Raw genomic sequence first — 144,179 nt, 5'->3', positions numbered from 1 at the left:
TAAAATACTTTTCAGAATATTTTTAGACTTACAGGAAAATGGAGCAGAGCTTAGAGAGTCCCCATATGCTCCAGACTCCGCTTCCTCTGTCATTAACATTTTACATCAATCTGGTACATTCGTCATAATACTTATATAAATTATGGACCAATATTTGTAATTATTATTAACTAAAGTCCATAGTTTATTCAGATCTCTTTGGTTTTTACGTCTTTCTGTTCCAGGATGCCACCCAGTATAACATGGTACATTTAGTTGCCACGTGTCCTCTTGGACGTGAGTTTCTCAGATTTTCCTTTCTTTGATGACCTCGACAGTGTTTAAGGACTATCAGTCAGGTATTCCGCACAACACCTTCTCGGATTTGTCAGATATTTTGCCTTTGATTAAACTGAGCTTATGTGCTTTGGGGAGGAAGACCACAGGTAAGATGCCATTGTTAACCCTTCAGATCAAGGGGACAGGCTCTCAAGATGACCTTTCTTGGCTGAGGGTCCTGTCTGTCAGGTTACTTGTCCCACCCACGCCACCTGCACTCTCTGGAAGGTCACTCACTGCACAGCGCACACTGTGGGGACAGGTGGAAGAGCTCCATGGAATTCTTCTGTGTGACAGTTGTCCGGGGTCTCACTTACTTCTATCCACACGGACTCGTGGATGTTGCATTTACACCTGGGGTTAGGACCCAGTGCACCCCTTTGTTTCTCAGACTGCTCTGGCTTTGACCACTCAGCTCTCTCGTTTGGCTCGCATCCCTCTGACAAGACCCCGTCACTGACCGCTGTTCGGTCTTGGAGAACGTCCTCCTCTCTGGCACGAGTGACCTGTAGGCACGAGCTGCCGTTTCCTGCTGCCCCAGCCCTGGAATCAGCCATTTCCCCAAGGAGAACGTGGAGCCACCTTTGACTTAGTTCAGCTCACGTTACTTTTGTGTGTGAGCAAGGCTTCCTCTTGAAGGAAGCCACGCGTTGACTTAGGCCCTAGTGCATGTGCTTTCGCGCAGACAGGCCACGGCCCACGGGCTGGAGACGCGACTCTTACATGGTGCCGTTGCGCGTATTTTGAACTCGATACACCCTACACTTGGTCTCACTGTGCCAGGACACTTCCCTGTTGACACCTCCAGTTTATTCATTTTCATTGCTGCAGGTGGATTTCAGTGTGTCTCAAATGTACGTCATAGTCTCCTGCGGCTGTTGGTCATTTGTTTCCGATACTTTTCTTTTATAAGCATCTTGATATGATGTGAAAAATTCTCAGGTAAACCTAGGAGTGGACCTGCTGGGTTGTATATTAAAAAGTACCTGTAAATTTACCAGATGATACCAATTGTTCTGCAATGTAAGGGTGGGCCCATTCTCCACACTCTTGATAGTACAAGACCCATTTTTTGGTTAGTTGATGGGTACGAAATGGTATCGCATTGATTTTAACTTGCCAGTGGAGTTGAACTTGAGAGAAAGAGGGAGAGATACATCGATCGGTTGCCTCTCGTGTGTCCCAGCTGGGGACCTGGCCCGCAACCCAGGCACGTGCCCTGACCGGGGACTGAACCAGCGACCCTTTGGTTCTCAGGCGGGCGCGCTCATCTAACTGAGCCACACCAGCCAGGGCTCCATATGTGTATTTCAAAGGTGACCACTGGCATAATGAACCACCCGACTTCTACCTACTAGGCTGAAATGCCACCTTTATGTTTGATTATAGTGCCCATTGGTATTTTCCTATGTCATTAACATGAATTATGTATCCTTCACACTCAGAACTGTGAAGCTTTCCTAAGAACCAGGTGTTTCCACAGACCCAACAGATAACCCTGCTGCCTTCTCTTCACTCCTAGGCGTCCCCCAGACCTTCTCTGATGGCCACGACTCTCCAGAACAGTGCGAAGTAGTGGGTGCTGCTGGATGGTGAGTGTAATTCTGGCGTTTCCTTACGTCGGGTTTACTTTTCATCATGTTATAAAATGGGAATTATAGATACTCAAGTTTATCAAATGTTTTTCCCATATATGTAGAGTTGACAGGGCTTCTATGGAGTAGGTTTAAGGAATCATCCAACTATCCTTGCATCCCTGATTTTTTTTAAGTGATAGAATTATCTTAGGGAATTTAGAAAACAGACAAGAGCCCCCCCCCCCCCCACCTCTGGCAGATGGCACTTAATAACCATCAAACTTCAGGACCTGCTTCAGTTCTGTTTTCTGGATCAACCACAGGAAAGAAGAATTTTACATTTTGCATCTGAACGGTATTAGAACCCTCTCTCCAAGCTACAGGCTTTGTATCATGGTAATTATCTCTGAACCCCACTGCTGACTCGCTCAGCTCCCCCAGACTTGAGGGGAAACAGTAGAGCCAACAGGGCAGGAATACTTTATAGACCTTGTTGCCACTATGCTTCCCACCCAGAAAGTCAAGTCCAAGAACCTCCTCAGTGCACATCCCCGCCCCCGCCTCCGCCCCCACAAATCAGTCACCACCACTCTGTGAACTTACTGTAGAACAGATTTATTTACCTGAAATGGACCATGTCTGTGCACTGCGTTTGTTACCAGCACAGAAATAAATTGATCTCTATTTACAGTCTACAGTCAAACATGCGTTGTGATAGACGTTTAAGCATTTTATTAAGATAAATGCATCACAATATTTGTATTGTACCAACATCTGTCTACTGCTTCTGATCTCATTAAATAAGTTACATTTCATACAGGGAAAAACAGCTGTTTGCGCACTGCAGAAGGGACTGAAGTTATGACCTGGAGCCCTACATTCTAACTATCCAACACCTGTAGTGTCTTCAAAAAATTTATAAATAAGCAAAACTGTACAGGGCCAATTAGAAAGTAGCATGTTTCAAGGACACCACAGAGAAATCTGGCTACTTACAACTGAAGGCATGCATTACAGCTGAATATTGAATATTGTACATTTATATGAGCTATGACATTCTGCACAGAGAAATATGGAGACATGGCTGATTGCGCCTCAGCTCTTGGATGAGGTTTCAGAACCTATTCTTCTTGTAGCAAAGAAGCCAGAATCCTCTGGAGAGGCTTTCTGATTCATTACGCTAAATTGTACATTTGTAATTATTATTTTAATTTAAAAGCTAAAAACCCCACTGGTGATACACGTTTCCCCCACGTAACACACAATGAGTCGGGGACTTTTTTCTACTTGTCTCTTCCCTCCCAGCATCATCATGCAGAGGGCTGGCAGATGTGTTGCTAAAAACGCACATGCACGCAACCGAACACCCTTACATGTCTGCAAAATGGCTTAGGAAGCGGTTACTCCAGTATTGCTGAAAAGGAAAGAAAGAGGAAATCAGCTTGACGAAACACGGGGAGGAAATGTGAGGGTAACTACTTCAGACTAAAAGTAACAGTGGCAGGTGGAAGGGAACATTCGGTTTGATCTTTTAAGATCCAAAGACCAGCCTTTCTGGTCAACTGTCCCCGAGGCACCGCCCACACAGGGTGGCATCTAGAAGCGCGGGCTCCAGAGCGACACCCCACCAGGCAGGAACGCCTCGCCGCTTCAGGAGTGACTTGAGTGAGGGGGTGAGAGAAGGGACAGTCTCGGTTAGCAGTGCGGAGCCGAAGCAGAAGTGAGCAGTGTGGCCGCCAGCCGCTGGCCCGCCTCCCTGTCCTCCCGCCGCCTCTGAGCTGCAGACCCGGCCCTGCCGGCGCCTCGGCTGCTTGTCACCATTCCCTTCCGAGAAAGCAGGCTGGAGGGGAGTGGCTCTGACAGAATTTGGGGGCTCAATTTAAACGCAACGGCCGACTTCGCTCTGCAGATGCTGCGGGCTGACGCTCGAGGCCGCACGGAGCCGAGACGCCAGCGGGGGCCCTGCTTGTCCACGAGCTCCCGCGCGTTCCGAGCCAAACGTGGCGCCTGTGCTGGGAGTGCAGACGGAGCTGCTGAGCGGTGTCCCCGGAGGGGAGGGATCAGCGAGGGCGCCAGCGCCGGAGCTCAGGCCGGGCTCGCCGGGGAAGGGTTTCAGGCAGGAGCCGCCTGGCAGCGCCCGCGTGGCGGGTCTGAGGGAGCTGCCACGGCACCCAGATAGATGGTGGCAAAAGCGGGGCCAACAGCGCCTCCCTGCCGGGTGGGGAGGGGCTGGGTGCCCACAGCAACAGCGCTGCCGCCAAGGAGGCCCCGCAGACACGGGGGCTGGGCTGGGGGCGGCGGCAGGGGCCTCCCCGCGCGTCCGTGGGCTGGGCGGACCGCCTGGGGCTGCGCTCGCCTCCCGCAGCAGCTCACGGCACTCGGCTCACTTCTGTAAAGGCCGCCGCCCGAGGAACCGAGTCAGGGACATGAGACTACCTGGTTAGTTCGGCCGCCAGGGACGGGCACACCACCCAGCAAGCTCGTCGCCAAGACACGGCCTTACATCTGAGCCGCTCCGCCACTTCTCTGTGGCCCTCTGAAGCTAAGGGACACCACCTGGCAACACCTACGCCCCGACACGCTCTGCTGAGCAAACCAACCCTCCGCCTCGGAAAGCGCGCCCGCGAGCCCGGCGGGGACCCTGCGCTCGGTCGGCCCCCGCACTCCGACCTCCGACCTCCGACCTGGGCAGCAGCGCTCGTGCCGCCCGGTACCGGCCACCGCCCCCTCACTTCCAGCATTCGCCTCGCATCTGCCTGAGCCTGCACCCGGGCTGCGCACCGTCCCAAGACCCCGGGGCCTCCTCCGCCTGCTAACGACAAGGCTGGCCGCTGCCCGCGCAGCGCTGTGGCCCGGTAACTGCGCTCAGCGTGCCCTGGAGGAGAGGACAAGTCTCAGCTGCAGAGGATGTCACCCAGACGGCCTAGCGAAGGGGAACCTACGGATAGGTGAGGTCACTCGTTCAGTTACGCGCTCTCACTGGCTTTTTACTGCACCGAAGTCCTGGGACGAGTCCTTGCCGCTGACAAAGACCCGGCGCCTTCTGACTCCTCATCTCAGCACGCGCAAAGGCACCGCCCACGCGGCCCGACCACACGGGAACAAGCCTGCCCTCCCCCGGCGCTCCCCACCGCACGCCCTGGGTGCCCGCTGCGCTCACGACGGCCACGGAGCACCGCGGGGCCCGGCACAGGGGCGCCTCCGTCCGTACCACACCGTTCGCTCCCTTGGTGGCGGGCCCCTGCCGCTAAAGCGTCTGAATCCCAGGGAATACTCACATTAGGTGATGGATGTTGGAAGGCATTGGAGGGAAACACCACAGTTAGGACTGTTAATGACTTACACGCCGTTGGTAAGACTGCTCTGGAACATGCGCAAACGTTTATCACGGTACGACAGTGGTGGTTAGTGCCACATTCAAATAAAAATAGTTCTATACAGTCTGTTCATTTGGTCATGTGCTATTTACAGGTTTTACACAACGCGGACACGCGCACACACACACGCTTGCCCTTCCGTTCTCTACGCCAGGCTACACCAGGCCAGCAGACACCTGCGTGACACGCGGCACGGCTGGCAGTGCCTCCACGCGAAGAACTAAAACCTACCGCTGCCTCTGCGGCAGAACAAGACCTGCCTCCCCTGGGGCTCAGTGGGGACTAAAGGTCTGAGCTGAGAACTTGAGAAAACTGAACACATCTATGAGAGTTCAAGCTAAGCCACTTAAGAGTTAAAAAAAAGGCAGTTATTTTTCTGTCCATTTAAAAGGTTTATTTTTTTAAACTAGATTGTGAAGTGCCCCTGAAATAGGCAATGTTGGCAAAACAATGTCTGTTAACAATAAAATACACTAGACATTTAAATAAATAACCTTAAAAACTACATGAGGGGACACGAACCCAGTCAATTGAATCTGGAACAATGTTTTCTGCACAAGCGAGAACAGGCATACCTCTTGTTAAGACGGATGTAAACAGAACCATCGAAATCCTACAGGAGAAGCAGCCGAGCGAAACCCAGGGTGGGGGTGAGGGGGGGGTGGAGGTGAACCGGGAGGGGTGAGGGAGTGGCAAACCGAAAAATACTGACTGAGGTAGCAGTACTCTGCCCAGTGCAGAAAAATTGGCTTATGAGTAAAAATTAGACTGTGATCTCAGATTAAATCCAGATGATCATGCAAAAGACACAATACATGCTATTTCATTTTAGAAAAAAACCACACACATCCATTTCCTAAAATCTGCTGCCAATTAATTTGCTGACAATGTCTGCTGGCTCAACTTTTTTTTTTATACAAGGATGAGTATTATTAAACAGAACACTGTACATGCTTTTTCATCTACAAAAAAATATTTGCATAAAATAGTGTTAGTTCTCTGTACATGTCAATGGACACTTTAATTATGTGTATAAAAAAGGAAAATCTCGCCCCACTGGAGTCAGAAAAAGCAAAAAAAAATCTAGAGTATGAAACCTCCTTCACCAGCCAGTATGTTCATGTGAAAATTCAGCAGAAAGACAGTTGCTTTAAACAATAAAAAATTAATTGATTAAGTTAAACATCTTCTTTACGTAAAACTGTCAGTCAAGACCAGAACATGTCACTAAAGTTAGTGTCTGTGCTGTACACCCAGATCACCAGGGGCATTATGAGCAGCACAAACGGCCAGGAGACCCCATCGGTGCAGGCCGAGAACGAGCAGGATTTGGTGGCAGGCTGCACACACTCTTTACCAGGCTCCAGGTAGTTGCGGGCCACAAACTTGAGGGTCTCGTCCATCAGAATCACAGGCAAGGAGATTTTCAGCACCATCAGCCACTGGGTCAGGTTCAGTGGTGTGATCTGGAAGATTAGCTGAAAGAAACCCACAGGAGCTTCGTCAAGCTCCCAGCCTCACTGGAGAGGCAGCCAGGCCCGGCCCAGGCCCCACCACCGCTTACCGGCAAGGGCTCCACGTAGAGGATTAGGAAGTGGAGTGACATGGACAGGCAGATGGAACCCACGAGCCAGATGTTCTCCCACGGGGGCATCCTCAGGAGGGACTGGTTTTCAGACAAGCTGCAGCACAAGGAGGGAGAGGTGCGCACAACAGGCCCAACCAGAAGGCACGTGTCACAAGGAACAGTGTGGAGAGCTGGGCTTCGGCGAGTGGCAGCTAGCTTGGCATCCCCACTGACCTACTTCTACTGCCTGGAGTTTCTACTGCAGCGAAGTTAAGGAAGAATGTTCAGATGTAGGACAGCTTCCAATTTTAAATCTAGGCCTCGGCACAGCAGAGTCCATTTCACTGGGCTCGAAGCTGCTCGCTTGCCCTTGACACTTAAGCTTTTTCTGAAACTTCCATTTTTGTCCCTGGCTTAATTGGATGATACCATTTGCTGAACTGCTGACGGGAAAAGGTCCCTGCCTTCCCCGTAGGCACCGGCATACAGGGGCACTGAAGTCCCGATTTTTGTCCTCTACCGTCTAAGGAACACGTGGCTAAATGCTCTCCCTGCCGCCCGGAGGTGACGACGCTCAGGCTTTAGGAGCCGGGGCTGCTCGCTGTCCTTCCTTTTCGGAAAGAAGAGCGTTCCTGGGCTCCTCAACCAACCGTGACACGCGCAACCCCACAGCGCCCTGGCTGTCAGGGCCCCCCGCCCCCGGCCTGCCAAGAAGGCTCACTGACCTGTTGAGGGCGTTACACATCTCTATGGTTACTAGGACAGAGAGCGCCATGGTCATCGGGTACGGGGACTCAAAGATTGCACAATCCACTCCTTCGAAGTCGGGGTTGTCCTCTTTGCACTGCAGGAAATGACTCTGCAACAAGAGCCCGCCGAGTCCCTGGTCAGCCGAGCGCACGTCCTCAGCCCACGCCCCGGCCCCACGCCCCGCCCAGCACACGCCGCACACAAGACCCCGCCCCTGAGAGGCGACTGCAGACTGTGCGGCCTTACGATGACCTGACGCCCCCGCGCCCCGCAGAGAGCTCGGGACAGCCTCACGACGCCCCGCCCCCAAGGCGCAGAGGGGAGGCGGCTACGTACCAGCTGGTAGAAGGTCACCCTCGGACCGCCGTCGGCTGCGATGAACCACCACGCGGCAGCACCCACGGTAGCGGCGCCGACGTAGCCTGGGGACACACGTCGCGGGCTGACACAGGCGCGGGGCGCAGCCTGCCCCGGGGCCGCTAGCTCCCCGGGACAGATGGACGACGAGCTGTGCCGACGGCACCTGAGCGGCCCGTGCAAAGGCAGCGGGACCGAGGGCCTCTGCGAGGAGCGGGGGCAGGGCACGGAGGAGCCCGGCAGCCTCTGCTCCCCGAGTCTGAGGAACGCCCTGCCCTCGCCTGCAGCCAGCGCGCACAGGCTGCAGGTATGTGTCTCCCACACGAAGCCACGCCCCGCTGGCAGGACCGGATGACACCACCCGTGACTTTTTAGGCAAGCTGATGCTCTCAGCCCTACACTGACTGAGTTGCTCCTTCAAAGGCCTGGCCGAACCTTTCTATGGAAAGGCTGTCAGAGCAGAACACGGTGATGCCCACGGGCAACTGCACGCACCCCCCAGCCCCCACCCCAATGACTTGAATTCAGCAAGTTTACTACGAAGAAGCAACAAGGGGTAGTGGAGATCACAGGGACTGGAAAACAAGAGAACGTCCCACTGTGGCAGGCGCACCCACCCAGAAGACACAAGGACACTCCCCAGCTGTTACAATGGAGTCACAGGCAGCTGGTGGCCGGGGAGAAGGCAGAGGTACAGCCACGGACGTGGAAACCACCCAGCAAATGCGCACAGGCCTGCACAGCATGCCTTCACTTGCAAAAAGAAATCCATAAAATGTGTTTGCTAGAGCACGTGTGGAAGGACACATGAGAAAGTGTTAGCGCTGGAGGGGAGCCGGGGAGACGGATGGCTGAGCGCCTGCCCACGTCACGCGAGGGTGTGCCTTCTGAATTGTAAGTCACATTTCTGTGGAACCCTAGGGAAGTTAGGTGACCTCTATGGGGCTCACTTTCCTGACCTATGAAACGGGGACGAGAACGGGCACCTGGGTCAGGAGGATGAGGCCTACTAGGTGACGTGGGTAGAAGAGTATGACCTGTGGCCGGGCTCCACGCCTTCACCAGCCACTGCTGATGAGCACACAGATCCCTGTTCTCGCTCAGGGAGAGGAAACTTCATTTTATAGCTTGGTGACGTAAGGCCTGACCCATCCCCATAATGTCCCTTTGGCCTGAGTTAAAACCTGAAAACCATTCACAAAGGTCCAAGGAACAAAGAGGTTGCTAAAACAGGGACAGACTTGACTGTAATCTCAGATACAGGTTCATTCAACTGTAGAAGGGCAGCCTCCATTTTTGCTATCCTAACACAGGGATAGAAGAAAATGTGCGTTCAAGGAATAAATACACAAAATTTTGGTCTACAAACATTGTGATTATAAATCAACATGAAAAAAAACAAGAACTACTCACAGCCAATAGCCAGGTAACGGAAAAAGAGCCACCCACTGATCAGCGGTTCCTTTGGGTTCCGGGGTGGTTTATTCATGATGTCCAGGTCAGGGGGGTTAAACCCCAGTGCAGTAGCAGGCAGGCCATCTGTCACCAGGTTGACCCAGAGCAGCTGGACAGGAATTAAAGCCTCAGGAAATCCAAGGGCTGCTGTCAGGAAAATACTGTTTCCACCCAAGGAAAGAAGGGAGAGACCCCAAGTTATTTTTTGCTACTATTCAAAGAGCATCACCAGGGACTCCCTCTCCATAAAAATCAGCGGACAGCAGCAACTGATACTTAAAAGTAACTTTTAAAAAGCCAGAGTTTTGTTACTTTGTATAGTTAATTTAAACTCATTCCTAAATTAAGGAGCTGCAGCCTGCCCTCCCTTCCCCCCACCCCTGCCTCGGTGCACAGAGACCAAATCTGCTGCTGTAGGGAGAACAAATACGGAAAAATGGTTGGCACAAGCCTATTTTAGATCACGGAACGCAAGTGACCTGTCACGGGACCTACCAGACCACCTCCCCGACGTTGGACGAGATGAGGTAGCGGATGAACTGCTTCATGTTGTTGTAGATGGCCCGCCCCTCCTCCACGGCCGCCACGATGGTGGAGAAGTTGTCGTCCGCCAGGACCATCTCGGAGGCGGTTTTGGCCACAGCGGTGCCAGAGCCCATGGCAATGCCGATCTCGGCTTTCTTCAGAGCGGGAGCATCATTCACACCATCCCCTGTCTAAAAGGAAACCGACATCACTAAGTACTTCCCCTGCGACTCACTCAGAAGGCACTTCCAGGTCTTAAACTAGAATCTTCCCTGCAAGCAACACACAGCCGGCTACTGGTAACAGAACCCTAGAGAAACAGCCCAGAAACCACCAAGGAATTCCAAACCTGGGAGCTATTACTGGAAACGTAACGGTCAAAACCTGTACATGTCCAAAGGTACTCACCATAGCTGTGATCTCATCGAAAGACTGAAGAAATTCCACGATCTTGGACTTGTGGGAAGGTTCCACTCGGGCGAAACAGCGGGCATTCAGGCACGCATCTCTCTGGGCTGAAGGACTGAGCTCGTCAAACTCCCGGCCTGTAAAAGCCTTTGCTGTCACGTCTTCGTCCTGCCCGAAGATGCCAATGCGGCGACAGATGGCCACAGCGGTGCCCTTGTTGTCCCCCGTGATCATGATGACCCGGATGCCTGCTTGCCGGCAGAGCTTCACGGAAGAGGCCACTTCAATTCTCGGAGGGTCCAGCATGCCCACGCAGCCCACGAAAGTCAGACTGGTCTGCAGAAGGAATCGCCTCATTTTAAAACAGGAAGTTCTGGTGTTTCCCCTCGTGTGAACCTGGGCTAGTTACACGTTAGGAACAAAGGTTTCTACATTTTCTTTCTTATGTTAGTTCTGTAACTCTGACTCTTATCTAAGATTAATGTCCACACTTCAGATATAATACCAATTAAGAGGAAGAGATTAAAAACCGTTACGTTCTTGTTATATCATTCTTTAACTTTTATGATGATAATATTCTGAAATGAGGGAAAAGAACATTCTGAGGAATAAGAGCATTTTACAGTCTCTCAACCTGGACAGTCTGACCTTCAATAACTAGTGAATGTTTTAAAAATATTCCCAATTTAAAAAATATTTTAATTTACATGAGTTACAAAATAGGTTTTACAAGTTTATTTAGCTCAAGTCTTGATAAATCTGCTTTGAAAATAACAGACTTGTATTAAATTGTTAACTATATATATATTTGAAGCAGCAGCCTAGAACGGTGATGCACTTGGCCTGCAGAAAATAAGTAACCACACCTCTTTCTTGGCAAAAGCAAGACTCGTTTTGACCTTTTACCGAGGAGTGCTGTTGAAACACAATGACTGGGCAGGGTGTGGGTAAAGAACCTTTTTGTTAGCTCACCTCATATTTAATAAAGTTGGCCGAGTCCTCGAGGTTCATTTCTTCTCTTCGCAGTGGGTTGTCATGCGTGGCCAGGGCCAAGCACCGCAGCGTGTCACTGCCACTACCCCATTCCCGAATGACAGACATGATCTTCTGCTTGACTCCAGGGGTCATAGGGGCTTTAGTACTTCCAACTCGGACGTGGGTGCACCTGTCAATGACACCTTCGGGAGCGCCCTGGAAATATCAGATTGAGATCAACAGTTTTATTTACTGGCTCATCCAGGACCCTAATCCTGGCAAGAACATCTCAACTGCAATCTGCTGTACTTGCCTTCACAAACATTTTGCTCATCGATGTCCGGCTTGGCTTGTTTGGTGTACAATAAACTGACATTGATTTTCTATCCCGTGAAAACTCGAGAGTGAATTCTTTTTTCATCAACTGTTTGATGACCTACGAATAGAACATATACAGAATACTATTGGACAACAATTTCTGTAAATTCTTCACTTGTTCACAAAATATATACTGAGCGCCTCTTGTGTGACAGGCACTGTGGGCACAGCGGCGAACAGTAAGTAACAAAGCGCACAGCCCCGCCCTTACTTGTGGGGGTCATCAGTTAGCGCCCCACGTCTAAGCTCCACGACACGAGTTTCCCTTCACTGAGCAGTTACAGGTCTGGAATCAAGCAACTCTAAACCTCAGTCTGTCAGGCCATCTTCCAGCCGAGGCATTCGGTCACCAACCAGTGACAGATTCGGCAGACAGCGTGGTCTGCCACCACGCCGGTTCACTTTGGTAAGCTAGCCTCGTAGCTGCGGGTAATTCTGCTTGACCACAACTCATTACAGGTTTAATGCATTACGAGACTTGACCTGAGAATGTTGTGTTGAGAATGTTTACATCTCTATTATGAAAAACATCGGTTTGTAGCTTCCTCTTCTTGTCATGTTCGTGTCGGGTTTTGGTGTCCCGGGCTTCATTGAATGTGGTGAGGACTTCATTTTCCTCCTTCCCGGTCTACGTAAAACTGGGTTTTCTTTCTTTAAGTGTCTGACAGAATTCAGCTTGGAGAGTTTTTGTGGGGACAGGTTTTGAATTTAACAGGTACAGGATTACTTCATTTTTTCTTGTGTCAGTTTAGAAAGCTGAGTTACTGAAGGGATTTGTCAGTTCCATGCTTGTCCAATTTATCCAAAGGGAAGCTCGGAGCGCTGAACTCTAACCCTCTTCTGTAACGTGTACACCTGGAGCACGCGTCGCCCTGCCACGGGCTTTGGCTCCGTCCTCCGGTTTCCACACAGGGTGTTTTCAGTAGTGTTTAGCTCAAAATACTTTCTAATATCCACTGTGGGTTCTTCTTTTGTCCAAGGATTATTTAAAAGAGTGTTGGTTCCACTTCAAACTATGTGGGGAATTTGCTCACTACCTTTTTGTTACTGGTTTCTAGTGTCTTTTTACTGGGGTCGGCGCCATCTGCCTAATTAAGTCTCGCTTCACGGACCGGCTATATGGTTTATTCTGGGGACTGTTCCTTACGCATCTGAAGTGCACGTCACAAGTAGTGTCACAGAAATAAGGATCAGCTGCAGTGGATTTATAGTGCTGTTCAAATCTGTATCCTTACTGACTGTTTCATCTGCTTATTCTATCAGTTATTGAGCAGGTGTATTAAAATTTCCGACTCTGTGAATTTGTCTAATTTTCCTTCTCCTTTGGTCAGTGTTTGCTTCATGTACTTTACATGTGCTATTAGAACCAGAGTGCTGAGGGGGAAATGAAGTCAACAGCAAGAGCGGTGGTAAGTGCCGCTGGAGGCCTGGTGGTGGAAGCTGGCAAAGCTGGGGACAGACGCGGGCCCGCTGCACAGGGGTGGCCGGCCCCTGCTCGGAGCAGGGCAGTCTGCTCACAGCCTGCGGGGAAAGGCGGGCCTTCTGGGCACAGAGGGCTACACGTGGAAACTATCTGTGAGGACTTTTACTTTCCTCAGAGAGCAAGCCAGCCCACTGTCCTGAGAGCGGACGTGGGGAGGGAGACACGCACGCACGAGGAGACGAGGCAGAGACCAGTCTGGGGGCGAGGGCGCCGGCAGGCAGCACGGGTGGTGGGGAGCGAGGACACGGCCCCAGGGCCTGATACTGACCGAGTTGCAGGCGTTCGCCGCGTTCGATCTTAGAAAGACCCTTCAGTTCCGTGTCAAATACGTTCATCTTCTCTACCAGGCAAGTGAGAGCCGTCTCGGTAGCTTCTCCAACTTTCTCATACACACCCTTGGCCTGGATTGGTCAAAGACACAGGGAGGGTAAAGAGGGAAAAGTAGTAAACAGTTAAATCTGCCTTCAACAAAGACTCTTCCATAGGAAGACAACCACGATCCAGATAATTAAAAATACAGTCAAAGCGCAGGTGTGCATCTTATCTTATTCTGATAATTGGTTTTTCCATTTCCCTTAAGAAGCCACTAATCACAGTATTAATTCGTATAAAGTTTTCAAATAGTACTTAGAATTCCATGTCGCTACTTATCTCCGGAGTTTACATTCTGTTTCTGAGGGGAGCTTGGCTTGACTTTTAGACAGAAATCAAACAATTTATCTCACTGTTTATAATTAAAAATAAAGGAATAAAGGTTTTCTGTTGGTTAAATTTTATATTGTTTTATCTTTGACATCATCAAAACAACCCTTAAGCCTCAGCTTGTCTTCAAGGGTATAATGCTACTCGTCTTAAAAAGCAAGACCAATAGCCTGTTCTTTCAGGAAAACACCTCCTGTCCCGGGTCTTATCCACGGAGGGCACCCACTGAGCCTCGAACTGTGGAGAACGCCCTGTGCCCGCGTCCCAGCCAAGGGACTGCAGCACTCAGTCTCAGAGGCCGTGTGCGAGGCCCACAGCTTTCTTTGGCTCGGCCAGGCTGGCTCTGACAGACGGGCTCTTGCATGGAAAAGGGGAAATAAAACCAGGAACCCTTACTTTCAAAAGGGAGGAAGGAAGGCTGCATTTTCACCCACCCACCCACCCCACCCTTAACGCGGAACAGCCAGGTCTAGTCTCTCCTTTCTGAGACTTACCTCATTGTAATCCAAAGCGGAGTCATTACAAAGAGCACAGATTGTTGCCAATTCTACAAGCCCGTCATACTGATGACATTTCACTGGTTTTTCATCTTTATACCTGGTCCAAAAGGAAAAGCACTCTTAGGAACACAGTGTGGTCATCTCTGTTGACTTTTAATTAGTTAATAATATAAACAGAATTGTGTGGACAACAGACTGGCAAATAGAAGAATGTGAATGACAGCTCTTGGAAATCTGATGCTGGAGCCGATGAAATGTGTCTGATATCAGGAGTCACTCAAGATCAGAAACCCCTCGCTCATGAAATTCCCCCACCACTGGTATCAATAAAGAACAAACAGAAACCCCACTTAAAAATGTGAGCTTCAAACAGGAGCTCAGTAAGACAAGAGGCCACGGGCTGACAGCCTGTGTTTCTCCTTTCCAAGTGCACGGACTTGACCGCCCCAATAACTGACGCCAAGAGCCACGATCAGAAAGCTGCCTCAGCCTTTTCAGGCACAGTGCGGCCTACGCGAGCACTGGCCCGGCACACGGGCGCCTCTGCGACAGGGGGGTCACTCACACTTCCCCGCTGGGTGCGTATGTGGACCCGGTCACGGTGAATTCGTTCAGGGAACAAGCATCCGCTTCCACTTTGTCCAGAATGAACATCTACAGAAAGGAAAAACAAAAACATGCTATGGGAAGAAAAACCACTCCTTGCTACGACAAAACCTCTTAGTTAAGGAAACAATGGAACTTCTTCCCTGAAGCTCAGAGTAAGGACTGTCCCCAACCCAACAGGCCTCCCTCATCCATCCAAGGGCCCGAGAAGCAGCACCCCCGAGGGGCTGAAGGGATCGGCAGCAGCAGGGGCACCAGACACGGAACCGGAGTCATGAGGACCGTGGGCCCGCCGTCCTCCCGGAGGCCCGGAGCCCCACGGTTCCCGCGGCCGGCCGGGCCGGGCTCAGGCAGGCCAGCCTCAGAGCCGAGTGGGAGCTTGTGAAGAGTAAGCTCACAGCTCAGGGCTGCCTCAGCACTCCCCGAGGAGAGCAAGACAGCGGCTTCTCCGCTCCTTTCCACGCGTTTCTACTGTGGCGGCAGCCCATGCAGCTGCATGATGACCCCGCACACAGGAGGGAGCCCCCAGACCTGAAAGGGCTGATGCCACCGACACCACGGGTGGACGCGTGCTTAGGAAAGCATTCCTAATGCTACAGACTAGTACGGGGACACGAGCCAGTTTCTTAAAGATGGGGTTTTAAGTTTTGCTTTCTAATTGTAATTCAGAAATCCAGTTTAGGAGACTAAGATTTAGATTTGTGTTTTCATTACAAATCACAACTGTATAACCTCCTTAAGAAAAAGGAAACAAAAACACACAGAACGTGACACCCTGACTACACTTTATCAAGCCAAAATCCCTCTGAAATATGAGCAAGAATACGATCAAACTGTTTTTCAATAAGGAGTTTTAAATTCAAGTAAAAGAGAACCATGTCATGCTTTTAAAACATCTTTCCAGAGCGTCCTAACTCATATTTAATAAGAAAATCAGCTCATCTTTATTTTAAAACAACAACTTTTGACTCACAAGATTTGCTTGTTATATAGCACGTAATTTTAAATTTCAAAAGCTTCATTTCAAAAGTATACTAAGAACTAAATCAACTTTGGAACTGAACTAATGCCATGAGTAAGCGATACAAAATGTTTTTTTTTTTTAAATCAAAGTATATGATTGGATTTAAAACCATCATGGCGCTAGTTCACACACTTACAACCAGCGTGTCCAATGAGGAAAAAACTTATTTCCAAGGTCACATATGCAGCAAATCACTGACTCCTACAACTTTTTCCTAACAGATCAAAATCTAAAAAAGAAAGCCTGTCAAAGGCTCTTTCCAAAGACGTGTGACATTTCACAGGAGCGGTACCAAAAGGACCAGGTTGGTTAAAGGACGTGCTCAGGGTCACACAATTACTGAGTGGAGGAGAGGATCGATTTTAACTACCAATCTTTCCTGTAAGAAAACCTGACCTGACCTCTGTATTAAAACCTGTGTGACCCTCCCACGTGTCAGAGCCTCTCAGAGCCTCCCTGTTCTAACCTCCTGAGCAGGACGCCCATGATTCCCATCAAGCCACACGCGCAGGACACATGAGCTGCGTTAGCCAGCAGCGAGCGAGCTGGCAGTATTACTACACACCTGCCGTCTCTTTAATGATACTGTTTATAAAAAGTGAAACTCTGGGGTCTATACCACAGTCCGAAATATTCTGACACTCAGAACTCTAATGACGTTTACTATATCGGAATGCCCTTCGGCACTTTCGGTTGTAACCAAGTAAACCATTTAGGAACCACGTGATGGAAGTGCTCCTAAATCAAGGGCAGTTACGCAACCCGCTGTAAGAAACCTACAGAATACGGATCAGTGTCAGCTCTCTGCGCTGAGGCAGAACAGAACAGAGAGGCAGGGGCTTTCTTTAATGGAAGAAAACATTATAAATCAAACCATTTAGAGGAAAATATAAGAACAAAAATTTTATTATGGATCTATTTTATTCTTAGTTTGAAATCTGATTTGCTGCCAACATTTTGAAATTAAAATTTTTTTAAAGGTTACAATTTTACATTGCTTACTTTCATAGATATAAAGGTCTATTACAAGGAATTAAAAGCTTTTAGGCTAAGTTTAAACAGTTTGCTGGGGGATACTAAACAGGTAACATGAAATTCCTTTTCCCTCCCCCAAATGATCGGCTTTTCGTCTCCAACTGAGCTTTTAGCCAGTTTGTCCCAACTTTTCTGGTTCCAAGGAATGAGGACTTGAGTAGCTTGGTCAAGTTCTGCCTCTACTAGGAAAATCCAAGACAAGCTGGAAGCTCACCACTTGGGAGACAGAACACCCCAATCTATTGTAAACACCTGCAAATTCATTCTAAATCTGGGTTTCGACTACATACAGAACTGGGGGCATTTGTATCTAAAAATCATCATGTATTTAAATTTGGCAAAAGAAAGATTCAGGGGTTTAACTGTATTAAAAACAAAAATAATTTCCAATGCTAAAAAACATTTTCTAAAACCTGAAGACCAAGGTGACCACACATCCTTTCTCTGTCCCTCAGAAGCATTACTTAATAGACCCACTCAAGGATTTAGCGTTCTAGAAAAATGTGTCTCACCACCCTGTTCATTAAGGGCTCATGTTATGTAAAGCTGTGAATTTGTGTCCTGTAGACAGGATAACCTTGTAGGTTTTTTTAATCCTCACAAGGATATCTACTGATTTTAGAGAGAGGGGGTGGGGCGGGAGAGGGAGAGACAGACAGACAGACATCAATGTGAGAAACAATGATTGGTTGCCTCCCTTAGGTGTCTCCACTGGGGATCGAACCCAGAACGTAGGCACGTGCCCTGACAGGAAACTGAACCCGCAGCCTTTCTGGGGCACTGGACGGTGCTCAAATGAGCCGCTCAGCCAGGGCACGACACAGGAGCTTTACTGCCCCAGAGGACAGTAACCACTTTTCGTTAATCTAACATATGGCAGTTCTAACCCTGAGCACTTCCTCAAATGCTCTGATAACCCGTTTGACCATCTTACCGATTCCCTCATTGAGTCATGAGCCAGACACGTGTCCACTAAATATCTGTAGGACTTGTGCACCTTTTGGAAAATTACACTTCGACTTCTACAAAATTATTTACATAAAACTTCTGGGAATTGAATTATATGAAAGAACTTAATTTTGCTATAGCATTATTACTATGTTTTAGTTCTTATTTTTCTAAGAGCAGGTTTGAACAATTTATTTTACCCCTGAGTGATGGTCAAACCACCTAAGAAATGATGAAACACACAGAACTAAGTTAAAGTCAATTTACCTGCTTTTCAGGAAGAAAGCATGTCTTGTTCAATGTCCTACGGGAACATTAATTAGAATTTTGAGTGGGCAGGTAACAGCTGCGCCGTAGAGCTCTGACTTGGAGGCTTATCTGTTCACACACACACACACACACACACACACACACTCAGAGAGAAGGGCAGGGAAGTACAGGGAGCGGTCCCCTCGCACTCACAGACGCCTGCTATTATTTCCTGAGTACAGGTACATCAGCCAGATACCCTGTATTTCATGAAATAGTTTTAGGAATTAGATGATTCATTCCTCGGAAGTATGAGAAATTACCTTGGGCTCATGTAACCCAATCTGTTTAAAGCACATAAAAAAGTATCAAATCATAAATCAAGGTTTTGATGGCATGAGGGCATATTCGCAGGATAAATACACAAAAACCAGCAGGAAAGGCTCCCACTCTCACTCACCCTGCAGGCTGACATCTGATTGGTGGTCAGGGTACCAGTCTTGTCCGAGCAGATGACGGAAGTGCACCCGAGGGTTTCCACGGAGGGGAGGCTCCGCACAATGGCGTTTTTCTTTGCCATTCTGCGGGTGCCAAGGGCCAGGCAGGTGGTGATGACAGCAGGCAGACCTTCGGGAATGGCTGCTACAGCCAGGGCCACCGCAATTTTGAAGTAGTAAATAGCACCTCTGATCCAGGAGCCTCCGTGAACCGGGTCATTGAAGTGCCCGATGTTTATGATCCAGACTGCGATGCATATGAGGGAGATGACTTTGGAAAGCTGTTCCCCAAACTCGTCTAGTTTTTGCTGGAGGGGTGTCCTTTCCTGTTCTGTTGCCACCATTTCATCCCGGATCTTGCCAATTTCAGTGTTAACTCCAGTGGCCACCACCACTCCCATGGCTTTACCAGCAGCAATGTTTGTGCCCTACGACAGAAGAACAGGGCCACTGTTACAAGATTCACACACACCCGGCTTAAACACTGACTAGGAAACTCAGATGAGAGAGCCAGCCCCCACTGTGATGGTGGGCGAGGACGGCCCGTGCAGGCGGGGCGGTACATCTCTCCCTGGTGCTCACTTCGTGTGGCGCCTACTCTCCCCGGAGCAGCTCCGCACGGACCGCCTGGGTCTCTAGTCCCAACACGGACCTGGCGTGCAGACTGGCTCTGGCCCGGGGCAGGCAGGCCACTACCTCCTGTGAAGCCCCACGGAGTTCTCAACTCGCTACATCCTCCCCGCTGGCTTCAACTCAGCTGGCCACGGGCCGCCGCAAGGCCCTCCACGCCACCACCGGACCCCAAAACCAAGGGACTCATGGGAGAGCGTGCTCCCCACAGTGCACTGCAGTTCCTTGTTGCAGTGATATGGCTCCGTTATTTTCACTGTAACTCGCTGGTGCTTTACTTACTGTGGGTGTTGGGCCCCCACCCTCGGCCACAAAAGCCCACTACTTGAATTATTTTAAATTTCAAACAAGCAAAATCTACAAATTTCCCCACTTTTTATTTTGAAAAAATTTAACAGAAAAGTTGAAATAGTACAATGAACATCCATCTGACTTTTCACCCAGACTCACCAATTATTAATGGTCTGCCACACTTGTTTTCTCTCTAAACACACCTTTTTACTGTGAACTCATACAGATACCATCCACATCATTTTTGAAAACATCCTTTATAGTCTAAGGCTTTTCTAAATAAATCTAGATTTCTACTGTGTTCACAGGTAAAGAGTTTACAGATGTCTGACTTTTTATTTTAGTCCTCAAAAGCTTGCCCATTAAAACAAAAGACACCGGGGCCACATGCCCCACCATCACAAGTTCCTGACGCCTTCTGACGGCGGAGACCGCCCCTGAAGACTGTGCCTCCCCTTTGGATCAACAGCCAACGCTTTCTAAAGTCCGACCACTGAAGGGAGGTAGGCAGGGAAAAAATAACATCTGCAAACTTAAAATTCTGAGACTATCTTGAAAAACAGAAACAAACAAAAAACATTTGATAAAGTACTTACAGAAAAGAGCATGTTCTTCTTATCCTGGTTGACAGCCCGCGGATCAGGGACGGGGTCCGTGTGCTTGATGACAGAGACAGACTCGCCTAAGCAGGTAGGGACGGAAGGCTGGTTAGAGCTGCACAGCGTACACCTGGGCTGTGGGGCCCCCCACTCAGGCCGCTGCCGCTCTCAGAACAGGGGCAACACACCCACTACACTCAAAGGAGGGAAACCAGTAAAATTTAGTAATAGAAACTAATCTCAGAGCAATGTCAGAACTAAATACAACTTCACAATAATGGAACTTAATTTTCAAGTAAAATTCCAACCAATTACCTTTATTTTCTGGAGTTACTAAATTTATTTTCAGGTACCATTTTATACTCTATTACTGTGATTATACATTTATATATATTTGTTGTATACTTAGATATACACACAGTCCAGGATTTTTTTGAAAAAGGTGAAAGTATATTTATTTACTTTTAGTGGACAGAACAAACTGTAGATACTGTATAGTATATGGATAATGAGGATCATCTACTGGAAAGCTTGTTTTTGTTTAAAGGTGAAAAATGCAAACACTGTTTGAGATGCATCTGCGTGGGCTGACCAGACCGTTCTACTTCCGTAAAACAAAGCTGAGAACAGCGGTCAGGAAACGCACAGAAGAGGGCACGTGGTGGAGGGAGCTGCTTCTTAGATGTCTTACACTGTCTTTATTGAATTGGTTTCAATTTTACTTAATAGCACTTTAAACTTCATTATTCATATTTGACCAAAAAAAATCTGCTTTCTCAATCTAGCCTAAAACTACAGTATAATTAGTCATCAAAAAATGACATTCAAAAAACTATGAAAAGTTTTAAAATAGTAATTATTTCTGTAGGCATACTATGAGAATGTCATACATACAACCTAACTGCCCAACATTTTACAGCTTCATTGGCTTCCAGCTTGTCACTGCTAACGAGAGCTCTTCATAAAGAAACAAAAAATACAAAACCCGGGTTATGATCATCACTGTGTCTCTGACATTCGTTGTCTTTCAAAACTGATAGTCAGATAAATCTTGGTAATCTCTGGCTTTTATATTTATTCTCTACTTAATTCAGGTTAGCACTGTATGTAAGTCAATCTTCTAACCACCTTACTTCTTGCTAATATGAACCCGCCACCCTAGTCTGTGCCTTTATTAAACAAAAATGGAAACACGTTCAATCCCAAATCTAAGTGTGCAAACTTTAGATTATAAAACAGTCACCGTTTTGGGGGTGCTAACTTTTTTTAACTGTTTATTTGATTCGTGCAAAGTACGTTAGATGTGAGATTAGGATTTGTCCAATGAAAAAAAATTACAGCTCTGGACCTTTCTGCCAGCCTGGAAAAAGATGACTAAATAAAGTACCTGACTCACTTTCCACACAACAGACAGCACTTCTGTGAAATTAACCTCCGCTAATGAAAGAACCAGTAACCTTTTAAAAACAGTAAAAACATAATGGTGATTTCTGGTGAAAACTGATTTTTGATAAAAGATACATAGAGGCCTTATGAAATAAAAGCCAAATTAGTTTTTTAAAAATATCATAACTTTAAACCCCATATATTGGCAAAAAGTCTAATTAATAAAGCTTTCAGAAATAAACATTTCAGAATTAAGACAGGACATCATAATAAAGGAACAGCGGGGCCGGAGCTGACTACCAGCACGGGCCTGAGAGAGGCTTCAGAAAGCCAGCGACCTTCCAATACGTGACACACTCTTACCTGTGAGAATTGACTGGTCAACTCGCAGAGTCGTAGATTTGATGGAAGTTAACCTTATATCTGCAGGAACTTTGTCACCAACTAATGGGGGAGAAAAAAGGCAGCTTTTTAAAGAAAACAAATAGCCTGTATACAGCACAAATATATTAAAAATCTGTTAAAATAACTAAGATATCAGCTTATCCTCAGAGTAATAAAACTCTGGCTGATAGATGTAAGATCTGAATTACACAGAAAGGAAAAGAACGAACAGTGTCCAGCACAGTGTTTAAAATTCTGAATGAGTGCACATCAGCACCAAGGCAGCTAACCGAACAGTAAAAATAAACTGCAACAGCTTTCCGACTTTCTGAAAGGAAACTAAGGTCGTTTCGGAAGTCTTATGCAAGGACAGTAAAAAAGTTAGAATACATACAGTCTCTCCTAGAATTGCATATGGTTATTTTTAAGTCAAATCTTCACTTTCCAGATTTACCCTAAACACTGAATTGTAACTGTCACTGATGATATACAAACTGGCAAAATAACCCTTCTGTCCAAGAGGTAGATTTATTTTATTTGTTAAATCTTCAATTTAGTTCTGGTTTTCCTGCATTTCAGAGCTTTTATTTTTTTTTAAAGATTTTATTTACTTTTAAAGATTTTATTTATTTATTTTTAGAGAGAGGGGAAGGGAGGGAGAAAGAGAGGGAGAGAAACATCACTGTGTGGTTGTCTCTCACACACCCCCAACTGGGGACCCGGCCTGCAACCGAGGCATGTGTCCTAACTGGGAATCGAACCAGTGATCCCTTGGTTCCCAGGCCAGCACTCAATCCACTGAGCCACACCATACTGGGCCATTTCAAAGCTTTTAAATTCAGGGAGAGATGGTTTGCTTTCTGAATAGGAAATGCAGTCACCAGGCGGCACAGACTGCCAACACAGAATCTCAAGAGGCAAACATCAGTCTTGCATCCGACTACAGCGACACATTAAGTTCAGGTAAAACTGCTGCTGCAAATGCTTACGCAACAAGTAGCAACATTCAGGCTGAGTAAGCCAGAGCCTTCCATTTTAATACACCTCTGTTCATACTACAATGAAGGAACCACATCCTAAACTTTAGTGACTTTCAACACCCCATCAAGATGAAAATTTTAAACCAACATAATTTCTTTCTTTTACTGTATTAATTCTGGTTGTCAAAATTAATTTTATCCCACATGACCCTGAACATGAAGAGAGTAGAAATTCAACAATGAGCAGATGACCTAAATGGAAAATTTACTTGAAAATGTCCGTTTGATCTCTGTGGCAATTTACGGCGCGATCCAACAGGAGCAGAAACCGCCTCCTGCTCCGCGGGAAGCACAGCCACCGCCTGCCCTGTGACAGCCACACACACAGCAGCCGGAGAGAAGCACAGCGTGCTCCCTGGAGACTCAGCGTCCACCCCTTTTCCTATTAACCACGCCACGTACCAGCCCTCGCTCACCGCTCACACACCTGCCACGTTTGCAGCCCACAAACCTAATATTCATACTGAGGGCAAGCCACAACGGGCCCCGAAGCAGCACCTCGGCACTGATTTTGCTGTGTTTCAGCGGAAGCCCAGAGAATCTGAAATGGACGGACTACATATTTCTAAGGCAATAAATACCAAGGTTAAATTTCTTTTCTGGGTAACGCAGTCATGTATTAGCTATTAGTTTAAGGTGGAATCAATTCTATATAGATGCAGCATTAAAAATTATACTTAAAATATTATAAAGAAACCAGCTACTTATCCCCTAAAGGTCCCTTTTAATTACATGAACGCTCTCTTTGCTATACAGAAATTGTGTTGATACACATTTAACTGTTGGCCAGATATTCAGGAATGACTCAAATGTTGAATACTAGTGAAACAAATGACCTGGGAAGCCCTTTAAAACTGGCCTCATGTTCTCAACTTTTCTTCCATCCCACAGGGCTGTTCTAACTGGGAGGCAATTAAATATTTAGGAATTAAAAGAAAGGATGATCTGGGGGCTTTTATAGACTACAGAATCTCAGGACCTGCTATTCAAGAGTCTGGTTCAATGCATTTTGTGATGAAATCTAAGAATCCACACTTGAAAACGTTTTCCAAACACACTAAAAGATTAATACAAGAAGCCCTGGCTGGAGACTCTTGGCCAAGATGGAGGCCTAGACAGACACGCTGTGTCTCCCTCCACAACTAAGAAGGAATGCAACTACTGCAAAACCAGAAATAACCAGAAGTTCCAGTAAATAAATGGAAGTCCAACGTATGAAGTTATAAAAAAGGGGTGCTCATCCGGACGGGTAGGAGGGCAAAGCCGGGGCGGAGAGGTCAGGCTGTGCTGTCTGCAGCAGGAGCAGCAGCGACGGAGACAGGACAGCGGTGAGCACAGACACCCGTATTTAGGGGGAGGCGAGAAGCGCTTGGGGAGCAACCCTGGCTGCAGACCAGACCAGACAGCTCGCGATTCCAATAGGGGGGAAGGCAGACCCCCATTGCCTTAGACTGTGAGGCCCAGATGTCGTGGGGACAGAGGAGAAGGCTCCCCATCTCTCAGTGAACAGTGAACGGCAGGAATCCATCTTGGACCCCACCCCCACAGAAAATGCCACAGCGTGGTGAGAAGGGTCGCCCAGTTGTGACTTGTGACAAGTGCACGGGGCTCCGCCCCCTATAGCATAGGAGGTGTGACAGCCCCACCCAGGAAGCAAAGGTAAACACAAAACTGTCAGGATGGCACAGATCATGATAGAGATCCCAATCACGCAGCTGACCAGACAGCAAATATCTAATCTAACGAAGCAGCAGACAGGAAATCTTTCTGAGGCTCAGTTCAGAGCTTTGGTTATAAAAGTGCTTACAGACCTAACAGCAGATCTTAGACAAGACGGGGAAGGAATGAAGGCTAGTCCTGCTGAAATGAACGAAAACACATATGGAACTAGTGGTGAAGGAAAGAAAACCAGGGGTCAAATCAACAAACCAGAACATAGGGAAGGAACAAACAGGGAACCAGTGCAGAAAGAGGAAACGAGAAGTGAGGACAATGAGGAGAGGCTCAGAAACCTCTGGGACAGCTATAAGTGGGCCAACATCCGAATCATAGGGCTGCCGGAAGGTGAAGAAGAAGAGCTAAAAATTGAAAAATTATGTGAAAAACTAATGAAATAGAATTTCCCTAACGTGGGGAAGGAAACAGACTTACAGGTCCAGGAAGCACAGAGAATCCAAAACAACTGGACCCAGGGAGAACCACACCAAACACATTATAATCAAAATGTCAAAAATTAAGGATAAAGAGAGAATCTTAAAAGAAGCAAGAGAGAAGAGAATTACATACAAAGGGGTTCCAATAAGACTCTCAGCTGGTTTCTCAAAAGAAACTCTGCAGGCAAGAAGGGACTGACAAGAAATAGTCAAAGTAATGAAAAGCAAAATCCTACAACCACGATTACTCTACCCAGCGAAACTGTCATTCAGAATAGAAGGGCAGAGAAAGTAATTCCAGGACAAAGTAAAACTGAAGGGGTTCATCACATCCAAACCACTGTTACATTAAATGTTAAAGGAACTTGTTTAGGTGAAAGAGGATCAAAACTATGAACATTAAAATGAAAACTGTGTCACAACAACCAACAACAGAAGCTAGGGAACCGAAACAAAGGCAGACTAAGTAGGCAACGAGAGTGGGAAAAGAATTATAGGTATGGGGAACATTATGGGGGGAGGTCAGCAGGGAGGGGGAGGGGGGAAAGGGAGGGAGATGGTACAGGAATTAGGAAGCAAAGTAGGAGGGAGTGGAATAGACAGGGAGATGTTGAGAAGAACTATATGCACAACCAATGGGCATGGACTAAGGGGGGGGGACAGCTGGAGGGAGGGGGGTCACTGGGTGGAGGGGAACAAAGGAAAAGAAATTGGGACAACTGTAACAGCATAATCAATAAAACATTAAAAAAAAAAAAGAAGCCCTGGCTGGTGTGACTCAGTGGATTGAGCACCAGCCTGTGAATCAAAGGGTCTCCAGTTCAATCCCCAGTCAGGGCACGTGCCTGGGTTGCGGGCCAGGTCCCCAGTTGGGGGTGTGCAAGAGGCAACAACACATGGATGTTTCTCTTTTTCTCCCTCCCTCCCCTCTCTCTAAAAATTAATACAACCTTTTAAAAAATTAATACAAGAAAACAAAACCAAGCATAACTGCAGTCATAGGTGCTGTGAAGGGCTTGTTTTTCACGTGCCAGATATTCCAGCTCTAGGACAGGAAGACCCGAAGTCCCCCAACATGTGGAAAATGTACCACCTAGATCCATGAAAGTAAAGATGGAAAGAATACTTTTCAAACTAAGACATCATTTTTCTTTTGTCTGCAGGCTTCTGTGCGTCTCAGGCAGAGGGTTTGTGCGTGAGGAGCAGGCAGCGCAGCTCTGATGATTCCACCCAGAGCTATTTCCCTGATGAGCATGTCAATGCCCTTAGGGCGAGTGGTAGTGGAAAATTCTTCCTCTTGCCAATGAGACGTTCTGCAATTTTTTCCTCTGAAACTTCTCTCCTCTGTCTCTCGGGCTCAGCAGTGGAATAAAAGGATAGAGTCTGTTATAAACTATCTTCCACTTGTTTAATATTTGACACTTTTCAAATTCAGCTCTTAGCTCCTTAAGTCCTTAGATCTTCAACCTGCTATAACAACAGATTTCTACGCGGTACGTGGAAATGCTAGGTTACCAAGAATGTAAGTATAAGTTATAGGAAATTATTACTTTGCCACGTTTTAGAATTGAACACAAACTTTTTTACCTTAAGAAAAATAAATACTGATGTCAAAGTAGAAAAGGACCTTTTATAAATTGGTCTAAGAAAAAACATCTAATTTTCTGTGGCAACTTCCAAAGTTATTCAAATTTTTTCTGAAAGAAAACTATATATAAGATTAGAAATTATGTTCTAAATACCACTACTGTTTTGAGTTTAAATGGCTCCCAGGAAAAGCAGGCCATAACAGAACTAATTAACCTAAATCACTTAAACACTTAACTATGACTCAAACATTTTCACTGTTTCCAATTCGAGTCATAAATTTCGTAGACAGGCGGAGCGAGTGACAGTCTTCACTTGAGGAGCCCTACTTGCCTACTTAAAGCTACTTCCAGGCTTCAGAGTGAGCAGGGAAGGAACACTACGAACTGCCCTAGTATGTCCAGTTTGTTCCCAGTCTGGGTTTTGTGGGGGTCAGGGGGGATACTATCTACGCTGAGACTCATCTTTTAAAAATGCAATGTGGTATCATTCTCTTGTTTAAGAGAATGGGCCAGGCAGGAGAGAGAGGGAAAGAAACGCTGATGAGCGAGGGAAAACACTGACCGGCTGCCTCTCACGCCCCCAGCCGGGAACCTGGCCCCGCAACCCAGGCCTGTGCCCTGCCCAGGAATCCAACCGGCGACCTTTTGGTTTGCAGGACGATGCCCAACCCACTGAGCCACACCAGTCAGGGCTTGTTTAAAATCTTTCAATAGCTTCTTCTTACTAGACTTGAGATGAAGTTGAGTATCCTGATCTACGCCATATCCAAACTGGGCTGGTTGACCCCTCCTTAGGCAACCTGGTGGTCCCCTGCTCCCGGGAAGTCACCGCATTGAGGCCCGACTTAGCAGGGGGCACCCAATCGGCACAGCACGCTGCAGCCCAGAAGTCCTGCCTCAGCCTCCCCACCCCCAGCAGCGGGGAATCGAACCTGTGACCATTTAACATCGTTAAAATAAAAACCACAGTATATACTAATGTAAAAGAAATTTACATTACACTAGACTTTTTATATTAGTATATAATGTGCTGTCTCATTCTTTTTTAATGGCTGCAAGGTAATAACACCCACTAAAATTTGGAGGATGCTTATTCTATATCAAGCATTGCTGTAAGGGCTTTACAGGTTACTTCTTTAACTGACTGTAGAGAGAGAAACATTGATTTGCTGTTCCACTTATTTATGCATCATTGCACGTGCCCTCACCGTGGATCAAACCTGCAACCTTGACGTATCGGGATGATGCTCTAACCACCTGAGCTACCAGGGTCTACGAGTTACATCTTCACAACTCTAAAGGTGTGATCATCTTCATTCCCAGTTTACACAAGAAGAAAATCAGGCACAGGAAACAAACTCGCCCAAGGTCAGTGTTTTACAGCCACGCCACAGGCCACATCAGTCACCGTTTGCATGGCGTCCAGCTGTTCCTGATTTGTCCGGTTATAATGCTGTTTGGTGAGCAACCCTGTGCACTCAGTTACTTTGGCAGGATAATGGGAGACTGTCCCTAAAAAGGTATACTTCTACCAAATTTATATCCCTGCCATTTCCCCATATTTCCAATCTTGTATTTTTCTGAGCACTCATAATACCAAGCCCTTTATTTTTTAAAATTCTTTTATTATCTTCAAAATAAGTTGTTTTACCATTTTTACCTTATCAAATCTGGTGCTCTTAGTGGTTTTATATAACACTCAGGAAATGTGTTCCCTATATATACCACGTGGTTTCTTCTAATTTTTCCAAAATCTTAATCACAGTGGCAGGGGTGGAAAGGTTGGCACCTACCTGGTACTGTGACTACCACTGAGTCATGGGGAGTGGGGAGGAGGTGGTTACAGGAAATTAGGAAATGTGCCAGCTGCATGAAATTCAGGTCAGGCTTCAAGACCAACTGGTCCATCATGATCTTGTGGTCAGGGAAACCTTCACGAGTTCCCTGTTTCTCACAGTTCTTATGTCTCAGCTGCCCTGATGGTGCTGAATGAAGATCTCAAAGCTCTCTGCTTCTGGTATATTCACACTGATTTGTTTTGACCGCTGGCTCTTCCGCTTAAACAGGTTCTTAAGATTAAGAACTTACATCTCGTTGTAAAACAAAGATATGATTTCCAGGAACAACAAAAACAATCATTGCTCTGTCTTCTAGATACAGATGGCTCAGATCTATATCTCTAATGAGCCCTGTTCTCCCATCCTTCTCACTGTGAAAAAATTTCGTATGGGCGAAAAGGAAAAAGAGAACCATCTTATTTGGCGATTCCATCTTTGCTTCTGCTTCTCTGATCCACGTGTGTCATTTTAGGAAACGGTAAATACTGTTTACGCTAACGACGTCCCTCCAGCCACACGATGGAGACGCTTACCCAGACAATACTTTACTCCGTCACACTATTTACCTGCACTCCATCCCCCCCAGTTTTACTGAGCTATAAAATCAACACAAAACATCGTGTATGTTTAAGGTATACAAAATAATGATTTGATAGATGTATATATTGCAAAATGATTACAGCTGGTCCTCAGATAACAACAAAAACAAAATCGATTCCCGGCCGGGCGACTGTGTGGAGTCTGCACGGGGTTTGCCAGGCGCTCCAGCTCCCTCCCACACCCCGAGGACGTGCATGCTGGGTGAACTGGCGTGTCTGAACCGTCCCAGTCTGAGAGGATGCAGATGTGAGTGTGCCCTGTGAGGGAAGGGCCTCCTCAAACTGGTTTCCCCCCTTGCACTCTGAGCTGCCAGGACAGGTTCCAGCCATTTCAGTTTAGGGTCCCTGGAATAAGTGCGTTGTTTTTATTAATCTTTCTTAAATGCATGCATGGCTCACATTTATTTCAACATTTCATATTAGAAGTGTCTTGGGTCTTAGAAGTTTGGTGATGTTTCTGCAACCAGAAATACACTGCAGGAACCTAACTCTTGTTTATATCAATTAGTCTACGGCAAAATTGACGGTCATATGCCATTTTGCTTAAAGTGGCGGTTTCCAAGGACTCATAGATGATACTGAGGTCTCACTGTACTGCAATTAGTAAATATCCATCATCCCACAGAGTTACAATTTCTTCCCCCACGATAAGAACTTTCAAGGTCTACCCTCAGCAACTTTCAAATATATAATATGATATTGTTAACTACAGTCATGTTGTATGTTACATCCCTAGAAGATACCTATAACTGGAATTTTGCACATTTTGACCACCTTTGCCCAATTCCTCTACCCTCTGGCTCCTAGCAACTACCAATCTGATCTGTTTCAATGAGTCGGGGGGTTTTAAGATTCTACATACAGCCCTGGCTGGTGTGGCTCAGTGGACTGAGCACCAGCCTGCAAACCAAAAGGTCACCAGTTCAAATCCGAGTCAAGGCACATGCCTGGGTTGTGGGCCAGGTCCCCAGGTGGGGGCGCAAGATTGGCAACCACACAAGGATGCTTCTCTCCCATTCTCCCTCCCTTCCCCTCTCTCTACAAATAAATAGTTGTGGTTTTTTTTTTTTTAGATTCTACATATAAGATCAATCACAGTATTTTTCTTTCTCTAACTTATTTTACTTGGCATAATACCCTCAAAGTCTATCCATGTAGTCACAAATGGCAGGATTTCCCTTTTTTTCTATGGCTGAATATCCCATTATATACAAGGTGGGGCAAAGCAGATCTACAACAAACAACAAGTGCTGGCGAGGATGTGGAGAAACGGGAACCCTAGTGCATTGTTGGTGGGAATGCAGACTGGTGCGGCCACTGTGGGAAACAGTATGTAATTTCCTCAAAAAACTAAAAACGGAGATGCCTTTTGACCCAGTGATCCCTCTGCTGGGATTATACCCTGAGAATCCTGAAACCCCAATTCAAAAGAACTTATGCACCCCTATGTTCATAGCAGCGCTGTTTACCACAGCCACGTGCTGGGAACAGCCTAGGTGCCCACCAGTGGATGAGTGGATCAGAACACGGTGGCACATTCACACGATGGAGTGCTGCGCAGCAGAAGCAAAGAAGGAGCGCCTACCTTCTGGGAGAGCACGGATGGAACCGGAGAGCATGATGCTTAGTGCAGTGAGCCAGGCGGCGACGGACAAATACCGTATGATCCCACCTATAAGGGGAACCTCATGCATAAAACACATGAGCAAGACACAACCAGACATATGGACACAAGGAGCAGACTGATAGCAACTAGAGGGGAGGGGGGAGGAGAATAATGGGGGGGGTCTGGTCGAGGAACAAATACAAAGGACCCACAGACATGGACAGCAGGCTGGGGGCTGACTGTGGGGCAGGGGGAGCGACGGATAAAAATTGGGACACCTGCAACTGAACAACAAAACAAAAATAACATAAAAAATACTAGAAGTGTAGGGCTACAGTTGTTTGTATGGAAGATACAATAATAGGATAGCGATACAAGATCCGACTGCTGTGTACAGTCTCAACTGTAAACCGACTTTTGCCCCAGCCTGTACAGACACACACGCTTTCTTCACCGGTTCATTCACCGACACTTAGCATGTTATCATGGCTCGCCTACTGTAAATAATACTGCAAGTAACATCTCTCTTCAGGATAGTGATTTTGTTTCTTTCAGACGTATACTCAGAAATGGAACTGCTTAGATCATATGGTGCACTTCATTTTTAAAAACCCATAGATAGAATCCTGGTGAAAAAGACAATGAAGCCCGTAAGATTACATATAAGATTTTGAATGTGTGTCTTTGGAGAGTCTATAGATTTCATTACTTCTCAAAGGAACTGTGATCTAGAAATAATTAAAACTACCACTCCAGAACTTGGCTTCTCAAAATGTGGTTCCCTGGGAGCTTGGTAGAAATGCGGACTATTCAGGCCCCACTCCAGACTTACAGAATCAAAACCTCACTTCAACAAAATCCCCTCACACATGAACTGGAGTTAAAGAAACAATGCTCCAAACAGCTGGCCAGATCTGAGGGCCTGTTTCTGTTTGTTTTAAAAAACAGCCCTTGAGCCAAGAGTGATTTTTACATTTTTAAAGGCTTGTTTAAAAAAAAAAAAAAAAAGGATTTTTCTACAGACTGTGGCCCTATACAAAAAAAAAAAAAAAAAAAAACCCACGAACAAATGCAAAATCAGCCTTGCAATCCCTCTGCCCCACAGAATAGAACTGACGCCCGGACATCTGTGTTGGGGAGCGTGGCTGGTAGAGATTCAGTGTCTGCTAACGGTATAATCAGGATGCTCCAATCCTTTTTCCTAAAAGCAGAAAACCCCCAAATGGTATGGTCACAGAGCTCCGATTACCTGGGTCTGTGGAGGTTAATCACATTGTCCAGACCATACAGAATTAGGATAATACTTCAGGTTCCTATAGGAATCAACGATCTCTGTGTTCTACAACTTTTGTCTTTCCCTTTCCTCAACTGCTTGGAAACACCACTTCATAAATGTTACTAAATTTCATTACTGCAAGTTGACTATTAAAAGCAAAACTTTTCTTCCCTTAAATAGAATGTCTTTTTTTAAACTGAATAAATCCTGAAATTGCTGGCACTACTGCTCAATGTTTACTCTTCATTTTAAGAAATAGAAGAAATAGAAAATCAATTTCTTTAGAAGCTAAAGCAAATTCCATTTTATGTTAAGATTGTGCCATTTCTAGCACTTACATAATCTTAAAATATGATTCGCTCCAGAGTATACAACAGGACAGAGTCATCTGAGGATATTATTCATCAGCTCTGGGTTACCAAGATACATGTAGTTTGTTTTAAACAATCCTGAAAACAGTGGCCTTGAGAAGTCAATAAATAACTCCCCACCCCTGGGGCATATACTAAAACCTCCAAAATTCTAAATTTAAAACTTTTATGATACCATGAACTTGGTTTACTTTGATAATATTAGCAGATAACACAGAAAGCCTAAAAGCACTGATGTTCATTTCTCAAAAGCTTACACCTAATTTTACTACTACTACCCAGAGGACTATTTCCTGGCATTAGTACAAAATTAGCCTGGCCAGGTAGCTCAGGTGGTTAGAGCATCACCCAATACGCCAAGGTTGCAGGTTCGATCCCTGATCAGGGCACATACAAGAACCAACCAATGATGCATAAGTAATTGAAACAACAAAAAACCTCCATGTTTCTCTCTCTCCCCCTTCCTCTCTCTCTAAAAAATAAATAAAAATTAAAAAAAAAAAAAAAAGATATTAGTGTGGCTTCAGAAGATGAAACATGGCATTCTCTATATTTTTACTTGCCAAATCAGTTTTTTTGGCTCCTGTAGTCTAGCTACTTCTGGTGTTCCCAGTCCTTTGCTATGCATGCTCACACAATGTCCCCTGGGAAAGGTCAGCAGCGGGCACAGCAACATCTAGACTTTACCTGCCTGAACCCCCTGCATCTCCCACTCAGACCCCCCCGGCCCAGCCCAGCAGAACCATCCTCTCAGATGTCCTCCAAAAGCACGGGGCAGCTAAGCGGTGTTTCTTCTCACACACCGATGCTTCACTCCCTTGCTCCCTTCCCCTCCCTCTAAAAATAAATAAAACCTTTAAGGGAAAAACAATTATAGTGGTCAGTGTGACACAGTTCTGCCCTTCGGGGCCCACTGCTTAGTGGTGTAACAACAGTGCTAAGTAAAACGCTTGTACCTATCTAAAACCAGACGATCACCGCTGTTCTGCACCCCTCAGAAGCGGGAACGTTCAAGGAGAGCTGTACGGATGCGAGAACCCGAGGGCCCAGCCTGGCCGTGCCTTTGGCAATCAGCACCCCGCGGGGCAGGGGTCGGAGGCCTGAGTGTTAGCTATCAGGACCTGTTCGCACACTTCACAAAAAGATTCAGAAACAGGGGAACACAGAATGGGATTTTTCTCTAAGTCCCCAATTACAGCTCCCGTCCAGTGTTAGTCCGTGCTTTTCAGGCGTGCGGCCCCGCGGCCAGACACCCGCGGTCCTCCCCAGGTGCCCCCGGTATTCCCGGCGCCACGCACGGCCGGTGCACTAGCAGCGCCGGGGGCCCGTGCCGTGCTCCTCCCGCCTGTGACCGTCGCGGCTGCCGCCCTGTACTTCTTAGAACCTTCAGCTGTGTGCGCTGCTCAGAACAGCTGCTATTCGTAGTAAATATGCTCACCTCAGATGAGGGATATAAACTCACCTTTCAATATTAAACTCCATTTTCTGAAGTATCAAAAGGGAGGAAGCGGCTGCCGGGAGCTGAAGGAACTGAGTGGAGGGGATGGTTCTGTAACTGGGGCAGAACCGCCCTCTGGGAACACGGAGACGGTCTGGAGACGCACAGTGGTCGTCGCTGCACAACAGTGTGAATGAATTCAATACCATGGAACTAGCCACTTAAAAATGGTTAGAAAATGGGCCCTGGCTGGCGTGGCTCAGTGGATTGAGCGCCGGCCTGGGAACCAAAGGTCACCGGTTCGCTTCCCAGTCAGGGCACAGGCCTGGGTTGTGGGCCGGGTCCCCCACTGGGGGCACGTGAGAGGCAACAGAGGAACCTATCTTGCACATCGATGTTTCTCTCCCTCTTTCTCCCTTCCTTCCCCCTCTCCAAAAATAAGTATATTTTTTTAAATGGTTAAAATGGTAAACTTTTTACTGTGGGTATTCTACCACCATATAAACAAGTAAAGCTAAGGCCTACTCCCGAAGACTGGAAATCTTGGTCACACACAGTACAGGTCAATCATGACGTGTCCGTCCCTAACCTGTCACACAACGTACAGAGCACGACACACGGGGGGCGGGATTTCACAGAGGCAACGACTGGTCGGTCGGGCTGTAACCACGCGTGGCTACCATGAGCCCTGTGCGCGGGGCACAGAGCACACCATACAAAGTTTGCCTGGCCTGCCCAAGCGGCCAGGAGAGCCTGGGGGTACTGAACACCGAATAAAGAGGCCTGCGTAGCTGGAGTGCAGGGCACAGCATGGAGATGAAATCACAGAAGCAAGCAGGAACCACACAGTGCACAGCCTTCTAGGTAAAAACATGACTGTGTATTTTAGGTGTAACAGGGAAGCCACTGACAGGCTGTAGCAGGTGAATAAACGCCGTGACCGTCAGAAAACCACTCTGGCCGTTGTGTGGAGAACTGAATGAAACAAAACAAAGGAGGCCAGAGCCCACGTGAGGTGATGGTGGGCCTGAGGACACAGAATGTGAGCGACAGAATCAACAGGTTCTAGCGACAGAAGAAAAGAGGGAAGAATCAGGAAACCTGCTCGGTGCCTCTCAGTCAGCTTGGTGGGCAGCGTGACTTCCTGAGACGGGAAACACGGCGGAACCAGAACTCAGAGGAAAAGCAAAGAAAGGCCAAACCCCACCCTTGACCAGACGCTGGCCTTAGGTTAGTTCTTCCAGAGGGAAGATGGCCTAAGGATCAGGGTGACACTTTCCTCTGACGCTGTTAGCAATACCATCTACGGATGAAAACTAAAGACAGATGCTTTGGGGACAATTTCTCAGACAGACACAAAATACGCTGCAATCACCGAATTAGAATAATAATTCCTAGAACATTACTAAGAGGCTGAAGAGGATAGCATCAGATGAAGCTGGCAAATGGGAAACACCAAAGTCAAGCAGAACCCCGCACACGTGCTGAGGCGATGTCATCTACGACTGCACGCACTGCGTATGTGCAGAACTGTAAGACAAGCTCTCCTCCGTCACTTCCTCCCGCTGTTACTACGCTGTCACCACCCGTCACCGGAACTAGAAACCCTGCCAGTATCTTTGATTCCACATTCTACTCCCATTCCCACTCAGTCTCAAAACCTGGTGCTTTGCATCTAATTTGAGGCTCACTGTTCAACCTACACGTAAACATAATTCCAAGCCAAGAGAGTCAGAGTTAATATTTTGTATAGAGACTGGTAAAAACTTTTAGAGTATCCCAAATGACTCTGCTATGCCCCGCTGCATACAAGCCACTGTTCAGAAACTCCCAACCGTCCCCTCACTGCTCTTCACGCCGCGGCACTGGCTCGTTAGCCCTCGCGCGCGCGCTTTTCCTGCCCAGGCTGTCAGAGCAGCCCACGCCTCCGGCACCCCACTCCGCCCTGGTCTCCCCAGTCCTGCCAGACGCCTCAACCCCTCCCTTTGCTCTAAGATCCACTGTACCAAATGGCAAAATCTGAGTAAGGCCTGTTAATTAGATAGTGGTGTTTTATCAATTTCCTGATTTTGATCAGTGTTCTGGAGTCATATTAAGAGAATGCCCTTGATTTTATAAAAAAAGAAAAACTCAAGTATTTAGGAGCAAAGAGGCGTTGTGCCTACAACTTATGATCAGGCAGTGCACACAAACACGTGTAAGACTGAGATGATAGCGTACACCTGATGAGACAAGTCTGGAGAACCTGAGAGAGGCTATAACAGGAACCCCTACTATTCTTGCAACTTGTAGGTCTGTAATTATGTCAAAACAAAAATTTTGAAACCAATGACCAAAACACTTCATTCCAAGTTGTTCTTTTGCTGACACTATTAAGTAAGCTATTAGATCACTTACACAGCCCTCTCCAGTCCTAAGTAATCAATGTGTTGGTGTAAAGGCAACGCTCTTCCTTTTCTGGAATAAGGATGACAAAAACTATGGAGGACAGAATATCTATGACAACGCAATTTCCTTTTAGAGGCCAAAACTGCACAGCACAGGTCAACAGATATAGCTCACTGAATTCTTTATCATTTATTTATTTTTAAACCTACTCTGCTCTGTATTATTTCACCACTACCGTTAGGTCCCCTTATTCCTGCCTCCCCCAGAATCCCTTATTACAACGAGCAGGCAATAAAGTCAATGCACACCTTCCCCACAGATCAGTGTAAAAGCATTAACAGGAGACAATCCACAACAAAGAAACTAAGTAATGAGCATGCCGAGCTCGGAAGGGTGGGAACAACTGCAATGACCTGAACCATCCAATGTAATGACTCTCCAGCAAACGGACCAGACTGCTCTGAATGGCGCCAGGGCCATGCCGAGCCCCCTGGAAACACGGCACTGACCCGGCGCAAGGAGGCAGCGAGCCCCCATGAGGCCTGTGGAAAGCTCCGGCCTTGCGGTGGACGTGCGACCTCTGAGGCCCCCCTTTAGGGCCCTGGCTCTGTGCGATGTGACAATAGTTTTAATCAGGGCTTTTAGAGCCATGAAATAACCCTTACCTAGCAACTTAATTTGACAGTTGCAAGTATGACTTAACCATTAAGCCAAGAACCAAAATAAAAAGCTATGTAGCCATCAACTAATATTCTAACAAAATGCCAGACAACTGTCAAATTAGAATGATCTCACTAGTGCTAGTGTGCTACAATGTACCAGAATAAGCACAAGTAATTCAAAAATACCTGTTTAAAAAATATCAATAACATGAAGGGAGGTGGGAAAACACTTTGAAATTTTAGAGAAAACCTGATTCGTCTGGATGGCACTAAAACTGATACATGAATCTAGTTTTAAAAACACTTAATTGTGAGCCTTGAGAAAGGAAAGCATTCAGGTACACGAGCTAGAATAAAACAAAAGCAGCAAACTCACCAGCAACCTCTACGATGTCGCCAGGAACGATGTCTTTGGCTTTAATCCGCTGCACGCTCTTCCGGTCCTGCCGATACACTTTGCCCATTTCGGGCTCGTACTCCTTAAGGGCCTCGATCGCATTCTCAGCGTTTCTTTCCTGTAAGGGAGAAACCAGAAGGTAAGAGCAGCGATCACATGGCTATCACTGCTTTCTAGCCCAAGGCATCCAGTTTTCGAGTTCTAACCTAAAAAGACACAAAAGTGTATCAATGGCAGTTGTAGTAAACAAGTCCCACTTTAAGGTGGCAAACACTAGGCCCTTCTGAGTTCACATTCAGAATTAAAACATAAGCCCCTTACAAAGGGTAAGGGGATGAAAATCATAACGGGGACAATGTGCCCGCCATCCCTAAGCACCTGACGCACGGACCTCACACCCAGACACCCCGCCCACACTATTTAAATCAGCCCTGGGTTTGACGGCCTAGGCTCAGTCCGGACTCCCCACCGACAGCTGTGACGGTGGGTAACGTACGCAGCACACAAGTTTACAGGCCTACAAAGCCAGGACACTTCTGGTGCCCACCTTAACGGCTGTGCGAACTTACAAGTACGTGCGAAATGCTTAGGCTGCGTTTTGGCACAAAGTAAATGCCATGAATGATGAGTTAAGAAAGTCGTTATGTCTCCCAGATGTCAGAAATCTCTCCCCAGTGGTGAAGGCCAATAAACGGCTGGACCTCCCTCCTCGTCCCTGCACTGCTGGCCCCATACCACATTTCCCATACTATTACACACGGACATGTCAAGACTTAGTCATAGTTTTCCTTTCCTAATTTCAAGGTGAAAGATATAGAATCAAAATGAGTCATGTTGAAAAAAAAAAAACGCTACAGGAAAGTGAAAGGGAAGAAGGGAAGGAGGGAGGGAGGGAAGGGAGTGAGAGACAGAAAACCTCGTGTGCCGAGTTTGTCTTCTCTCCTTTCGGATAATAAGCAATTGAGAAGTTAAGGAGCAAGTCTACAGACTGCATGCCCAAGCGAGGCTGCTCAGTGGACAAAGAAAAAGATTCTTTTTGCTCACACTTTGGTGCTCAGATCTAAAGCTCTTCAATTTAACCTTGTGCTAGACTTGTGCTCAATCCTATATGACCTCATTTTTTACACCTTGCTGGAAGAATTATGGTCTCTTGTGCAAAGTCTGTAAACCTGAGAATTTAGCTGACACAACACGGAAAGCTAACGACACGCGTGTCTCATCTTCTATGTATGCATCTCTGAAAAAGCACAGGAATCCTTAAATCTTGAAAATTTGTGATAATTTCAATCCCATACCAGATCTGCTTAAAGAATGAGTACATCTGTATTACTTTATAATTTACAAACATTAGACTACTTAACGCTAATGAATGTCACAGCTAAAAGGTCCTTCAGATTAAGTTCAACTGTTACTGATATTGTAAATGAATAGGAACCATGCTCAGAATTCTATTACAAATTCGAAACTAGTATCTCCACAAAAACATTCCCCCCCTAAACTTATGAACTATGGCAGTTCTACTTCTTTCACTCCCTCATCAAAGTCACGTCAGGCAGAGTTAAGGAAACATCCCAGGAGCACTATATTTTGCTCCTACTAAAAACTAACAAAGGTACATGTAACTTAGAAGCATAAACCTAAAAAGACACCGAGGGCAAAAATGCCAATTAAAATCACTTAGAAAGCCCTCCCCTCAACTCAAATTATCAAAAAGAATATTTAGTATAGGGGATGGGGAAGGGAAGATAATGATCATAGATTTAAATAGGTTCCATCAAAAACAGTTCAATTTCAAGAACTGCAAATATACCTAACTCATTACAAACAAAAGGATAACTCAGAAAACCTTCTAAGTTTACAAATCCCACCTCTTCCACGCAAACCTAAACTGATCTAAGTGGCACTCCTCACACACACTTGGACCTTTCTGCTCACGTCACTCAGGAGCCTTCTCGCCCGCCTCCACCCATAAAACTGCTTCTTGAAGTTCCCCACTGCTTGCGCCTCCTTTAAGAAGCCTTCCTTGATGTCACTGGGCAGAAATATGTGCCTCCCCCACCTCCCAATACTACCTTACACTATAATTGTAACTTTCCTCAGCTCCAGAAGGCAGCAACCCTCTGGTATTGCCCATATCATTGTGTATATTATGTAAGAGCTAAGAATGTTATTCTTTTTTAAAACTGCAACAAATATAGAAGTTCTATGAAAACTGCTATAAAATTTTACTTTGCAATTCATACCAGCCTGTGCCTGGATTTAGATTCCAGATATTCTAAGTACTACGTGTGTGGCGTTTGGTAAATCACTTAATCACTATGAACTTCAGTGTCACATCTGGCAGATGGGAAGAGCATCTGCCTTACAAGGTGACTGAAAGGAAGAAATGGGAATGTACGTGAAGGATCTACCACATAACTAGAATAAATTATTTAATAAAAAGTATGTACTACTAGCTTGAGAAGAACAATCTAATGCTCTGCATTGTTTGTTTTGCCTAAATAATTCACAAGAGGATCATTTAAACTTAAATATAAACAAAATTTTTTTACAGAAGTCAAAGTAAGGGGAAAAAGTATAGGCCGTCTTTCTATGTGAGCCCACCACATAAGGATCATCACATTTGTTAGTAAGCTCAGAAGTTTCCACTTAAAGAATAACAGATGCACTCCTTTTTATTTAGTCCGCAAAAGGATGACTATATCCATCAAAAACCCCAAAGATCAATATTTAAAATGGATTTGAAGTATTAGTGTCAGAGTCTGTTAAAATATATAATTTAAAAAAAATCAAACAAATCAACGAACAGCCCTAGAAAAGCTGCAAGTCCCCAAACTAGGCATGTGCAGGACAATTATGTGAGTCGGGAGGGCGAGGGACCGGGAGGAAGAAATCCCATTTTGTTACTGAAATAAAATTAGCTTCCATTCCATGAGTTAAGAAAAGGTTGGGTAACTGAAGGAAAACAGCCAGGAGTTTGCTCTGAAAGGAAAACAATGTAAGATTTAAGCAATTTTTATAAATATTGTTCTTATAACATTTATAATGTAGCTATAGCTAACTGCCCTCCATACATACACACACACAAAAATCCAAAGAGACTAAAAAATCACATTGAGTTTAAGTTTTTCACAAGAAGCAGCAAGGAAATAAAGACAGATACTGATTCTTAAATTTTCTGGTTTTTCTTAGCTTGTCTCATCCATCGTTCTTAACTCCACGCTACTGTGAGCAAAGCGTACATGCACAAGAGGCCTGGTATGCTGCCATTAAATAAACTGATGGATAAACACAGAGACACACAGAGATACACACACACGCACTCTCTGGACATTCCAGAAGCATTTTTAGTCAAGACACCAGAAAAAACAGACAACAGAAAGATGAACACAGTTCAAGTCACAGAAGTTGCTGACACCGAGTGGCGCGGGACTGCTGGCTTACCTGCCACACGCCCACAATTGCGTTGGCTACTAATATCAGCAAAATCACAAAGGGCTCCACAAAGGCTGTGATGGTCTCTTCGCCTTCTTCAAACCAGGCCAAAACCTGAAACAGAAACGGCGCGTGTTAGAGCTGCAGTGTGTTTTCAGGCTCAGCGCCACCGTGTGACAAAAGCGGCGGCCCTGAGGGACGAAGACACACAAAATCTCTTTTCTTAGCATCCCTAGAACAAACAGCGGCGAAACGCAATGACATAAAGGACCAGCTTGTGTCTTGTTCAAAATTATTTTTTGAGAACAGAAACTATACAATTTCTTGACAATAGCCTTAAGAACCAATTTATTTTGTCAGGGAATAATTCTATTTTAAAATCCACTCTGGCTGGTACAGCTCACTGGACTGCGTGCCAGCCTGCCAGCCTGCCAGCCAGCCGGCCTGCGAAACCAAAGGTCGCAGGTTTGATTCCCCGTCAGGGCACAGGCCTGGGTCGTGGGCCAGGTCCCCGGGTGGGGGGTGAGAGGTGGCTGACGGATGTGTCTTGCACACACTGATGTTTCTCTCCCTCTCTTTCTCCCTCCCTTCTCCTCTGAAAGTAAATAAATAAAATCTTTTTTTTTTAAATCCAAATAAAATACTTACAAGGAAATAAATACCATTCATTTTCTATGTCCATATTCAGAAGACATAACACCTAAAACTCTTAGTTTTGTTAAAGTAAAAGGCAATCAGCAAATTTGTTGATTTGAATAATATTCAGAGCAAATAATATCATGTGTCATAAATTCATAATAAAAATAACTTAATCACTAACCCCAAATTTTAGAGTATATACACTGCTAATGCCCCACTTATTTTCACTGGTATTACTCAAGGCTGTCGCAGAATCTCTGCACGGTTGTCCCATCATCAGGAACGTATTTGATGGTTATGCTCCTTACGACATCCAGCACAGCAGGACAGCGTTCCACAAATAACGCTGAGTCTAAAATGTTAGACCTGGACACAGAGTATCACCCCAAGAAAAATGAGCAGAGAACTACCTTCTAGATCACACAACCACTGCTTTAAGATGTAGAAGCTACAAGAGCGCCATGATGTACATCATAATTGAGCAACCCTAAGGTAAAAGAGAATTCAATGCAATGAATCTTACAATAGTTTCTGTGGAAAATTGTCAATCCAGAAAGGGTGTTAAATGTATCTAATGATTCAGTCTGGGAGCTAAGATTTGCCTTTGTTTTTTATATTGCTTAAAATGTTTGCATATTTCACAATAAAACCTTTTGTTTAAAAGACCTATTTAGTAAGTAATAAAAGCACGGTTTCTGATACTTTCAATATTGTCAGAAATCATTTATGGCAATAAGGAAGCCATCTGACTATGTACTTAGTGAAATACTATGCAGTGAGCTTTTTAAATATACCAGGAAACATTTCTTTATTTTTTAAAATTTATTCACTGACTTCTAAAGAGAGAAAGGAAGAGAGGGAGGGAGACACATGTCGATTTGTTGTCCCACTTAGTTATGCGTCACTGGTTGCTTCTTGTACGTGCCCTGACCTGGGATCAGACCTGCAACCCTGGCGTTTCGGGACGATGCTTTAACCAGCTGAACTACCCGGCCAGGGCTCCAAAGTGAGCTTTTACACAAACAGCAAACCACCAGAAAGGTGGCTGAAGCAAGGCCCAATATGAATTTTGCCAAGTAAAAGAGGGTAACAATGAATTACCAAAAAAATACCAGTATGAGCAGGAGACAAAGCAGGGGACAGCAGGACCAGGCCCTGACAGGGGCCCGTCACCGCCGACAGCCGCTGACCCAGGGCAGCAGAAACAGGAGTACGAGGGCGGCCGCAGGCTTTCAACAGCATTCCTGGTGCTCACACCAGGCCTAGCGCCAAAGCGAGAGCTTCTCCAGGAAGTTATAAATTCTGAGAGGCGCGAGATCACAGCCGCTTTCCTACTAGCCCTCCCAATATTTGCCAAGGACAGCGTATCAGAAAAAAGAACCTCAGTGAGCTCTGGGGGGAGAAAGAGACCTGAAGAGTAACCAGGACCTTTTCAAAAGGTCAGTGAGGCATTAGCAACTCTAAGATAAGCTTCACACCTTGTTAAGGCGGATATGAATTTCCCTCTTGGCAGCTACCTTGAGGAACACACTTGGGGCGCTCTCCGCTCACAGCTGGAGCGACGGAGAGACGAGGCAGCAGGGACAGAATTAGCCACGTAAACGTACACTTTTCAAGAAATGTGCAGTTCCTCTGCATGAGCGGCATTACCAGTATGATAACCCCAGTCTGCACAAGGCAGCAGCCTTCCTTCCCACTCCATGACTGCGAATGTTCATGTGTAAGAAACACAGGTGTTCAGTTATTTGAAAGCTCTACAGTATATCTACTAATTACTGCTTGATAACAGACTAGCAGGTAGAAAGACGGTGTTGAACCATTAAAAATTAACAAGCGACAATTTCCTGAATACTTTTAAAAATGTCTATTTTGAAACCACAAATAACCCAAAGAATTAAATGTTAAGCCCAAAATGAAGCTCAACCATATCTCATTAAATGGGAAGAACCAATCCAGTCAATCACGTTCAGATCACACCGTGGCAGCCCTCACGGTCTGGCTGTACTGAGGAGGGGACCTCTCTTCTGTGGGTGGGAAGATGGAAGAGGGTAGAGGAAAGGAGTGGAATTGGACGAGTGACACACTATTACCAAAATGCAAGGTGTCCTACTAGCATAACAGTACAGCCAGCTCACAGTTACAGTTTTCCAGAAGTTACACGAAATATATTTACACAGGACAAAGGGGGAGATGTTTCAAAAGTCTTTACTGAGAATAGGCGAAGCACAGAAGATTATGTTTGTACGGCCTTCTGCTCACTGAGGTACCCCCAGGGGCCTAGATCCCTTATACACAGTTGATGTTCACTATGTATTTACTAAACAGATCCATGAATGAATGAAACAAAACCTCACATACAGCCTCTAAGACATAAGACTCTAAGGGGCAGTATATGCACTTAAACACTAGGACAGCAAAAAGAGACAACCACCTTCATCAAAGGGAAGCGGAAGAAAAGGCAATGCAGTGTACTTGAGGCACACACAGCTTCTTGCTCCCTTTGCTCCGCACTGTTGAAACAGCTGATGACATGTCTTCTGGGGCTACATTATCCAGCAAGTTCAAAGTTTCAAACCTGCCCATCCCATTCAAAGTAACCACTTGCTAATGAACGTTCAACTACAATTTAAACCGCTTAAACAGGGCAGAGAGTGCAGCTCCTGTTCCCTGTGAGACTGGTCTCTAAGCACAGGGACATCTGACAGGAGAGCCGAAGGACAACGGAGAGCAGATTTTAAAGGTAAATTTTAATCCACGGTACAAAGGCATGTCCGGGTGTAAGCAGGGAGACAGTCCTGGTGCTGAGAGTCAGTGAGCTGACGTGGTGGGTAACATGCTGAGCTCCTAATGAGGCCATTAGAAGAAAATGAGTGATCATGAGCACATTTTTCATGAGGGCATGGGTCTGTATTCCTCCTTGTACACTTAGAAACCTGCAGTTCCTTTGGGGGCTCTCACTTGTATTTACATCAAAAAAATTTTTTTAATGGAAATTAAACACTTCCCAAGAATGAAAAACGTATCACCTTTAAATGTTATGGCAATTTTCTGGGGTAAAAAAAATTTTTTTCAGCCATTAAAAAAAAGAAAGATGGCCCTGGCTGGTGTGGCTGGGCGGCCTGAGCATCAGCCTGCAAACGCAAAGGCCGCAGGTCCGGTCCGGTTCCCAGCCAGGGCACGCGTGAGGGTTGCGGGCCGGGTCGCCTGCTGGGGGCGTGCGAGAGGCACCCGATGGGTGTCTTGCACGTGGGTGTTTCTCTCCCTCTCTTCCCTTCTCTAAAAATAAATAAAACCTTTTTTAAAAAACCGTGAATTAGGCAGTTCTTGTCTGTTGTCTCTGAAAAGCTCCTCCGTATGTCGTTAACCAGGATGAGGAGCACTCTGAGCTGGTTCCATGGCTGTGGGAGGACACAAAACCTTCCCTTAGCCGCTCGCGGGGGACTAAATAAAACTACCCATCTAAAGCCCCGCAAGCGCGCTGTAACCGTGAGCCACCACTCCTGGCGGTGTTGGGAGCACCGCTAGTTTGGAAGACAGCGCCTGGGAACTCACTTCCGAGCAGAGCCTGGGCTCATGAGGAAGGGAGCGAGCGAGTAAAACGAGGCCGCTGCAGAACTACTAAAATCCAGTACCTGGAGGCCTAAGGAAAGGCTTGTACTCCTGTTTTAACCAGCCTGGGAACTTGAACTCTTTAACCTCCCAGTCCTGTGTCAGTGCCTGAATCTACATCCAGCCTCCAGAGTCCTCTGATCACCCACTGAAGGACTAAGGAAGGACGAGTGTTCCTGGACCCGAGTCACCTGACATCCGTCACCACGCCGCCCCCCCGCCCCCCAGAGAACCATCGTGCCGGCCCGACGCAGAGGCTGCCAAGGCGGGATTGAGTACTGAGAGAGCTCCTGGCGTTTCCTTCCTCTTCAGAACGCTCTGGGCACTGCCTGGCTGTGTTTCCATTTTTCAAACCCTAAGACCCTTGAATAAACTTTTATCATTTATTTCTAGCAAAGCATCCAGACTCTTTTTGAGTTCACTCAACTCCCAGAATTCAAAAATAAAATAAATAAAAATTAAAAAAAAATAACTGTTCAGGTCTTCCTGAAGCCTTAAAAGCTAGTTTTTTTTTAATTCCTAAGGAAAATCCCTTCAATGTACTGAGTGCCAGCAGTAAGTATGTACTTCAGAAGGAATTTGCTAATGAACATTCACCACATCTACCTAAATCACAGAAGGTCATATGTTTAAGAAATATTCAAAATCAATTTCAAAACTTAAAAAACATGTAAATCAGACTACACTTTCTTCCGATGCCAACACAAACCTTATGTGAAAACACTCCTCAATGCTTTCAGACTTGAGACTATAACCTTCTTTTTTAAAAAAGGGCAAAAAAACTACACATACTTTCACTTTTCACACTGTATTTTAAAGAAAGGCTCTAAATAAGTTAATTAAACCAATTAATAAACTGCCCATTTTACCTTTTTTTTTTTAAATAAGAAATTAGAAGAAAACAGAAAACATTTTCAAACCACTACATATCAAACATTCCTTAAATATACTGTTCTGAGAAAACCAAAAATTACCGATCTTTAATATTTTGAAAATGTTACTGACAAACTCATCCAAATACATATTTGTTTTAGGAGAAGCAATGATCTAGGCTCCAAAAGCAACGGAGAACCCCTTGAAAGGGTCCAGCAGGGACACAAGACAAATACTCGCAAGTGAGTGAGGAGCTGAAGTGCTGAGATGGAAGAAGGTTCTACCAGCATTCCAGTGGCGCTGACCAGCTGAGGTGGGGATGGAGCTGGGGGGCAGGGGGACTTGCGCAGATGGGGTCACTGGGGACAACTCTATGATCCAGGCGGACAAGGCACAGAGGGTCCGTGCGCCCACCTCCTTCTCGCCTCAAGCGTCACCGCTCAAGAGGTCTCTCCTGACCACCCCATTTGAAACCGTACCCCCTCCACTTAATTTCTCTTCACAGCACTATCACAGTCCAACAGACTCTTCCACTGATATGTGCTACTTGTCTGTCTCCACTAGAAATCAGCTCTAGGTAAGAGTCTTCGTCTATTTTGTTTGTACTCTTTTGCCAGTGTCTGTGCCATGCACCAAGTAGTAAATAAATACTGGGTGGGCCAAAAAAGTTTAGTGTTTTCCGAATAGCTCCAGTACTGCACAGCTGCCTTTAACTTCATTTGAAACTATTTTGTTAGACTGTATTGTGACAGCTGTCATATCAGAGGATTAAAAAAAAGATCAAAATTAGTGAATTTTTTGTAGCAGTTTTAATACTGAAGATGGAAGAAGATACGTAACGTTTTCGGCATGTTTTATTATTTCAAGAAAGGTAAAAACGCAGCTGAAACGCAAAAAATGACCTGTGCAGTGTGTGGAGAAGGTGCTGTGGCTGATCAAATGTGTCAGAAGTGGTCTGTGAAGGCCCTTGGCACTACTGACGTTTTGGCCAAATTAATTCTGTGCTGTGGGCTGCCTTGTGCACTGGAAGGTGGTTAGCAGCCCCCTGGCCTCTGCCCACGAGAAGCCAATAGCGGGAGAGAGCTCACATACTCAGAATATCCAAATCAATAGTTACTGGTGAAATGAAAAATGTGTCTTTCAGCCCTGGCTGGCGTGGCCCAGTGGACTGAGTGCCGGCCTGCGAACTGACAGATCACTGGTTTGATTCCCAGTCAGGGCACGTGCCTGAGTCGCAGGCCAGGTCCCCAGTTGAGGGGTGTGCAAGAGGCAACCGATCGATATATCTCTTGCACACACTGATGTTTCTCTCCCTCTCTTTCTCCCCCACTTCTTTCTCTAAAAGTAAATAAATAAAATCTTTAAAAAAATAGTTTTTAAAAAATGTGTCTTTTATTTTACAGAAAAAACTAAACAGACTTTTTGGCCAACCCAATACCTAACAAAATAGCTTAAGACAGAAGAGGAGAATCCAGGTACGCAACCACATGATGTGTTCTATGAATGGCAGAGTTGGTGACGAAGGACAGAGAAAGTCAAAAATCAAAGGAGAGAAGGTCCTGAATGTTAAAGAATTTCTAATTTATTTCATATACATTAGGAGATACACAGCTCACTTTTTCCAATCCAAGTGACCTTTAAAATAAACTACTTTAATGAATATTAGAATTAAACTATTCCCACAGGTCACAAGTGTAAAACATTAATAGTTTCCTACTTTCTGCCACAGGAAAATATTAACTTGGTTAACAGTTTACTATCTAGTTTGATATTTGAAATAAATCACTAAAGCCTAATATTTCTTTTTAACTTGAGTGGAACCTGATGATTATCATATATTTAGAACTACCTATTCATTTCTCCAAAAGAACACGAATATTTTACCAGTTTTTCCTATTCAACAGGAATAAACTGACTACCACAAAAGACTCAGTGCTCCTTTGAAAGATAAAGAAATAAGGAAAAGGTCAAGTATGATGTAGCAGGAGTGCCAACCGCATGTGAAGAAAATTAACAGGTTTTATATCCGCAATTTCTTAATTAAACAAATCAAATTAAACAATCCTTCCTAAACACATATTATTTTTTTGCATAGGAACCCATAAAAGAAAACTGTAGCATGGTTCATTTCCTAAGCAATAACACCCAGCAGTTACTCAAAGGCAACTCTAATTTCAATTTCAAAACACAGGTCTATAAAGCTACAAAAAACCAACATCCTACCTCACAACACAATTAAAGCATTTATTTAAAAACCCATATGAAAATGCCTAGGAACTATAAACTACTTACTTCAAAGTAAAAATCACACACATCATTAATTCAAAATGCTAATATAGTCACTCAAACTGATCACTCAAGAGATACTATACAACCCAAATAGTGAAGAGCTTGTTTATTGGAAATAATGCCACTGATGTTAGAGTAGCGCCTTAAGTCTCATACACAGAATAACTCAATAGAAGTTTATTCTATCTCTGGCTTGTACACCCCGGTTGATCAACTTCTAAGAGGTCCCTGATGACCTTACTGAACCCTAGTATTTTAACTCTCAAAGCAAAGACTACTGCAGAATCATATAGCCAACTTAAATAAAAATATTACTCTAGTAGCACAAATATGTTGGCCCCATGGCAACATATTGAAACCAATTAACCACACAAATCTACTCCTTTATCCTAACTAGTTAAAGCAGCAGCCATTTACGGGGGGGGGGGGGCAGGGGTTGTTGAGGGGTAAAATTAATTAAGCAGGCGTCCAAGAGATAAGGCTGATTTAATTAATTCAGGATGTTGAATAGTCTGATATAGCACTCTTAATTCTATTCAGTGAAAACCCCTGAAAAGAGCCCTGGTTAATGGCTACACACCACCTGGCTAACGTGGTGAGGCAAAGTCTCACGGCAGAAGCTGTGTACAGAATTAACTCCAAAAAAAAGCTCACCTCCTTCCACTTTTTCCCTCACCTAAGTTAAGGACCACTACTTCCTTTATTTCGTTCTCAAAACGGCCCCTGTGGAACGGTCGTCATAAAGCCTCAGGTATAAGTAGATCCCTGGGGCTCGCGTGCATGCTAACATACAAGAGTGAAACCCTGGAGCTGTGTCAATTTTGGGAAGACGGAGAGGAGCACAGCACTGGGTGAGTTTCGCTTACCACCGCAGTCTTTATAAGCATAAAATACGTTAAGAACAAAAGGCAGCTCGTGCCGTCGGGATTAGGAACATCTGTGTCCCAGTCATGACCATTTTTAGGAAAACCACCAAGAGGTCCATGCCCAAGGGAAAAAAAGCCATAAAAACATGAGTATTGAACAGAGAAAAAGATGTTCATAACCCAGAAGTATCCTCACCAGCCCCCACCACCTTCCTGCTGCTGCCGTTCTTTGCATTTCACCAGTTCCTTAGCAACCATACAGGACTCACGCGGGGACGCACGCACAGAACAAGAAAAACACACTATGGGTTGGTTTTTTTTTTTTAAAGATCTAGAACCGACTGTTCTGAACCTTGTTCTCTTAACCCAGGAGTCACTCAAGACAAGGATCCAATTTAGATAAGTATGCCACCCTAAAGGTCAGTGACCAAATTTGGTCAACAGTGGTGCCATCACTACCGTCATCATTCTTGTCACCGTCAGAAACGACTGTCACCTTGCCATTACCGGGACGGGAGAGCAGCTGGAATATTCCTTTTGTAAGTTCTATTTACAGACTATACAGAGCCCAACATCCTCTCAGCCTGATTTTACACAATGGAAGGGCCCCAAACAGAAAAGACCTTCCAATAAAGAACTTTCTGAGATTAAAAGCTGATAAAGCACAAGAACTCACAAGATCCTGCCACATTAGAGAATAATTTCTAACTGCACCGTACATGTCAGGCGTCCGTTTATTTTCTATTTGCAAATGGCTTCAAGAGTTTCATCTGTCACTTAAAAACACCTGGGTTTTAAAAAAATTCATGGAGACACTGCTGAAAATTGCAAATATGATGTTCTCACCCAACAGACTTCATCTATTTCCTGGTGTTTCCTGCACAGAATAGTCTCAGCTTTTTAGAGAAAATGAACTGCTTGATACTTACAAACGATATGCATGCTGCCAGCAGTAGGATTCTAACCAGCAAGTCTTCAAACTGCTCGATCACCAGCTCCAGCAAGGTTTTTCCTGTTAGGAACACACATCGCATCTGTGGTCAATGTCACCTTAACATCAGCACCCACAGAAGCCGGGAAGAACCTTTGCAGATGACTTACCTTCTTCAGCCGGTAACTCTGTACAAATGCAGAAATTCGCCAGGCAGCACGTCAAGCAGGAGGGGACAAAAAAAAAAAAAAAAAAAATTTAGCGGCGTCCTTCCTAAAAGAATCGCTAAAAGTGACCGCTGTCCTTGAAAGACATACTTATACACATCCACCTGCCACCGTTTTTCAGGAAAGCCGGGACCCCGGGGACACAGGCGGCACCTGCCGCCGCCAGGGCCCGGGTCTACCCCCGCGCGTGCGATCTCGGCGCCGCTCAGCCCTGTCATCGCTTCTGCCAGATGTGTGGCCGCGCGCGGGGCCGGGCGGCGCAGGGGCGCCCTCTCTACCACCACGACGCCCCGTAAACCGGCCGAGGGGGAGAAAATGTCTCGCAGGGCTCAGCCCAGCGGCGGGAGGCCCGTCCCTCCCTCCGTGGGGCCGGCGGCCGCTGCAGACCAGCCGCCGATCTGGCTGCGTGCGCGGAAGGTCAAGGGCTCGGGCCGCCAGGAGATGGACCAGGAGGCGCACCGCCGGCCCCCGCCCGCAGCACAGCCGCCCCGCAGCCCGCGGCGGGCGCGGAGCCGAGACCCACGAGGTGGGGCCCGGTCAGCCATCTTCCCTGGCGCTCGGGCCCGCGCCCGGCCCGCGGCGTCCCTGCCGCCTACCGTTGGAGCCCCATCTCTCCTTGAGCTTCTTGACCTGCTCCAGGCTCAGCCCCGTGCTCTCGTTGACGCCGAAGTGGCCCAGCACCTCCTCCACCGTCTTTGTGTGCGCGTTCTCCATGGCTGCGGGGGCCCGGCCGGCCTCGCCTCCCCGTGCCCGCGGCCTCCTCGCCTCCGCCTCGCCCTCGGACCGCGGGCTCGTGCCACCCTGGGCGCCCGGGCGCGGACTGGCGTCTCCCCCTCTCCTTCCGGCCGCTTCCGCCTCGCGGGGCGCTGAATCACCGCGCGCCCCCTCCCGCAGGACAACCGCCCCTCTGGTGGCCCGGCCCTCGCCGGCGCCCTCCCCGGGCACAGCTGGGCGGCGCGGGGCTCGCGACCCCTTCCTCTCCTCAGGGGAGGAGAGGGCCTCTTCCTTCGCCCTCAGCCGCCCGCCCGTCCGCAGCGCAGGCCGCGGCCCCCGAGCCCCCTCCCCGCTCTCCCGAGGCGATCGCGGCCCCGCCCGGGCCGGAGGAAGGGGCGCCTGGCCGACCCCTGAGGGCGGGAGGGAGCGAGGGCAGCTGGCCGACGGGGCGGTGCGCGGCGCCCTCGCCCTGTTCCTTCAGCTCCGCACGCACGACAGCGGCGGAGGAAACTGCGGCGGAGGAGAAGGCGGTGGCGTCGGGGACGGCTCCGCCGCGGCTGCTCTAATAGCATTTATCCGCCGCTACCGCCCCTCTCGCCGCCGCCGCGGCATGTGGACGCCGCTCATTGGCCGAGAGGGCCCAGCGCGGCGCGGGCGGCGCGGCCCCGCCCCCTCCCCCCGGCTCCCTCCCTCCGGCGCGCTCGCGCCCACGCCAGCACGCAGGCCCCGCCCCCTTCCGCGCACCGCCCCCGGGAACCCGGATCCTGGGCGCCCAGCGCGGCGCGCGTCCCGTGCGCCCTGCGGACGGCGGGGCTGGCGGACGGCGCGCTTCAGTCCCATCCGCCCCACGCACCCCTAGAACTAGAATCCAGGGGCGTGGAAGGGCTCACGGTGGGTTCCCTGCGCTCGCTGCTCCGAGGGAACTGCCTGCCCTAGAGGGTCGGCCTCGGGCCAGGGTGGCAGCCAGGGAACCCGGGAACGCGGTCCTCGCGGGGCTTCCCGAAGCGCGCGCGGGTTCGTGTCCTTGGCTCGCCCCCTCGCTCTCCGCCTCTAGGGCCGCGCTCCGCATCCCACTGTCTCTCTCAGAGCGCCCCCTCCGGAGCCGAGGGGAGGAATTCCGCAGTTCCCTTCCCTCCCGGCCCAAATCCCTCCTCCTGTTGTCTGGGGAACACCGCATCCCGCACCCCCGCCGCGCGCGCACATCGGCCCTTCCCCGGCGGCTTCTGCGCCCCGACTGAGGAGCTCCCACTCGGGGGAGGGAGGAGGAGGTTTTGTTTTATTTGTAACAGCCCACACGACCTTTGATACATGTCTGCATGGAAGACCCAGCTTAGGCTCCTGCGCCAGCTGATCGCGTCAGCGAGATCGGTGCCAGAAGGTGCTTCGCTTGGACATTTAAATCGGGGCCCTTTTCTGGACGCCCACTTCCTCCAATAGGCGAAAAGGGGACTTGAACTCAAAGTCTATTCTTAAGTCCCTGAAATCTGTACAAAACCTAGGTGACAAGATAAAGGGACGTCTGCAGTATAAAGACGTTAGACTAGTTAACGGGAAGGGACCTTTGCAGCTGAATTCATGCACAAAGGGCGAACGCACCGGCCGCACAGAGAACGGCGTGCCGAAGGGAGTGTGTCGCGGAGTGGGGCCCTTACTCCGTTTTTGTGTTTGGCGGAAATAGTGTAGCATCCACAGGTGCCAAAGCAGAGCGAGAATCACCTCCGCCGTCCCAGATGGCAGGACTGCAGATCCGTGCCGTCAGCAGATGCAAATCACCGTGAATTACCCAGCCGGGAACGCGGGGCACGCCATTTCATTTAATTATTTCCAAGGAGTGGAGGCTGGCATGCGGTTTGGATTGATACTTGGAAAAGGACCAACAAACCCTACACGAAACAAACAAACAAACAAGCCTAGCGTAGGAAAATGCACCGAGAGAAGCAAGGTGGAAACTGGTTCGGTCACAGGACGGGAGCCGCCTCCAGGAGGGACAGGGACGGCGCGGTGGGGGTGTGGTTCCGGAGGGCTGGCGGTTCCTGCCCCCCTGAGATCGGGTCTGCGCCGTTTCTGACCGATTCTTCCTCCGAGTTCTCGTCCCCTCTGTTTCAGCAACAGTGGGAGGGCCGCAGGCGGGAAGATTAACCTCTCTCAGCCTGGAGGTCGTTGCACCTTGGGCGTCTGACTTCGGGTCTCTTCCGGGGCCCCGTCTGCGCTTGGGCTCGTAAGCGTCTCTGGTGTGTTTATGAGCTTCTTGAGGGGCTCCCGACACCTCGGCTTTCGTGCTGAATGCCCTTGTCCAGATCTTCAAGGGCCTGGTTCCATGGCAGTCAGATCTGAGCTTGCATGTCACTTCTGACATGTCTTGGCTGACTGCAGTGGCCACCCTACCCTGTCACCCTGCCTCGCTACCACATTATTATTATCTCTGATATCATACGTTTGTTTTTAGCTGCCTGCCCCTACGAGGATATAAGCTTTGTCCAACCGCAGGATACAGTACGGACCCTGGTATACACTCAGCATCTATTGAGCGCCTACTGTTTGAGTGAATGAAAGAGTCCCACCCTTCCTGAACTGTCAGTGACTAGCAAAGGGGCCTTGCCACGGGAGGGCCTCCGCAAACTTTTGCTGAACTCACGTTCATTGGTTCCCAATTTGTGAAATCAATAGGCCTCTGAACTACCTGCCTCCTGGGAGTGGCTGTGAAGATCAGCCAGTTTCCAATAAACAAACCAAAACAGAGCGAGGGGATATTACATGTTTCTCAGGGATAAGTAACGTAGATGTTCACATTGGTACTGTTAAAGCATTGTCTTCCTCCTCCTAGAATGTTCCTTGCAATATCTAGTTATTGAAGGTTGGCATACTCCCATAAACCAAAACTGGGATTTTTAGCCTGAGGTCAGCCCTTTCTACGTCACATACCAATCATACACTTGGCTCCTCCACCCGTTGTGTCTCTGAAACGTGTTGTTTGTTAGTTGCCAAAATTGAGCATAAAGTCAGCCTCTGAAAGGCAGAAATACCTAGTTACTCTGATCTAGGAATACATTTATGTCTAACTCATTTTATGAACTACACATGCTTCTTGTTCACAAGGTTAAACTAAGGATGGATTTTTAGAAACACTTCACTTTCCACCAACGATTGCAGTTACATTCTATTAATTGAGGACAGGGACAGGAAAAAAGAAGAGACACTGTAATTCAGGAGGATGGATGATGTGATCAAAGAATTTCAAAAGGAGTTGATAAAGGAGGACATTAGCTGGTACTAAGCAGGCTAGTTTAAAAAGCTAGGCAGACAGAAATGAGAAAAGGCCCAGTATAAAGAGTGGCTTTGAGAAAGAGGCCAGAGCCAGTTTCCCAACCCTTTGTAGCTGTCCTGTAAAGCGATGGAGCTCGCAAAAGGCAGTCCGTTCCATATCTGGCCCGCTCTCATCATTAAAGCAGTCTCATCCTGGGCCAAATCCGCCTCCCACTAGGTTCTCCCATCCATTGCTTCTTGTTTGGCACTCTGGAACAACTCCGCGTAAGTTTAATTCCTCCCTGGTGCAAGATCCCTTTGAGCATTTCAAGATATCTACTGTGCTTTGTGAAAGTCTCTTTTCTCAGCTAAAAAGAACAGCGTGGTCCCTGAGCTGTTCCTCCTGGAGCAAGAGTCTGCAGCCCCTCAGCATCCTGGCTGTCCAGTCCCAGAGACACAGGACACACAAGTCTGGGCCCCGTCTCACACTGTCCACCTTTTTTCTGGATGTTTTCCACTCACGTTGTTGGTTTGTGTTAACAATCAGCTCAAACCTGAGTTCTGTACATATGAACTGCAGTCACCTTAAATCTTCCCATTGTGTCCTTGAACTGTTGAGATATGTCTTTTAACCCAGACACTGAACTGTGACTACAGTGGAATGTTCTTGTTTCCTCTGGGCCCATCGTTGTGGTCTGTTGTGGCCTTTTAGAGTCTTCACCTTCAGGCGATGCTGTAGCTATAGGTCCCAGCTTGCGTCACACACAAATGTGATACGCAGGACTTAGGACTTCTATGTCCTTATCCAATAGAACATCTAGACATTCATTCCAGATCAGAATATAACCAATCAACTAGCGTTAGTTGTTCAACTGCTATAAATTGACTTGACTATACGTTTCAAAGTCAGGAAAGTGAAAATCTGATAAGGCGTCTTCCTGCTTCCTTTTCTCCCATAATACTTGCCCCTACAGTGTTAAGGTAGCCCATTTTGGGGGTTGAAACCTGATGTAGTTGGCTGGACTTAAAAATCATGTTATATGAAAAATACATACTTTTATGTACAAGACTCGAAAGTGACACAGTAAGGTGTTTCCCATGATAGGCAGGTAAGACCTAAGGCTGTTTGCCTTCGCTTACTGACTCCGGAACACCGGCTTGCTGACTGCAGTGATGGGCAGAATTGCCTGCACAATTTAACTTCTTTGTTATGTAAATTAAAGTCGCTTAAGGTGATGATGGGATGTTAGTGCACTGCACTGTTATCTAGCCCCTGTTTCTCTCCTCGTCTCTAAGACGTTAATGAGAGGACTCTCCAAGGTGCTGCTAGGATCTGGGTCCATTGCCTACAGCCGTCTCTGAGCCCACGTTCCGGTAATCCGTGCGCAGCAATCTGTCCCGTTTGGCGTGACATGCATTACTACTGAGCACACGCCAGCGCCTCTGGACCACCGCTTTTTCTACATGCCCACCAACAATATATAACTTTAACATCTGAGAATTTGCCATACTTCACAGAATATCTTTTTCCAGAAGTTGCCTCCCTGCCTCCATCAATAAGCATTTCTTTTGATGGCTCCGTGTCAAAAAGCCAACTGACTTATGCTTAAAAAAAAGAAAAAGAGAGAGAGACTTATTGGGACTAGACTCCAGATTGAGAACAGCTTGATCCAGGCGCTCAAAGAAAGCCACTAAGAATCTCCATCTCTGGGCTCTGCTGCCTACCTTAGCTGGTTGCTCTCTGGTGGGCTCTCTCCAGGTGGCAGCAGACACGGACCCTGCATCTCCAATCCGCAGTTCCCCAAGTTTAGCAACTTCCATAGATGGAAAGGCCTACTATTTTCTCAGGGTCACATGTCCTCCCCACTGAAGCGTGGGCTGTGCTCAGCCCCACCTGAATGACATGGACCGAGACAGGGAAGAAGAGGTCCCCTGGAGCAGTCTGTGGGCATCAAACCTGAGCACGCACCAGCTTTGCCTGGCGGGTCTGTGAAGACACGCTGCTGGGCCCTCTCTCCAGAACTATCATTCAGTAGATCTGGAATGGAGCCCAAGAATCTGCATTTCTAACAAGTTCCCAGGTGATGGTAATCTGCTAGTTCAGGACCCATACCTGGAAAACAACACCCCAAAGGAAAATCATGGTGCTGGTACCAGGCGGAAGGGACTAAATTTGGGGCGGGCCAAACAAAAGATATCCACCTCTCTGAGGAATCTGTATCTTTGCTCAGGCTCTTCCTGCCACTTGGATCTGCCCAGTGAGCCCCTAATCATCCTTCAAGGGGAAGGCGTGAGTCCCACCTCATCTGGGTTTGCCTCCTGCTTCTCTGGCTGATCCTTTTCAGCCTTTTTTCCAGACCCCTCTGATCTTCTTTCTACTCCACTTGAAATGTGCAATGGCTTGGGACTTAGGACTTGGCATTGTTCCCTGAGCTTCCCTTGGCCCATTGCTTTGCATGCCACTGAACTATTAACAACACCCATGTTTGTAAGTCCAGACTCCTATACCCAGCCACCTACCTGACCTTTCCACTTGACTGGGGCGTGGACTCACATGTGAAAGTGACAGGCAGAGGGTGGGGGCGTTAGGCTGGTCACCTTCCCCTGAGAAGGGAGCCGTGAATAATTTGCCTCATTTGCATATTCAGAGTTGAGAACAGCAGCATGGAGGGCAGAAGACAAATCCAAGGGACAGACAGAGGCCCAGTTCTCGCTCTTCCGTAGCTCTTATCCCCAGTCACTTGTTTATTGTCTGTCTTGTTCCACCAGATTGTAAACTCCAGGAGAACAGGGGCCGTGCCCATTAAGAGGTGCAAAATAATGAATGAACGCCTGACAATTCTTTGCTTTCACGACTCAGTTTCCCTTATTGACTCTGCGTCCCCAGTGCCTAGCGCAGTACAGGGCATATAGAAGGTGCGCAGTACGTATCTACCAAATTAATTAATGAGGCCTTGCACTTCCTTTTGCCACTACTGCTCTGGAAAAATAAATGTTAGCATTAAAAAAAAAAAGAAAGAAAACTAAAGAAACCCAGGCAGCAGTGCCAAAGTCCTGCGGAACGGTGTTCAGAACCATAGCTCGCTGATGGGATAATGTAGTTTAAATATAGCAGCTATTTTTCTCTCCAGTCGGTTTGTTCTTTGATTTTTGTGGAAAGATTTCAAAAGTTCTCCCGCATGGCCCTGCTTCCTACCCCGCCCCCTCGCCCCCCACAAGGTGCTCAGACCTTAAACGGTGAAATGCTTAATGCAGCCGTGACAGGGCTCCTGAGCCTGGCAGAAAACTGGACAGTGAATAAATGCGATTTTCATTCCAAATGATGAGTTGCTCAGACTCTCCCGTCCCTGCTGGCTGCCAAGGTGCTGCTGCTCCAGCGCAGTGAGCAGGTAGAGTTTCCTTCGGGCAGAACACCAAGGGCTGTGAATGCCGTGGGTAGGGTTGCAGTGGACAGTCCTAGAATAGGATCTTTGTTCCCAAGCTGACCGGCTCACTCCCATGATGTCCCACAATAGAAAAAAACGGGGGAGGGGGGTAGCATGTTTGGGTCTGCTGTTGTGATCCTGCTGTAGTTACCTGATAGTTCACAAAAGGTCCCAGGAGGTTGGCTGCCCTCCTGTCACCTTGTGATGCTCTCCTGATTTCGGAGACGGGGAGGAAGGGGACATGTCTGACAAGCCTGATCCCCTCCACGTGGGAGGAGGCCCCAGGGCGGCTCAGGGGAGGGTCCTGTCCCAGCTAACCCGCCCGCTCCTGTCCCTCCCCAGTCTGCTCAGCCTTCCCCTTCCCCCTGAAAAGAAGCAGCTCCCGGCTTCTCTCAGCAGCAAGACCCCCGTTGCTTCCCTGCCCTTGCCTTCCTTCCTGCAGCCCCTTGGCTCCTTTCTCCTCTGCAGACGCGCGCTCCCGCAGGCCCCGTTGGACAGCCCTGTTCATTCCCTTGGTCCTCCCACACCACCCAGATCACGTCCTCCCTGGGAGAGAGACCCACCCCTTGTAGGCTCCTGTCCTGCGTCCCACGGGCTGGAGGCCAGAAGTACGTCCAAGACAACAGCCCCCCCTTCTCTCAGCTGCTTTCCATCCCAGACCTGTGCTTTAGTCTTCAGGCTGAACGTTTGAATCTCCTCTGGTGGGTCCCATCTGCACAGGCGGGGGATGGGTGGGTAGGAGAAGGCAGAGGCTGGGCTGGAGATGCTTGCAAACATTAGTCGTTTCTCTCCCATGACTCATCGGAGGAGAGCGGAGTCCTCCCTCTTCCTGGAACGCAGCACATGCACGGCCAACTCCTCCCCCTACTCACCCCCAAAATAAAACAACCCCCCCACGGAGCTTTGTCCTCAAAAATCACATTTCCCCCAAAGAGCTGACCATGGCTGCGGGTGGAGGGGGGCATTCTGAGACTCCTAAGACCATTCTCTGACCCGGGGAGAGAGGGGGCTGCGGAAACAGCCTGGTCATTCACAAGCCAAGAAAGCGCACGTGTCGACCGGATGGGTCTTCTCAAGGCGCACGAATTCACCGCCCCACTCGCTCTTCCCAGGCCTTCTCCTCAGCAACTTCCTAATGGATAACCTGGGGTAGACGACGTCTGGTCGTCCAGGTAGGCTTGAGGTCAGTGGTACATACAAGAGTTCTTAAAAAAAAAAAAAAAAAAAAAGTCCAACACAGAGAAGAAGAAAAGGAGACGCAAAGGAATACGTCACTTATTAAACATGCATTTGCCAGGCATGCAATGTGCTGGGAGCTTTCAAGGCTGTCTCGTTCCGTGCTCAGGATAAGCCTGTCTGGTAGGTATCATTATCGTCCCTATTTTTCCAGATACTGAAAGCTGATTCTCAGAGAGGTGAAGTCATTTGCTGAAACCACATAATTAGAAATCACCATTCAATAAAGTGTTGAGGATAGATGATTTTGTAAGAGGAAGAGTGAGACTGGATCCATTCCTTACACCATGAAATGCAATGAATGTCCCATGCGAAAGATTTAAACATTAGGGGAAAACATTTGCACAATAATTAAAAGGAGCGACAAAGCCATGTATGATATGGAAAGAAGATAAATTTTTAAGTGCTTCAGGTAGAGACACGTTTCAGATAGAGACATTTTAAATTTGCATAACAACTGGAGGAAATAGGATTTTGGAAACTAGATTTCTAAAAACGTTGAATGCAAAGGAGTCTGTGAGCCCATGCACATCTCCCAGGCTGGCTGGGGCTCCTCCTGAGTCCTGCGGGACCGTCGCCTCCCTGGGGTGGGGAAGGGACAGCTGTTGAATTCACTGCACAGGGAGCGGAGAGGGAGGCGAAGCAGAAAGTCCCGTTGGCTGAGAACAGCACTGGGAGGCTTCCGCCAGCCCAATGCAGGGACCTGAGCTGGAACGCAGCCAGGACAACGGGATTAACTTCCCCAGCGCTGGCCAAAACGGGCCCCAGGATTTTTATTTTTATTCGTTTTCCATTACGACTGCACAGCAACGCAAACAAGCCCCCAAACAATGCCAGCTACCGAGAGAGTCTTTCCCTTGCGGGGCGCCACCTCAGTGCCACACATCTTGCTGACCTGATTTCACCTCTAAGTTTTAAACTGAGGGTTTGATTGCTCACTTCCCCACCAGTGATAACAGGAGAGAGACATTCTCAGATCGCCTCATTAAAACAGTGTGCACACACAGAAAGGGAAACGGGGCGAGCTGTGCCCATGGTAAGCGGGGATACAAACTTGAGATGTCAGTGGACATCTAAGAAAAGATAGGTCTAGGCCTCCCAGCCAGCCAAGGCCAGGGGGCCTTGCAGGCACCAGGATTGAAAGAGATCTGACCACAGGCAATTGAACTTCAGATTTCAGGCTCACGATACGATCAGAGGCAACTTTTTCCGTGTCAGACATGAGGTACGTTTTCACCTGCAATTTGCTCTGTTCGTCCACCTGCACTACTCCATGTTATCGCAGGTCTTCAAAAGAGCGCCGTTTGGAAATTGTAGGGAAGCATTCAGGAAACTAGCCATCTGCTAAGGGCTGTGTGGTCTTAGGCAGCTGATTGAGCTCATGTTCATCATTCCTAGTTGGTCAAACGTGGACCATAGCCTCTACCTCCTGTGGCTTTTGTGAGGGCGGAAGGAAAGCAGGAACGTGAAGTTCACGGCACAGTGCCTGGGAGAGCTGGCAAGAGACTTTATCGGAGGCGCAGCTGAAGACCCAGCCCTCTTAAACCATCGGGCTCAACCACCCAACAACAAACGGCCCATGAATATAATCGAGGACATAGAGGCGTCAGGTGTTTCATATTTTCCTTTTTTTAGTAAGAATCATGCCAGACATATAAAACAGTCCAATCACAATACCATAAGCATGCATATAGCTGCCATCCAGTGTAAGCAATGCTACGTGATTGGTACATCGGGCGCTCCTTGAGAGCTCCTCCAATTCCTCCTTCTCCTTGTTTTTCCAGTGGGAAACTCTGTTTTGAACTTGGAGTCTCGGCCTCATGCGTAGTTTTATATTTTCACTCCAGATCTATAAGGCTGTGAACAGTTTGGTAAACTGTACTGTTTTGCATTTTTCTTCTCTTCATTTTGAAATTTATGAGCTTATTTGCACCACACTGATGGCCTACGTACGCCAGGGAGCAAGCTCCCAAATGCTCCTCCTGCAGGTTTCCGGTTTTAGATAAACCTCACCAGTTCTGTGCACATCCCGCATCGGTGCAGTCAGCCTCCTACTATGTGATTCCCACTGGTTCTGCTTCTCTGGCGGGACCCCGATGGTTACGGGACCCTGGATATATATTTAGGAGCAGCTAGAATGATCTCGTAACTCTCAAATGTGCCAACTACATTTCTACCTCCGTGTTTTAGCTTGTTCCTTAGCCCCTGCTGCCATGTCCTTGTTCACGAGGCCACTTTTCAAGGCTGACATCTTGACTTCAAGGTCCAGCTTGAAGAACTGCCTCTGGGAAGCCCTCCTGGCTGCCTGGAGTCTGTGGGTGCTCCCTCCTCCGAACTCACACAGCCTTGCGGGTGACCACTTGTTTACCCGACAGACCAAGTTGATCTTGTTATGACCCTGTAAGGCTCAGAAACATGACTTCTCCATCTTTGTTTCCCTAACCCTACAGAGGCTGCTGGCCTACCCAAAGACAATGCTACTGAAGCTCCCCCAGTATAAGCAAAGTGACAGCTTCAGCCTTCTGATGCATGTCATCATTCTGTCCCTTCACAAGTGCCACCATTGTGTGTCGGGCACCGCAAGATGGTGCGGAGGAGCCCGCATGTCTTCTGGGGATTGGATATGCTAGAGTGACAAAGGGAGCCTTCGGAAACATGACGCGAGATAGGGAATAGAGCCAAAGACGCAATTTTGATGGGAAAAAACAAAAACAAACAAACACAGGAGCTGTGTCAAGAGGCTGAGGAAAGGTCCTCTTGTCCAGTCCTCAGGCCACACTTGTACTTTTTCCACTTCCCAGACCTGCAGAGGTTGGAAGTCGCCTCTGGCTCCATGCAGGCAAAACCTGAAAGAACTGAATGTCCAACGACCCGAGTCAGAGATCCTAGGTGGGGGTGTGGAGGGGGAGTAATGGGGCTAAAAACTGCAGCTTGCCAGAGGCAAGAGTCCACAGAAGGGAGAACAGCCCCTAGTCCCCCAATGCCCGCAAGAGAAGCCCCACCCAAAGTGAGGATCTCTGTCGGGATGGGCATTGAAGGCCGAGCTTAGAGCCAGGTGGTCAGTGCAAACTCCTTCCGGACTCCGAGGTGGCATCGGACGGACCATCTAGCACCTTCTGGCTGCCCACTGCTCCAGGCGGGAGAAGAGGGGTATGTGGAGAAGGTGGTGTGTCTATCCCACTCAAAGGCTTGCAGGGACCTTCAAAGACAAGGGTCCCTGTCACAGAGCTCTGTAGGGAAGGGACTCTTGCAGCCTCAGCTGGGGACTCAGGAGAGAGGGAGTTTCTTCTGCCTCCCACCCATTCTCACCTCCTGAGAACAGAAGGAATTAAAGGAAGAGAAAGCAGAGTTCATGGACCTCCTGGCTATAGCTCAGCTACTTCCTGAATAAAACTATACTGTCCTCAGAACGGCCTGAGGCTGCAGGCTGAACTTCGAGTTATCTGAAGGAAAGCCTTGAACTCTGGCCTTTCCGGTGAGGCGGGGTGATGCCAAGGAAACTACACAGTGTGGCTGGGGGTCGGAGGAGGGAGAGAGGGGGCCAAACAGGGACCCGAGTCCTCACGAAGACTCAAGTTCTACTAGATTTGTGAAATACGAAAGCACTTCCCCTCGCGATGCCCCCCCTACATTATCTGGGTCCTGACTGAAACTCAAAATCGACAGCGAGAGGGAAGTGCCGGCGGGAATGACAAGGTGCAATCTGCCACGATTATTACTCACACTCGGATCTACAATTAATCAACGTGTGAAAGGAAAGTGCGCCCGCCCTAGTAATCAAGGAAACGTAAATCAAAGAGAGACCATTTTTACTGGCTGAATTGGATCGCTCTTGCAGAACAAGCGGGTGGGAATCCGTGTGGGCTTCGTGTAAAGTCACGTGGTAATAAGTAGCGAGACTTGAAATGATGACTCAATAGTTTCACTTCTAGGAAATGATTCTAGAGGAATAACTTAGAGAATATTATGGGGTCATTAAATATGACCATTTGACTTAAAATGTGTGAACCCATGGGGGCCTTTTAAGTCCTTATTAGTTGGAACAAGTTCCTTCACTCTGCAGGGTCTCATTCTTCTCATCTGTAAAATGAGTTTATCAGTATCTGCCTGGGATAATAAAGTATGATCATTTAACTCTTGGCAGGGTTCCCGGCTTATCTGAAGACTTAAAACATAAGCAATGATGTTCATAATGGGCATGTATAATTTTCTAGTAAGGAAAAGAATCCTAATTCATGTTATCTTAAAATAATATTTCAGAAGAATTTTTGGCGAAATGGAACACAAAAATAACACATAAAATATAAAAGTAGAATACGAACTGTGCCTATAATCCACTGTTACAAGCACACACACATCTCCACAAAGACACCCACCCATTTCACAAACACTTAAAGGAGCAACCTCAGAATATTACTCCAGGAGTTAAGTTGTGAATTGTGGGTGATTTTTGTCTTCTCCTTTATACGTTGGTGTATCTTCAAAGGTTTCTATCATGAGCACTTCACAACTTTTAAAAAGCGAAAAATTTCAGGAGATTTCGAAGCTGCTGTGGGAAGAACCCAGAAGGGAGACCCATGACCTCCAGCTGTGAGGGGCCCCTCGGTGGAGTCATGCTCTGGAGAAAGCTGACGGTCACCCCTGTGGGGCCAGGGTGTCCTGTGAAATATACAGACCAGGGTCAGGCCAGCTCACGAGGCACGGTGGCCTCATCGGACCTTTGCAGGGAGTGGGCGCGCTGCCACCCCGGCCTGTATCGTAATGAGATAACGTCTGTGCGAGCCCTTCGCCAAAGAGAAAACTGTCCAGAGGGGCGGTTCTGGGGCTTATTCTCGAGAAAGGAGGCCCTCAGAGCCCATTCCATTAAGGAATTTCACACTCGTTCTCCTCCTCCCAACGCTTCTCTTTGTCTCCGTCCCCTGAACAGAAATAAATTTAGTAACGCTATCTAAATCCTCTTCTTTTCCTTAATTTGATGGAGGAGCTAGGGGAGCAGGGGATGAAGTGGCGGGGTGCGGCGAGGGGGAGACGGAGTTATGGGGAGAGATTAGAGGAGCTGAGTGGCTATCTCGGGCCGAGTGATGGCTGAGTGAGGACAGGTCAAGGGCCTCCAGGTACTTAGTACAGTAGCACAGAGGACAGGGGGAGGGGACGCCCTGGATCACGCAGCAGCCACTCAGGGAGAGTGGGAACTCACTCGGGGGGAGTCAGGCTTTGAGGATTAACCGGGAGAATGGGGACATTTCCTGCCAGAGGCGCTGGCGTCTCTCCCAGCCTCTCCTGGCTTCCTGGAGCTTTAGGGTCTTCAGAGCCTTAAGAAGCTCCAAGAGACTAACGTGTGGAACTCCTGCTATGTTTTAGGAACTTTCACACATCCCGACTGATTCATGGTAATTAAGGAAATTATCATCCCCCATGACGCTGATGCTCAGAGAGAACGCGGCCGGCCGGGGAGGAAGCAGGTGTTGGTGAGTGGGGAAACAGAGGTTCCCCTTCAGCTCCGCCCGCTTCTCCCGCTCGCCCCGACACACACCATCCCCGGGAGGAAATTCACAACAGCCAGCATGACATCGAATACTGTTAATAGTCCAACTTCACAGACAGCAGCCTGTGGCTCAGAATAAGCAATGAAGCTGATGTTGGAGAAGGGGGCCTGGGAGGGCCTGGGGAAGTAGAGGAAGGAACGCTGGGTGAGAGGCACCCCGTTTTACATGTGCCCAGGTGCCCCTCAAGTACCGGGACCGGGCTTTGTCTGTCCTGTATCCCCAGCCCTGAACACAATGCCCGCAGCGAAGGGAACGCTTGCTGGAAGGACTAGTGGTACCGGATACGTCTGGCCGAGAGAGGCTCTGCCGGGGGCCAGGGTGGCGAGGATTAGGTGAGACATACTTGCCTAGGGATTTCCAAGTCTAAAATGTCACAGTGCTGAGCTTCAGAACAGGCTCTGCTGGCAAGGCACATCCCTGCGGCAGGCGTTAAAGGTGACCAGAACCTTGGCAATGGGCAGGCTCGGGGAGAAGGCCCCAGCTCCCCTGTGGGGCTGGATTCAGACCAAAGTGACGAGGGAAGGGGAGGGGGGCCTGACACACTCTCCCCACTGGCTCCTTCCACAGGGACATCTCAAGGACACCTCCAGACCCTGGAGGATGAAGCGGTATGGGATGTGGGGGGTTGGGGGGGATGCTGGGGAAGGTACCAACAGGGCGGCTCAGCAGGTCAGGGACCGAGAGAGAAGTGGCAGATGACCGCTTCACTCACAGGGCCTCAGACGCTTCCTGAAACAGGTTGGAAAGGACAAAGGGCAGACATTTGGTCTCTTCTAGAAGGAGCTAATGCCCTCCTGGCAGGGAAGGCAGGCTACAGCAGGGTCTCTCACTGATGAGTAAATATTAATCATTAATACCTCACTGCCTCAGGGTCCGCTTCTCCTTCTGGGACCTGGGAGGAAGGCTACCAAAGGGCAGGGAACAGAACAGCCACCGAGTTCCTGGGCCAAGTCCAGGCTTCCTGGCCTGGATTCAGGTGGCCTCAGCCCCTCTTGCAACAGCTCTTGGTGTCTTTATGTGAGCTGCTTATTAACCAGAGGCTGGCGGGGCACGGGGAGGGAGCACTGGTGAGCGCAGCTCGGAAACGGAGAGCGGGGCCTGGCCCGTGGGTGCCACCTATGCGACAGACTCTGGTCACCATGCTGGAGCATCACATGGGAGGGTCGCTGACCTCTACGGGTGGCCAGGAGAGCCAGGGGTTCATGACCAGCCCTGCTGGTGGTCCATGGAAGAGTTTCATCAGCCGGGACGAGGGACGTGAATGGCTCTGAGGGCGGCTGGAGGAAGCCTAGCTGGGGTGGGACGGGGCCTTGCATTGACACCCCCTCTCAGAGCGACACCGGCAGGGAGCACTTCCAGTGCTGGGGGAACTGCTGGACCATCCAGGGACCACTTTTCTAGAAGAGGCCCCAAGTCAAACATGCAAATCCTGAGCACCCCTTCCCCCTCGTCTGTAAGCTGCTGCTGACAGCCAATCTACTGTTACTACCGATGGCGATGGCTGTGTGGACCAGCTGCCCCTTGGGGTCACACCAAGGACGCGAGAGCTCCGGGGCCCCAGACCACAGAACGGCTTTCTGCTGCCTCTATAGGAATGCGGCTGAGCCAGGCTGCGGTCGGCCGCAGCGCTCCGGGCCTTGGGTTTCCAGTTGGTACTCGCTGCGCGCAGGGGAAATGTTTGGGGAACTTCTCCCACTTGGCTCCTTTCCACATCAAGGCTGGCTGGAGGAAGAGAGAGCTTAGGGCTGCTGGCTTGGTGCTGGTGCCTTAGAAATAATGACATAAACACAGCCGCAGAAGCCGACCCATGGAGTCCCCGACTGGGGCCAGAGGAGGCGCGCTGTCCTGGCTTCCCTGCCACGCCGCGCTCTGCAGACGGCAGTGACCCGGCCCTCATCTATCACCACAGATGGCCCCGTGGAGCATAAACCAGCAGGGCCCGGCTTCGGAGGGACCTGTACACACCTGCAGCGCGCATAGGCCCTTGTCCGCGGGCTGGTCTCTCCTCGGCTGCGTTCACAACGGGGTGCTGGCAAGTCAGAGCCGCAGGTGACAGTGACAGGGCACCTGACGTATGCTACCCAGCTTCTCTGAGCCTGTCTGTGGGGATCCTGCCGCGTCTCCCTCATGGGTTTGAGCTGGAAGTTACATGTGATTGTCCAAGGACAGTGCTGAGTACAGTACCCGATGGATGGTGGCTGCCGGGGCATCGGCTGAAGGCCAGTCCCGGGTACAGAGAAGGAAAGCAAACGAAGCCCAAGACTACCACGTCTAAGCCCAGTCCCCGGCACGGAGGCTGCGGGCCGGAGCCTCAGCGGGGTCCCCATGCACAGGGCTCCCTCCTGCTGCGGCCTCTCGGGCCAGATCGAGCCAGACCCGGTGACAGTTGGCAACCTCCGTGGCCTCTACTTGTTTAAATTCTCACAGCGAATCCCAGCAGGTACTCGGGCCTGCTGGGGCGGGGACCAAGTCAAACACGCCAGGGCAGCCGTGAAATGCGGTGTCCGGAGTCAGCACGGAGGAAGTCTGCTCAGATTCTAAGTGCCCGAGAGCTGTGGTTCACGCAGGGAGCCCCCGTTTTCAGACAGGCAGGGGAGCTCGCTTACCAATTCCTTCCTCTCACATGTACTTCCACGACCGCACTGGGACGTGCGCAAAATACAGGTCAGGACACGTCAGCCCTGCGACTTCAAAGCTGCTGAGGGCTAACGCCTTTGCCTGTGCCTGGGTGTCCTAACCTTCCTGGCCTGGGAACCGGATCGAGGGTAATGGGTGACCCAGCAGGCACTGTGTAGCAACGCCGGGACAACCTGGGGCGTGCAGCCTGGCAGGCAGGCTGGGAGAGGCGGCCTTGAGTGCAGTGACCTTTGTCCCTGTTTGCTCTTGGTGAGGACGGGCCCTGCCAACGCTGCTCTCCTCTCTCGGTGCCCGCCTGGAATCCTGGCTAATCCGAGTGTTCTCGGGGACCTGAGAAGCCCTGACCCCAGGGGGTGGCAAGCAGAGACCTCTTCAGGAAGCCCAGGGGACTCAGAACCTCGTTCAAGACATGGCAGGTGCACGGCTCCTACGAAGATGTGCACTTCCATGCCCTCAAAGGAATCTCCTCCCCTCTGGCTTCATCCCAGAAAGAAAGCTTCTCATTAAGTAGCCTCTTGTCCCTCTAGACACTCCGTCTACTCAGGGGCACTGTGCTCAAACCATGGAAGGGTCGAAAGGGACATGTTAAAGGACAGTATCCCTGCATCCGAGCTGAGCAGGGCTGCTTTCCTCTGTAGGGCCCGTCCGCTGCGGAGGCAAACGCTCCCGGTTCGGTCTTGCTCCCTGCTCGTCCCGAAGAACCTGCACAGGTTCTCCTTCTTCCAGGCTGCCCAGGTGGGACGCAGGGGTGTGGTGGGCACTCACATCTGGTGCAAGGTGGGGGCACTCTCTGGCTCTTGCATGGCAAATCCGTCTCCCTCCCTTCCTTTCTTTTTTTTCTTCATTTCACTGAATGATGATGCCTGAGGCAGGTGGAGCCCGAAAAGCAACTTTTCTTGAGCAAAGTCTGAGGGTTTCCCCTTGTAAGGAGGGAGCGAGGCCCCGGTTCCCCATCCCCTTCACCTGACAGAAGGCCCCGTGCCTGAGAGCCCCTTCCGGCTAGCAGTGAAGCCTGTGGCCACAGAGAAGCATCTCTGTCTTTCACAAATAAACAAACCCAATCCATGTGCTGGAGAGCTCAGGGTATATTAATAGCCAGATATTTTGTTTTCCTGTTCTGGTGCTTCTGCTCCTTCCACAGCATGAAAGATAAGTGAACACAAAATGTTCTCCATCGGCCACCCTCCCCCACCCCCACCCCCAGGGAGAGGCGGCCAGGGGGTGAGCCGGTGTGTTTAGAGCCATCGCCGATGTGCTGATGTCTGAACTCTGGGAAAGCAGACTTAGGAGTTTACCGTGGGTCTGTCCTGGCTACTGTTGCCGCCCAGCACAGCAACTATATTGTTGAAATGCCCCAGGCAACTGGGTTGCAAGGCAACCTTCGCACAATAGAAAAACGCCCTCAACTAAAAATAAAGGCTTTGAAGGACGGAAAGGGGGGCCGTGCTTTGGTGAAGTGATTCCAAAATGGGGGTGAAGGAGAAGGTTGTCAGCCACGCTGCTTTTACCTTTGCTGATAGAGTTTGAGTTTCTCATATTCCAGACACACTGGGCACCTCTTCTGTGTATTTCCGGACTCAGTCCTTTCCTCGGTCATCAACACCATTTGGGCTGGGGTGGGGGGGCGCCCAAATGGCCTGTTAGGTCGGGCTGCCTCCTGTCCTAAAGGAAGCTCTGAAGACTCATCAATGTATCTGCCACTGGCTCCCAGCTCTGACAACGACCAGAATCCTGTTCCTGAGAAGTCCTCAGAAAACCAAGGAAGGAAAGGGCTGGGGCCCAACTTAACCACAAGCGTCCTTGTACCAGGAGGGTCAGACTTAGAGATGTGACGATGAAAGGGAGGGGCTTGGAAGAGAGATGGAGGGGCCACAAGCCAAGGAATGCAGGCAGCCTCCAGAAGCTGCAAAAGGCAAGGAGTTGGCTTCTGCTCTTGAGCCCCAGCAGGAACCAGCCTTGCTCGTTGATTTCAGCCTCAGAGACTCTGACCTCCAGAAATGTAAGAAAATACATTTGTGTTGTTTGAAGTTTGTGGGAACTTGTTACAGCAACCGTAGGAGACTAATACAGCAACTGAAAACACCAGGATCCTTTCCAAGGACAAGAAGCCTGTGATTAGTTCTTGGGCACCTCATACGCTAGTATTGCAGGCAGATGGCCTGGGAAACCGAAGTGTTTACTTCCCAGTGCACTTGACCCCGGATGACCAGACCATCAGACGGCACTGAATCAGCTGGGCAGATTTGTTATCATATATCGTGGCTTCCTTTAAACAAACCGCCGAATAAACACAAATCAATAAAAAGGCTGTTCCTTTTCTCAGCCACTGACTAGGCAGGAGGATGGACGCGTTTCATTACACAACAGGGAGACCTGAGCAGCTGGGATATCATTTTCTTCCTTGGCCTGCGGCCCCGCCCCAGCCGGTGTCACTCAAAGAGAGATCAGACCGGGAAGGGAAACTGGAAGAAGGAAAAATAAATCGCCTCTAGCCTCCTACTCCAGGTTGCCAGCCAGAAACTACTAAAGAATCTTGGAAACACTTGAGACTTCAAGGCTTTTTTGTGTGCGTGTGAGCAGTTTGCTTTTTTCTTTTTTCTTCCAGACTATTTTCTGATTACATGGCTCCCAAGGACTTGCATAAGAGAGCCTAGGAAACACTGTCTCAATAAAAAAGGAGAAAAGCACAGGATTCTCAGGATTTCCCTAGTTCGTTGCCTCTGAGGACAGTAAGCACTTGAACACCTCCATTGACTCTGTTGTCATGACATTTCTAGGGGACAAAAACCATCAGCCCCATTCTGTCATTTGTGACCTTGAATTCTGGAGGGCAAGCAACACAGACACAGTCACACGGCCAGTCAGAGCGATGGGCCCGAACCAGGACACAGGCCCCAGACGCCCGCTGGTGCTGCCCTCCCGGCGCCAGGCTTCGCCTCGGCCCGGGCTCACCAGGTCAGCGGGCGCGGCCCCCGGTAGGTGGTCTCTTTGGGACGCAGAAATGGAAAACCGTTAAACCTGTCGTCACAAGACAAGCTCCTGACGCCGCAATGGAAAGCTTTTCCAGACCGCAGCTCTGAATTGCGTGCGTGTGTGTGCGTGCGCGTGTGTGTGTGTGTCTGGAAGGTATCAGAGGTGTGAACCAACGGCCAGGTCAAGGTATTTGCACTCTGCCTCGCACAAGTCAGCCCTTGGGGAGCGTCGGGCCAAATCTCCTAGCTCCTCTCTCGTTCGTCCCTCTTCCTCCCTTCACGGTCCTTCTGAGTAAAACAGAGAGGCTTCCCAAAACTCACAGCAAGGGGATGGAGCTGGCTTCCCCGAGGAGCTGCGGAGGCTTCGGGGCCAAAGTATCGACGCCCACAGCCCTGCGTGACGGCCGAGGAGTTCTGCACGCCGCCTGCCCTTCTGCACACAGGGGGCTCCGCAGAGACTCTCAAAGGCTATGCAAGGATGCCCCCCTTCCCTTGAAGGTATAAAGAACGGAGGGTGAACAGAGCAAGTCCAAGTGTTGTAAAAGTGTAGCAGATTCCTGATGGGGTTGTCGTGCAAGAGCGGATGGAGAAAGTGGGCTGATACTGCCAGGGGCCTTCCCTAAGGGCCCAGAGTGGACCCCGTGTCACGTGGGACAGAGGGCAGAAAACAGCAGGTGACAAAGGCAAAGTCAATGACCCTCCACATCTGAATAGAGGAAGACGATGACAACGATGCGGGGGTCCAAAGACGGGACAAGGTGGAAGTCAGTTCAGGTTCAGCATGGCTCTTGGGAAGACTGGTTAGTGCTCGTTAAAAGCTGAGCTATCAGTGGGCTCCACTGTGGGTTTGGTTGACTCTCCCTCAACCCTGTACTAGTCCTAAACAAAAAATAACCAGTGTCCCCGAATTCCCTTCCCTTAGGCCGGGTACATGCACATACAGGCGCGACAGGCGAGAGATGGGTTTTCTTGGTGAGGAGAAGCGGGAAAGGAAGACAGGGACCCACGGCAGAGGATCGGATGGTGCAGAGCCCCTGGGGCCTCTCTAAAAGGTTAACTTCTGAGAAGGAAACTACTAAGAACCCCAAAAGGTCAATGACTGCCATTCCAAGGCAGACACGCCATAGGAGACAGGTAGCTGAGGCGACTGTGAAGCTCCAGTTACTGGGTGAACTGAGAGCCATCCTTGAGGTCTTTTCACACGTGACAGCTGGGGTCTCCCCACCGTGGATAACCCAGAGAAACCACACCCTGCTCAGCCAACCCCTAATGAGACTCAGGAATGTTTACTAGCAAATGGAGGGGTGGCCCACAGGATGCTGATAGGAGACCCCCCTCCAGGCTTACGATTGGGAGCTGTGAAACACAGAGCTTATTCTTGCATTATTACTTATTATTGTACTATTTTCCATACGAAGAACTTCAAAGCTTCCTTTGCACCGCCCGGCGTAGCGTCCTGCAGATGCGGGCAGACACGGCCTCCGGGTCAGTTTTCAGCCCCTGCAGAGCTGTACCCCCCACCTCCCCAGGAGAGTGGAAACCCCTTAGGGTCTGCAGCTCCTTCCAGGCTCCCTACAGGACCTTCAGAGGACCAGCGGGGTGTCTCTGACCCTTGAGTACAGGAAAAGAGGTCGCTTGGGGGTCAGACAGAACCATTCCTGGGATCTGGTTTCTAGATCTGCAAAACGTTAACCAAAATCGTAGTAACGCAGGGGTAACATAAAATACACCATTTTAAGTGCAAGTTCAGGGTCATGAAGTACACTCACACTGTTGGACGACCGACAACACCATTTAGATACGGAAAACCTTCCGCCGGACTCTGCGGAGGGGCGAACACAGCGAGGAGCTGCTGTCGCTGGGGGCCCCCCTGGCCCGCCTGAGTGCCATCGCCTTTACGCTATGGGAAGGAGCCAGACACAAAGGGCCCCAGATTGTACAGTTTTATTTATATGCGGTTTCAGGACAGGCTGGTCCACAGAGGCAGACACGGGTGAGCAGCTGTCTGGGCCTGGGGTACAGGTTTCTTTTGTGGGTGGTGAAGAGTTCTCCGAGTGCACGTGGGGACGGCTGCGCAATTCCGGGAATACACTGAAAACCACCGAGTGTTTACATGGGTGAACTGCATGGCAGGTGAATCACACCTCAATAGGTAGCTGTCAAAAACTTGAAGTAGGAAGACTGAACATGAACGAACTCTGGTTCTTTTAAAAAACGAGCGCTGGTGGGTTCTGCGCCCTAACGGTAGCTACAGGAGCCGCGTGCACTCTCTAAATGAGCCGTGGAACACGAGGCCGTTGCTGGGACCCAGCAGGGGAGGGGAGCTGTCCACGAGCAGGGATACACCCAACTCAGTCTCAAGAAGTTAGAAAGATGGTCTGCAGGCCTGAAGGAAAAAAAGAAAAAAAAAAAACAAAACACCCAGCAGCAGAGACAGATGAGAAGGAACTTCAAATAAACGTTGTAATGGGGCAAATACATTTCTAGACAAACAAGGCCACTCAGAACCTGCGATACAAGCGGCGCGCAGAAGGCCTTTCAGCCCAGACCGCTAACTCGGCACCAGGTCGTTTTGCTCACACTGAAGAAGTCCTTCGTCGTGGAGTTACTTTATAATCTCTTCCGCTTTCTTGACAAGAGACTTTGGAAGGTCAAATGTGCATTTCAACTTGCTTCTCATTGTTCTGCATTTAAACACGCTCCTGGGACATTAAAATAGAGACCACCAGCAAAGATGTTTTAGGATTGGCAGACTGTAGCATAAAAATGATACTAAAAAGGAAATCCTGTCATCTGTCACAGCGTGGATGAACCTGGAGGGCATGATGCTAAGTGACAAGAACCGATCGCAGAAACATAAATGCTGTATGATTCCACGTACACGAGGAACCTCGAGTGGTCAGATTCACAGAGACGGAAAGTTGAATGCTGGTTGCCAGGAGCCGCGGGAGGGCGAGTGGAAAGTTGTTTAATGGGCAGAGAGTTTCAGTTTTGCAAGATGAAAACGTTCTAGAGTGACATTGCACAACGATGGAATATATTACCACTAATGAACTGTACGCCTGAAGGTGACTAAGATGGTAAATCTTTAGATTCCGTGCCACTATTTTAAAAATTTAAGGGACAGTGTTGAATTTAAAGCTTTAAAAAATTTTTCATTTCTATTCTATTAAGGTGTGACTGACGTGGAAAGAATGTTCAGAGTTGACAAGGAAACTTGATGGCTGTGTTTATCTTTCCTTTTTATTCCTGCTGGAGAAATGAAAACAGATCACTTGGTTTAATTTTGCGATTATTTTTACTTCCTGGTTCCTGCCTGATTATGCAATGCTTTTGGTTACAAATAGAACAAAAGGAAAGTTTCTGTGCTAGTCTATTATTTTTATGGCATTACCTACAAAGCACTAGACTGAGAAATATTTCTACTTATGTCAAGTTTCTATAAAAATTTACTTCTAAATAAATTTGAATTTGGGGGCCTGGGCCACGAGGTAAGGGTAAGGTATCTTCCCTAAGGCCTATGAGCTGATGCGATTTTATATTTCCACATATATTCTTATTTTAACTGGTTTTACAATACATACTTGCTTCCTCTTTCAACAAACTTAAAAACTTATCTTTAGTAATACATAAGATCTTTCATAAATTTTGATTTCATCACATTAACTCTGAAATGTAACCACTGCTTAAAACTGTCTCTGACACACAGACACAAGATCAGCCAAAAAGGACAGACATTCCTTATAATCACGCGACTCAGAGAAGAGCTACAATTCCATACGTACACCTGTGCTCTCCTGAGTCATCATCTCTATTTTTAAGCAGTAATCAGTCATATAGATGCACTTGTATGTTAAAGGCAGGATAACACCTGTTTCCTATGGACTATCCTCAGCCTGATGGGTGTTCCAGTGTGACACTCAGGTTCTTGAATACTGAGCATGGAGCCGTGGTTAAGAAGTCAGAGTCTGCAGAACGTACTGGCGGTTATTGCTAATTATAAAGCTACATTATACACGTGGGCCTCCCCGAACAGAACCTGAATGGCAACTGAACCTCGCTCTGTAAAACTGATGAGCAGTCCGCTTGGAGACAGCTCCCGGGCTCACCCACCAGCTTCACCCATTACAGCCGCCCCTTGGGATCCACGGGAGACTGGCTCCAGGACCCCTCAGACACCACAGTCCGTGGATGCGCGAGTCCTTTATATAAAATGGCATAGCATTTGCGTGTAATTTATGCCCATCTTCCTGAATACTTTAAATTACCTCTAGATTACTTAAATACCAAATACCATGTAAATGTTATGTGAATAGTTGCTATACTGTGTTTTTGAGGGAAGAATGACAAGAAGTCTGTGCCTGTTCATCACAGCCGCAACCACCGTCTATACAGTGCACACCAGCAACAACATAACATTTTTTTCTGAATGTTTCCCACTGCAGGCTCAGTCTGGGGATGCAGAACCCACAGATGCAGAGGGCTGGCTATACCTAGACATAATCGGGGAAAGAAACTGAGGGCCAAAGCAATTGAGTGATTGACTCAAGTCACATTCTTTCGCTTTCATTCATTCATTATTCTGGTATTTATTGATCAGTGGCCTATGTGCCTGAGCAGTTAACAGCAACCAGTCCTGTATTCCATGTGATTGTAGCCCAAGAGGAGAGTCAGATGGGGACATGAAGGCCTTGTGTCTTCGAGTGGCTGGCCTTCCGGGTGGATCATTTTACTGTCCCCAGGTGTCTATCACAGTTTCTGCATGTTCCTGTCTTGGCTCACTAACCTCATCTCCTATTGTGTGTGTGTGTGTGTGCATGTGTGTGTGTGAATAATAATAATATGTATATACACACTTACATAAACATACAAATAAATATCTATATTTAAAGAAAATGTGGGTTCATTTTTTCAGAATTCCTGTCTTCCATGTCATTAAAGGGTCATAGATCTCCATCTCCTCCGCTGAAAGACCTACTGCCTCCTAGGAAATCTAATCCATTTGAGCCCTCGTAGCGACAGGACGGTGTCAAGGAAAGAATGCTAATGATTTTTCCACTAGCTGACCCCATCGAATATTTATATAACACCTTGATGAAAAGAGCTCGAAGCAATATTCTAAGTAGCTGAATTATAGCCTCATTTTGTAAACTGTGTATTTTAAATGCAAAAGTAAGCTCCTTTGCCAATCCTCATAATGTCTTAAAAATAATCACAGGATAACCTTCATAGAAAGAAAGACTAGAAGTAAAACTGTGAGTGGTGACAGTCTCTGGGTGTGAGGATTATAGTGACAAATTATCTCCTGTATTATTTAAAATTTCTACAATTAACATTATGAACTTTTCATTTGGGAAAAATATTACATAAGAAATTGAAAAATAGGCCATAAAAACTCAACCTCACTTATAATTTTAAAAATAGAAATTAAAATAATTTTTTAAACCTGTCATATTGACGAAGATGTTATAAAGTCAGTATACCTAGTATAGGCAGAGGGACAGCAGACTACGTGATGGTTGGGATTACAAATTGTCGACAGCTTTTTGCAGGGCCATTTGGCAACATCCATCAAAATTTTAAATGCACATACTTCTGAATCCAACCATTCTATTTTTAAGACTTTTACTTAAAGATATACTTGCATAAGGGTGTAAAGACGTATGTAGAAGGATGTTGAGTAAGGAGCTTGTTAATTAAATGTACTACATCCATACAGTAGAACTCTCTGCCACTGTTAAGAATAAGAGAACTCTATATATACACATGTGATCATAATTTACTGTTTAGTGCAAAAAGCAAGTTGCAGATCAGTGAATGTAACCACTTTTGTATATAATTTTAAAAGACTCTAAATACATATATGTACTTATGTATACAATTAGAATATCTGGACAACTATTCTAAAATCTCATTGTGAAAATACCTCTGAGAAGTGAGAAGACTGGGGTAGGTGAGGGCTTTTTTTTTTTTTTTAACTAATATTCCTTGATATTATTTAAATTGTGCTATATTGAGCCTGTGTTTTTAGTCCCAACAGCTTCATTGGTGCGTAATTCTCATACCATACAATTCACACGTGCAGTGGTTCCCAGTACATCCACGGGGCTCTACAATCAGCACCACAGCATGCATTTCCCAAATGAGATGTTTGTTAAAAGAAGCCCCACAACTGGCAAGAGAGTGTGTGTATGAGATACACTCAGGAAACGTGTGCACAGTGAGAGAATGATGTACATAAACGGGTGGGGGATGGGGAATGAGAGCAGAAGAAGATGAAGAGGGTCAGAGAAAGAAAAAGGAATAGATGTTAAAATGAGTTTGAACCAGGAACACGTTAGATCTGCCTTCACTAAATAAACACATGGAGGTTTTGTAACAAATAGATCTAGATAAGAAATCCAGGCATGATAAGAGAAATAAAGAGCCCTGGCCGGGCAGCTCAGTTGGTTAGAGCCTGGTCCCCAGTACACCAAGGTTGTGGGTTTGATCCCCGGTCAGGGCACATACAAGAATCAGCCAATGGAAGGATCTCTCAGACTTCCAGCCAAGACGGAGGCCTAGACAGATGCACTGCATCTCCCTCCACAACTAAGAACGAACACAACTACCTCAAAACTAGAGACAACCAGAAGTTCCAGAAACTCGAGCTGCATGGAAGTTCAGCAAACAAAGATATAAAGAAGAAACACTCACCCAGACAGGTAGGAGGGGCGGAGCCGGGATGGAGAGGAGGTGGTGTGGTGGCGGGCAGAAAGCTCAGTCACACATTTTAAAAAGTCACGAGGGACACCTGGGGAGCACTCCCAGCACCAGGCCAGACCGCGCAGCTCAGGGTTCCAGCGCCGGGGAAAATAAAGCCTCATTGCTTCTGACTGTGCAGACCAGTGGGGGTTGGGGTGGAGGCAGAAACTGCTGGTCTCTCAGCAGTCAGCTTGGTTAAAGGGCCCCCATGGTCCTAGAACGTCCACAGACGCACCCACTCTGGGAACAACAGCCAGGGCAGCAGCTAGAGGGGCACCAGTCCCATACGGAAGTGGTAGAGGTGCTTGGAAAAGGGGTGAGTGCTGAGCAAGTGGCATTGTTCCCTCTCAGACCCCTTCCCCACACACAACGCCACAACGTGGTGAAACGGGTCATCCTATACTGATGAATCCCTGAGGCTCCGCCCCTTACAACATAACAGGTGCAACAGCTCTGCCTGGGACACAGAGGCAAACACACACAGGAACCTGTCAAGATGAGGGGACAGAGAGGTTATGGCCCAAAAGGGGGAACGGATCAAGGTTCCAGTGGGAGAACTAAGTGATGAGGAGATGGCCAACCTAACAAATGAGGAAATAGCCAACCTAACAGATGCAGAGTTCAAAACACTGATGATAAAGATGCTCACAGGCTTGACAGACATGCTTGAGTATGGCAAATGCATAAGAGAAGAAGTGAAGGCTATGCTAAATGAAATGAAGGAAAATCCACACAAAACCAATGGTGAAGGGAAGGGAACCGGGGTTCAAATCAATGATTTGGAATATAAGGAAGAAAAAAATAGTCAACCAGTGCAGAGTGAGGAAGCAAGAATTGAAAAAAATAGAAATAGATATGCTTCGTTGGTGCTAGAAATCTCTCCTGTCTTAGAAAGGGTGACAGAGAGATACTAGTTCTCAAGCCAAGAGTACTTGCTGGGTGTCAGAGCTGCTCTGCGTTGATGAGGAGTGTCTCAGATGACAAGGAAGGATGGAGAGAGAGAAAGGGGGCTCCTGGAACATTCGGACAAACTGACGTGAAAGCTGGGCAGGAATATTCTGACTCTGGCTCGAGGTTGGCTGTATGTTTTTAGGAGAAGGATGAGAAGACAGACATTCGACAGGTAACGTTTTATGAAAACAGTCAGCGCAACCCACATGTAACCTGTGTTACTCAAAGGAAAATGTCCTCAGGGAGTTTCCTTCACGAACATCTCCCGTGAGCACTATAGGCCTTAGGGACGTTTGAAGGCATTTCACCTCATTTTCCTTTTTCATCTTTAAAAAGCCCGGTTCCAACGTTGTGCAGCTGGAGTCGTCTCTGGCGCCAGGAAGGCAAGCTTCCCCGCTTGTCCTACAGCATCACTTAGCTTGGGTCCTCCGAGCCCTTACTTACTTAATCAGGGCAGCGCGGTGACCATAGCAGTTGCGGGAGTTCAACCTCAATAAAATAATGGAAATGTACACAGGATAGCCACGCCCCTGCAGAACCTGTTTTTACATAAGAGCAAATGTCAGATTAGAAATGAAACTCACCCGTTTTTAAATTAGGAAACTTCAGAGCCATGCTGGCACAGTCGTTTATAACATTAAAAGTTATTTTTATTTTGGAAACTATTTTATTTATTTATTTTTAGAGAGCGAAGAAGGGGAGAGAGAGAAAGAGAGGGAGTGCAACAGCGATTCGGGAGGGAGAGATACCTTGGTCGGCTGCCTCTCACACCGTGACCTTCGGAGGGAGAGGCCATGCTCTCCCTCCCTCCCTTCCTCTCCCTCTCAAAATAAATAAATAAAACATTTTTTAAAATATTAAGATCAGTGTTACCTGATGGGACAGATCATCTTTAAAAGTACCTTAAGTTAAGAACAGCTTTAGTACCTGTTGACTACCTGTCCCACGTCACTCATCTTGTGGCTAAATTGATGGAATACTTGCTTCCAAGGCAAGGGACGAGGAATCCTCAATAATGAGCCATACTTCGGAGCGCTATATGTAATATGGTGTGTTTTTCTATTTCTACATGTGCTTGTATGTGGGAACGTGTAACATTTTACTGGGACTTCATGTGTTGCACGTGCTGAAGACTGTTGCTAACAACATAATTATCTCTAAAAATGCTCCAATTGACTATAACATCTTCGGATGCCATGTGAAAATAGAAAATATTACTATTCCTGGTAATATGCCATGCAGAATAATGATTGGACCATAATTCTTTTTTTTTAAGTATATTTTATTGATTATGTTGTTACAGCTGTCCCAATTTTTTTCCCCTTTGCTCCCCTCTGCCCAGTATCTTCCTTCCCTCAAGCAATCCCCCCCCCCTTAGTTCATGTCCATGGGTCGTGCATATAAGTTCTTTGGCTTCACCCTTTCTTATATTATTCTTAACTTCCCCCTGTCTATTCTGTACCAACCAGTTATGCTTCTTAGTCCCTGCACCATTTCCCCATTTTCCCCCCTCCCCCTCCCAGCTAACCCTCCAAATGATCCCCACACCTGTGATTCTGTTCCTGTTCTGGTTTGGTTTGCTTAGTTGGATTTTGTTTTTATTTTTTAGATTTAGTTGTTGATAGTTGTGAATTTGTTGTCATTTTTAATTCTTAGTTACTCATTTGTTTAAAAGGAAAGTCGCTTTATCAAAAAGGCTACCTCAGTCTTGTCCCGTGACTGTGACAACAAATTAAAAATGGAACTGCTTATACCTTCAAAATACATACAACGGCGACTGGCAGGACGTCACCGTAATGACAGTTAACACCACCCGTCTCCATGGGCTAAATGTAGATACAACTGGGAGCTAACCTTGGCTTTCAGGCTTGAGGTTGGACGAGGAGGACTTCCATTGTCATCTGGACAGGTGGCCATAACCTTAGACGGGGACGTGGGAGCCTCCAACGCCTTCTTTTAGACCTGACATCAGGCCACAATGCACCCTGGCTTCCAAACAAATTTTAAACGCCAGAAAGCAAAGGTGAAGGGTTAAGCGCTTGTTCTTTTTCATTTCTTAGATGCTAAAATATCTCAAAAAGCAAGGACAGCTCAATTTAGATTACAAAAAGGGACTCTGATGAAAAGCAAAACTGTTCCTAAATGTATTTCGAAGTACATGGGTTAGAAAGTTAATATAGAGTCTGTGGTCTAAATATATCGTTCTTGTAGGGGCAGAACACACTGCCGAGGGGGAAAATACCGCCCCGTCCTAGGGCGTATGGCACACAGTAACTAAAATGCTTCTCCACTCGTCGACTCTTCAACGTTGAGGAATATTATTCAGTAGACCCAGAGAGAAGTCCTAAATTGGAAAAGCAGCTGAGCCCAAGGTCATCTCTCTTGTTTCCAAATATATCTTGAAACAAATGCAAGAAGGGCACTTTGCTGAGTGTTATCTGGACATATACAGTTTCAATCAAATTCTCTGAGAAGTGTCAGAATAAAAGCTTCCCATTTGTTTGACACTGCCAGGTCTCTGGCAGGCCGGTCTCTGCAAGCGCCAAGGCTCTCCTCGGAGACTCGGCAATTACTGTAGCAAAAAGAGGCTCTTTTTCCTGCTCTCAAGGGGAAGAAATCAAGCACAGTTAAAACACCGGCTCTGAACTTTGTTCAACATTTTTTTGGTGTATAGGAAATCATATAAACTTATGAAAAATGTCTCCCGACCAAAATATAGCTTTTAAATGTTCTGTTTCCCAGCTAAACTGCTTGGATTTATCAAATCTTTTTACATCCCTGAAAGGGCATGGATGACAAGGAGTTGTGGAGTGAACCAAAGAAAAAAATGCTGAGTCTCTGCCTTCCTGTAAAGCATATCCCCCAGACACAATGGAACAAAGAGCTGGCTTGTCGCCCATCCTGCTCTCCTTTGTCATAAAAAACAATCCCAGTTTAGTCCATGACAGCAGCCTCCTGTGAAGACAATCATCTGTCAGTCCCTCCGATGAGTGAATCTCTCATTTCATCAAGGGGCCAACAGGAAGCGGGAATATTCAGAACAACTCCGATCATTACACACCAAATAGACAAGGATTCGCAATTGCACCAACTCCCAACCTTCAGCAGTTTAGTGTCCCCTTCTTTCCAGCTTCGACTCCCTGAGCCCCGCCAGCCCCGTGGGCTGTGCGTCCGGCGAGCCCCCGGTCCCCGCCTGAGCCACATTCTCCCCACGCTCCCAGAAGGGTGTCGACTTGTACTGTCGCTTTGCCAGCCTGCCCAGATGGCTCTAGCCCAGTGTTTTGTTTTTTCTTTTGAATTACCTTAGGACTATTAACTCTTTAATTTTAATTTTTTTATTTCCGAGAGAGGGGGAGGGAGGAAGAGGGGGAGAGAGAGGGAGAGAAACATCAATTGGTTGCCTCTCATACACGCCTCAACCAGGCGCCTGGCCCGCAACCCATGCAAGTGCCCTGGCTGGGAATCGAACCGGCAACCTTTCGGTTTGTAGGATGATACCCAACCCACTGAGCCACACCGGTCAGGGCTGGCCTGTTAACTTTTGGTCCTATTCCAAATCACTGAATTGAAACTTTTAGAGAACCCTGAACCCCCAAAAGAATGTAAGGAAGTCTAACAGAGTTCTGATTTTGCTTTGATTTCTAAAACAGCAAACGCTTTCAGAAAATCCGAGGCGCGTCTGTTTGCCCACTAGGTAACCCAGTGCTGTACACTGCTTCAGCCGTTAGGTACGCTGTCCCTCCCGACAACTAGACTCCAAGCTCCCCCAAAGGAGGAGCCACGCCTTTTCCTGCTTGAGAGGCTTGACACAGAGCTAGACGCAGGGGAGGGCCCTGGGTCCCCGCTGCTTTCATTCCTGCGCTCCGCGTCCCAGGCGCCTCTCCGGTCCTCGCTCATCTTCCCAGGCCCAGGCCGCTGCTCGCTCTCTGACGGAGACCCCAGACTCCGCTTTGGTCCTTTCGTTCCCCGGGGTCTCCGCTTTGACTGAAGTTTGACAGCACCACAGCATGCAGCGCTCGGCTGTGAGGTGTTGCTATGCTCACCGTTTAGTGTATTACCGTTGCTGACGGGCGCCGCGCCTAATACTTTGACTATACCTTCCATAGAGCCCAGCGAATCACCTTACAGAGCACAGGGCCTGGCGCACAGCAGGAACTCCTTCCCTCCCCGCGCAGCTGGGTAACCACGGTGCCATACCAGACTTCCTGAGCAGGCAGGTCCTCGGCTGCCTTTCCTGGCCCATCAAATCCTAACTCATCCCCACACTTCCAGCTCGAGTCCAGCCTCCTCCACACATCCCCATCCCTCACGCCAGAATTCACTGCTTCTTCCTCTGAGATGCTGGTTCTTTGTGCGTAACAGGAACGTCACACTTTTTGAAGTATTGGAGCGTTCTAGACAGTGAGCTCTTTCAGCGCAAAAACCAGGTCATGTTCCTCTTATATTTAGCACTTAGCACCGTGGCAGGTACACAGGAGACAATTAATATTTGCATATAAATAAATTCATGAACTTACAATTTCATCTTACTAATTTCCTGGGTTTAGTTTTGGCATTTTCACAGCGGAAGGCAAGAAATGTCTACAAAACTAGTCGATGAATTCTAGGTTTGACCACATTAAATTCTGTGGCTCCGCTTAATATTTTATTGTATTTTCATCTTTAAATTTCATCGCGCTGCTGTCATGAAGTAAAAAGCTGGAAGCAATCTAAATGGCCAGCAATAGGAGGCATAATTTAAACACTTTCATAGAGAAAGATTTCAATTATAACCTATAAACCTTCCATTGGCTCTGTATCTAAAACTATTATTCATTTCTCTTATGCATTTACTTGGCATTCATTTTTAGTATAATTCCCTCATCTGGTTGGTTGAGTTTATTTTCAATCACTTAGTAAAGTTTACTCTTCAGGTATAGTAAGTGAACACATAAATATTATAAGAAGCATTAAAAATAATTTCACACGTATTAAGAGTTCACAAGTAGACCTCAACCTGTCTGCACATATCCAGCCAGGATGGACATGAGTTAAGGGTACAGGTCTTAGGCCCTGGCTCTGCCACAGTTACGAGCTGTGTAGTACTGTGCACGCGTCTCTGTACCTCAGTTTACTCATTTATAAAATGAGGATAATAGTACGTACCTTACAGACTCATTGTGAGAGTTCTATCAGTCGTTACACACAAAGCACTGAGAACAGTGTTTGGTACATGTTAAGCGCTCAGTAATGGGCTGGCTGCTGGCATTGTATTGTCATCATTACGATCACGATTATGATGATTATAATCACAGAGCTACAGGGAGTCAGGTTTGTTCGATCTTGCTTTGCCTAAGTGCTGTTTAAAATTTTTTTTTTCTTCCTGCTCTGGCTGGGTGGCTCAATTGGTTGACGCCTCATCCCGTACACCAAAATCGTTGTGGGTTCGATTCCCAGTCAGGGCACATACCCAGGTAGCGGGTTTGATCCCAGGTCAGGGTGCAAATGGGAGACAACTGATTGATCTTTCTCTTTCTCTCTCTCTCTCTCTCGCTCTCTCTCTTCCTTTCTCAAAAATCAGTGAACATATCCTTCAGTGAGGACTTAAAAAATAGTATTTTCCTCCTCTGGAAGTGCGCTTCACTTTCAGGACCAAGGAAGTAAGTCATCAGATGGGACTCTAACGACAGAACAGGCTCCCTCGTGAGGAGTGAGCCGCTCAAGGGTTACTCCACCGAGGCTCGGGGGCGATTTGCTGCGAGCGCCACAGTCCTGACTCATGCACTGTGGGGAGGCTGAGAGAGATCCTTCCAAGTCCCCAGTCTAACAAAGGGTGACATGAGTCACTCTGAGGTCTCGTTCAGGCTCCACACTTCTGTGCCTGTTCTGAAGGTCCCCACGTGCGGCGTTGGGGCAGCGGCAGCCGCCTTATCCGGAACCTGCCAGCGCACCCTGAGCTGAGGGGGAGCGAGCCCTTTCCCTGAAAAGCAGAAATCTGTCATTTCCTCCTGTGCTCTGCAGAGCGAGCTGCCCCAGAGGTAAAGCGCGTTTGGTGACTCAGGTCTCCGAGCAAGTCCAGAGGGAAAGGGTGAAATCCTGCGTTTGCTGAGAACGGACCTCCGGTTTGCCAAGAGAGGGCGCACGAGAGCAGAAAGCACAGGTGCCCGTCTATTTTTAAACCACTTGCTTGGATTCTGTGTTTCAGTTTTGATTTCTTTTGCAAAAATGGGACGGGACCCACTGACAGTTACGGCCAACTTTCTCTTTGTAAGCTTGTCTTCAGGTAGGAGGGTCCAATATTGAAAATACACTTGGAATGATCCCCCCTCTGTCCTCCTCGGACAAAAACACTCCCCTCATGCCTGACCGCCACAAAGCAAACATCTCTCATTTAACTGCTTTCATTAAAAGAAAAGGGAGGAGAAGCAGTTACATAGTCAGTAGAAATGTAATTTTACTTCTCTCCTAGCTGCCATGGATTGTTTATAAAAAAGGATTTGTTGTACATATAATCTAGATCTCACACTCACCACAACAATGGAGAAGTTATTGCTATAACCAAGTTTAATAAAAGTTACCCACTCCCTAGGGCTAAACACTTCTTCCTGCCAAGCAAGAGGAATGATGTAAGCGCCTAGAACCCTTTGTAGAAACAAGTCTTCGATTCACACTCATTAGTCACTGCTGTTGGCTGAATGAAAGCCTGTGTAAGACAAGGTTTCTCTAAGACACATATCTCCATACAAAGTAACTTTTCTTTTTTATTTTAAGATTTTTATTTCTTTATTTTTAGAGAGAGGGGAAGGGAGGGAGGAAGAGAGGGAGAGAAACATCGGCGTGCAAGAGACACATCAATCAGTTGCCTCTCGCACACCCCGAACTGGGGACCTGGCCCACAATCCAGACATGTGCCCTAACTGGGAATCGAACCGGCAACCATTCCAGTTCACAGGCCAGCGCTCAATCCACTGAGCCAACACCAGCCAGGGCCAAAGTCATTTTCCAATACAAACTTGATTTTGCCTTTGTAAAGGCAGCTTTGGCAAGCTACCCATTTGTGTATATTTCAAATTCGATTCAGAAGAATTCTGCACATTTATATATTTTTAATTTGAACAATATATTCAGTCTCTTATTTTACTCAAATTACTCTGTTCCATGTTAGCTTAAAAACTTAAGAAACAAACATACTTGAGAAATGCACAGAGTTGAAAATTTTCACAAAAGTTTATGTTATATAAACTAATTAGGCAGAATAACACATTTGGATTTATTTGCTAGCCTAATGAAACAGCTTATTTTACTATTATTGCTCATTGAATTAAAGCAAAATGATAGAATGAATAAATCTAAAGAAGAAAGTTAGCGTTCTGCAATTTCCTGAGGTCTGGTTTGATTTCCATATGCCTTTGAACAGTGTTCTAAGACCCTCCTGGCACATGTCTGAACCTGGAAAATACATGATCTTGGATTCAGTTATCAATAGATTTATAACAGAAAAGACATTATCCTATTATAAAATTCTTCTTAAAGGACAACCTTTAAAATTGGATTATTTCCTGAACTAATGCAGAAAGCAAGATCACCAGTGGCCTTTTGGAATGGACAGTTTATACAGTCAGTCCACCAAACACCAAGTCCCAGGAGAAGGAGGCCTGTGAACACAGAAGCAGACTTCACAGGCTACATTCTTCTCCTTTATTTGGACCATCATGAGGAAGACAGATTAGTTTCCAAAACGATTAAGCACTCTCATCAACTAGCCAGCCAGCAAATCAATCCTGAAGGAAAAACGCAATAAGCCCCTCTGTTAATGCCAGCTGTCAAGAGCTGTGAGGTTTTTAATGTTTCAATCAAATCTTGAAACGAGTGGAAAGTCCCTGTACAAAACCCATTAAGCTGCATTACTAAATGTCCACTGTCACATAAAAACTATAAATAACTTGGTACTTCTAGTTTCTTTTCAATTTGCTTTTCTCGAAGTAATAATGATGCTCTGCTTCAGTTAATAAAGTAATTTTGAAGTTGCCTTAGTGTTTAATTCATATACTCTTTTTGTGTGGAATAAAATGGCTAGCAATAATCAAATCAGAATTAAAAGCATTCCTTTGAGTATCTATCATTAACAATTTTTAAAATGAAGAGAAATACAGTAAAGATAGTGAAGGCTAGAAAACCTAAATACTAGGCTTAATAATCTTACAAGCTGACTTTCCTTTGGGAAATAAAATGCTGATCTATAAAGGGTATGTGGTCTTTTTTTAAATATCCACAAAGGAATTCATACTCTGGTTAAAGGAACATCGCTTACTGCTGGCTTAAAAGTAACAAGCCAGTGGTCAACACTGAACAGATACATCTACCTCCATGTTCAAAAACTGATCATTGAATTAAGAAGGGTTTGTTCCCACACACTAAAACACAGCCTTTACTCTTATAATACGTGGTTGATATAATAGCTGATCTAAAGGCACAGATGAGAAGGCTGGTAGTTGATATTTGCCCAACAAGAAGGCTAAAGTAAGTTGAGGACCAGATTCAAACCACTTAAATAACATCAAAATGCTTTATTTCTTAAAATTCGTTAAAAGTAGTTTCCGTCTACACTCTCCTGGTAAGTTCTTCCTTGGATCCCATCCCTTCTTGCAATAGCTTCTAGAATTACCAATAATCTCCAAGCTAGTAAATTTCTCTTATTACCAAGAAAGACGCTTTCAAACAAAAATTATGGGTAGGGCACACCTGGGAGCAAAGGTCCAAAGCCATCACGTTTGTATATTTTGTACAGGTAGACACAATTTTTGCCATTATTTTTTTTCCTAGGATAGCTATAAAAAACAAACCTAACTTACCCAAAACAAACATGCTAACAATATGAAATTTGAGTTTTCAAATATAAAGGAAAACCATTTTGAAAGGTATCTGCAAACTTAAATGAAGCAAATGGTTGCATATAAATTTATTATCTTTATTGAAAGAAAATTCAAGGAAATCTTCACGTACTTTGTCTAAATGAAGCAGAGATTGGAAGCACTCTGAATTCTTGAATTTTACTTGGAATCCTGTGCTAACTTTTTGGCACATAACATCAATATTCTATGACAATTTTTTGTATTTAAAATAACATTCCCCAAGACCTAAATACTATTTTAGATATTTGGTGAAAATAAGTGATAATCCTTAAATTTAATATAACATTATAATATGGATAGTTAATAAAAAATAAATTTTGACACAACTATATAATTTTTAATAGTCATGATATGAACAGCAAGTTTTATTTGCCTTTAAATAATACAAATAGAACAAATATGTTATTCAAAAGATTAAATTTTCTTGAATTTTATAGAAGAAAAAGAAACTAAAGTGAGACTGGAAATGCTGACCTTCATATAAATGTTTCTTCAAAACAAGAAATATTAGTTCCTAAAAGATTCTTCTAAGGTTAGAAAAAAGATTAAGAAAAACATTAAGCTATTGGGCTATTACATTTTTTAAAAACTACATGTTTCTTCACAGACATAGGTTTACATTTACAGATAGTAAACTTAGTCTCCTGTCTCATAAAACTCAGAAGATACTATTGATGTCTAAACTAAGCAAAAATAAAAGCTTTTTTTTGTATTAAAAACAAAACAAAACAAAAAAAGCTTTAAAACATAAATCTGCCTTAACTTTATTTTCCAGGAAAACATAACAGGGAATGGCTCATCTGAAAGCAAAATGTTGCACAAACCATATTCAAGAAAAGAAACCCGTCATGGGAATAGGCTTACAGCTCATCCTGGCAGCTGACGCCCTAAGTGGCGACGCGGGCACTCAGAGCACCAGCCGGTCCTCTCCTCCCTCCTGAATGACCTGACCCACGGCCGTCTGGCTCTGCTGTTTCAGAAAGCACTGTTTCTTACATTCCATCAGTTGTTCAAAATCACGCCACATTTTCACTTGTTTCATATTTGGACCATGACTTTCTCGTACAGCTTTTTGTTTTTCCCGAAGTTTCTATTAAAAAAAAAAAAATCAAGAATAAAATAAATCTCAGTTACAGGGAATTACTTCTATCGTTAGAATGAGAAGAATATGGTGTGCTCTGTACCCGTGATGAAAAATAGTTAAGTAAACCAGATTCTTCTATGAAAACTAAGGTTAAACGAGTTAATTAAATTTATGGTAGATGTAGGACAACCTAAAGTTAAACAGAACAGAAAAATATAAGGGAAGGGATCGGCCAAAGAACACAGACACAGACGACAGCGAGGTGATGGCCGGAGGGCAGGGGGCGCGGGGCTGGGCAGCGGCTCCGAAGGGGGAAAACACGGTCCGTATAGTGTCAACAACAGAAAGAAAGAAAAACAGAAGAGAAGAGGAGAGGGAAAGACAAAGGGATTCAGGAAAATGGAACACTATCCTGGTGTAGAAGAAAAGGCCACTGCAAACCGCCCCCCAGCGACGGGGGATGAAGCAGAGGCCCGAGCCCACGGCGCCGGGAGGCGAACCGGAACTAAGAAAAGGGAATTTAACCACAACCAGCAGTTTTTGGACACCCTCCCTGGATGCAAACACATCTTTAAGTCTATGTTACAAATAAAGCGTCTTACCGCAAAGGTTTTACCCTCGTACACTGAAACAGAAGGAGTCAGATTCGGAAGTTTCCAAGTTCTGAGCACAATTTTGAGATTAAGCTGCCACTTGGACCGTAACTTTCCTTATATGACGGGCGGAATCCCCTTGTCAAAAACCCTAACAACCTATAAAGGTTATTTAAAGAACCAAAGACGGGATGTGGCACCGAGTCAGAAATCTTACATTGAATTTGCTTCACAGCCACATGTGCCTGAAACCTCTGACTTATGACTATGACTGACTTTAGCATGGAATTTATTTTTAATGTAACTGTCATTTAAAACAGAGATGTTGTTGACAGTTGCAATGTACAGAAAATACTTGTCACAGATTCCATTGTTCGTTAAGGGGGAGGTGGCATATCGCGGGGGGCAGTACACTGCAGTGAGAGCTGTCGCGGCGTGGGCGGGCCTAATCAAAGCCTGGGTCGGCCTGAGGAGGCCTGAGAATGTCCACGCTGCGGCTTGTCTGGGAGGCTCAGGCTGCCGTCACTGTGCGTGGCTGGGTTTGTTCTATGTTTGTCTTGAAATTTTAATTATTTCTTTTTCTTTTTCCTTTTGGTATGGCATGCCATTCCATAAATGGAATAAGGCGCACAGAACTCATAATTTCTCTGATAAAATGGAGAAATCGGCTTTAAGGTTTCCTTTTATTTGTCACGTCCTTGTGTTAACATGATGGACATTTATTCCCAAATCATACAGAAAGAACAGATGAACACTTTTTAGAGAAATGGCTGATTCTGGGTTGGGGACAGAAATGTACAGGATGAGCCTGGAACATTTTGTCATATCAGAAAATAAAGAAGCCAACCAAGTCTATTCACAGGATCATTTCAAAAAGATTCAGGAGCTTCCAGGGGCCAAACATGGGGCAATTTGATAGGCATAATAATTGCAATAGATTGAAACATCAAATATGTTAAATCTACAAGTCATCAAGGCACTTTTGAAGAATGATAAAGGACCAATTCGTCATTTTGAAAACGAGTAAATAAGCAAATCAAGCAGTTATCCTGCCTTTTTTATAGGCACTGTACCTTAGGGTAACTAAGGTAAGAAGTTGCTCTTTACAGAACTATGCCAGCCGATGAGTGAAAAAGGAACAACTCAATTAGAATGTCACCATTCTGCAGCCGCTGAGGAATCACTAGATGTAGGACACGATCATCAGAGGCGGCTAGCATCACAAAAAGACAGCCTCCTGACCGAAGTGCACCTTACTGCTTAGGAACTGTGCTTCCCAAGTGTCAAATCATATTTAATTAAGACTCTGGATCTAACTACCAATTCACGCGACATACTGGGGACAAACGGACATGCTAAGTGACACCCCAGAGTGTCATCAACAAAGTTCGGGATGTTGGAAATCCCTCAGGACAAAACCCATCAGGTTTCCCCCCTAACAAATAAATTGTAAAGAAAAAAGATGGAGGAGTAGCCCAGAGAAAAAGAAACGTAAGAGAGATATGAACGAATTACAATGTATGGACTCTAATGAGGACCCTGATTTGGACACATAAAACATTAAGAAATTATGAGACAATTGGTGAAGTTGGAGCATTGGGTATTGGGTATCATGAAAATTTTGTTAAAATATTTTTGTCATGTTAATGGTATTGTAATTATGTCCAAAAGGAGTCTTTATGATACATACTGAAATATGACCACATTAAAAAAAAAGATCTCTGAGATTTGCCTAAAAATGATTTGGGGTGGGTCAACAGGAAAGGCTACAGAGATAACACAAGACTGGTGACAAGGCTGGTTGTCAAAGCTCGGTGATGGTCACCTGTAAGTTCACTACATTACTTCCCCTGCTTTTTACACAGGCTTGGAAATTTTCCATGATTAAAAAGTTTTTAAAAGGCCTTCCTTTAAAAGACTCCAAGAAGACTAGCAAATGCTCCACGGTTTTTCTCAAATTCACCTTTAGAATAATACTTACAGGATTATAGGAGTTGATTCAGTGTTTATGCAAAAGCATAGATACATGTATGTTTTTAATAATTATTCAAACCAGAAAACGTAAATAAGGATGAATAACCTTGCCATCACCGATTTCTGAGTCGGACCAATAGCTAAACTGAACAAAGCACTGAGGTGAACACAGAGCCACATTTTTCATTAGTGTTTTCAGAATGGACAAACCTCAATATATACCTAATCATTTCCACACTGCAGACTCAAGAACATTTAGACAGTGAAATTAGACACCCGTGTATAGTCAGAATTTTAAAAGAAAAACTGAAGCTAAACGATCCCTGACTACGATGCTATAAACTTGACACTCCTGTGAGAAAAACTAGTAAGATCTTAACTTCAATTTTTAATAGCGAAACTAAGTAAGAAATAGATAAAGTGATGTACTGTGAAGCGCAGTTGGCCTGCCCTATGCAACATGGACTTAAAATAATTGAGAATGATCTTGGGACTCATGTAGATAATTTCACTAAAAATTTCAATCTACCTATTTCAGTTTAAACAGGAGAAGATAAACTCCAAAGCGGTTAAGGAGTTTGTCCAGAACCACAAACTTAGGCCTGAGGCCAGCCTACTCGATGACTGGTCTTGAGTTGTTGATAATGTAGGTCTTTTTTAAAAAGAGGAAAAAAGGGCTACTGTCTTTCAAGTGATTGTCAAAATGTGTCGATTTATGAAGTCATTAGGAGAACCAGTCAGCTGGTCGTTTGAGACCTGAGGGTCAAGGCTCTTACTCTCTGCCACGTCTTGAAGTGGCTTACAGAACAGAGAAAACAAGATGGTCACACGCTCCTGCCGTCAGCGACCCTCACGGAGACAGGCAGGAAGGCTGCTAACTTACCTCATGTTTTTGGATGATTTGTATTAAATGAATCGATGTTTGCAAAGGGCTTAGACCGGTGCCTGGCTCAAAGTAAGAGCTTGTATTTATTAAATAAAATAGATGAATAAGTTTATACTTATCTCATAGGCAGAGGTACCAGAGAATAATCTGAAAACTTGGTAGTTTGTTACACGCGGCATTTTTGTTTGTCCTGCAGAACCTTCTCATGAACTCTTTGTTATTTAAAATTGTTTGTTTTCTCTTTTATAAAACTAAATTCCTAAGGAAGAATCTTCATCTTTGAAAGGGATTAAAAGGGAATCCAATTTCCCTTTGAAAATTGTACTAAACTTTATATATATATAACGTATTTATTTCTTCCTTTTTTGTACTAAGCCTTTTAAAAAGAGTGACAATGTCATAACCATGTACTGAAAGCCTGAATTAGACACATTTGAAAAAATAAATAATACATTCTTACCTTTCCAAGGTTTTCCTGTTCAGCAATATTTTTGGTATACTGTTCCCTAGAGAGTCAATGTAATGATTAAGATTCAATTTACTGCAATTAATTTTATCAGACAACTAAATTATAAAATAACATATCTATCTAAATATATTTAACAAAATAGAGTACTGGAGTCAGGAGGAAACCCATTATCAAATACTCTTCTTTCCTCGCCCTGAGTCAGTTCTTAGAAGTTAGAGTAAATAGTAATTTCAGGGAAAAAAGGCAAAACATCACATAAGAAATTAAGGGAATTAAAATGTTAAGTACTATTTCTGGTTAATCTACCCTTAAAACAATGGCCACCCACTTGCTTAAATTACTTTGTTTTTGAGGAGGTTTGCAAAGGGGAGAAAGGATACACATTTAAAATAAACATTAGATAGCATCTATCCTGGAATGCCAATTCTAGGAAGTTATCCTACAGAAAAACTCTCATAATTTAATAAAGATAAAAACAAAAACATGTACTTCAGCTTTGCTTATAACAGTGAGAATCTGCAAACAAACTAAAGCTGACAGACGGGGAAATGTTTAATACATTCTAGTACTCCATTTAAAGGAATCAATCGAGTTGTAAAAAAGAATAAGGTAGACCTATAAATACTAAAGTTGAAAGAATTCTAGATAAACTACGAAGAGAAAAATTGTATGTGTTATTTAATTTTATTTGTGTATATACACACAAAAATTTTCCATGCATTTGCTAGCGCGCACACACACACAGAGACATATTAGCAAATGCATGGGAAAGCATATGGAATAATGTACACCAAAATATTAACATCAGACATTTCTGAGGAATGGCAATGTGGACCACTTTCAATATTTGTGTACTATATTTTATAATGGTTACTTTTTGGTTTTATCAGTATTTCTTTCATGATCTAAAAAAAGGCAAAATTTTAATGTAAAGATAAAACTACAAATAACTGTGTATTATATTTTTAAACGAAAGTATAATTACATTTTAATACTACCTAAGAGAAAAAGTGAGATTTATTTATTTATTTTTAATCCTCAGCTGAGGCTATGTTTACTGATTTTTAGAGAGAGAGAGAGAGAGAGACATTGATAGATCGGTTGCCTTCCGTACCCACCCTGACCGGGGATGGAACCCGCAACCTTTCGGTGTACAGGATGACACCCGGCCAGGCCCCCAAAGTGAGATTTAAAGTGTTAAGGAGAAAGACTGAAGGATGGAGAGAGACTTAAGACATCAAATTTGGATGGATAAAGACTATGTTTCTATGTAACCTATACTATACTACTTAAGGAGGAATTAAGACAAAATTGAGAATCCGAGAACTCATGGACCCCAAAGAGAAACCCTAGACGTCTGAGTGAAGGAAGATTCACATTTATGCAAAAAGGGAGGTAAATGTGATTAGGATAGAAAGAATGTCAACCAAAAGTACCCCAAGTTGGGGTGTAGGGGGACTAAATGGTAATGGAACAAAAAATGAAATAAAGATAAACAAACAGAACGTCAGTCACGAGACCAAGAACATTTTAATAATAGAAGAGTGAGAAAGTAGATTATTGAAAGTCTTTACTTCTGCTAAGTAAAAATCTAGGAGTCTGAACAGCATCTCATTTATGACTTTTCCAATTAGAAAATTCTACTAAATATCCACAGTCATTGCAAATTTTAATGAAATTTTTTTAAAACAACCGCATTTTAATTTATTCATTTCAAGGGTGCTTTAAACATACCCACTTAGGGCAATTAAAAAAATTATCTTCAAAGTATATATTAGAAAAATAAATAGCCAACAATTGAACACTTTTTTTTTCATTTGTTTACCCTGAGTGCTTACAGAGCTGAAGAAAAGGTAGAATCTGTGCACAGGGGGGAGGGAACAAGCACCATCTGAGGGACCTCCGTTTGCTCTTAGAATTTATGGGACACAGTGTGACACTGTTTGCCTTTCCAGCTCCCCAATGGAAAACAGCGGGAGGAGGTAAATGACATGCTCTCTTGAGAAGGATGTACAGGTGTAGCTCAGAAAGCTTTAAATAATTCATTTATCACCCTAGGCCTCAGAAATGTCTGATGAATTTAAAATTTCCATTTATATCTTATCAAGAAATCAGCAGGCTCATACGCTTTCCCCATAACACTAATATGTATTTTTAATTTATTCGAGAAACTGTTACGGAGCACCTGTTATACCCTGGGGTTTCAGGAAGTAAACAGGACAGTGGCCAGTATGCTCCAGGAACTCAGAGTTTCCAAAACCCTGCTGCGCACATTGTACTTCACTTGATCTTCCGTGGTATGTACTGTTTACCTTATTTTACAACGAGGAAGTGATTTGCTCAAGGTCACAAAACCAGGAACTGGAAAAATCAGGCTAGAAACAAGTTTTATAGTTCCTCTCTTGTACTTTGAAATAAAACATGCTGCCTCTTTAAATAAAATTCAAATTTGCAGATGATCTTTCAAAACTAAGCTGATTTTAGACCTTTGGCCTTGCCAGACCGTACCACAAAAATAGAAAATGGAATAACAATAAAAAATATTGTGTCTATATCAGTAGTAATATTTTAAGCAAGTGTCAGTGAGTGTAGATACAGTTAACTCCATCGTATTCATAATATTCTTCTTACGTCCTACTCTAGTCAGGGACCAGTATTTTTCTATAGCAAAAGTAAGAAATGATAAAGCTTTATGATAATTTTAAAAATGATGAAGAGAAATATCTGGTTAGAAAACTGATCAGAAAACAAATAGTTCAGGAGAAATACTTCCTTCTATACTATTTATATTAATAACTTTGGAAGAAATAGAACTTAATTAAAAAACTTAATTTTTCAAGAACAAAATTAACTTCTCACATTTGTGAAATATGAGCATTGGCCATACAGATTTATTTGAGTTAAGTTTATATTCAATGAAAGAATCTGAATAAATACATTTACTATGTTAGAGTATTAGAAAAAGTATTCTATTTATAGGCTATCTTCAATCTGGTTTGCATTCCAGTGTATTATGTATAAAAATATTTAGACTCTGCCAAGACATTCTATGTCTTAGATTCCTTTTTTGTAATGTTAATATATATGCTACTAAAAATCTTCTCAACTGCAATCCAGAATAAATGTGAATCTTACACTTTTGAGTTCTTATTGGATAATAAAGGCCAAACATTTGAAGTGTAGTAAGGGGCAAAACAAGTATATCTTGTATAATTACTGGATTTTATCACAGCTAGCAATTCAACTATATATGTATTTTAAAGGCAACATTTGATTTATTACAGTATGGGGCAAGCTATGATTACCAAAAAAAATATCACCATATAAGGGAGTGGTGGTATTTACAGACCCCTCCCGTGGTGACCCCTCCTCGCGGTGACTCCTCCCCCCTGTGACCCCTCCCCATTGTGACAGCCGAGCGCTGCAGTCAAGGTCACGCAGTTTCTAGCTGGAACGCAGCCACTCACGCTGCACCGTTAGCAGGCAGAGGACTGCAGTCCAAGCCACGTGGGAGTCTGAAAGCAGGCAAACCTTAGTACTTACAAAGACCCAACTATCAAATCATACGTGTTCCTGGGGAAGGGAAAACGAGGGATTCTTCAGGGCTCCGCGAGTTTCTGTCTGGGATGACGAAGAGTTTTGTGATGAATAGCTGTGACGCGTGCGCACCGACGTGACTGTCATCCATGCACCGAAGAGCACAGGCGAGCTGGTCACAGCGGCCGGTTTTACGGCGGATGTCTTCTGCGACAATAAAGCCAGCCAGCCAGCAGGCAAAGCATCCCTGGGCCTGCCCCGTTAGCAGGGCTGGACGGCCCAGAAGGGGTTTAACCAGACTGAAACCTAAATAATACCTTAGTGCCTGCTGACTTAGGGCTCTAAGTTTTATCACTTCTTTTACTTAGAAAACTCGGCCGGGCGAACGGCACGGAAACAGCTGACTTGCCTGATCGCCCTTCTCTTTTCCCGCTGGTCGGAGGACACGTACGCCTTCATCTCGTCAGCGGCGCGGCCGAGCTGTACCTCGAGGCTCTAAGGGGGAGACCGGGTTTTAGGCGAAGTCCCCGACGCAGAGGCGCCCGGGGAAGGTCAGGATGCGCCGTCTCACCTTCATCATACAATGCGTGTAGCGGTATTTACTTTCCTCCTGAAGGCATTCTTCGCGGAGGCCCCTGACTTCCTGCAACGTGAAGTTTTGGATGAGCAACACTGCGGAGGGGGCCCGCGGGCAGGGGACGGCTAAATGCGCGACAAGGAACCGCCACGGGCCTCCCCTCCCCGTCGCCGTGGCTGTGTCTGCGGTAACGCACTAGGCTGCAGCCTCCTCCAGCGAGGACTCCCGTCCCCTGCCCCCGCGCGCCCTGCTGCCCGTTCAGTGGGTGCCCGGCGCGCTGCCGCTCTGGGTCAGGTGCGGGCCCGCGGCCGTGAACGAGACAGGCCCCTGCTCGTTCCCGAGGAGGACACAGGCCGAACCGGGAAGCGCCTGGGGAAGGAAGGGCGTGCCAGAAGGGGACAAGCCCGACGGGGGCAATCCAGCAGCAGAACGTGATGCGGCGGCTGAGGGGCAAGGCCACACAGGGGGACCCGCGGGGACCTCTGGGAGGAGGTGACAGGGAGGCCGAGCCCTGAAGGAGGAAGAGGAGAGCCGGAGCAGAGAGCGGGGGGCGGAGTGTGCAGAGAGAAGAGCGCGCGCACACGCCAGGAGGGGACACAAGGCAACCGGTCCAAAGCGCAGGGAGGCGGCCGCGGCGGCTGGGGCCCCAGGATGGAGAGCGAAGCGCGTGGGCACGGAGCGCGCGGGGCGGCTGCGGCCCGGGACGGAGAGCGGAGCACGTGGGCACCGAGCGCGCGGGGCGGCTGCGGCCCGGGACGGAGAGTGGAGCACGTGGGCACGGAGCGCGCGGGGCAGCTGGGGCCCGGGACGGAGAGCGGAGCATGTGGGCACGGAGCGCACGGGGCGGCTGGGGCCCGGGACGGAGAGCGGAGCACGTGGACACGGAGCGCGCGGGGCGGCTGCGGCCCGGGACGGAGAGCGGAGCACGTGGGCACGGAGCGCGCGGGGCAGCTGGGGCCCGGGACGGAGAGCGGAGCACGTGGGCACGGAGCGCGCGGGGCGGCTGGGGCCCGGGATGGAGAGCGGAGCACGTGGGCACGGAGCGCGCGGGGCGGCTGCGGCCCGGGACGGAGAGCGGAGCACGTGGGCACGGAGCGCGCGGGGCGGCTGCGGCCCGGGATGGAGAGCGGAGCACGTGGGCACGGAGCGCGCGGGGCGGCTGGGGCCCTGCGGACCGCAGTCTGCAGGTGGGAGCCTAAGGGCTACAGGAAGCCAGTGGAGGGTGGCCCGAGTTGTACTCGGTGTCTTCGGCCGCCCTTTGGAGAAGAAACCGCAGGCAGGTAAAGGTGGAGGCGGGCGAGCAGGCGGGGGTCGTGGGGGGGGTGGGTAGAGGGGGTCTGGGAAGACCCGGGGGTCATGGTACAGGCGGAGGATTCAGGGTGTACACAGCGAGCTCCAGGAAATAGAGACCCCTGTAACTTAGGGGACAGACTCAGGGGAGAAGGGAGGAGATTCCGGAGTCTTCTGACACGGGCGCAGTGAAAATATGCACGCGCAGGCAGTTCTTGCTAAGTTGTTAAATAAGAAACGATCTTCTCACCTGTTCTACTTTGGACCGGTTGCTCTCGAGGCCCGCTGCGCAGCTGTCGTACTGGGCCCTCTTTTCGTCACACTCCTGGGTTAGCTCCTAGTGCGAAAAGGGGCAACGGCCGGTAAGCGAAGAGCAGAAGCCCGACCCTGAGCTCCTCGATCGGGCATCTGAGAATCATGACGGATGAAGGTGCTGATAAAAACAACAGCCGCCATGTACTGAGCTGCGGGCCAGGCGCTCTGTCAGGAGCCGGGGACACAACAGGGAACAGGACAGCCCCAAACTCTCCCCCTCAAGTAACGTTCTGACAAGGAACAGGCTGCCGAGGGCTGTGGTGGGCGAGTGGGGCCCGCCCCGGCCCCAGCCCGGCCTGGCGATCCGTGGGGACAAGGTTCTGGAGAGCCTGGTGTCCGAACGGAGGTGTGAGGGTTGGTAAGAACAGCCGGGAGGAGGGGGGCGGGGGCGCACAGTGCTCAGAAGGAAGGATCGATCGCTGGGTATCAGGGCTCGGCCGCTGGGGGGGCGCAGTTTAGCACGCTCGAGTAGCTCGTGACACCGGGTGGGTCTGGGAAGTGTGCGAAGAGGCTGCAGACTTGGTCCCGGGCCTGAGCGGGACTGGAAACCACGGGAGGGTGTCGGAGCTCCACCTTCGGTGATGACTGAGTCCCCCAACAACCCCTTGGGCACTCATCTCCCCACATCAGGCCTCAGGGAAGTTCGGGGAGGCCGAGCGCCTTGCTGAAGGGGAGGCTGTTGGGAAGGGGTCCGGACTGAACTCAGGCTGCTCGAGGAGTTTCAAACTTTCTTCTCCTGTAACATTGTGAATTAGGGAATTTGAAGTCTACTACAAACACCTACCAATGCAAATGCTTGATAAGGCAAACATCCTTGCAAATCCAGAGCCGAACTGAACTCTGAAGGAAGGAAGAGGAGTAACCGGGGCCAGTAACCAAAGAGGACACCCCGCGCTGTCCCACCCTCGGTGGGGGAAGAGGGCTGCAGGCTGTCAGTCTTGGTAGCAAGAGTGACCACAGTGTCCAAGCAGGGCCGAAGGCGAAGCCTAGGCCTGTGCAGAGTGGGACGTGAGAACTGTGGACGCCACAGCAAATCCAAACTGTTTCTCAACCTGGGAACCCAGGAGGGAAGGGGTAACCAAGGTCACTCTGAAGGTGGTCTGCGTCAGTCCAGGCCTGGGTTTAACCGAAGTCAAAGATAAAAATATTAAAACCAATTATAGGGAGGACGTTAGGTAAAAAGAAATGATAATGAAACTGATGGGGGACCCTTCAACACAACCAGAGAAATCAGAATGCAATAGAAATATTTTTTTTCTGACCGAACCATTACTTAAGAAGAAGAAAAAAGATCGTTTACTTATAGTAATGATTCCTTACTGAGAGAACCACGAAAAGACAAAACAAGGAAATTTAATTTCAGGAAGAAGGAAACTGAATCCAGAAGGAAGGATTAAAATACAAGAAGCAGTGGTGAAAACTGCCAAGTGTGCGGGTAAATCTAAACAGGAGATGATGTATAAAGTAGTAACTATAACAGTAGTGACGGCCATGACAACCACTTTTAGAGACGAAGAAATAAAATGGAAATAAAATACCAGAGGATAACAACACACATGTAGCAGAAGAGGGTATTAAATTACTCTAAGATCCGTGTGCTGCTTGAGACATGCTGATTCACTGTAGACCAGGGAAATATATGTTAAAAACTTAAGAGGAGTATCAGATGAAGATAGAAAAAGAAATAAAGGGAAAAAGAAGATAAAAGAGACAGGATTTGTGCAATGGAGGGCAGGAAAGAGGAAAAGCAGAGAAAAAGTACAGTAAATAGGATGTACAAAATAGATATAAATCCCAATGAGTAAAAGTGAATGGGACTCAAATCACCAATTAAAGACAGCTTCTCACACTGGATGTAAGAAACTATACCCGCACCAAACCAAGCTCTATGTTATTCATGAGGCACAGACAGAGAAGCATAAGGACGCAGAAAGCTGAAAGTAAACAGAAATAAAAATATACCAAGCAATACTAATCGTAAGAAAGCAGGCATATTTATATCAATAGCAGACAGAATAAGATTTCTAGACAAAAAGTATTACTAGGAATAAAGAGAGTCAAGAAATAATGATATAACATATTTATCAGGAAGATTTTTAAAGCCTTGAATCTTTTTTAAACTGTGGTAAAATGCACATAAAATGTACTCCCCTAACTATTGTTAAGGGTTCGGTCAGCAGTGTTAAGTACTTTCATATTCATCCATCTCCAGAACTCTCCATCCCGCAGCACTGCAAGTCTGTACCCACTAACAACTCCCCATTCACCAGGGAGTTTTGAATAACACATTCAAGACGCCTGATCTGATGAGCACATGGAGAACCCAGCACTCAGCACTGAAAATATGTTCTTTTCAAGATCCAGGCACTAAAAGAATGAGGTTGGCTTCAGATCTCTCCACCACACACTTAACCCTAGAAGACTAGGGAGCTATACTTTAAAAATCCTCAAGGAAAGAAAGCGCGATGTAAGGATTTTATGCTCAGTCAAGCTGTTGTTGAAATATTTAAGGCAACAAACTCTAGGACATGCAAGAACACACCAGGGGATGTTCTTCTTATGAGCCTTTCCTGAGGATTTTACTAGGGCAGCGATTTCCCACCGGTGTGCCACAAGAATTTTTAAAACATGCAATACCTGACTACGGAGTGAGGGGCACTGAGCTCTCCTCCTTCCGATTTTCAAATTAAAAAACGACAGCAGCCAACACAACGATAGCCGTCTGGTGTGAATAAATCAAAATAATACCTTTTTCTGTCAGATCGGCAAAAAGAAAATTTTTTTGGTATGCCGCAGAATTTTATTTTTTAATTTTTAAAAATCTCACCAGAGGATGTGTTTACTAATGTGAGAGAGAGAGGAAAGAGGGGGTGGGGCGAGGCGGGGGGCGGGGAGAGAAAACATCCATGTGAGAGAGAAGGATCAGTCAGGTGCTTCCCATAAGCGCCGGAACCAGGGACCAAACCCACAGCCTAGGCGTGTGCCCCGACCCGGAATCGACCCAATGGAGCCACCTGGCCAGGGCCTAACAGTTTATCGTTAACGCTGTGGTTAGGATTAGCTTCCAAGTAATGGCGCTTCACCACTTACAAGCTGTCACAGTCTGCCCCCCAGCAAAGCGAGTCCATTCCTCTAAAGCTAACCTGTCGCCGCTGGCTGGGAGCCCCGGAGCATCCGCCGGGCCACAGGAGAATGTGACTTCACAGCGGCGGCTCTGGCATGACTTAAAGCAAAGAGGCCATCGGGCTGCACTTGGGATTCCAGCTTAAACGCCTCCTCCTCCGCTCCTCCTCCCAAGAATTGATGGCAGAACAAGTAGCATACATTACAGAGGAACCTTCGCAGGTAACGGTATTAGTCTCTTGCAGAACCACATCGATGCAGTGCATCCCAACAAGATAAAATGCTCAAAGCATCACAATACCAAGTTCACTTACTTGGCATTTTTGACGCAACTGTCGTAGTTCTTTTATAATCGGGGCAAGAGCTGACTTCTTTTCGGATACCAGCGAATTCAGTTTTTTCACCTGTCATTTAAAAAAAAAAGTACACGACATTTAAACAAAGAATGCAAAAGAACAAAAATACTACACGCATAAAGATATTTACTGAAATGTTATATATGAATTTTAAAAAAGCTATGAATCACTTTGATGCCAAACGATGGGGAAGTGATTAGTAATCTTGATTCCTCAGGAAGATGGAAGACCACTGAGCTATTCCAAATGTCAATTACTAGACTGCAAACCAATATGGGAAAATACTTATAATCTAACACTGAGTGGCTAAAACATTGAAAGTTGCCTATAAAACAACATGTAATTACACAGGTTATGTCCAACATACATAAACATGGGGGAAGTGAAGAGTGATGACCAATTACAATGGACGCCAGTCACAGAGATGAACAGCATCCCACAGGCCTCTCTGTATTAAATGTTCCTCTTTTGAGGCTTTAGATTGTGGTGAGACGCAGGGGCTTCTGGGTGAGTGGCCACTTGGGACAAGACAGGTGGGGGGAAGGGGTCCTCGGAGAGTCTGGGGCAGCAGCTATTTACCCATAAGGAAAGATATCAACATTTTTACACCCGACGAAGCTGTACCAGGGCGTTCTGGCAAACCAGCATCCCTGCATATGGAAAGATACTGAGGACATACACGAAAATGAAATAATTTTATCAGTTAGGGTGGTATGATTTGGGAGAACTTATTTTTTATCTTAAATAGGTCCTTAACGTTGTATAACTTTACACACTTCAAAAACCACAAAACGCATCAACTGTTATAAGTTGAACCTCATTAGTATGCAGAACTTCAAAGAGATTAATAGAGACAGATGAAAAAATATAAACAATATGCAGAAATGAAAATGTTTCACTGAAAACAGGACAAACATAAAAATATCTGCTTTCTAGCTACACACACAAAACAAACAAACAGTAAAAAAGCGTGTAGCCACCATGTCAGACATGTCGTCCAGCGTCCGCCCTTTCATTTCGTCAACTTCACTCTTCAGTGTGGACACTCTTTCTAGCTCTTCTTGGGTGTAACTGTACCCAGATATACCCCTTTTCTCCTCCATAGTTTGCTAAAAGTAAAGAATAGAAATAGGCATCAAAAATAGGGCGTATGGCAGTGGGCACAGGGCCATGGGGTTCAGTCCCTGTACCAGGTGCCACACCCCCAGGGAAGCCAATGGCCTGACACGCAGAGGAGGGGCCTCGTGAAGGCACAGCTAAGTCGCCAGCTTGGAGCTGCTGGCCTGCGAGGGTGAGTTCTAGTCCTCAGCGTGGAGTGCACAGTCTTAAACCAACGCCCCCATATGTGGTGCCGTGTTCCAAACAGATTGAATACATGGGTCTTGAAACCACGAGATGAAAAACAGGAGTGTTACCACTCGCCAGGTCTCCCACGTATCCACTTAGGAAATTACGCTTCCCTTCCCCGTGGGTCGCATGTTCTGGCCTCCAGAGTGGGCACGCTTCCACCAGAAGGCGCGTTAAGAGGAACTGAATGCTCTGGCTCCCATGCTGTTGCCGGGGCTCCTCATGCCAGGGGACCCACAGGCCAAGAAAAGAGTTACTCTGTGGCAGGGCATTATAAGGTTGCCAGATGCTGCTGCATAATGGGGGCAGCCAGGAATACGGCCCACATCCAGGCGGTCCCTCGGGGCACGTACGGGCACTCCCATGCCCGGTTTCAACAGTAAGTGGGTAAGTGTACAGCCATGCTCCCATACAGCACCTTCCCTGGGTATTTCTTTGCACAGCTCCACGAAAGGAGCCGCTGAGAGACAGATGTCTGTCCAGTGGGCCACGATAAATGTCTTACAGTCAATCTCTCGGCATGGCAGCTCTGCCCGTGTCAACTAGCCTCCTGCCCCTCAAAACACTGACTTAGAATTCATCTCCTACTAATTACCTCACATAAAAGAGTGATTATTGCTACATGGAAAATAAACTAATCAGCTTATATGACATCTCTGTAATTAATCAGAAAAAATTTACAATGGCATGATTTTTCCAGGAAAGCAATAAAGCGATAACCCCTAAGCTTCCCAGCATTTGTACTTTAAGCGCCACAAGGTAATGCTGTGTTACCAGCTGGTGGTGAATAGTTTCGTGACGTTGCTTAAGCAACTCTTCTGTCCTCTGCAAGAGACCGAACTCCGCCTTCAACTCAGCAATTATCTGATGCATCTTCTTGAAAACTGTGCCCTTGCTTCGAAGTTTACTGACATATCGTTTGAACTGTAAAAGAACACAATACATAGTCTAATGAACAGAAAAGAAGCTGCTAAATACCATATATAATCTCCATGTATTAGGAAAATGTTCTTATCTAATGTCTAACCCCCATGTCCTCCCAAGTACCTGATAATGACTTAGTTTTATTAGACAGCTTGAAAAGGCTAATTGCTTCAATTAAAATACTTTGTGTATGTTTTAATTTTTTTGGATCCGTCTAAATATTGCATATCCTTATGTAAAAGCTATTTATTTGGGGCTTTATAAATAAGAAATGGAAAACATTAACTCAACCCTCCAAAAGTAAAAAGGGGAAAAAGAAGGAGAAAAAGTCAGGCAGTTCTGGCTTGGTCTTCCCCTGATGTCGCTTCCGTACTGAACTACTTTGGTAGCACTGGGTCTGCTGGGGCCGGCAGCCACGATTTCCCATTTAAGAAATGTACTGTGAGCAACGACTCTGAGCAGCATCTTGGACATCGGGGTGAAACTCACCCCGCACGTTAAAAAGCCAAGAACGTTACAAGTCAGTGGGCGCTCAGAGTTGCTGAATGCAGCTATTGCCTTCCTACCGGTATTAACTGTACAACTGCTCTCCGCCAATAAAAGACCCCATTATTAAGTAAGACCAAATAGAGGTCAGGGAAGCAAATGAAAGAAATATTTAAAGGAGTTCATTAATAAGTACTATTTATTAACTAATATGCACCAGGCGCCGTGCCGGATGCTGGGACTAGAACTCCCCACGAGATGCTCCAGGTCCTCCCTTCACGAGGCTGAGGGAACAGTGGGGAAAACAAACACTGAACTGAGGTTTATAACCATGGTGGACCCCATGAAGAAGGAAAGGGGCCCCAAGAACAAATAAAGGAGCTAAACCTGGGTTGGAATGAAGGTAGAACAGGTGGGATTAGGATTTAGGGGAGAGGGCCTATGGAAATTTTCTCTAAATAATTGTATTTAAGCCAAAACCTGCAACCCAGGCATGTACCCTGACTGGGAATCGAACTGGTGACCTTTCACTTTGTGGGACGATGCCCAAACAATTGAGCTACATGGGTCAGGGTGTGTCTTGACAGAACTTTTAAAAAATAAAGGTAAACATTTGAAAAAGTAAATATACATTAAATCATCCATCCGGAAGGTCCCAAATCGCAACAATGCGTTTTAGGAAAAGCCTTTATGGTCAGAGAAACATAATTTCAAATCGTGGTTCCACCACTTAAAGTGACGCTGGGCAAGTGATTTTTTGTATTTACATACCAATTTCTGAAACTGGACAACAAGCAGATAACAATACTATCTCAGAGTGATATGAAAATGTACGTTAAGACAGTTGGCCCATGCCTAGCAGAACATCCGATAAACAGAAGCGAGCATTATTATAGTTCATCATGCCATAACCGTTTCATAGAATAAAACAAAACTCTGACCTAAATACCTGTAACTAGTAACCTCTGCTGCCATCATTTAATAGTCAGCTCTCGGATGGACTTTATGTGCTGTGTAAAGGGTTTTTATAACCTTTGAGAATCAAAACATACAGTGTTAAACAATATAAAATGAGTGATTATTTGACTAAAATAAAACCCTAGTTTTGAAATAAGATTTAGAAAATTACTAACATTCTGTAAAAATTGAATAATAGTAATGATGAATAATGTTTGTCATTCTGTTTGAATACAGTTCAAGAGTACCTAGAAAATGAGATAATCACTGTTCCTTCTAAATGCTAAAGAAACAAAGAAATGTCAGTAATTAGAATAAACGGAAAAATAAAGATCTAGGCATGATGGTTAAGCTTTAGAACTAAAATAGAATCATCACTATTGCAAGCAATTACCAGTCTATATACTCTGGTACAACTATGTAGATATTTTGTCTATATGCCTGTAAGTCAAGGTGGGGAGATAATTAAGAAGTAAAAATAGCTGTTGTGTTGGGCAGGTAGGGTTATGAGGGACTTATTTGAGACTGACTTAATTATTTAAAAAATTTAAAAATAGTTTTAAAGGAACTGTCGTAGGAGCTACGCCACAGATCCTTGGAATGATAAGGCAAAGGCGCTCTCCGGTGCACTAGAGCAGTGGTGGGTCAGTCAAGCAAACCTGACATTGAACTGAACTGTGACGCTTGTCACTGTGCAGGTGGCCCATCAGAGCAGCTAGTACTGATCATCTGGACCCATGTGCACGCGTCATCTAAATCTGCCATTTATGAAAGAGCGGCCATCGTATTGGGTGCTCAGACCAATAAGATTGATGCTTTAGGCGGTAGCTTCTGGTTTGGGGACCGGTTTTACAGTCTCAGCTCCTTTGTGATCCAAATGGAATTTGACAGATGTTCTTTCTCCTTTGCTCCATTTCACGTCATTTAGAAGCTTGAAGCGTAATGAGCAAAATCTGGGCTAGCTTTTTAAATGGACAAGGCAGCTTATTTCTCGAGGTATGTAATCATTTAAATGCTTATAAAGCTTATTTGGAACTCAAAAGTATTCCTGGATGCCAGACACCATTCTGGATTCTCACGTGGAAGCAAGAACCTCTGCGCCCGCTCCAAGTTTTCCGCCTCAGTGTCCGGCATGGCAAGACTTCCACAGGAATTAGCTGTGAGGACTTTATAAGACAACCAAAAAACAAGAACTTTATATTGTCAAAACCCACTAGGAACTGAAAAAAATTTTTAAAAAGCACTATTCCCCTTTTACAGAGAAGAAAACCTATAAGAGTAATTAATACCCTTCACCAAGGCTCAGCAATCCGAAGAACTGAATTAGAAAGAGCATTTTTTGTGCTTAAATCCGGTGAGTCCAATTGCTATGCTATTTTCCATTTCTTGAGTAAATTACATCTTGCCAGTTATTTTATCAAATGATTTTTAAGCAGAGAAAGCCACAAAAATAGGCCTAGGAGATGAAATAACACCAGCTGTTCAAGACTTGCATGACTAGACCCCAGGGCCGTGGTTTTTTGGCCCATTCGTCAGTGCCGTGTATTCTGTCTGAATTCAAACGTGACGAAAACCCAAAAAGGCCATCTGCTCACATCATACTTCATGTCATATGTCATCTGCATTCCCTGAGGTCTGGTCTCAGAGTTGCTATTTGTTTTAAGGCAAGAGGGGAAAAAATGACACAAAGCAACCTTTATTTCCTGCTAAAACGACAGTCTTTTCAGATCACCCATTGTAACTAGCACCATATATCTGAACACACATGCAAATATTATTCTGACCTTTTCCAACCTGTATTGCGTTTCTCACTTTAAATTAGAAAATCTCACCGAACCACGCACAAACAACATAATTGCCTACGTACGGTAGTGGATAGTCAGCTGCTGATTCTTGTGAGGACATTTATAATAAGCAATATGACATACGTTGGTAGAAAGTTGTTTTAATAGAAACTAGTGGCACAGAAGCACCCGTCTGTGAAACACAGGTCATTACAGAGACCATCCAAGGTCTCGGTGCTTCTCATAAATCAGGTCCCCACCCACGGCTGTCACTGTGTCGCGAACGGGGTTTTCAGTTGTTGTCCAAGCAGTTAACTCTCACACACAAAATTCTGAGAAGTTGTCAAATGTTGGGTTAAAATTTGGGAAATTGCCTAAATTGCATCTATAATACGCTACGTCTAGGCCAGTGAATGGAGCCAAGTTTATCTGATTCTTTTTTGTTCCGACTCTTGGGAAATTTTAGGGGCCTCGGGTCCTTCTATGAACTCAAAAGAGTACAATGCGATTTGAAAGGTTCTAAAAATACCATGGGCCTGCCTTGGCTCGCTGAGGAGGGCGATGATTCAGTTACAAATGTCACGATTTGATTCCTAATTTTCCAGGATCTGACAGCTGCAGTAAATCTTGCCAGGATTCCCTTATCTTCACGGTGCTTCTCTTTGAAGTATTTAAAGAGGATATCATAAGCTCTGCAATTCAGCTCTAGGATTTCTGTCCGTAGCTGCAGAATGAATTGGTCGGGCCTTTCTAAAGCTGCTTATAAATATTACTTAGCCAAGAACCTTAGCCAAGCCACGGACAGCAAAACAGCCGAGCTTCTGTGATGGTTAGGGGGGGAAACCCAGCAGCCTCCGGACCACGTCCCACAAACCGGGGGCCGCCTTTCAGTGCGCGAAGGGCCCGTGGGACCTTCAGCAGAAGCTCAGCTGTTGCTGCAAAGAACTTCAGACACAACAGGCTGCCTTCGTTTGAATGGCAGCCCTGGGACGGGTACTAGCGCAGCGTCCCCGCCCGAGGCCTGTGTTCTGTTTGTTCTGCTCACAATGACAGCAGAGGTGCAGAGGCACCGAGGCGACCAGCACCGCCACAGGCTCTGTCCTGGGCTCTGCAGTCAGTGAAAAGGGGGGAAGTCGCACCCGTCAAAAGAATTCACTGGAGGCTGCCGTATTAAATGGCCGCTTTAGGTTTGTGGCCAGGTATCTAAAAATTACTTTATCTATACAATGAAATAAGCAACTATGATTAGGATGCAGAGGTACATAAAATAGTTTTTTCTCATCAACTGAAATGCCAAAATCTTTCTCCTGAAAAAAAGAAAAGAAACTCTCTATTGGATTACACACTTTCATTTGTGTTTTCTCCACATTTACCGAGTGCCTGTATTCAGGTATTATTTGTATAATCTGATTCTTTAAAGATTAAGAACCACAAAGAATTGATCCAGTCCAATCTTTCTCCTTCTCTACTCAAAGCACACATTACTTCTAAAATGCCCCTCATTCATCCTCTGTTAAAATATTTTAGCTCTGACTTGTGTGGCTCAGTGGATTGGGCGTCATCCTGCAAAGCAAAAGGTCACCAGTTCGATTCCCAGTCAGGGCACAGGCCTGGGTTACAGGCCAGGTCCCCAGCTGGGGACATGCCAGAGGCAACTAATGGAAGTTTCTTACGCACGCGGCCGTTTCTCTCCCTCTCTCCCTTTCTCCCCTTTCCCTCCCTCTATAAATAAATAAATAAACAAACGAATAAATAAAAATTTCTTAAAAGGATATTTTAAAGGGTAGAACACTCTACCTCACCAAAGCAGCCTGCTTCGCTACTGAAGAACGCTTCAGTGGTAGAATTCTGTCCTTATAATCAATAAAATGTTTCTGACTAACCAGCATCCGTTGGCCCTACTTCTGCTTCCGGTCAAACAAAGAACAACACTGCTAACCCACAGGTGTCGGGGTCCCCCAGGCCGCCCCAGGTTCCATGACTCCCCATGAGGACTCGCAGGGCCCGGCCCACAATCACCCTCCCGGCTACGCTCTCCAACAGTGAAAAGCTACAGAGGGAAACCAGCAAAGGGGAAAGGCATGTGGGGTGAAGTCCGGAGGGCACCCGAGAGTCCCCCCACTTCCCTCCCCTAGCGGCCAGTTGCGATAACACCTGTGAAATGGTGTCCAGTGGGGAAGCTCATTAGAGACTCGCTCTCCCCCGCGTTGTACCTGGGGCCGGTCACGCAGGCACACCGCCTGGCCCGCACCGAAACGCCAGGGTCCCAGGAGGCAAGCAGGCTTTCAGCACAAGCCACAGCCTTTGTGCGCACACTTTAGGCACAGGGAGCCGTTCTCACCAGGGCCTGGCGGGAATCCTTCTAGAACCCACGGTCCCGCGTGCCGGCCGAGAGCCGGTTTCGCAAGCAAGCGTTTCTGGGAACGGCACTTCCAGGCCTGCTATGTTAACTCTTTTCAGACTCATCCTCTCCATAGTCATGTCGACATTTAAATGCAATTCTATCACGTCTTTCTTTAGTTTTGTTATTTTCTTGTTTGTTTTCAGTTAATACATAACCAGTTCTTCCCATGAAAGTTTCCAGATTTTTCACCCATTTTGATGTGCCTCTTAAAACATGAAGCCAAGAATGTAAAATAATAGTCCAGGCAGAACTTCACCATAAATAGGGTATTACATTTTTATGAAAGGAGTATAATATTTTGTTTTTTAAAGCTGCATTACCAGTGAGTGATGTGTTGAGCTGACAGACAAAACTTGAATTTGATGACATACTTATAACCCCATTAATGGCATTTTGTTTGTTTAAACACAGTGCTCCTACCTATCAAGATAATTTCAAATCATAATTCTATCACCTGTCTCTGGCTGACTATTCTTTCTAGCTTCCTGTCATATGAAAATTATTAAGGGTTCTGAAGCCATACGACCTCAGTACAAATCCTGGTTCTACTACTTATTAGCAATGTGATCTTTGGTGGGTTAGCGTAAGTCCACCGTGTGCCTCGGTTCCCTTACTATAAAAACTACGAACAGCTCTGACTGGTGTGGCTCCGTTGGTGGGGTGTTGTCCCACAAAGCGAAAGGTCACTGGTTCAGTTCCTGGTTGGGACACATGCCTGGGTTGAGGGTTTGGTCCCTGGTCGGGGCAGGACATGAGTGAGAGGCAACCGGTCGATGTTCCTCTCTCACATGGATATTTCTCTCCCTCTCTTTCTCTCTCCCTTCCCCTCTCAAAGAGTTGTTTAATGAAATAATCTATATAATAAGCCTATATTGGGTCTGGCATACCGTAATTGCATAATAAAACATTATTTATTATTATTCATCTAAGTTACTGATGAAAATAATAAACAGGCCAGGATCCAAGGCAAGGCTCCACAGCATATCTTGGGTGACTTCTCTCAGAGATACAGCATCAAAATTCTTTGAGAATATAATTTCAACAAGATATGTACCTAATTATTATATACTTAAATCCAATATAGATGTAAAAAGTTAAATATTCATTATTATCCACTTTTAGTTATGGTAAGAGACTATCTGTTATCTCTAAACTTAACCTTTTCATCCCCTGCTAAATACTGGTACGAAGAGATAGAAATCAAAACAGATTAGACGGGGCGAGAAAACCTCTGTCACTCAGAGGCTGATTTCAACTGTTCAGAAGCCTCCTATTTATGTCGCACGTCTGGCAGAGAAAGAGGTAAACACGTTCTCACGCCTATTTCCGCGTATTGCCTTAAGCAAGACAATATAATGAAAATAAAATGTTGAAATGACAAAGTATAATAAAAAAAGAAGCCTTTTCAGATATTCTACCTTCTATTATCAAGAGCAATCACCCCCATTTTACGGGTGGAGAAGTGACTTGCTCACGGTCAAAAGGCCCGTGTGGGAGAGCCCTGGGTCCCAGCTGGCCTCTCGTTCGCTGTGTGAGCTGCAGCCTCCCTTCCCTCGATGGTAAAATGTAAGTAACAGTAACATCTCTTACAAGAAGTAAAGAAGCACATGTTTGCCAAGCATCTAGCACAGAGCCTCGCACCAGAAGTCCTCAATAAAAGTCACCCCCTATTTGTGATTCCTGGCACAGCGTTCTTTCCAAACACCATGCTACGACTGCTGGGCACGCGCTCGCCAACTGTGTGAACAGATGGACGACAAAGAACACGACTCTTCGGGCGAGTACCGTGTGGTATCACAGGAAACCTCTGTAAGGTCCAGCTCTGCTATATAATTGTAAGTGTAATAAACTTCCTCCTCTTTGTCCGTATGGCCCATCACTTCATCAAAGCAGGAAACAAAATCGGTCCGCCAAGATTTGCTACTTATAACATCACGCCTCGTGGTCCCCAATACCTTCTGTTCTTTTAGGTAACTGCCAAGTACGTGGTTTACTTGGTTTGTTCTCATTTCTGACCGTTGTTTAAAAATTAAGTTGACCTTATCATTCCCAAAGTGATCTTTGTCCCCTTAATAAAAAAAGGATTCCTTTTTCTGTCATCAGGTACTTCTCCTCTACGCCATATTTAGTAAAAAATAAAGGTTAGTAGCCTGGCACCAGGTTCTGTCCCCTCTGTTTGCATACAGGGAATATCTAATGCTGAATCAGAATCATTAGTCGTCCCAAACAGTCAGTATTTCCTCTCAACTGGACAGGGTTTTCTTAAGAAAAGATAAAAGTGCTAGGAGCTAACATATTCTCTTATAAAGCAAAATTGCTGCCTAATTAATCTTTCTTTCCTGGGTAGCCAGGATGTCACGAAGCACAGGCCGTTGGCCTCCGAGCATCGTTTCAGACACTCCCACGTCCCTACGCAATCTGGCAGTGGATGGTAAGAGCCGAAGGAATGTTTCAATCAACTGCTGACTTGTGAAATCTACCGCCTCCCCAGTAAGCTGCGGGGCAGACGGGCAGGCTCCCATCAGAAGCGCCGTGGAGACAAGGGCCCGGCGCAGTGAGGGGTCACTGCCAGTCGGCAGCCATGACCTCAGAGCCAGAATGAGCTCTGGACAAAGCAGCTTTTCCAAGGAGCGTTTGCTAAGGCCCAGCAACTTCACGACATGGTCAGGCACAAGCAATTTTAGGAACTCAAATGTGATCTATCACTTGATTTTCTAAAAACAGCACTAAGCTGAAGATAAGATGTTTTTCTTCATTCCTTCACTCTTGAGCTAACTTCAGGCGAAGGAGATGGGGAGTTTTATTTTCGGTGCTTGAGCTGAAGCATCTATAAACGACAATTATCACTGGTCCTACTGACTTCATGAGCCTGACAATAACAGCTGTGAAAGCACTGTTCAGAAGTTAAAGTGTGTGCAGCACTGTGCGATATAACTATTTTAGAGTTTGTTGCCTACAATGAAGTCGTTTTAATGGTTTCCGTGCAACTGGTCAGATACAATTACCGACAGAGTAACTTAGTGGTGATTTTTCCCAGCCCTTATGAAATTACATTTATCAACAGTTACACATTTTTTCTCATGCATACCTACTCATTTTGTTTCCCGTTTATAAGTTAATACACTTATAAGAAATAAATCCAGTATAAATCCACTTAATGAAAAGGTGGAGATTTGAAACATTAGCTCATAAAATCACTAAAATCTTTCATTATATATTGAGAATATCTTAATATGACAGAGTTTTCAGTTTTAAATAATTAGGCTTTATAAGGTAAGAATAGTGTCCCATTACTTAAATTTGAAATAAAAAGGCAAAATCATTAATGGTTTCTAACAAGAACAGTACGCACATCCTTGTCCCGTGAAGGACCTCCGCTTACCTCGTCTCCACTCAGAATCTCAGTGCCGCCAAGCTCCCGGGTCTGAGAGGTCTTCGCTGACACCTCCCTCTCGAGCCTGGATAACTTCTCCTTTGTTTCCTGAAGTTCCTCAGCTTTCGCTTCTTTTTTACGAGAAATGATGGATGCCTAATTGAGCATTAAATACGAATGTAAATTAAAACACAGACAATCAACTTTCTATTAAACTGTGAAATTACCTATATTTTTTTAGATTTTTACCGAGCTAAAATTTCGATATAAGGTTGGCTTCTCCTGACCTATAACCACTACTTATCATCACCAGTTATGTATTTAGTATGAGTTTGCAATGCAAATTAAATATCAAACTAAAAAATTTTTGAAAGATCTTAAAGCACTGAAAATACAGGGGATATCAGCGAAGAAATAAAAATGCAATGACAACAAAAATATTAAAATCTTCTCAAGTAATACTCATATGCTAATGAAAATACATCCCAGGTAAGTAAATAGAAGCTGGCATGAGTCTATTGTTTTTCTGCACGGTGGATTTCATTCCACTGGAAGAAAACAAGAATGTTTTATTTTCAACCCTACAACACAGGTCATCTTATCTAAATTCAATATCTATTCTTTAAAGATGAAATGTTAAAGCATCTATTATATTTGGGGCCTGCTAATAAATAAAATGCAGGTCCAAAGTCACACATCTGACTCATCAGAACTGTGCAAATGTTTGCACAACCCAAATCGCTGCTGTTAGTCATGATGCAGCGTTTTATACTCGTTAGCAGCTCTTGGGGGATTTCCTGAAACGAATCAAGGGTGTACTAGATTAGGAAAAAGACTAACCAAGCTGTCTTCTAAAATGAAACAGTACAATTGTTGTCTTCAATGTGACTGGAAAGGGGGACTCTCTAGTGCAAACCTTTAAAAAAATTCTACTGCCCTTCCTGTTAAAAAAATGAAAAGACAGGTAATGCAGGAATGTTTCTCTCTGTATAAGTATTCCAGCTAAAAAAAATGAGAAGGAATGATAAGTGTCTCAGGACTGTATAGGAATCGACGGCGTACTTCTTTAACATGAGAAAATAAATACAAACCTCAACCCAAACCAAGATCTTAGTAGAGAAATGTGAAGGTATCTCCCACGCAAGTCTGGAACAAGGTTAAAATCCCGCTACCACCACTATGATTTAACACTGCGTTGAGGGTATCTGTTCATACTGTTAGACAAGAGAAGGCAACAGAAGTGTAAGAATCTGGGAACAGCTCAAGTGCCCATCGGTGGATGAGCGGGTGCATAAAAAGGACGTGGTACATTTATAAAATGGAATACTATGCAGCGTGGAAGAGAAGGCATGCTCCCCCTCCGCAACAGAATGGATGGACCTGGAGATGACTATGAGAGGCAAAATAAACCAGCCAGAGAGGGACAGATACCGTATAATCTCACTTACACGAGTGTGGAACCGAATGCACAAGATAAGCCGATGAACAAAAGCGGACCAGAGGCCTGGGTACAGGGAACAGACCGCCATCTCAGAGGGGAGAGCGCGGGGGGACTGAAAAGTTAGCCAAACGGCACGCGTGCATACACGCACAGGTCATGGACACCGGCACCAGTGCGGTGAAGGCTGGGCGGAGGGGGGTCAAAAGGGGGACGTCCGTCATAGTGTCAACAGTAAAAAAAATTGGCATTTTCATAGCATATGATGATATACCTAAAAAGCCCAAAAAAAATCTATGGAAAAACTACAGCAAACAAACCAATAGCTTTCATGGACAAAGAGATCAGTCAGAAGACACAGGACAGAGAAGCCCTCATTTATAAAACTAAAAAATAAAACACGGTGGCATAAGTTTAACGAGAAGTTCCAAACTTAACGAGGAAAAAGAAACCTGGACAAACGGACAGCCGTGCCATGTTCTTAGACAGGAAGACTCAGTATCACGAAGAGGTAAGTTGGGAGGTAACTGATAAATAAATAAATAAAGCAACACCCAACTTTCTAAATTGTGTTTTCTCCTGGAGCGAGACAACTTGAAAATAAAGCTTCTTCGGAAAAACATGCAAACAAGAACTGAAGGAAAACCCTGAAAAAGTAAAGCAATTAGGGGTCAAGGTGGCTATTTTCACTAGATATTAGAACTCGATTATAAAGTTTCTGTCAATAAAACAGGCAATATGGACACATAAAAAGACAGGCTGATAAACAGAAAATCTAGAATAAGTCCAAAAGCGTTTACAGATTGCTAGTAAAATAAAGGCGGACCCTTCCGTTCGTGAGGGAAAAGGGACTGGGGGTGCAGCCGGCACATGGGCCGTGGGCGCTCTGGCTTACGGGCACGTGGCGGTTTCAGACCCATCTTCTCTACCTTTGCATGTGGTTAAAATTTTCCGTTATAAAAAGGTTTTTAAAAATTCTAACATCCTTGCTCTGCCTTGTGTGGCTCGGTTTGTTGGGCACTGTCCCGCAAAGCAAAGGGTCACTGGTTCAATTCCCAGTCCGGGCACATGCCTGGGTTGCGAGTTCGATCCCCGGTCTGGGCATGTATGAGAGGCAACCGATCGATGCTTCTCTCCCTCTTTTTCTCCCTCCCTCCCGCTCCCTAAAAATAAATAAATAAAATATTTTTTAAAAATTGTGCCCTGACTGGTGTGGCTCGGTGGGTTGGGTGCCATCTTACAAAACCCAAGGGTCGCAGGTTTGGTTCCAGGTCAGGGCACAGGCCTGGGTGGCGGGCCAGGCCCCCGACTGGGAGAGCAGCCAATCAATGTTTTGCTTCCTCTCTTTCTCCTTCCCCTCTCTCTTAAAATAAATAAATAAAACCTTTAAAAACATAGTAATAGCCTTGAATAATGCTTTGTTATATAACTTAGCTTTTATCTTTTGCTTTTTTTAATTGTTGTTCTATTACAGTTGTCCCATTTAGCTTAGCATTTTCTGAGGTTACAGAATGCTTTTCACACCAAACTCCTTCTGCCTGGGTTATTTTCAGATAATCCATGGCTTTCATCTAAATCTTTCATCTAGAAATACATAACACATACACTCTCACAATCTAATAGCTGTGGATAAATGATAAAACGCCTTAGCACTAAATTTTAATTAATTCTATTCTTGCAAACTAACTTTAAACTGGAAACAATATATTGCCTTTAATTCATTAAAGGCTATAAATATTTTTTTATTTTCATCACTGAAGGCAACCTTTCATTTAAACAATCAGATCCCACGCTCACAGACAGAAACACAAACCGGCTCTATCCCCACCGCTGGCAAACACGAAGGAAACTCAGCGTTATCAGGTGTATTGCATTTCCAACCCGACACACGTCTTTTGTGGCTTTTCCACAAATTCCTTGTTATAATCTGGAGATCAGCAGCGATAGAAGGGCATTTGTTCTGCACTCCTTCTCACTTTGACACCACAGATAACGCAGCCTGTGGTGTTTCGGAAGATGTCGAGAGCTCAGCAGGTGAGCCACAAGGGTGGACTTACCTGCTGCCTGTATAGCGAGAGTTTGCCCTCAATTGGCTCATTCCTCATCATTTTCTTTTCAATCAGCTGATTGATCTGTGAGTTTATTTCATTTATCTGAAACAGTATAGAAATAAAGAGTTTACATCTCTCCCTGTGATTACGTGAAGGGACAACTGGCCAAACCAAGCCTTGAATTTATGGTCCTATCATCCGTGACCAGACAGGAGGCACAGCTGCATTCATGTCATGCGTGGGTTGTTAGGATTACTTTTAGAAATAATCAACATTTCATGGCTCGTGATAAATATTTACACACTGTTATTATTTATATGGATCTAATAACCATCCATGTCTAAATTACCCTAAAGTATTCAGCACGAAACATTTATACACTATTATCAAGGGCAATTTCTGAAAATCTGAAGTTATCCCCTCACCTAGGTGGTGACTTTCAACTTACCACAGGTGATAAAGCAAAAGCAGACTAACATTCCCCAGGGAGGCACATCAGCAGTTCTCGGACCCGGCGAGAGGGGACAGGATGGCATCTAAACCGTCCCGTTCTAACGACCCTTGGTTCTCCAGAGCTGTCACTCATCCCACTCATTAACCCAGCCCTGCCCCACTGCGCTAAAGCTGAACAAAGCCAACAGCAGCATATAGTCCCTCAAATTTTTTTTTTAATTGCATGGCTTTCAGTAGATCTGTTTATACTTTAAAACAACTCAAGTTCTCCTGTTAATTAAATTTGAGCCAAATCTGACTTGGACATCTAATTTCTATAAGTTAACAGAATAAAATAATCAGAATTATGTACTTAATAGTAGCAGCTATTAAGTACATTAAGTGGTTAGCAAGTCAAAACCGTTAAATTTTCGTGATATTTGTTATATTTTAAAAATACACATCTGATTACTGTTTTATTTCTAGGAAGCAAAAGTGTAATAATATTGTCCTGATGCCAGATTTCAGTGAGCATTCTAAGAAAGTTTAGGAATTCCAAAGCTGGCCTAAAAGGCTAATACTTATATTAGCTTTAAATATAAAATTATTTTTCATATTGTTATTCTTAATATTATTCTTAAAAATAGAAATTAATGCTATTTAAAATTTGCCATCTAATTATTACGAACACATTATATTAACCGATTATGTACTCTGAATACATAAACCTATGAGTCTATCCTATGCATTAGCTTATATATCCAAGTTACTAAGTTTCCTAATAAGTTGGCTAGGTTTTTATAACACCATGAGTATTAAGTAAGAGCGTTACGTGCTATGATTCCTCCCAAACAGCAGCTTGTCATCAGAGCTGTCAACTCTTAGCACAGGTGAACGTAGAGCCGAAGGGAAAGAAAAGAGCCAGGCGCAGGGCACCTAACAGAAAGCGGTTCCCGTAATCCTCACAGGGCTGAGGATGAGCTAAGATGGGGAGCTATAAAAAGAGGACTGTCACTTACTTTAGATTCAAGTTCAAGAAGATCAGCATGGCCCATGGCAGGCTCCGATACCACTTTTTGTAAGAAATGCAGTTCTCTTTTCTTGTTCTCTAATTCTTTAGGAAATTTTTCGGTTACCATATATGAATTAAACTTTATCTCCTCCTCTAGTCTCTTCATTAAACCTTTAAAAATAAAACAGATGAAGATTCAGCCCACAGGAATAGGTATAGTGGTATTCTGTATGCTTTAAAATGCAAGACCTGTATCGTGGAGCGTATCTGTTAAAACACCCGTATACCTGTCTGCACAGCGTTGCCTCTGTGCGCGATACAAGCACAGTGCCGTAAAAGGCTGGCCACCGGAGGCTTCTGATGTTATTAGAATGATAATGAAAAAGAGCAATTTACACAGAAGAAATGTTTAAATAATTACAGAAAAGTATTGGAATATTATGATCTTTCCAAATCAGCACCTAATTATTTTATACTTAACAACGCACCAAGAATAGCCCTTGCAAGAAAGGCTATACCGCGTGGGGAATGTACTCATTGTTGAGATGACCGGGCGTGGGGCCCGGCGGGAGCCTGGTATAGCGGGGGACCGCTGCGGGGTGCGTGGCTTCCCAGCCACTTTGCTGTGCATCTGAAACTGGTGCGAAGTGGTATTGAATGTCAGCTGTGGTTGAAAAGGAAAAGATACAGAAACAGGGAGCAGACGGACAGCTGCCAGAGGAGAGTGGGGAGGGGGGTGGCTGAAAGAGGGGAAGGGAGGAGTCAAAAACGTGTATGAGTGCCCACGGGTGTGGACAACGGTGTGGGGATGGGCTGTGGGAGCGGGGGGGCTGGGCTGGACAGAGCAGGGCAAGGGGGGAAACCGGGACAACTGTAACAGAATAAACAAGAATTTAAAAAAAAAATTTTTTTAAGAAAGAAGTAAAAAAAGAAAAGGAAAAAAAGTCAGCTAATTCTGGGTCATATTTTGCATTCTGAGTAAGAAATCCAAGAACCAAATGACCACATAAGTGAAATCCAGATTCTTTCTTCTGTGTGTGGTCATTTACCCTGTTCCTTTTGTGACACTTTAAAAAATTGTTTTAAAGTATATTTTTGATTATGCTGTTACAGTTGTCCCATTTTTCCCTTTGCCCACCTCCGCCCAGTACCCCCTTCCCTCCCTTAGTTCATGTCCATGGGTCGTGCACGTAAGTTCTTTGGCTTCTCCGTCTCCTATACTGCCCCTCTGTCAGCTTTGCCCCGACCAGTCATGCTTCTTAATTCCTGCACCTTTCCCCCCACCCCCACCCCATTCTCCCCTTTCCCCCTCCCAGCCGATAACCCTCCATACGGTCTCCATGTCTATGATTCTGTTCCTGTTCTAGTTGTTTGCTTAGTTTGTTTTTGTTTTTGAGATTCAGTTGTTGATAGTCATTTGTTGTCATTTTAACGTTCATCGTTTTGACCTTTTTCTTAAATGTGTCCTTTAATGTTTCATATAATAATGGCTTGGTGATGATGAACTCCTTTAGCTTTACCTTGTCTGGGAAGCACTTTATCTGCCCTTCCATTCTAAATGATAGCTTTGCTGGATAGTAATCTTTGTTGTAATCCTTGCTTTTCACCACTTTGAATTCTTCTTGCCAGTCCCTTCCTGCCTGCAAAGTTTCTTTTGAGAAATCAGCTGATAGTTTTATGGGAGCTCCTTTGTAGGTTACTCTCTGCTTTTCTCTTGCTGCTTTTAAGATTCTCATTTATCTTTAACCTTTGGTATTTTAATTATGATGTGTCTTGGCGTGGTCCTCTTTGGGTCTGGCTTGTTTGGGACTCTGTGTGCTTCCTGGACTTGTATGTCTGTTTCCTTCGCCAAATTAGGGAAGTTTTCTTTCATTATTTTTTCACATAAGTCTTCAATTTCTTGTTCTTCCTCTTCTTCTGGCACCCCTTATGATTTGGATGTGAGTACTTCTGAAGATGTCCCCAAAGTCTTTTTATTCTCTCCTCATTTTCTGAATTCTTGTTCCTTCATTCTGTTCTGGTTGACTGTTTACTTCTTCCTTATGTTCCAAATCGCTGATCTGAACCCCAGCTTCCTTCCCTTCACTGTTGGTTCCCTGTGGATTTTTCTTTATTTCCCTTAGTGTAGCCTTCATTTATTCCCTTATGCATTTTCCACACTCAGTGAGTTCTTTGAGCAACCTGACCACCAGTGTTTTGAACTCTGCATCTGATAGGTTGGCTCTCTCCATTGCATGTATTTTTTTCCTGGGGTTTTGCTCTGTTCTTTGGCTGTGCGATCTGGGGTCAGGACCCCATGACCCACCACAAGTGGAAATGGGACCTCCCATTCTGCCAGCCCCCGCGGCCTCACAGCCACCACACCATGTCATCTCGGCCCCAGCTCCCCTGTCTCCGCCCCGCCTACCCATCTGGATGAATGTGACTCTTTAAATCCCTGGTTGTCAGACTTCCACACAGTTTGATTTTCTGGCAGTTCTGGGTGTTTTCTGTTTTGAGGTCAGTTGCAATCCTCTTATGGTTGTGCAAGGAAGCAGTCATGTCTACCTACCCCTCCGTCTTGACTGAAAGTCCCTTTTGCAATATTTCTGAGGCAATTTATATTTCTATTCTATTACTTCATAAGTGGTAATACATTATAATTTGTCAGCTTCAAAGCAATAAAGATATCACTAAAAGTATACATTCAAATATGAAAAAGAAATTACCTACATTCATAAATGTTTTCAATTTTCCATGTTTGGTAAGTTTTGATTTTGTCAAGCATTAGTTTATAGTTAGCTGGCAACTTAAATTATATTTTTAAGATTTAATAGTTTTCTTATTTTGACAGACTGCACAAATACACACACACAAAGATTTTCAGTAAGTAAGGTTTTGTTATAAATTCCCAGCCTAAAGAGCTTTTAAAAGTTTATTTCAGATCTTTCCATTACACATTTAAAAATTCTGGCCTGACTTTTTAAAACACTGGATTTCCGGTGTAAGTAATCTACTTACATAGATTGCATAATAAACCTGGCCTAAAGCCTTAAAAATTATTTTTAGTTCTGTTGTGCTAACCATATATTAGCACGTAAAACTTTATTAATGGCAAATTCATGAGTTTTCCATTCATGCCTACAAGTCCCACCCCCTCCTTTTTAGGAACCGCAGAAGAGAGGGAAGAGAAAGTGTTTAATGAATCACACTATAATCATGCAGTCTGATTAAACCTACATCCTGACTTCTCTGGCTCTTAGATGACTAGTTTTTTCCATCTTCAAGTTCTTAAGTTACTGCATGTAATCAGAGCTATAAGAAATCAAAGTCTGAAATGTTTTAAAAGATTTAAAATTCTTAAACATTATTTTCCGTATTTAAAAATCGTTTCTTATTCTAGAAAACACAAACTAATCTAAGCAGGTCAATGGTTGCCTGGGGACGGGTTGGGGGGCCCAGAGGTGCAGGGGTGAGACACTACAAACCGGCACAAGGAAATGTTTGGGGTGACGGATATATTTGTTATCTCGGGTAGGTTGATGGTTTCAAAACTTATCTTCTGTAACTTTGAATACATACAATTTATTATTTGTCCATTTACCTCAATAGCTGTTCAAAAACGTAAAAACAGAAATTCCATCATATTTTTAAGTCTTAAAAATTTTAACTTAGACCTTGAAAAGTAGTCATATGTTTTTATGCAGTTTTATTATTATTATTATTATTATCTTTTGAAATTCTGGTCACTAAGATCTCAACAAACTTTTTTTAAAAATTAAAACCCCCTGAAAACATCTCACTGATCCTACTATAATCAAGTGAGTAGGTTCTTTTATGTAATAAATCTCACAAATGTATAAAGTATCAAGATGAATTTGAATGTTCTATAATATGGCTGTTACTCTGAAAATATACAAATTACATTGTTATACTAAAAATAATTTTTATGTAACCTAAGTAAATAGAGACTTTTAAAAAAGAAATAAAGTCTTTGTTTTTGAAAAAGATTTTATTTATTTATTTTTAGAGACATGGGCAGGGAAGGAGAAAGAGAGGGAGGGAAACATCAATGTGTGGTTGCCTCTCATGCGCCCCCAACTGGGGACCTGGCCTGCAACCCAGGCATGTGCCCTGACTGGGAATCGAACCGGCGACCCTTTGGTTTACAGGACAGAGTTTAACCCACTGAGCCACACCAGCCAGGGCTAGAAACTTTTTATAAAGCTTTTTTGTTACTGAAGAATTTAGATGGACCTTATTAAACTCAATACCTGGGTCAGTTAACATCTGCTTCGTCTCCTCTTTCCCTAAACTGCTGAACACAACCCTTAATCTGTGTCCCAAGAAGATGTCAGCAAAGTGAGGACTTTAACTTCCTGCTCCTCACTCTCTGTCCGCCCTCAGAAAACACATACTACATACATAATACCTTTTTATATCTCAGCCACTTTTTTCTTACTGAGTCCCCTCCCGTGCGTGGAAAAGATCACGCCTTCCCGTCCAGGGGGAAGGTCTTCCCCCCCACCTCCCAACTCCTCACGGGACTAGTTACTGAATGCCAGCTATGCGTCCTCCAGTGCACGAGGGCCTGGCAATAGAAAGACCGATGGTCACTCGGTGACTCTCCTGGAGTTTAGCTGAGTCCCAGTTAGATGTGCCAACAATTAACACATCGCGGTAACGGTTAGAGAACAGTCAATACCATGTGGGGGGTTCAATCGGGGCAAACAGGGAAGGCTGTGACCAGCTTTCACCTTTTCCTCCTGCGTCTTCAAACCCCCACTGGTCTGACTTTCCTGCAGCACGTGACACCACGCACTGCCCTCCGCTGTCCCTCGCACTGGGCCGCGCGCTCCCTCTCTGGTCCCCTCTTCAGAGACGAGCAGTGGAGGGAGCTTACCCTCTCTGCTCCCCTTCAGCTGTGGCTGGCTGAGCCCACTGCCCCTCTGTTCTCCCAGGCCCCCGCCCTGGCACGGGCCGCCCTCCCCGCCTTCACAGAAATGGGGTCATCTACTGTGTGCTCTTCTGCGACTTAATGTGTTTCTTTCACTTAACATGCTTCTGAGGTTCATACATGTTGTAGCATGCATCTTCATTCCTTTCATTGTTGAATAATATGCCCCTGTATGGATATACCAGATTTTGTTTATTCAGTCATCAGTTTGTGGATATTTGGGTTATTTCTACTTTTTGGTTATTATGAGTAATGCTGTTATGAACATTTGTATACAAGTTTTTGTGTGAACATATGTTCTGTTGGGTATTTAGAAATGAGCCCAGGCTGGTGTAGCTCAGTGGATTGAGCTCTGGCCTGCGAATCAAATGGTCACTGGTTCAATTCCCAGTCAGGGTACATGCCTGGGTTGTGGGCCAGGTCCCCAGTTGGGGGCGTGTGAGAGGTGACCACACAGTGATGTTTCTCTCCCTCTCTTTCTCCCTCCTTCCCCCTCTCTCTGAAAATAAATAAGATCTTAAAAAAATAAAATAAAAAGGAAAGGTTGCCAGTTTGATTCCTGGTCAGGGCACATGCCTGGGTCGAGGGCCAGGTCCCTGGTTGAGAGCGTGTAAGAGAGAACCAATCAATATTTCTCTTGCACATGGATGTTTCTCTCCCTCTCTCTCTCCCTCCCTCCCCTTCTCTCTAAAAATAAATAAAGTCTGAAAAAAAAAAAAAAGAAATGAAAATTGCTGGGTCATATTGTAACTGTGTTTAACATTTTGAGGAACAGCCAAACTGATTTCCAAAAGAGTCGCACCGTTTTATATCGCCATCAGCAATGCGGGTTCCGCTCTCTCTACATTCTCCCCAACACTTGCTTTTGTCTGTCTTTCCTTATTATGGTCATTCCATGTGTTTTTTTAATTTATTTTTATTGTTTTTCTATTAGAGTTGTCCCATTTCCCCCTTCATTCTATGCATTGTATCTTAGAGTATAACACTGCATGGAATACTGGAGGGGAACGGATTAACCCTCCCACAGCAGGACGCTGACACCGGAATATGTCCCCAGCACCCACGGGAGCTGCGCACGGCTCTTCCAGTTCACGTGGCCTCCCTCTGAGGAACAAAAACGCTTCCAAAACCTACGGTGGGTTCAGTGGTGCCATCTGGGATATCGGAGCAATATGTCCTCTATGTCAAGCTGAAGTGACACCAGACATACCCATGTCATCAGCCCAACCCCAAGTATATGAAAAGCACTCGGGTGGAAGGGCCCAGCATTTTACTCTTTGTCTCTATAGCCCTGGTTTAGAACAACAATTCGCACTTTTTCCCACCCACCTTTTCCCTAGCGTCCATCCTGAGACCGTCACGGACTCACACTCAGAGCCGCTGCCCACAGCGCTCTCATCACGGTCACCCTCCGGTAAACCACGGCCGGGATTTAAAACCCCCGGCGAAAGCTCCAGAGCGTCTGCACCAGGGCCCCCTGCGTCAGCTGCAGAGGGCACCCCGGGGCCGAGACGCCTCTGGGTGACAACTCTCAGCAGCTGCTTGCTTTCGGGGAGACTTCTGACTTAAAACTAAGGCTCTGATGGCCTGTGTCACCTACGAGGCCCCACTTACCTTCAGGCTTCGCATCGGCGGCCGCGTGGCGCATGCTCTGCAGCTGGTTCTGTGCCCTCTGCAGCCTCTGCACCGCATAAAACAGCTTTAAGAGAGAAGCAGGCCCGTTACTGCCTCGCCTACGGACACCTGCCACTGACCCGAGCCATGAAAAACGCTAGTCCCACGGAGTTCCTGTGCCATACGGGGAATGACCCCTGCAATGCCCTTCTGTGCAAGTCTTTAAAAAATAGAGCTTTCGGAAATTTTTTTAAAGAAAGAATTATTTGCTGAATTTGGTGATCAAGGAAAAAACCTTGTTAAAGAAATACATGCACCAGGCTTTTCTTGTTATAACACGGTCTTCTCAACGTCAGAGAACGCACGCTTCTGCACGAACGACGCCTCGGGGTCGGAAGTGACCCGAGTGACTGCTCGGGGCCGGGCAGAGCAGCTTTCTGCTCATGGGGAACCTCTCTGATGCCCCCCCCCCACGTTTGCAGACAGCCAGACAGCTGCCCATTCAGAAGGAAAAGCAGCTGATCTGAACTCTGTTTTCAAGGTATAAGTCTACTCAGTTTTACGAATGACTTTGAACAAAATCAAAGTAGGATTTTCTGGCCACAGTACTTTCTCTTTAAGGCAAAGTCTACGAATGTGGATGGCGGGTGTTTCAGGGCCTTTTCCTGATTTGCTTCGTTACCCCTGGAGTAGGGGACTGGGGGTGCTGTGATCAGTGGGACAGGATGACGTTCCCAGAGCCCCCGAATCTCAAGACACCCTTGAGAGATCCTGGAGGTTTTATCAGCGGGCAACGTCACAGTGAATGCTCTGTATAGTTGGGGCAGCGGGAGGTCCGCGCAGGCCAGAGGCAGTGACCAAATCCACAGAGCAGAGAACCAGGAAGGTTACCGTGGGCACCACCAGACCCTCTTACAAGAGCACTCCATCATGTCCGCAAGGGGAAACATGAGCTTCTGAAGTTCTCCTGTCTTCACATTTGAGTTATCAGAAGGAGCTATTTCTTTTCTCGTGAGCATATAAACTTTTAGGGGGATACCTGAGTCTTCTGTTCCTGCTTCTGTTGTGCAAGAAACTCTTCCCTCTCTTTTTCGACCCGCAGCTGCCTTGCGATGTGAAGCATCTGCTGGTGGTTCTGAACGGCCTCCACCTGCAGCAAGGGGGTCAGGAGCCCACAACACAGGAGGGTTTGCGGAAGAAGTCAGCACATCACATGACTCAGGCGGCCCACTTATCACTTCCCTCTGGGAAACAGTACTCCCTAGAGATGACAGTGACGCTCTGGATTCCAGGTCCTTCAAGGGTTTGGGCTACTGCCGCGGGAGATTCCCCTTCAGCCAGTGCTATTTGGGTCCGTCCTTAGACGGAAACCCAAGCCTTACTTAATCTTTATTTGCATTCCTAAGCCTTTGCAAGTGCTTAACACGTGGGGCCCGCAGCTTACAGCGTGAATTCTTGCCTTACCCTTTTCTTCAGCCGTTCAACTCTCTTAATGAGCTGATCCTTTTCTTCCTCCATGGCACTGATATCCTAGAAAAGGAGGCATTATAAGAAAAAGTATTCTTCTTAGAATTCAGCAGAGGGTTTTAGATAATTATGCATCTCTTGTTTTTATCTCTTATTATCAGAGCATTAAGGAACAAAGATCCTAGTTGGGAGGAGGGACATTTCTATTCCCCCCACCGCCAGGGTTTTTCATACACGGTAATTTATTGAGCAGCTTGGTGTTCATATAGAAAAGCAACTAAAGCAGGTTATAACGTAGCCAGGTAAAGCTGCCAGCCAGCACACTTGTGTTCTGATTCCAAATATGGGCACGTGATTTTTCAAAAATCTTCTCTAATGGGAAGTGTGCAGATCTGGAAACACAGACAGCTGCTGACCTCCTCTCTGCTGTTAAATGCCACACTATATATTCTGCCAATATTCTATCAAAATTACTTTTAAGGCTATGGTGTTTTTAAGACATAACTTTGTGTCTGGTTTTGTTAATTAACAAATTCCCTTCCTAAAAATAAAGACTTCAAAAGTAAACCACCTGTTTTTTAACCAGCTCCATAATATCCTCTAAAGGCAACAAACAAATCCTTCCTCAACTTAAAATATAATAGCCTAACCAGCACAGTAATACTAAAAGGGAAACTCTACGTGGTGGTCAGTGTTGACAGAATTGAGGAAACAGGGACCTTACTCACTATGGGTGGCATTGTATTAAAGAACAGTATCAAAAGTCTTAAAATATATGTGTATCCCTTCTAGCCCAATAATTCCACCTCTGGGAATGTGTCCAAATAACATACGAATGAAAGGTCACTGGCTTCTCTATAAGCATTCTCATAGTTACTAATTATATCCAAAATCTGGGTCATTTCCAAATATCTGAGTTGTTATTAAATAAACTATATTATAATACAATGAGAGCCATTAAAAATCACGCAAAATAATGTTTAATGACATGAGAAAAAGTCATGATACGAAATTACTTGAAAGAAGCAGATTACAGCATTTATGTACAGCATAACACCAAGAAAAAGATTTAACCGGAGTCACTAAAACGGCCATAGCAGTGATCTCTAGAGCATGGGGTTTAAGTGAATTATTTCCTACTTATTACATAATCATATTTTCTACAAAGAATATGTTCAACATACTTTGATAGTAATTAGTGAAATTAAAGTAACAGACCACATTTCACCCATTTGCTTTAGTCACATGACCTGACACAGCAGGTGGCCACCTACCCCTCTTTGTCCCTGCCACATTATAAGGAACTTACAGGTCTTTGTCCCCCACTGGATGTGACTCATTCTAATACATTCAGCAAATTCTCATTAAGAACCTGTCGTGTGCAGGGCACTGGGGACAAAGGGGTGAACCAGATATGTGGACATGGCCCTCGGCCTCACAGGGCTCAAAGATGGTTGGGAAGATAGACATTAAAGAAAGTGTAAGTGTAATGAGTGTTAAAGAACAAAAAGAATCGGGGGAGCTAATCTGTCTAGGGACTCGAGCTGCTTCCCCGAGGAAGCAGCTTCTAATGTTTCCTGACCGAATGAGAAGATAAAGGTGGCGTGGATAGCTCAGGGATTCTAAAACTACAAAACTCACGGACGTGAGCATCAGCGGGTGTTTGGGAAAGGACCGAAACGCCTGGTGAGACTGTAAAATACTTTTTGGAGAGAATCAAGTGACATGCGTCAGAAGTGCTAAAGGGCTCTCCCTCCTGGGAGCGACACGTGTCTTTCTCTCCCCCCCCTACAGGTGTGCACCTCCTAAACTCTAAGGGACCCCAGGAGACTTGCAACCAGGGGAGCCTGGGCAGTGGCAGCCTCGGGGCTAACCGGCTGAACCTGTCCCCAAGGCCCCTTTCCTCTGTGACCCCCCAGTGAGCTACAGCAGCCCCGCTCAGGCGCTCCCCTGTTGCTGCTTCTATCCTAGGCCTTGCCTTGTTTCACTGTCCCCAGCTTTAATCAACGTCTTCTCAAAAAATAAAAATAAAAAGTCCTAAAAATTTTCATGTTTTAATAATTCCATTTCTAGAAATTTCTGCTAAGGAAATAATCACAGATATGCAAAAATAAATTTATGTAGAAGATAATCACAGCATTATCTGTAACAGCAAGAAATGAAAAACAAAAAACCAAAAATGGTTACGCTATCCACACTATGGAATATTAGTTAGTCATTAAAAATCATATTGTAAAAAGAGAACAACAGGAATATAGTCATGACATGATTTAAAAAGATACAAATAATTATGGATAGCGTGATCCCAAACACAGACATACACACACACGAAGCCTCAAATGATGTACAACAAAATGTTAACAACTGAACAATTTCATTGTTTTGTTTTCTAGAACATATATCAGATATTAGAGACACAAAACGTAGCCTTTTACAATCCCTGGCAGTGATCTGTGCAGGACCTAAGGGCTCACCGTGAATTTACTGTGCTCTCCCTAACTTCTTCAGTGAAGAACCAGCGACGGTCCTATAAGAGAAAACCTGCCTCTTGCTATCACTAGCTTCCATGCAGTCTTAAGACTCAGACTGAGTTAACTAAAAGCAAAAATACCAAAACTAATATTATTCAAATAAATAAATAAAGGGGTATATTGTCTTTTCCTTACCCTTCTTATTTCTGCTGTAGAAAATCCGGATGTTTTGAGCTGCTCACATTCCTTATGCAAGGTTTTAAAGGCCTCCATCAACTCTTCATACTAAAAGAACAAATTAAAAAAATGTCAACTAATGACCATATCCAGTAGGCTTTTCTTAATCAGGTTATCTATAAATTTACTTACAGTGATTACGTAAATCAGTGGATCTCAACCTTCCTAATGCTGCGACCCTTTAATACAGTTCCTCATGTGGTGGTGACCCCCAACCATAACTAAAGCATAGTGATTAATCACAAAAACAATATGTAATTATACATGTGTTTTCCGATGGTCTTATGCGACCCTGTGAAAGGGTCATTTGACCCCCAAAGGGGTTGCAACCCACAGGTTGAGAACTGCTCCCCTAAATCATTGTAAGTCATCTCACTGATCAACAAAGTGCCTGGCAGTGCCCAGCTCAGGATCCATATCTACCCACAACTCTTAGCTAATAAATTATGCTAAAATAATTAATTTCAGGGTTTTTTCTTCTATCCACATTACCCCTATCACTGAATTGGTATTTGTGTACCAATGTCAATATTTTAATACATGATTGCAGCTGATAACTGTTTTACCTTTTCGGGCCACCTGAGAATACAGAGAGAGGAAATAAACTAGAGAGAGGAACATGTATTTGAACGTGTGCACCCTGAAATCCATTACAGATAGTTTTAAAATCCTAGTTATGTATTGAATACCTGTTTATTGGTATCAGCCACAGTTTCATCCTGAAGAAACTCATTTGGTACCTCAAGTTTTATTAAAAAACGAGCTAAATATGCTCTTTTCTTCAGTTCATTGGTCCTCTGAAGAAGCCAGTGGAGCACAGGGTAAATTACAGGTTTACTTCCGGTCACCAGACCCTGGCGAAAGGTACTCCTGCAACACACACGCACACAGGCCCAGAAGAAAACGGTGAGAAGAGGTAACATTTACGCAAAAGCCGATCTGCAATGCCCTGACTGCCTCCGTGACAATTTTAAAAAGAAAAAACGAAGGCTTTTCCCAAGTCAGCCTGTACATTAACAATAAACATAAAATTAGGGCCTTAATAGATCACTGAAATATACAGAGCGGCTCTGTTGGGACCATTAACTGGTACAGTCAGCCCTGATACCTCACTGCTGTGAGTGGGCAGGCTCAGGGTATTGTTTTTATCCGGGGTGGCAGGTGGATGATACAACGGAATGGTGGATTCGCCTGACTTTTCTGATGAGGAGGAGGAACTGACCCACGATGACTTCTGCATGACAAAGTAACATTAAAAGTTCAAGAGGACTTTGAATTGAGTGATGTTCCTAGGCCCTTGACTTCAGGAGACCAGGTACTGCCTAGGACGACTGTCTATGGCCTATGAAGGGGCAGCTATTAAAGCATAGTTTAAGGAAAACAACACATAATAAAATTAAGTGAATTGAGTAAATCTTCTTTAAATTTAAAAAAAAGCAAGCAAGCAAGCAACACGCAACCAGATTCTTACGTGTCTGTGGCATTTCCTGGAGGTCTGTATTTCAGAATTCCAAGAAGGCTTAACATCCGTTTGGCTGTCTGCTCTGGCATCTCCTCTCTGATATCAACAACTTGCTAACAAATAAAGAAATTGGAAAAATATCTTACCGTTGTGTATCTAACGAAGAACAATATTTAAACTCTCAAAGTTGTTCCACTAGAGAATAACAAGCATGGTGGTGTCTTAATAAAACAGATTAAGGATGGAGCTCCCCAGATTCCAAGTGAGGGTGCACACAGGTCAGATCAGGGTTCATACTAAGAATGTCAAGTGTAAAAACAATCTCCAGTGCAGAGGCATGAGCCGGCTTGCAATACAATAAAGCCTTTTGTAAAAGCACTTTATGCTTGGACCAAATCTGTTTATGTTCGGAAGTAGAGAAATCTTTCCTAAATAAGGGACAAGTTTTTAAGTTTTGAGCTAACAGAGAAATCTTCAAGACCATTTATGATTCCTTTACAGGCAGAAGAGCTACAAAAAAAAGCCTTATGAAAATAAAGTCCAGAGAAGTTAACTAATCTGCCCAAGGCACAGATGTTTAGAGGCAGAAACCGGCTTTCCCGCCACCCTTTCCATCACAGAGAAAGAGAAAACGCTTACCTTCGGGTCAATCTCAGCCAGAACATCACTGAGGACTTGTAACAGTTGCATTGGCTCCAGGGAATCGAATGTGATTAAATTATAGTTCTTCCTAAAAGGCTCTTTATTGAGGTTGTCCACAATGAATTTGATTTGATCACTCATAATCGGGTCTTATACCTTAAACTAAAGAGTAAAAATAGAGAAAAGAATTCCTCAATACCGATAACAGAACTTCTGGAAAAAAAATCAGTATTACGACCATAGCAAGGAGGCGTGAAAAGTCTAATTCTACGTGGAAAATGTTATTTTGTTGAAAGAAATCAGAGTGTGAAGGCTTTATTACGACCGCTGCAGCATGTACTGTTCATGTGTGATGCCAAATGTTTGGTGTTGGCATCTCGTGTGATAGCAGTTATCTGAATTACCACGGACAAATGAACAATATTACAAATTCCGCCTCTAGTTCATCTCCTCTGTTAGCTCCACAGCTTCTACCCAGGGGTAAACACTTGTTAGATTACAGGCAGAGTTCTAATTTTTTAAAATATTCGTAGCCCACGTTTTAAAATTGGGAGATATTTTTACATTAAAATCCAGTTTTCCAGTCTCTCTTGAGAGTCAGACCTGGCAACCTTGGCCCCCAGCTTTGCACACCACACCCGGCCAAGCTGAGTAGAGGCTGGCTGCCGGCTTAGGCCGGGGTACGCTCCCCTTGGTTTGCTTTGGTTTCCCTTCCTCCACTGAGCCTGGCCCTGTAGGCTCTGATTCTGCCCCTCTTGGGTAATTCAGGCCTTCACTTCCTTTCCCTTCAATAACACAACAGCCTCCCATTTTTCCAGTCTGCGCCTCTTCCATTCCAAATCATCTGCAGGCCACAAAGTCAAGTCCAAACTTCTTGGATTTCGAGAGTCTATAAGATCTAGCTCAACTTAGCCTTTCCCAACTGTACTCCCCAGCCGGTACTCTGTACCCTTTGAAACTTCAGCAGACTGAAGTGGTCACTGCTCCCTAGTTGTTCCACCTCTGCCTTCCGTTAATGGGGCTTTCTTGCCTCTAGACTGACTGTTCTCCCTTCTCCCTCTCTCCAGAGAGGCAAGCCCCAACTGGTTTCCCAGCCCTGCCTTCCGAAGGCAAGGCCCTTCAGGAAAGCTTAGGCTCCCCACCTTGTTCTGCATCAGAAATAACAGCGCCTGCCTTCCCAGGTGACCACGTGTTACCTACACGGTTCACCGACAGTCACGTTCCTACTTTATACTAGTTACTTATGTACATTTCCTCTTCTCTGCCAAACTGTAAATGCCATGAGGACGCGTCTGTGACTACTGCCATCTTTGAATACTCACTACATCTAACACGGGGGCTGCTCCCACTAGACTGAATGAATTTCTTCAGAGGCCCAAGGCCAAAGAACCCCCATAGGCGTAAGGGAGAAAGATCATAACTGTTGAAAATTGAATTCTGATTACTTAGTAGCTGAAACAGCTTCACCAAGGCTCCCAGTTTCTCCTGCGTGCAGACATCACGTGTTTAATATGTGAAGAAGCAGTAGAAATTTTGCAGGCAGGCAATCTTTTTTAACTCGTAGTTTTTTTAAATGAATTTTAAAATGAACTGCTAAAGAAAGAAATAAAAGAATTACTTCAGTGTTCCCTAACAGTTTTAACCACGAAACGGGTAGATGCCCCAAGACGTTAGCTGGGGGCATCTTGCTCTGGAATAGGCCTCTTAAATTGGGTGGGTGGAGCTGGATATTTAGAAAACATCAAAATGTGAAGGCATTCTATTTCTCTACAATTATGATAAATTTATGAACGAATAATTATTGTTTAAAATAAATCAAAAGAAAGTAGAAAGCAGAACCAATGTGTTGTATAAATTTGAGATTTTTCTAAGTTGGACAAAGAAAAAGTTTACATAAATTAAGTAAAAATCCACGTTGGAGATGCAAGCTTTCCGAAGTTAAAAGTACTTCAAGTGAACGCCCGCGTCATGACCTTCGCACACATATATTTAACTTTCAATGACTTAAAATTTAAATATATTTATAATATACACACATATGTATTTCCCTTTCAAAACAAACAAAAACCAAAACACTTGCGAACGGTCCGGGGGGAGAAGAAAGGAGCTGGGTTTCCCCGCCGGTGGTCAGGCCACCACCTTCCAGGACAAAGGGGTGCGGACCAGGTAGGTTGTCTCTGCCCGGGGGGCCCTGTGCTCCCAAATTAGCAAAAGCAATTACTCGGCGCCTTCCAGCGGGAAGCTGCCGCACTCATTCGCAGAAAGAACCCGCGGGGGTGCGGTGGGGGCAAGACTTAAAACCAGGACGCGCGCGTATCTGGCACAACCGGGGACAGGAGCGGGGCCGGCCACCCGGGAGGGTTCCCGAAAAGAGTGCCCGCCCCCCGCCCGGGCGCGGGAGCGGGGACAGGGACCCCGCATCCGATCCAGGCACCTCTGGGCTCCGCCACGATTCATCCCGCGGGGGCGCAGCCCGGATCGGCGCGAGGCCCTGCGGGGGCCGACGCCGGGTGTCGGCGCTTAACTGCAGCAGCCCCTCCGCCTGCGAGATGCCGCGGGGGGTAGCGGGGGACCGGGAAGGGAGCTTCCTCCTATCTCGGGGTTCGGGGAAGTTTCCGATCGCGCGCTGCCGGGGTTACCTCAAATTCCCTTCGCGAAACCACCTTCCCCCACCCCCAGGAGGAATTATCCTGGCTCCAGTGGGTTCCTAGACACGAGCTCCTTGGCAACGGTTGCTAGGCCGTGTTGCGTCACTTCCGGCGGGGGGGGCCGGCCCCGTTTCCGGGGACCCCCAGGCCCAGGCCGCGGAGAGTGGAGGGCAGAGAGGTGCGGGGCCCGCGTGCGGGGTCGGCTCCCGGGGTCCGGGCCTCTGCCGACAGTAGAGGTGCGGGGGTTGTTACCGCGGCGGTAATCTGCCCCGGACGTCCCGCAGTTTACGGAACATCCATTCACCGGGATGGTGGCGTCTTCGAGGCCAGCGCCCCAGGGATCGGAGTGGAGGAAGCATTTGGCCCGAGCTGCAAATTTAGGTTTTTGACACAGTATCTCCAAATTAGGTTAGACGGAGGAACAATCGTGCGGTCGCTGGCAGGATGAAAAGAAGACACATTCATCATAGAGATTTCGGCTTCTTTGCCACGTTATTTGGGCCACATAGTCTGTACCGGGAATTAATTTTTTTTTTTTTTTAATCCAGTAACTTTTTAAATATGCTGAGAGCCGAGGGGGGAGAAAGCAAATGGCCTAAGGCTCCTTTTGGCTTCTGAGAGCCTCTTTTGGGGCACTGCATACGGGAAGGAGGCCCTCCCGCAGTCTGCATGCAGGTCACATCCTGTGATTGGGGCTGAAGAGAGATGATCTTCGTGCCCAGATCACGGCGAGGCCGGGAAGTTACAGAACAGAGACCCCACTGCACCCAATGGCTTGGGGAGACCTCAGTTGGTAAATGGTATTTGGAACCACCACCCCCCTCCCCACAGACTGGAGATCCCTGAACTTTGTGATGTCAGTGAAGAAGACGAGGGGAAAAGAAATAATGAAATTCCTCACACCCTGAAAACGTAGTTGCATGCTTAAACATCTTGGAAGAAACCAACTACAGATTTAGCATCAGACGTACAAACGCAACTAAACAAGTCCCACATTATGCATCTCCTATGTGCCCGGCATGATGCTGGCTGCTGGGGGTGCGGTCGGTGGAAGGTAGGAACTACCTGGCCCCTGCCCCCAGGGAGCTAACAGTCTAGTGTAGGAAGAGAGACAATTGAACAGGCAACATTTGTACAACTATGGTAAGTGAGGTAAGAAAAGGGCTCAGTGATGGGGAGCCCAGAGGAAGGGTCCCACGTTTATTTGGGGCTGAAAGGGCTGTACTATCAGGAGAGGTTCCATCAAACAAAGTAATGTTGAAGGATCAGTAAAAAACCGGCAAACTGGAAAAGGGAGAGTTTGTCCGGCAGAAGGAACACAAACACTCCAAGATGGGGCCATGGCTGGCTACCTTCTTTCTGGCTGTTGAACCACCGAATGAAAGAACTTGGAGAGAAAACTAAGAGCGGTCCCAGCTCACAGAGGCTCACTACCAGGAGGAGGCAACATTCAAAACTTTAAAAGTCAAACAACTGATATCACAGTGGGAGAAACAGTAGAAGATTCATACAAGGGGTGACCGATTTAGTTAATCTTGTTGGGTGGGTGAGGTGGTTCTCCTGGCAGCCTGGATTTGAACCTGGGATCTGCCACTGTGTGCTCCCGCCTCTCTGAGCTTTACGCGTCTATAAACTGCGGCTATACTAACGCCTTTCTCCAAAGGGGTGATGTGAAGATGGTGTTGATACAGGTAAAGTGATTAGAACAATGCTTGCCATTGGAAGAGCTGAAAACATCTTACCCTTTTTCCCCTTATTTTTAAAAAATGAGATGGTTGGAGTTGCTCCTTCTGCAGAGCCTGCAGACGTAGGCTACAGACAGGTGAGAGCGGCTCATCTAGGAGTTGCTGCTGTTACGGAACCGCTATCCTTTTTGGCTACGAGGATACACTCCTATGTAAATTCAAGGAAGCAATGGAATCCACTCTTGGCACTCAAACTCGAATGGATTTTATGCTTAATGTCTTTGCTCTGGAACACAGGAAAGAATTTGGAGCTCAGAGCCTGAGATACTGAGCAGCATATATTCCAAATTGAAGCAAAAGAGAGAGCCACAGAGAAGCCTGCAAATACTGGGTCCCTGCCCATCTATGGGGCCGAGACACAGTCCCCAGAGGGACCTGCTTCCACCCACTGATTCGTTTAAGATAAAAAGATTCAATGAGGGGTCCAAGAAGAACCTCTCGGCAACAGTTTCACAACAGTGAAGGCATGGCTGATTATATCTCAAGTCAGCCACCCACGTGAAGACTTTTTTTTTCTTAGCTGCTATCTTAAGTCTTCCTTGTAAAACCCAAAGACGCCTCTTGCCTGAAATATATTTGACGTTTTTAATAGGTGAGTGGAAGTCCTAGTCATAGGAGACAGCCTTTCAGAAAGATTCCTGTTCCTGCCCTGACTCTCTTTGTTTAATAGATCTGTTAAGATATAATTCACATACATACAGTTCACCCATTTAAAGTAGACAAGTCAGTTGCTTTTAGGATATTCACAGAGTTGTACAACCATCACCACTATCTAATCCCAGAACGTTTTTGTTACCCCCAAAAGAAAACCCTGTTCCCTTTAGTGCTCATCTGCTAGTTTGCAATAAAAACAAACAAGAATCTTACTTCCCAGCCTCTGGCAACCACTAATCTACTTTTCTTCTCTATGGATTTGCCTTTTCTGGACATTTTCTATAAATGGAATCATAAAATATGTGGCTCTTTGCATCTGGCTTCTTTCACTTAGTATGACATTTTCAGGGTTCACCCATGTTGTAGCATGAGTCACTACTTCCTTTCTTTTTATGGCGGGATAATACTTCATTGTATGGATTTTTGTTCACCCACTGATCTGTTGCTGAAAATTTGGGTCGCTTCCACATAATGAACAATGCTGCTGTACACATCCACGTACCAACTCCACTCTTATGGAGAGAGCACTTCCATTGGCTAAGTCAGGTGAGCAGGGTGCGTACCTCAGAGATATGGGTACGTGCGGGAGGGCAGGTCTCCATCCATTCTTGGGTTTGTCTTTCCTTTCCCTTCTTGTTAGTGTCGTTCTCTTGGGTGCTCATGGTTGTAGACTACAGAACCCAAGAGGTGGGTTCTTTCGCAGTTTTTGGCTGTAACAACAGGCTGTTGTTGAAACCTACTCATCCCTCCTACCAAAACACTAAAATTCCCAACCTGCTTCTCAGCCAAAGCCCTCTGATAAGAAAATGATGTTACGAGGAAGTGTCCTTTAAATGTCCACTGGCCTCCACTGGAGGCAGGTTGGGGAGAGGAGGGAGGAGGGGACAGACAAGAAGCTGCCCTTTCTAATTCCCTTACTGAATGCCGTAGGTATTGTGAGAACTTCTGGTTATTCAGAGAGGGAAAAAATCACTTCTGGTAAAGTATATTTTCAGACTCAGTTTAGTATAAGAAAATCAATAAGGAGAGGGATTATCGTTTCATGCAATTGTGAAGAGCAAGGATTTTACTACCTTCAGGTACGGCTTGATCTAGGAATTCAGTGACATCATCTTGACATTCTTTCTCCCTCCGTCTCTCTGCCTCTCATCCCCACTTTCCTCTCAATGGGCTGCCAGTAGCAGGAGGCTTACATTCTTCCATCTTAGCAGCCTCGATGAAAGCACAACCTTTTCTTCAATAGTTCCAGCTAATTCCCAGGGCACGCTTTCATTGGTCTGAAGTGTGTCAGACCGTTCTTGAACCAACTGCTCTGACTCTGATGGACATAGTGATAGACTAGAGGGGGGTGACCCCCAAAAAGGAAGGGCGGCATTCTGTTAGCGGAGGTAGAGATGTTACGCAAACAAGAACAGATGTCATGTCCCATACAGGCAGTCAGGACAGGTGGTTCCATCTCAAAAGCCGGACAAGCAAAACCAGAAGAAGGAATGAGCCTGTACTTAATTGTGGGAAGTATCTGTATCAATGTGAACTTTCTCCCCAACTTTCTACCAACAGCTTATCTTCTTCTGCAATGAAGTCTCCCATCGTGGGCCAAATGAGATCTTGGGATGATAGCAGACCCTCCAGGTCCCCACGGAAACTCTGAGGGAGCCACGGACCTAGTGTCTCCAGCCCCTTCTCATTTCAGAACTTCCAAACAAGAACGTTTCTGTGCAGAGTACACAGAAGCCAAGCTAGTTTTCTGTTTTTGGTATTAAATTTAGACCTTTCATCCTGACGGGGAGATATTTCTGGATTCTGCACGAGCATTCAGCAAATGCCAGTTTTCAAGATGCTATCCCATCTGGGGCTACTCTGCACACTGGCACTTCATCTCAGTCTTTTAACGTGCAGAAAAATGACCCAGACGCAGGCACGAATTCAGAAGTGGGTTATCCTGTTATCCACTAATTGTCACTGAATGCCTGAGCCATCTAGGTTACTTAGAGGTGAAAGAAACTAAATTTATACGGGAACCTGAATTCAGCTTTGCAGGTATCCTACATTGTCTCTGCCCTGGCGATTTAATCTTGTGCATATGTAGTAGCAGAAAGTGCTTTCCTAAAAGGTAAGAAACGGGTCAGTAATATGTGAAACATTCAACTAAATGGATGACATTAAATGTGTGCTTGGTGCTAAGTTTTTGTCAAATGGTTTTTTTAAAATGGGTTTTGTGAGATTCATGAGCAGTGTAGAGGAGTGAAGTGATATGCAGTTCGTATTTGGATTGAAAAATAGGATGGATAGAAAAATAGGATGCAACTTACATTCTTACTGGGCTCAAATGATAATCATATCGTCCCTTACGGGGGCTCACTGCGTGCCATTCCCCTCCTCTTAAAACCATCTGCATGGCCTTGAGTTTTGCAGGTTGAAACCAGAAGCTGTACTTTGTCAAGGTCTGAAGTCTTTGGAGGAGATTATACCGGTTGTCCTCAAGGGGGAGCAGAGGGAGGAGTTCCTTCTAAAGACGAAGATAGAGATGCTAAGACCGGGAAAGGGACAAAGGTTAATGCCAGGGCAGCTCCTAAGGAGGTGAAATACCCCCCGGAGGCCCACACCGTGAGTCCAGTGGTTCCCACTGTGGCCGAAGCTTTCCTTGTCCCAGGCCTGACGTGGAAGCATTAATGCCATTGGACTGGAGAGGACCAGGCAGCCTGGGATGATGGGTGGGTGACCAAGCAGTCACCAGGATGGGCCATTCACAGAAGATTCCAAGGGACCCTCTGAAGCGTTGTCACTGCAGAAGAGCCCAGGGGCCTGGCATCCCCCAGGATGGAAGTGAAGGCGAGATTTCCAGGAGTGACAGGATGGGGCTCAGAGCTGGATTTCAGTTGATTGTAAAATCATAGACTTCCTCTGGCAAATCGGAGTTCTCAGCTGACATGGATAACCTCCGTATCCGTCGGAGTGCCGGCATGATAAAGCCAGCAGACTCTGGGCAGTTGGGGGGGAGCTTATAAAGGACTGTTTGTAAAGCTGTGGGCAAGGTTTGAGGAAGCCAACAAGGGGCCCACAACAAAGGCAGCCGTTGCCGCCCTGAGCCTGGAGCAGCCAGAGGAGAACAGGGGCTGGAAGCTGGGAGACGGAGCCCCTGCATGGAGAAGGCCGCCTCCTAGGACCCTTTGGGTGCTGCTACCCTTGACCCCACATCCTCCCACCCTCTCATCTGCTGGCTGGCTTCCCATCAGCTAAACCCAACAGGGTGCCAAAGGGGCAGGCAACCCTTGAACTCACCCAATGCAGGCTGGCCTCCCGGGGAAGAAAATGACAGAATGGGGATCTGGGAGGGCAGACCGAAGGAATCATACATTGAGTTATGTGTTGACTTATACAATCAAAAGGAGGGGCAGTAAGGCCGTGTGAAGCCAACAGAGCCACTGCTGTGTCTCTAAGCTGCCCTGGCTCTGTGGCCGGAGCTCCTCACACCACGTGGGGCTGGGCCCAACTCCACGGCAGCGCGCCGCCCGCGCCGGCACCGTCTCATGCAGTCTTCGCAGCAAGGCTGCGAGGGCAGCATTGTTTGCTTCCATTTTATAATTCAGGAAACCGCAGTCTGGAGTTAATAGACGGCTCCCAGTCACATAGCCAGCAGCTCGCTGAGTCAAGATTCAAACACAGGGCCCTGATCTGTGTGGCTCAGCAGGTCGGCCATCGTCCGGCAGAGTGAAAGGTGGCCAGTTCGATTCCCGGTCAGGGCACATGCCTGGTCGGGGCATATATTAGAGACAACCAATGGATGTTTCTCTCTCCCATCCATGTTTCTCTCCCTCTCTCTAAAAATAAATAAGTAAAATCTTTAAAAAATAAAGAGATTCAAACACAGGTCTGCCTGATCCCAAAGCCATTTTCAACAACCTCGACACTGGCTCAGCAGAGTCTGAAGGCAGGGCCGTCGCAGGCGGTGTGAACAGGCCATCTGGCCTGCTCTGCCCGCAAGGGAACGCTTCCCTCACCTGGGCAGGGAGAGCTAATGGTTTGAAGCCCGAGCACTCACCCTGGAATCAAAGAGGGGGAAGATGGAGGGACAACACTTGGCCAATGATGGGAAAAAAGGGTATTTTCATTTCAGATGCCTTTCAAGTTTTTTCCCAGCTGAGTGTTGGTGTATTTATAGAATTCAGGGGGAGTATTTAAGGGTAATCAGCAGTGGAGCTGCATTTGGGCCACCGGGAAGCTGGCGATCATGCAGGGAAAGGTCGATGGGACGGGACAAGAAAAGGCCAGGAGCAGCAGGACACATGCTGGCCTTCTCCATGCTGCCAAGGCCTTTTCTCCCGCCTGGGCTGATGACGTCCAGTCAAGGCCTGAAGCCTGCTACAGACGGACTCACAGATTCAAAATGACAGACGAACGAGGAACAGCTCAGCAAAGAGTGGTGCAAACAGACAGCAGCATATGATTTGGGCATAAAAAGAAGTGAAGTACAGATACATGTTACAACGGGGATGAACCCTGAAAACGTTATTAGGTGAAAGAAGTTAGACACAGAAGGCCACGCGGTGTGTGGGTCCATTTACATGAAATACCGAGAAAAGGCAGATCCATAGAAACAGAAGGCAGATGGATGATGGCCGGGGGGGGGGGGGGGGGGGCAGAACGCGGAGCAACTGCTTAGTAGCTACAGGGTTTCCTTTTGGGGCAACGGAAATCTTCTGGAAATAGAGGGGGTGGTTGCCCAGTACTGTGCACGTACCAAATGCCACTGACTTTTCCCTCTGAAAAAGTTAATTTTTTATTATGTGACTCTCACCTCAGTTATAGAAAGATGGACAGTCGGGGCCTTGGGAGGTCACCATGCACCCCAAGTCTTCCGAGCAGTCTTTGTTCTCCACAGCTGAGGTCCCAGGTGCTGCGGAGCGTAAGGTCTAATTTCATCCCCGGCTTCCCTTTTCTCTCTGTGCTCCAACCACTGGCCTCTTTTCTGTGGCCCGGACACACCAGGCCACCCCCAGATGGCAGCCCTTTGCACTGCTGTCTCTTCGGTCAGGCTCCTCCTTCCCCAAATCTCCCCCAGCCCGGCTCCTTCTCTTCATTCGGGTCTCAGCTCAAACACTCCTTCTTCAGGGAGGCCTTTTCTGGCCTTTTTCCTAAAGGATCCCAACTGCCAGTCATTCTCCGTCCCCGTGATTTTTAGACTGTTGATTATGGCTGATTAGTGGGTATTGAAATCAGTTTAATAGGTCTTAACATTTTTCAAAAAGGAAGTGGAATAAAAAATATCACACAGAATAAAGGCAAATACTCCTGTGTCAGAAATATTTTTCTTTGTTGCAGTAAAACGACTCCACATTTACTGGCTTGAAACAATACTTTCCTCTGACACACACACACACACACACACACACATCTGTGGGTAGCTGGGCTTGGCCCAGCAGTTCTGCCCCACGTGACTGGCTGAGCCCAGCTGGGAACCATCTAGGACTACAACGTCCAAGTTGGCTTCCCTCCTTCCTGGCCCCAGTGCTGGCTGCCATTTCCCCTTCCTGGGAACCCTCTCTTGAGACCTCTCATCGTTCAGTGATCTAACCTGAACTTCCTTACCTGGCAGCAAAGGTACTGTTAAAAGATAAACGGAAGCATGTGAAAAAGATTGTCAGAGTTGACTTGAGCAAAAATCAATACCAGTGGGGCCGCGCCAAACTGGAAGTGGCTCGCAGCACACTCTGCTGACAGGAGCCTGGGGAGAAACTTATATAAAGTGTGGAAGCAAAGAAAAGAAATTATCTGATCGGCTATCGTTGGCTGTTGGTGATTGGTTGTCCTTTGAGTTTTGATTTCCTGACCTTGAGATGTTTACAGGCTTAGAGTTTGGTTTGCATACACAGGCTGCTAGGGTGATAGAACCACATCGATCTCCTTGTTTGATTAATTTGCTAGTACCAACAGCACAAAAGTGAAAGCCACCAGGCCTCTTAAAGCTGAGGCCCAGACCTGGCAGGTGTGGCTCAGTGGACTGAGCACCAGCCTGAGAACAAAAGGGTTGCTGGATCGATTCCCAGTCATGGCACATGCCTGGGTTGTGGGCTAGGTCCTAGTTGGGGACACACGTTGATGCTTCTCTCCCTTTATTTCTCCCTCCATTCCCCTCTCTCTAAAAATAAATAAATATTTTTTTAAAAAAAAGAAAGCTGAGGCCCAGAACAAGCGTAGCGTCATTTCCGTCACATCCGATTGGTCAGAGCAAGTCATCAGCCCCTGCCCAGACTCAAGGAAAGGAGAAAGCGTCCTTGACCAGGGATCGACGTGTGCATGCCAGGCATGATGTTTGCTAAATCGCTGGCAGACGTCTTTGCAGACAATCTACCGCAACTGTCTTGTGAAAGTTTGATCTCAGTTCAGTAAACATGCCTGTGTGTTCTCTGCATCACACCATAAAGATTTCTTACTCTGAGTCACAGTCAAAAGCGTTGAAAAACACATTTCTCCCACATTCCTTTTTCAATTTCTTCCATGGCACTTAGTACTCTCCGAAGTTCTATGGGTAAGTCCCTTATTAGAATGTAAGTTCCCGAAGGCCTGTCTGGTTCGCTGTCATGTCCCCAGCACCTGTCAGGGCCTGACATTTAGTAAGTACTTAATAAACATATGTTGTTATTGAATAGATAGTCACCACTACCATTTATTTGGTGCTGAGCACTTAAAAGCATTATCTCACTTAATTTGTTCCACACCTATTTGAGCACCTACTATGTGCCAGGCGCTACGCTGGGTGCTGGTGATATAACAGTGAACAGAACTGACAATAATCCCTGCCCTCACAGAGCTCATGTTTCACTATGACACTAGACTAGTATGAAGTAGATCTGTTACTATTTTGACAGATAAGGAAATAGAGTCAGAGAGGTCAGGCAACTTGCCCAAGGTCACAAAGCTAACAGTCTCACCCGGACACCTGGCTCTTCTCCATGCTGCTGCAAATGTTGGGTTTTGGCCAGCAATGAGCCTAAGTTGGTTACAGATCTCCATTCTTGTAATCGCTTCTCTGAAGAATCACGCTTGTCCTTCTGGGAACCAGACACAGGCAGTGGGAAGAAGTGAGTTCCATGACCTCAGAGTCCCTGCCCCTCCGCCCCCACGCCGTGAGGACGGCTCACACCTGGGGTGTTGCAGAGTTGAGCCACAGGTCTCAGTCACCCCCACTGTCTTATCAGCATGTGACATCCCCAAGTGGCTGGGGCCTGCAGGCCTGACAAAGAATGCAGCCCGAGCAAAAATAAACCTGCCACATTCCTTGGCAGCCCCCTGCCCCTTCCCGCTCTCCAGCCATCCATCCTCACGGCGCGGCCTGCCAGGGGAGGCCGGGAGAGGAACAGTGGGGTGGAGGAAGCGAGCGCCGCTGCCGTCCAACCCCGAGAAAGCGAGGGAGAGGGCAAGAGAGGAAGAGAAAGAGAGGGAGAGAGATCACCTTATATGGGAACGTGCGCAGACAATGTGCGGCAGTGGCTGAGAGGGCAGCGGAGGTCAGATACCAGACAGATGGGAGAAATTAAACACGGGACAGAGCGTGTTCCTGGGCCCTGAAAACAGCTCTTATTTCACACTGAGTTCGCACAAAGCCTGGCCCGTTTTCCTTTTTTGCCAAAGCCCAGCAAGATGTGAGCCCTAAACTCTACATGACTTTGAGCCAGGCTCTGGCTTGGCAGAGGTCTTAATCCCCTCAAGTAATTTCTTTGATGAACAAAACTCCTCTTTGCAAATAAAAAGGAAATGGGCCTATTTCCCAAGAGGTTCCATTATCTCCCTAAAGCACATAAATTGGTGGTTAATGAGTAAATACTCCTTCATTTCTTATTCATTCATTCAACAAATATAGAAAATCAATTATGCACTTGAGCCAGGGGCTGGAAAGACAATGTTGACTAATGATGAGGATGAGGATGAGGATGATAGTTACCTTTTGTTGATTTGCATTCATCTGATAAATATTTCAATTCATAATAATTTACTTGGCACCCTCCATATTCTGGTCATTGGTGACACAGAACACTGATCTGGAATCATCTGGTCCCTGACCTGTGGAGTTTACAAGGGGCTAAGTAGAAATGACAGATATTAAGCAGATGATCCCACAACAGCCTTTTGAATTCCCTGCTGTTACCACCTCCCTGTCACACAGGGTTGCTCAACCTCAGCACAATGGACGGCCTAGGCTGGATCATTCTTTGGGGTGTGTGTGTGTGTGTGTGTGTGTGTAACAAAAACAGGTCTCTAGGGATCATCAAATGTCCCCTGGGGGATAAAATCGCTGCTGGTTGAGAATCATTGATTCAACAGATGAGGAAGTAGAGGCTCAGGGCCAGTTTAGAAACTTCCGGAAGGCCACCCTCTCTGGCAGGGAGGAATCACACCCTGGTGTTCCAATTCCGATGCCCCTGGGCCTAAGTCACAATGCTGAATCCTGTTTCCTTGACAACAGATACTGTTGAGTGCGGATGGCTGTGGACGTCGCTGACTCACTCCATAAAATGCAACTCGTCTGTGTTAGTTCAGATCCTCTGAGCAGCAGATGCCATGAGTGGCTTAGACTTGCAGAAGATTTACGGATGGTTTATGTATCGTGTCTGTGAAGGATGAAGGGGGAGAGGGAGAGGAGGCAGGGGAGTCCTCAGACTGTGATGCTAGAATGACACCTGTGAAGGGGGTCGGGGGAGGGTGTAGGAAGAGCCTTGGACAGCGGAAAGTCTCAGCCAGGCCACAGTCCCCTGTAAGAGAGATCCCAGGCTGGCCAGCAGCGCTCCCACTGTGCTCAGTCATTGGCTGCGAGCAGCCCTGGGGGGGTGTGGCCTTGGCGTGAACTTGGTGGATCCAGAGGGACAGGAACTCCAGCTGTCGGTCAGCCATGCTCTTCACAGCAGACCCCGCTGCAGGAGATCTGAGAGGTGCGTCCCGGCGGCCACACGAGCAGAGAAGCAAGAAGATTCAAAGGGCGCCCGAGATGCAGTGGGCAACAAACCCAGGCTGGCACCCCACAAGCACAGGGGCTCATTTTCCCTGCAACGTCTGGAGCTTCTCAGCGACCTTCCCATTCATCCCTAACTTGGGTGCCCCCGGGCAGGAGGTGAAGGGTGCGGCCTGGAGGGAGCGGCTCCTTGGCAGCTTACAAGGGTGGGTCCTCTCCGAGCCTCAGCTTCCCCATCTGCAGAACGAAATCCACGGCCTTAGCTCCGAGGGCTGGCGCGAGGAGTGAAGGAGGGATGTCGGTGCACTTGCGACGTCGGTCCTCTCGCACGAACTCCT

General features: G+C 46.2%; 2 protein-coding genes and 2 long non-coding RNA genes across 4 annotated transcripts; 1 reads left to right on the top strand and 3 right to left on the bottom strand.

The window, feature by feature from the left end:
- Positions 1-2,489: 2,489 nt before the first annotated feature.
- Positions 2,490-5,480, bottom strand: LOC149996786 (uncharacterized). Its single transcript, XR_016514122.1, has 2 exons — positions 5,174-5,480; positions 2,490-3,309 (listed from the first exon to the last, which is right to left on the bottom strand). It is a non-coding gene; the product is annotated as an uncharacterized LOC149996786 (long non-coding RNA).
- Positions 5,481-6,263: 783 nt separating this feature from the next.
- On the bottom strand, positions 6,264-51,518 carry ATP2A2 (ATPase sarcoplasmic/endoplasmic reticulum Ca2+ transporting 2). Its single transcript, XM_090291871.1, is given in 21 exon segments — positions 6,264-6,750; positions 6,837-6,954; positions 7,565-7,698; positions 7,926-8,011; positions 9,360-9,562; positions 9,897-10,117; positions 10,335-10,670; positions 11,307-11,525; positions 11,623-11,745; positions 13,439-13,456; positions 13,458-13,571; positions 14,367-14,469; positions 14,938-15,026; positions 18,695-19,159; positions 20,249-20,334; positions 22,001-22,081; positions 37,358-37,496; positions 40,823-40,927; positions 50,019-50,101; positions 50,191-50,208; positions 50,844-51,518. Coding segments are annotated over 21 exon segments (3,129 nt in total). The 5' UTR covers positions 50,962-51,518; the 3' UTR covers positions 6,264-6,480.
- A 35,968-nt stretch (positions 51,519-87,486) lies between these two features.
- IFT81 (intraflagellar transport 81) lies at positions 87,487-132,637 on the bottom strand. Its single transcript, XM_090291366.1, has 19 exons — positions 132,487-132,637; positions 129,845-130,009; positions 129,215-129,318; positions 128,433-128,613; positions 127,702-127,791; positions 125,033-125,098; positions 124,608-124,718; positions 123,569-123,653; positions 117,026-117,189; positions 115,581-115,676; positions 112,095-112,241; positions 102,932-103,081; positions 101,791-101,919; positions 100,769-100,858; positions 97,267-97,353; positions 95,721-95,792; positions 95,559-95,644; positions 91,604-91,649; positions 87,487-87,696 (listed from the first exon to the last, which is right to left on the bottom strand). The coding sequence occupies exons 2-19, from the start codon at positions 129,986-129,988 to the stop codon at positions 87,514-87,516; spliced, it is 2,031 nt and encodes a 676-aa protein (XP_090147492.1). The 5' UTR covers positions 129,989-130,009; positions 132,487-132,637; the 3' UTR covers positions 87,487-87,513.
- A 7-nt stretch (positions 132,638-132,644) lies between these two features.
- Positions 132,645-138,313, top strand: LOC149996783 (uncharacterized). Its single transcript, XR_016514040.1, has 3 exons — positions 132,645-134,832; positions 136,455-137,007; positions 137,310-138,313. It is a non-coding gene; the product is annotated as an uncharacterized LOC149996783 (long non-coding RNA).
- The last annotated feature ends 5,866 nt before the right edge of the window (positions 138,314-144,179 follow it).

The sequence above is a fragment of the Furipterus horrens genome, unplaced genomic scaffold (genome assembly GCF_987537825.1).
Source record: "Furipterus horrens unplaced genomic scaffold, mFurHor1.1.pri manual_scaffold_11, whole genome shotgun sequence".
NCBI classification, from domain to species: Eukaryota; Metazoa; Chordata; class Mammalia; order Chiroptera; family Furipteridae; genus Furipterus; species Furipterus horrens.
Note: the sequence above shows the minus strand (reverse complement) of the source record. Positions and strands in the feature narration are given on the sequence as shown.

What these genes read in the sequence shown, in the direction of transcription:
- IFT81 (XM_090291366.1), bottom strand. Translation starts at nt 129,988, where the DNA reads ATGAGTGATCAAATCAAATTCATTGTGGACAACCTCAATAAAGAGCCT. An exon ending in CGCCGATGCGAAGCCTGAAG is followed by an intron (nt 117,190 to 123,568) that starts GTAAGTGGGGCC and finishes TTATTTTTAAAG; the next exon opens with GTTTAATGAAGAGACTAGAG. An exon ending in TGGACGACATGTCTGACATG is followed by an intron (nt 100,859 to 101,790) that starts GTGGCTACACGC and finishes TTTAAATGACAG; the next exon opens with GTGAAAAAACTGAATTCGCT.